Source organism: Hippocampus guttulatus, chromosome 4 (assembly GCF_054856545.1).
Source record: "Hippocampus guttulatus isolate MCC_2025c chromosome 4, RoL_Hgut_1.0, whole genome shotgun sequence".
NCBI lineage: Eukaryota > Metazoa > Chordata > Actinopteri > Syngnathiformes > Syngnathidae > Hippocampus > Hippocampus guttulatus.
The window spans coordinates 5,589,663-5,692,514 of record NC_141264.1 but is presented as its reverse complement, the minus strand read 5'-3'; the positions used below and the strand labels follow the sequence as shown (position 1 = coordinate 5,692,514).

General features: G+C 41.5%; 4 protein-coding genes across 5 annotated transcripts; 2 read left to right on the top strand and 2 right to left on the bottom strand.

Moving 5' to 3' along the window:
• The first annotated feature begins 2,737 nt into the window (after positions 1-2,737).
• On the top strand, positions 2,738-37,500 carry LOC147205745 (synaptic vesicle glycoprotein 2B-like). 2 transcript variants are annotated; one of them, XM_086109315.1, is made up of 15 exons: positions 2,738-3,012; positions 13,813-14,359; positions 15,944-16,167; positions 18,959-19,139; positions 21,506-21,657; positions 21,767-21,900; positions 22,187-22,276; positions 23,725-23,838; positions 25,678-25,766; positions 25,867-25,942; positions 26,305-26,393; positions 28,394-28,527; positions 29,159-29,356; positions 30,407-30,566; positions 31,764-37,500. In XM_086109315.1, exons 2-15 carry the CDS (start codon positions 14,118-14,120, stop codon positions 31,945-31,947), a joined length of 2,067 nt encoding a protein of 688 aa, XP_085965441.1. In that variant the 5' UTR covers positions 2,738-3,012; positions 13,813-14,117; the 3' UTR covers positions 31,948-37,500. The 2 variants fall into 2 exon arrangements, with proteins under 2 accessions (XP_085965441.1, XP_085965442.1); XM_086109316.1 differs by lacking the exons at positions 28,394-28,527; positions 29,159-29,356; positions 30,407-30,566; positions 31,764-37,500 and adding an exon at positions 27,170-27,899.
• Positions 37,501-38,295: 795 nt separating this feature from the next.
• LOC147205744 (aminopeptidase N-like) lies at positions 38,296-55,714 on the bottom strand. The gene is made up of 23 exons (XM_086109495.1): positions 55,572-55,714; positions 55,169-55,266; positions 54,843-54,959; positions 54,351-54,537; positions 54,115-54,257; positions 53,264-53,400; positions 52,866-52,992; positions 52,489-52,643; positions 52,280-52,393; positions 51,887-52,030; positions 45,775-45,840; positions 45,564-45,629; positions 44,261-44,433; positions 44,074-44,153; positions 42,049-42,179; positions 41,890-41,945; positions 41,421-41,568; positions 41,215-41,306; positions 40,335-40,445; positions 40,029-40,196; positions 39,797-39,937; positions 38,661-38,742; positions 38,296-38,588 (listed from the first exon to the last, which is right to left on the bottom strand). The coding sequence occupies exons 1-23, from the start codon at positions 55,712-55,714 to the stop codon at positions 38,433-38,435; spliced, it is 2,835 nt and encodes a 944-aa protein (XP_085965621.1). The 3' UTR covers positions 38,296-38,432.
• Positions 55,715-58,116: 2,402 nt separating this feature from the next.
• On the bottom strand, positions 58,117-76,103 carry anpepb.1 (alanyl (membrane) aminopeptidase b, tandem duplicate 1). Its single transcript, XM_086109494.1, has 21 exons — positions 75,776-76,103; positions 73,167-73,473; positions 72,629-72,771; positions 72,384-72,520; positions 70,068-70,194; positions 69,636-69,790; positions 69,072-69,185; positions 68,815-68,958; positions 68,608-68,673; positions 66,761-66,826; positions 66,075-66,250; positions 65,686-65,762; positions 64,440-64,573; positions 64,293-64,348; positions 62,786-62,933; positions 61,673-61,764; positions 61,266-61,373; positions 61,017-61,184; positions 60,783-60,923; positions 58,796-58,877; positions 58,117-58,478 (listed from the first exon to the last, which is right to left on the bottom strand). Exons 1-21 carry the CDS (start codon positions 76,086-76,088, stop codon positions 58,320-58,322), a joined length of 2,913 nt encoding a protein of 970 aa, XP_085965620.1. The 5' UTR covers positions 76,089-76,103; the 3' UTR covers positions 58,117-58,319.
• Positions 76,104-79,703: 3,600 nt separating this feature from the next.
• On the top strand, positions 79,704-89,808 carry dnaaf4 (dynein axonemal assembly factor 4). The gene is made up of 10 exons (XM_086109249.1): positions 79,704-79,848; positions 79,939-80,068; positions 80,312-80,459; positions 80,664-80,797; positions 82,717-82,933; positions 83,487-83,632; positions 83,750-83,859; positions 83,949-84,102; positions 86,173-86,278; positions 89,390-89,808. The coding sequence occupies exons 2-10, from the start codon at positions 79,952-79,954 to the stop codon at positions 89,491-89,493; spliced, it is 1,236 nt and encodes a 411-aa protein (XP_085965375.1). The 5' UTR covers positions 79,704-79,848; positions 79,939-79,951; the 3' UTR covers positions 89,494-89,808.
• The last annotated feature ends 13,044 nt before the right edge of the window (positions 89,809-102,852 follow it).

Below are 102,852 nucleotides of genomic sequence, written 5' to 3'. Positions count from 1 at the left end.
ATTTGATGGCTTTAATCCCAGAAGCAAAATGAAATCAGAATGGTTTTGAGAGATGAATTCTTGGACAGCCCGAAATACTTTGTCATTTAAAATTAAAACACTATTTTTGCTTAAGCTATTTTTGTGGTGTTGAGCAAAGCTTTTTTTTTTAAAGGCTCAAACCTCAACAAGGGGTCTTTAAATTACAAGATTGTGAAGGAAAAGAGAATAAACCTTTTATTAAAAAGAGACACATTCAAACATTCAAAGCAGTAAGATTTTAATGTGCCCTACATTTTCTACTACTGTATATCAAAAAGATATGCAGCATTTTTAAAGAACTCTAACTATACATATGCCAAAAAGGACCTTGTCAAATTTTTACTTTACTTTTTTACTACATTTTTTATTTGGTCTTAGTGTACTGGAACATAATTATAAGAACATTTGCAAATTGCAGAATTTAATACAAACAGACTCCTTCTGAACATCAATGTAGACCCTAATTGCGGAACATGTAGACTCTACATGTTTTGCAATTATTAAAACACTTTTGCATCCCAAAGGCGAAGTGAACAGCACATTAGTCACATGTGTCACGTGTGTGTGTGTGTGTGTGTGTGAGCGCGTATGCATGTACATGAATACACGTGGTTGTATGTGTACGTTTCATACTTGCGTGAAAATAGTTGTAATTAGCACACAATAATTCTTCGTGTTCATGCCCTCTGTGCTGATGATTCCTCATCCTTTTACACACATTCACACTTGGCTGAAGATGCTCGAGAAGCATAGATGCAACAACAGCCCTGTGACCTTATTGTTTCCATTGTGGCATACCGTACTTGAGTATGTTGTTACCAGATATGGACACTTTACCCTATTTTGCCATCAGTGACCTGGGTACCCTGCAGTCATCGTCCCTCCATCCTTTATTCATATAATAATCGTCCTCCGTCCCCGTCCGTCCTCGCTCCTTTAAAGCGGCTCCATCCCAGTTCGACTATCCCCCGAAAAAAAAGTGTCAGATGGCTTTGAAGATTTTTCCTCCTCGGGGAAGTATCATCAAGCAAAAAGTGCAATATGGAATTATTGCTCTTGATTGTATCATGTCATCCAAGTTCAGTTTTATGATGTTATTGGCTGAATTTATGGCTAATATTAAAGCCATATACAATATGGTGGATGGCCTGACAAAGCGCTTCGACCAGATTCAACAACTACAGAATTGAAAACAGAAAGGAAAAGCATATTTCTATTCATTTTAGATTTCTCCAATGGACTCTTGTATTAAACGGTTCGAATGCCTCTTTAGTTGCCCACATTAATGTAATATGTCCATTCTCACGTGCCGTACAGTGATGCAACATGACAGTCTAAATCCGTTATGTAGGAATCTAGACGTGGCCTCATGTGCAAGAAAGACTGTGCATCAATCAAACCAAAATGACATCAGTGTGTATTCATATTTTAATGTCTTCGTGATAAGCAACTCAACATTGTCATTTCCCAACACAAAAATAGCTACTATGATAATAATAATAAGAAGAAGAAGAAGAAGAAGAAGAATATGGGCAGCCCAGTGGCCCAGTGGTTAGTGCGTCGACCTCACAGTGCAGAGGTCTTGGGTTCAATCCGCGCTCTGTCCTCCCTGTGTGGAGTTTGGGCCTGCGTGGGTTTTCTCTGGGTACTCCGGTTTCCTCCCACATTCCAAAAACATGCATGGCAGGCTGATTGAAGACTCAAAATTGTCCCTGGATGTAAGTGTGAATGTGAGCGTGGATGGTTGTTCGTCTTTGTGTGCCCTGCGATTGGCTGGCAACTGGTTCAGGGTGTCCCCCGCCTACTGCCCGAAGACAGCTGGGATAGGCTCCAGCACCCCCCGCGACCCTTGTGAGGATAAAGCTGGTCGGAAAATGAATGAATGAATAATAATAATAATAACAATAATAATACAAATAAACCTTACTTTTATAGACTGAGATGGCATAAGCAGAGACATACAACACAGCCAGTATTTTTAATGGGCCAGATTGAACATTAGTGAAATGGGTATCCGTAGGTACTTTGTTATAGAGAGCCAAAGTGTGGTACAGATCAATAAATAAAAATGCAAACATGATAAAAAATGTTTCCTAAGACCAAATAAAAACAGTTTTTTAAAATGAAAACACAGAAGCGACAGAAACAAAATAAAGTAGGATGTGTAGGATTATCCCGTCTAAATGATGATTGACGGTAATGATGATGAAGATTATCATCACCATCATCTTCATTCATATAGTAAGAATAACAATTTCCATTTTAGTTTCATAATAAGTATGATTAATTGATGAATCAGGATTGTCGGCCCTTGTTTGGAGCTCTGTGCTCAGCGAGTGTCATTTTCGTATGTTGTAAAACTTGGGAACCCAAATACGGAAAATGCATATTAGCAGTTTTGTATTCATACGCACATAGGAGTAAAAGACTTATATCTGTGCAAATCTGCAGGACTTTCCCCATCAATGTGCAGAAAGCATCTCACCCTAAGTCAACACATCTGTCACTGGGCAGCCCCACTCGCTTATTCCACCTCCTCTTCTATTCATCCCTCCCCGCTTCCAACCATCCCCTTCCCCCCTCCCACAAGTCACCCATCTGCTTCTCTCAAACCACCACCTCCCCCTTACACGCCCTCCTTCCTCACTCCTGGACTCCCCCTGCAGCAAGACAAATGGAATAGTCATGCACATAATACAGGAGAGAGGCAGACTGTACCACTGCGGTTCAGATAGGAAGGATGCAGCACAGAGGACTGCTGCAAAGAGAGAGAGCGAGTGAGAGTGAGAGAGAGAAAGAGAGAGAGGCTAGATCCATCCTTTGCTTTTCTAATCCCTCAGCTCTTGTTTGCGTGCTGCCTGTGTAGTCAAAGTGATGCTCCCTTTATGTACATTATTCCCATTTTAGGGTGATTACTGAACTATGAGATAGATTTATTGTGACATCGTGACACCACTGAACACTCGTAAACTTCTGTTTGACTCCTTTCTGGTAAGTCAACTATTTTGGAACGTGTTTAATTTGAAAGGCATGTGATGTGTCTTTATTGAAGCATTATTGGAGTTCAAAGTTGTATGGAATGCAAAACAAAAATTTCAAGTATTTTGTTCTGTCCAAAGGATGAAATCAATGCAAATATTGTTGAAATGCTGATGCATGCAATATACTTCTTATTTTATTTAATGTGATGAACTAAAAAAAAACACACAGCTATATTCTGCACATCACTATATACAATCATTTGGAAACAAGTCAAATCATTTAGGCCATTTCATATCGTGTTGAAGTAAGACAATAAGTCAAACGTGTTGGCAGAAAGCACAAGAGGCAAAGATTGTGTGCCACTGTTATATAAGCAATGTAGACCAACAAAACATATTTTTCGTCCTTCTTTTACATCATGCATCTGATAACAAGGCTTTGTATTTAATGGAACTTTATTGTTTCTTTGAACCTACCGTGAGTCTCCTCTCACACCAAAAGGTACACTCGTATTTGAAGTCTTGCATTTTAATGAAAGCCTGTATTCATCGAAACCTTTTCCTTGTCAGAAGGTAACATGCAGGAATTTATTTTTGTACTGACTCTCCAAACACAATTTAACCCTTTCAAAGATCATTTGTATGCTTTATATCTCTTGATCACTTTCATTTAAAAAATAATTATTAATCTGAAAGATTTAAAGTCTCTGAATTGTCAAAATGAATTTGAGCATAAATGATTGTCAATATGCCCTGTCACTGAGTAGTGACATGTCCAGCGTTCGCTCAGACACCCAGCTGATGCATTGACCCAAATGAGGACAAGCTCTTTCGAAAATGGATGGATGGGATTCAATATTTTTATTATTTTCGTTACCTTCCCAAATCTTTGATTAAAGAGAGGCGTGCAACTGACCTCATGTTTAAGTGGTTAAAACAGTGATACGCAACATTGTGAGTGAGGCAGAAGGCTTTCGCTCCCATCCTGTTAAGTTGCGTGATGGGCGTGGACAATAGACCAACAGTGAAGGAGCTCTACTAATGACCATGACTCAATTTTTGGGGAAAAATGTACACACTAAATGCAATAGCAACTGAAGAAACTTCCATTGTCCTTCAAATCCAGCTGGCCTCAGATCTAGTCTTGCTGCTATGACATCGAGCAGGTTGCTTCAGCTCCAATTTGATTCAGTAGACTGCACTAATGCAAAAGTGTGTGTGTGTGTGTGTGTGTGTGTTTGACTTAGAGAGGGAACAAGAGAGAGAGAGAGAGAGTGTCTTCCTGCTGTAGATAGGAACACGATGCATTATTAATTGTGTCTAAATGACTCGGCTGAGGCTTCAGCTACTCCTCCTCGCATCCATCACAGCCCTAAGCAGTGTTGTTTTTTTTCTCTCTCTCTGATCGCATCATTTGCAATTTTCAAAACTGACAGCCCCATGAGAACAAGTTTTTCAATTCAAAACAAACTATCAGCTAGGAATTGTTGTTGTGTTTAAAGGTTGCCATATGACGCGTGTCTCGAAAGGTTTTGCACTTTGCGCAGTCAAAGTATTATATAAACAGTAGCCCCCGCAACGAACCGCATCCCGCCAGCGTTCAGTGGAGTCTCACAAAGGCTGCTCAGTGAAAGCTGCATGACAGTAGAACAGCTGCAGTCGCCTGTTTTGGGACATACTCCACTTTTTTTTTTTGAATGAGTCCAAGTGGTCCAATTCTACAAAGTCCTTTTTAATTGTGTTGTTCCTTGCTAAGTTTGTACAGTGCTGTATGAATAGCATTCTTGTGTTCCTCCGTACTACGTGAACCTGCAGTCAAGATCCAGTCAAATCAACCCGAAATGGTTTTAACAGAGCAGATATGGAGGATCTTTGGGACCTGAAAGTAGTGAGGGGAAATACAGTATTGGCTATTTCTTACCCACATTGAAGTGGAAAGGCAGTCATTTTTGAATCTTTTCAAAGCCAAACTATACCTGGGAAGTGCCCTCCGCCACCACGGCATTGTGTCACAAGCAGCATATCAAACCATGGCAGGTGTCGTCCTGTTTTATTTGAAATGACCAATTGACCAATTGTAAAACCTATCCATACCTCAATGAACATCGCAGGGTAAAAGGACTCACACTTGAGCATAGATTCCTGTATGCAAACGATTTCTGTTCATTGCCTGATTACTTTTTTATAAATTGTTTTGTGAAGGACTGAGATCACATTTGCATGTATTTTCTTGGAAATATATCACAGATGTAATTGGATATTCCAGTTGAAATGTAAATTAAGGTGCAAGTGTCACATTAAGCCGTAAATATGTTACCTTTTGTCTGTATTGTGGAATTTTTCTCAAAATAATTATTTCCCTCACAAATCGTTCACATTTGCATTTAGGTTCCGATTGAAAAACCCTTGTTGCAGAGGTCTGGGTGCGAGTTTTATGCCCTCATATATCCATGGTTTATGAATTTATGAATGATGTTAGAGGCCCATGGAAAGTGTTTGGTCCTGACTGTGAGCGAGCGGGTTCAAGATTGTGTGCATAGATGGTGGGAGGATTGATCGACTTGAAACATCTACTTGTGGCAAAAATGTGTCTCACAAATGAGGCTTTCGTTGAGCTTTGAAATATTGCAACAATATAATATGCATGTTTGATAGATATCGTGTTATTTTGTTTGCCATGATAGGCCTAGTGAGCCAGTGGATAGCACGTCAACCTCACAGTGCAGAGGTGCAGGGTTCGATCCCGGCTCCGGCCTTCCTGTGTGGAGTTTGCATGTTCTCCCCGGGCCTACGTGGGTTTTCTTCGGGTGCTCAAGTTTCCTCCCACATTCCAAAAACAAGCATGGCAGGCTGATTGAACACTCTAAATTGTCCCTAGGTGTGACTGTGAGCGTGGTTGGTTGTTCGTCTCTATGTGCCCTGCGATTGGCTGGCAAATCGGTTCAGGGTGTCCCCGCCTACTGCCCGAAGATGGCTGGGATAGGCTCCAGCACCCCCGCGACCCTTGTGAGGATAAAGCGGTTCAGAAAATGGATGGATGGATGATAGTATCAATCGTCAAGCTGCTTGGGTACCCTGGAAAGCTTTCTTGTGTGCAATACAATCACACTAAAAGTGTGTGTTTGCTGTGCTCACATCGGTGTTGGTTTAAATGAGGTCAAATTCCATGTATGTGGAAAGATGACAATAAACGGGATGGGGTTTTTTTTTTTGGCCATAGGTATATAAGATATTCGGCCCTCAAAAAGAAATGCATATATGTAATGTTTTCGTGATGCTGCTCCATATTTTGAAATTGGGTAGAATTGTGAAAAACCTAAATTATCAACTGGAAATTATTAAAACAATAGTCTGCTCATGCCAAACGCACTGTCAAGTTCATTTGTTGGGTCTTATCATTTTTTTCAAAGTTCTCACGACAACATAAGAAATGGTTTCAAGCTGGCTGTTTTTGTTCTGTGCTCTTGAGTTTGCTAAAGTAAGTGCTAATATTTTTCAGAGGTTAAAAGTTCTTGGTATTGACATCATGTTTTTTTTTTGTTTTAACTTAAATCTTTTCTCATGAAGCTATTGGAATAGGAAGACTGTGGTTTCAGGTCTTTGTAAGCAATCCATAGGGAAGCCTAAAGACAGGAAAACTAAGAGCATATTTCTATACTACTGTACATGTTAATAAGAGTCTTCAAGGGTTAAGACTGATGTGAGACCAGAGTGGATGCACCATTGGTTGAACAACAAGCCTGGGAGGAAACCAAAGGTTCATAGAATATACATGAAGGCACCTGCAACATTTATAACCAGCGAGCGTGGAAGGAAATAGATTTGGGGGAGGGGTCTATTGACTGTTTTTTTGTGGAATATTGTCTTAGCTGTCAGTGGCACGTCAAGAAGTCTTGTAGTTGTACCTAATGAGGATGAACTTGCAACACCACACAGAAAGGTCAAAACCTGTGTTCAAACCCAAAATCTTGAAATGTGAGGCAGAACATGCTCCACCCTTCAGAATTCATTCAGTAGAATTAATTATTCACAAGTGAATCTTCTTCTCTTCAAGACAAAGAAGGCCCTTTTTGTTCTAGCCTAACGGTACCCTGGCACACAAAATAAGGCTCTTAAAAGGCATGGTGTGGTGAGTTTGGTGTGAAAAGACCATGACTGTCTCAAGCACAGCTCCAACATCAAACGCCGTCCGTCATTGTCGAGATGAACGACAACAGACATCGGATATCAGTCTTCCTCGAAGATTGGCAACTGGTACGTTATTGTCTTGCTCGACTTTCTCTGTATTCCTGGCATTTCCGGTGACAGAAGGCAAACTGACGCTGGCCATATAGTGTGTGCGGTGAATAGTTTAGGAGATTATTTGCAGCAAGGGTAAACAGCATTTGCAGTATTTACCACAAACTACCAAAACAAAACCAACCCACACACACACATTTTGCTGCACTGGCAAATCTTCCGTAAATCAGGCTCACTGAGTCCTTACTAGTTTTGACAGTGAATGTGAGCGCTTGCGTGCATGTGCGTTTTGCACATGTTCTTGTGTGCAGTCCTTAACCGAGTTAAAAACTAATTAACCATCAGATTCCAACCTGACTGAGCATCTGTTCCAGACAAAACTCATCTATTGAGCCAAGCTAATTAAAGGATGAAGCAGAAGAACACATAAAGAATAAACAATAGACTTGTGTTGATACTCCACATACACATACAGTAGCTGTTCGACCCACAAAGTTGTTTTAACTGTCTATAGGAGTTTCTTTATGCGAAATAGGTGGAACCTGGCTGGAGGTTATTTCACAAACCACATTCTTTCCCTAGGAGGTTAGGAACAGCTTGAGGCTGGTCAACATGAGCAGAAGTTGTGCTTGTTTGATTTTCCACATATGAATCTTTTGATAGTCCACTAATTTTCAATTCATATACAGGTATATATATATATATATATTTTTGTTTTTACTCCAGTGCACCTCACGAACTTATAGTGTGTCAATTACATTCGCATTATTACCAGTTTAAGAGTTTTTAGTTTTACTCTTTGTACAGTAACGGTGGTTATTTAAAGTGCTCTGTAAATAAAGTTCACTTGAATAGAGTTTATTTCATGTAATCATGACTGTGAATGATATGATACACAAGTATTTCTCGGCCAGATTGTTTGCCCACGTGTGAAAGAAACCAATTTGTTTTACATTGATTGTAAGAATTGAATGTTCTTTATTTAATCCTGATTCTTTGTATTCACATAATTTTTCCATGTATTTTTAAAAATATTCAGTGTAAAAAAAAAATCCTCGTCTCACCCCTCGGGTGGTGTCCGTCCCTCATTCAGCTCGGGTCCTCGACCAGAGGCCAGGAAGCTTGAGGGTCCTGCGCAGTCTCCTTGCTGTTCCCAGCACTGCACATTTCTGGACTGAGATGTCCGATGTTGTTCCCGGGATCTGTTGCAACCACTCATCTAGTTATATATATATATATATATATATATATATATATATACAGTATATATTCATTCATTCATTTTCCGAACCGCTTTTATCCTCACTAGGGTCGCGGGGGTGCTGGAGCCTATCCCAGCTGTCTTCGGGCAGTAGGCGGGGGACACCCTGAACTGGTTGCCAGCCAATCGCAGTACAGTATATATATATATACACACACACACTCTGAACCAGTTGCCACGCACGGGGTAGAACATGCAAACTCCACCCAGGAAGGGCAGAACTGGAATCAAACCCTGCACTGCTGTTTGGTTGGCGTATTGAATGGCAGTATCGTTTAGCAGTATAATTGCTTATTGCCGTTTTAAATACATTAGATTGCTAACATACGAAAACATGCATTTGGGAATGAGACATTCTTGGAATCAGAAATAATCTGATTATATTTTTACAAGTTGTTGAAATACACAGTGCATGCTGTTGACTTTATCAGAATAATTACGCTTGTTATTCAAAGATGGAGGGCAGGTAAGGCCTGGCTGTGTAACAATGGCGAACTGATAATGCTGCAAGAATTTAATTTCCTGCTGCCCTTCTGTCAGTAGCAAATAGCCTATACATGGTGGAAGGTTGGATCAATGCTCGTCAAGTGTCACCCGAATAAATAAACATTGTGTTTTATTTTCTGTGCTTTTTATTATTATATGATTTGAAGAAAGAAAATAAGTAAGTCAACAACAAACAAAAATGTGGCCTGTAAACTACAACACATCGACAGTATTTTGTTGTTTTTACAGAATTATTTTTCACATTCATTCATCTGGTACATTTTCCAATTGGGTCCAGATTTAATCTTGCATGCACATTTAATCCCAAATACAGACACGAAGGAAATGATGTCAAATCCAGTGTTGTAAGAATGATGACACACATTCAGGCTTTCAAATTTCATATTTCTTTCCATTTTTAGTGAACTTTTAATTCTATTAAATACAATTCTGCACCTTTCTGGATTACTGAGTTAGAATATATGCACTACATTCAATTAGTGGTATAAATGTCAGCCTAACCTGTGGGCCTTCGATGAAGGTGGGCAAATCGCTGATATAGAAGAGAAACAGGAGAGGTCAGAGTACCTACCCCTGTGGGACGTCTTGCTTTAAAATGACCGCCATGGGCTTTTCACCATCGAAGGAGAGCCAAGCCTGTATCAGCTTGCTTGTCATTGGTCAAGGAGGTTCATCTTTTCGGCCAAATACCTCAGACGGTTTGTCAGTTGGCGTTCCATGACCTTTCCCATTGTTGAGATCAGTGAAATGGGTCTGAATCTCTTTAGTCTGTTGTTGGTGCATTGCTGTCAGAGGCATGGAGGCTATAGTCGTTTGGAGCAAATTGAATGATTTTTATACAATTTGGGACACCTCCGGCAACATTCTTCTATGTCACACAAGTCCCTCACACATCTCCCTTTTTTCATTTTTGTTTTATCATGTCGCAACATGATTCTCACTTCTGACTTCTGCACTAGAGTGATACCAGACAGTACATGGAAGTTGTAGCCACTTTCATTGTCATTACTGATTGGTTTGGTCTGTTGTTTCTATTAATGATGGAGAAAGGGTCCACCCACTCTAAATTGTGGGGTGGTCCTTTAAAACAAATAAATAAATAAATAACCCCAGCAATGTCTGATGGCCACTCCGCCGCTGCTGTATGCTCCTCCCTGAACCATCACTTTATCATGGTGGAGGGGTTCTTCTTCATGGTGACTGCCGTGCCAAATGTTTTGGCAATTTAAAGATCTCACTGAGCATTCAGGGCAATCGTGTCTTGTCATGTTTGCCCGTCCTGCCCCCCAATTTGTCCCCACCAGTCTCCATTGATTCTGATTCAGATTGCAGTTCCCACTGATCCTACGAGTTGTCTTGTTGTCTGGGCATTTATCATCCATCACAAACAGGTTCAAGGAGAGTGCCCAGACAAAGAACCGCTCTGATTCTCATTGTGATTACCATAAAACATTTGCCCTTGCCTGAATGTGGGTCACCGGGCCTGTCTTCTGGAGTCAGGCCTGAAGGCTGGGTTTGATGGGGAGCGGGCCTTCACTCATGGGGGCCTCAGAATTCCCCCCCCCCCCAAAAGACTTGGGTGAAGGGGTTGGGGAGAGGGAAGTCTGGGCATCGCTGCAAAAGCTTTTTCCCCCACAACCCAACCCCTGTTACTGTAAGCGAAAGACAATCGGTAGATACTACTGTGCTGTGGCTGTTGAAGAAACTGTGCCAAAGCAAATGTTAACGTTGACCACAATATACATTGGGGATCAAACAAGCCACAAATGGTGTTAACTACTGTAGAATATTGATGTGATGATTTTATATTGGGCAAAAAGTATAACCAATATTCAATCAGATATTACACAATAGAAAGCACAATAATATAACAAACACTCAGTGATGAAACAAAAAACAGAAAAAAATCCCCACATACAAACGAGCCATTTCATTATGCGTGACATTAATTTTCTAAACAAAGTGGAAAGTCTTTCAACTACACTTATCATGGGCTGTATCCTATCTTATTTGCAACCACCAGCGATGTAGCAAATATACTTGCAGACCATCTCATTTCTTGTGAATCGGTGCTTTCACACAAGCAGCCTTTAGTCTGTTTGGTCAGCGACTTCTTGCAAGTGGGAGAGATTGTTTTGTTGTCTTTTTGTGAAGCACTGTGTTGCGATATTTTTAAATCCCTGTACGAAAGATGTTCTATAAATAAGTGACCGACTGATCAATTGTTTGAAGAATATGTTAGGCAAAAACATACAGCCATCCATTTATCATGTTGAGTGTAAATAAATCTTAATATTCCTTTTTAGAAATGCCAATAGCAGTGTTTGTCCATTTTTTTGTTGCCCCCTCCTCTTATTTGTCGTTTGATTAACATCTTTTTCTTTTTAGTTGTTTTATCATACATTTGCCATCTTTTTCTTTTCATTTGTCCTCCTGTTTACAATTTATGATCATTCAAGCTTTTATAGCTGGATCATATGGTCACGTCGATACAATATGTGTTAATATTGGCTTCTCTTCATACCAGTTTATAAAGCGTGGAGTATAGTACCAGAACATCAAATTTTCAGGTAAATTTTGAAACACTGGCAGCACAGTGGTCGAGTGATTAGCACGTCCACCTCACAGTGCAGGGTTCGATTCTGGCTCTAGCCTCCCTGTGTGGAGTATGCATGTACTCACCGTGCCTGCGTGGGTTTTCTCCATGTACTCTGGTTTCCTCCCACATTCCAAAAACATGCATGGCAGGTTAATGGAACACTCTAAATTGTCCCTAGGTGTGATTGTGAGGGCGGATGGTTGTTCATCTATGTGTGCCCTGCGATTGGCTCCAGCATGCCTGCAATCCTCCTGAAGATAAGAAGAAGGAGAAGAAGAAGAAGAAGAAAACCTTTATTTGTCTCACAATGGAGAAATTCGCAATTTACAGCAGCAAAAATGATCAGGGCCATTATCAGGCCTCTGCAGAGCTTGCTGATGAGCTGATCATTTGAATCAGGTGTGTTGCAGCAGGGAGAGACGGAAAAAAAGGAGGAAAGCGACGTTCAGGGACAGGCGTTTGAGACCTTTGCTGTAGGTGAACGTTATGATTGGGAGTATGTCCATTCAGAACATATGCAACTTATATCCCCATGTACTCTGGTATCCCCAGTGGTCATCGATGGTCATGAGAGAGCATGGGAGGGGACAGGATAGGCAATAGTGACAGGCCACAGCAGCACCGTGCGGATGAGACTCCTCATCACTTTTAGTACCGGGTGCAAGCAAGTATGTTAATTAAAACTGAGAATCAGTAATAGGACATAGCACAACTGTGAGGTAAGCATTGTATTCCCCAGCATCTCACCTTAACCACCTAGAACACTTTGAAAGCTAAGCCATGTTTTAATTTACGTACCCACAATACCCACTGCATACCTGTTAAGGAAGATTATTATTGAAAATGTTGATCAGTGAGAGTGGCCCGGTGGTCCAATGGTGAGCGCGTTGACCTCACAGTGCAGAGGTGTGAGGTTCAATTCCGGCTCTGGCCTCCCTGTGTGGAGTTTGCATATTCTCCCCGTACCTCCGTGCGCTTTCTTCGGGTTCTGTGGTTTCCTCCCACATTCCATAAACATGCATGGCAGGTTAATGGAACACTCTAAATCCCCGACCTTTTTTGCCCCACAGACCGGTTTATGTCAGACAATATTTTCAGGGACCAGCATTTAAGGTGTGGCGGAAATAATACAACAAAATAATCTGGTATGAGCTGCATGAAAACTGAGGTGTTTTCGAAATCTAATAATAAACACAAGGAGCGTCTAATCTGGCCGCAACACTCTGATCGCTATGGTAATGTTTAATGCCTTCAAAATCCGATACAACGCAAATTCAAAGTGCATGAAAATGACGACTCACCACAGCCCCGAGCTTGCTTTTCTGCAACCAGACGGTCCCATCTCGAGGAAATAGGAGACAATGACACCTCAAGTGTGTGGTTTATGTCCAGTCTACTTCGTAATTTTGTTTTAGTCGCCGTTGCTGCAGAAACCCCCCGCCTCACACAGGTAGGATGTCGGAAATAGCAACAGTGCTATTGTGGCGATCTCAGAGTATTCAGCCATAACTTTAATCCAGTTGTCTCAAATGTACTTTTGAGGCCGCCGTCATTTGCGATCTCCAGTAGTTTTATTTACTCATTTTGCGAGTTCCGGTGTTTTGTTTTTATCGGTCACGTGACGGAGAAGCGTGATTTGACGTGTGTCAAGCGTGACACAGACGGATGTAACGGAGAATCCGGTAATTTTTCAAAATAAAACATCTTTCGTATTCCGAAATAAATAAAATGGAATTAAGACAAGTTCTTTCTGTGCGGCCCGGTACCAAATGCCCTGCGGACCGGTACCAGTCCGCAGATCGGAGGTTGGGGACCCCTGCTCTAAATTGTCCCTAGGTGTGAGTGTGAGCGCGGCTGGTTGTTCGTCTGTGTTTGCCTTGCGATTGGCTCGCAACCGGTTCTATTTACTGACATGAAGGGTCAGTAAATAGGAAAGGTTCTGGAATCTGTGGTTAACCACGGCCCAAATTGTATTGCGCCTTTGAGCCTCCTAGACCAAGTAGACCCATCCTCCCACAACCCATGATAGCTTGATGTAAGAAAACACAGCCAGACTTGAATACGGAGGGGGAAAAAAAGTTGAAATTCCCACAGCACACTTCGTTGTTGCTAAACCCAGGAATTTAATGTATATGTAACCTCAAAATATGGAAAAGCTCATTGTGGTTTGACAGTTAACGGAAGATTTGTTTTCCTGTCTTTAGGTTTGGATGTTGGCGACACATTTTCCAGTTCTCTGAAGTCATCTCTGCACCACTGCAGCAACTGAAATCAGATCTTAAGACGTTCAGGCATGCATTATTACACACTCATTACAAGAAAGCAACAGGTGCAGTAACTGTGACTAACGGATCAGATATTTTCAAGCAATGCTATCACTGAGGTTTCACAGTTTATACCCTTAGAAGTTCAAACAGGCAGCTGATTATTTCCACTCATCACAAAAGCAGACACGATTCACTTGTTCCAATTAGTTTGCCCACATAGAGAGAACATAGAACCAGACAGGATGGCCGAGCGCTACCAAAACAACATATACCACCAAAGTGACGGCGACAGCTACGGGACTTACGGAGAAGGTGATGGAGGTGGTCACGATGGATATGGTTACCAGGCCGAATACCCTCCCCAGGAAGAGGACGCTGCCAGTGACGTAACTGAAGGTCATGACGAAGAAGAGCAAATGTATGAAGGAGAATACCAAGGTATACCACATCCTGATGAGTTGAAGGCCGCACAGAGAGCTGCAAGGTGAGACACATCGATGACGCACTCCCAGGGCAAAAACATTTGGACCAAATATCTTTTGATGCCAAGATCATGTTACATTTTACCAATGTAAAACGTGACTGTCAAAATTAGTAAAGGCTACATCATAACACTTCTGAAATCATTGGTAAGGACTTTAAAGATACATTCACTGCACACTGTTTGTTAGCGTTAATAAACTCTAATTCCCCAAATCAAATTGCGCCAGAACTTCTCTGAATAGATCAATGCAATGGTTTCCACTAAACATTGAAGTCCACCTGCCTTTAGAGTTCAAGGCAAATATGGTGAAGAAGCATTGAACTGTTATACTGCACGCAAATTGAAAAAGATGCCAATCTCAGCGCAAAAAGAACATTGTGTATGAAATGCGCTATATAAATAAAGCTGTCCTGCCTTACCTTGTCCTGTAACAGTACTGTGTTCGATTGTGCTGTAGGACAGGCTATTTCTCCTTGTTTCTAATATTTTGGCATTGCGTTTATGAATCAGCAGTGGGGGTTGGGGGAAATTGGCATTTGATTTGAATTAGATTCACAAATAAAATCACTTTGGAAATTAATTAACTAAAGCAACAGTCATATTTCATGTATTCATGTACTTGGGATTAAAAAGGTTCTGAATTTTAAAAAGAGTAGAAATCTTAGCGGGGAAATATTAGAAACGCTTACCAACAAAACAAATGATATACAACAGGTCATAAACACATTGCTAATATCTTAACTTTGAGTCAATGTTCATGTTGGACTTCACAAAACTGCCCGCGGCACAATTCTTTTCCTCCTGAAGTACAAAATGTGTCCTGCAAATTGATTTATGGAACTTTAAGAATACTGTACGGTGTTGCAAAAAAAGAAAAAATAATCAAATCTAACGTCAATCTGGTCACTCTGCTTCAGTGAACACTTAAAGTAAATCCGTATTCATGGCCCACGTTGTCCATATTTTATGTTAACGCTTCATTCCAAAGGGAATAAATTAATTTTTACCTCAAAATTGTACTCAACACGCTATAATGGCAACATCGAAAGCTTGTGGCATCATTTTGAAAATGACATGAGGCTAATTGCTGACAAATACTGTATGCAACTACTGTATGCATTTGCTCAATATGGTACTTTTAAATAAAAGTCAAAGGCTGAGAATAATTCCAGCGAGTACAATTAAAATTCTACATTAATCTCCCAAAACACTGTCATTTTGAGATGTTGTTTGTATCAATAAGGGGAATTAATTGAATCAGTTTTGAAGTAAGGCTGTCTTATATAGAGCTCAATGTTGAAAAAGTGAAGCACTATAAATACATTCCGATTCAACTAAGGGAGTATGAATTACAAAAATAAAATCGAGATAGTCAGAAGGACAACATTTTGAAATTATTTATAAATGATATCTGGGACTACAAAGTAGAACGAGAACTAATTTTGAGTGTTGTTCGTAGTTTATATGTTCATTCTGTCCAATTGACATCATCCCCTTTTTTTTTAAAATCCTTTTCATATTAATGTGAGCCCAATCGGGAGTGACTCAACCTCAAGACTTGATTTCTTTCCCGTGCAATCTCAGGGCGAAATCTCGAGCTGGCGCTGCACTCTCGGAACTTCAGGAGTTATCTGAACAGTATGAGGATATCATGGAAGATTGTGGCCATGGGAAGTTCCAATGGACGCTCTTCGTGGTGCTGGGCCTCGCTCTCATGGCTGATGGCGTCGAATGTTTTGTGGTTGCCTTTGTTTTGCCATCTGCCGAAAAGGACCTGTGCCTGTCCAATGCAGAGAAAGGGATGCTGGGTAAGGCTGACTGGCTGACTGATTTGATACTGGCTTCCTGGTTATGTATGCTCTTTGAGTTTGTCTACATCCACGATTCAATATGTTGCTCCATTCCAGGTGTGTGTTATCCTGTATATTGACACATACATAGCGCTCGGCAAAAGTACTTGAATGTGTAGAAATTTTGCTCATCACCAAAAGAACTTAAAGTGCATCTGAGATTCTGTCAGGTGAAAATGCTGAGTGGCTTGTAATTCTGGGAAGCCAGTAGCTACAGTGCCCGGTGTTGAAAATAGTTCAGCTGTTTATCTTCCATTACAATATCCATTTATGTTGCACACCGCTCCTGTTCAGCGTCACGGGTGATGGAACTGACTTTAGGCGAAAGGCGGACTGCTTGCCGCCAGTCAGAGCAGGACACATATTGAGACGAGCAACCATTCGCACTTACTTTCACTCCTTCACTGAGTGAGAACTAAACCCACACTATCCGCATTGAAACTGAACCAAGTCAGGCGATGTACGGGAACCCATGCAGCCTCAATTTTCATACTCTCACTGACTCCATTACCATCTCAAAATGTCTTCACAACAGAATAGTAGTGTACAAAGTATGAGTACCCGTAAACGGCCATTCAAATTTTATTATTCGAAATTCATTAAATGACGCTGGGGACACATCCATATGAATGAGTGTCACTAATCGAGTATTGTTTATGCAGTAAATCCTCAAACTACCTCTCAAACCAGGTTAGTTGGTGAGCGTTGAGGATGCAGAAATGAATCAGCTTGCTGGGATTGCGTGCGGCGTCTTCGTTGCGCTGCATATTCAGGACTCACTCGAGTCGCTTATTTGTATTCTATAGGTTAAACGGGGCTGGGTTACAAATGGCATCGCACACTGCTGATGTTCGTAGAACTGTGAGAACAAATATTTAATGAGATCAAGGCGAAGCAACCAAACTTCACTGGGAGTCAAGTGACAAATAACTGTAAACAGTAGCAGAAACAAAACACAAACAGCAGTCAAATGCAGACTTGAGTGTTTGTAAATGAATAAGCAGGGCAGTGGATGTGAAAGGGAAATGAAAATGTGACTCGAACAAATATGGGCGGAGTAAATACGGTGCTGCAGTGCAGCCACCAAAAGCCATTTCTGTTTTCGATTAGATGTTCTAAAGTGGATTCTGGACACCAACGCTATTAAGTGTTCTGATGTGTTGTCATATAGTCACGTAATATACTGTATATGCAGCATAAGTAGGGATCATAATATGTATTTTCACAGCCAGAGCTCCCCCACCCCCTGTTGCATGACCATCTGCACACTGACGTTGTGTCGCAGTTAGTCGTGTTGCAACAGATACGGGACATCAAGTGCATTACTTGCACCACACAACTATTTGAGGAAATGCTCTAATTCCACCCACCACAGTCAAGCAACCTTGTCTCAACTTTCAGATGAACGAATGAATGTTTTTTTTTTAATTTATTAAAACACATACACAACACACATACACAATCATTACTGGAATTTAATTTACAGTTTCAATCATACTCAAATAAGAAAACAAAACAAACACCAGCAACAACATAAACAAACACAAACAAACAAAAGACCAAGATAAGAAAACAAAATCAATGAGTCCACTATGTGCAGGAAATCAGAATATTGATCCATATGTAGATCCCTCAGGATGTAGCATGAAGCATGACACGAAGTCCATAAAAATACAGCGTCTATTCCTTGGCAACCCGTGAGAGCTGCAAGGACAGGCCTTTTCGGTCGCAGGCTTGGGAAGTGTAAGGGGGCTGGTAGGAATGCTCATGACCAAGCGTATTTTTTCATCCAGGGGAAACTCCAAATAACAATTGTTTTGGAAACAGGCCGTCCACAATTTCACACAGCCTTGAAGGTCTTTTAGCTTGACTCTCAGCGGCGCCAATTTGCAATCAGTCAATTTTCCAGACTGGCCCAACTACTCCTCGTTCTTTTCCATTTGGTGAAGCAACACCAACACCGCATTGACTTTTCAATTGAGTTTGGTCAACACATGAGTCTGACTGTTGATCACCCGTCTCACACCCTCCATTCAGGCCGTCAGCTTATTCCTTTCTAATGAAGCTCCTCTCACCAGCTGAATTTCACAATAGATCAGGAACCTTCCAACACCAAACAGCAGGATACCTGTTCTCAGAAGGCCAATCACGAAGATGTCTTCCACATCCTCTACGGACAGTATTGCCAAGCAAACCAAATTCCACTTCTGCTAAGGATCTAAAGTATACCCAGCAGCAAACACCTCAGAGGGGCCAGATGGCTCCCTACTGCCTGCCCTTTCCATTGAAAAAATTTCATCCATACTGCTAAGATTCCAACAGACTAATTCCATGGTTTGTTTTTTGGGGGGTGCAGAAGCAGAGCCAAGCAGGAAAAACAAAAAGAAAAAAGATACGTAATCTCAGAGCCATCCACTAAAAAGGGTAAATGCCATACCCCAATTCAATTCAAATAAATAAGTTACCCTTGGTTGTCTTGTTGCATATGCCATGAGTATGTGATGCAATAGTTAACACGGTGAATGTAGCTTGCAAAAATGCATCTAAAGACAGCAAAGTCATTGACATTTTATTTACAAAACGCAAAGTCAAACCAAATGTTCTCATACGGCACTTTCCATTTGAATTAGGACTAGAAGGATGCTCCTCACAAAAACCATGAACCCCGCATATGTAAACACTTGGCAACAGAGGAAAGGAAAAACTGACTCCTACTCAGGTCTATAAGACTCCTGTTTTTCTTCTGCAGGTCTGATTGTCTTCCTGAGTATGATGGTGGGAGCATTCATATGGGGTGGTCTCGCAGACAAAGTTGGACGCCGATGCTGTTTGGTTGTCGCCTTAGCTATAGACTGTGTCTTCGTCTTCCTGTCCTCCTTCACCCAGAGCTATGGCTTTTTCCTCTTCTTCAGGCTGCTCTCAGGCATCGGGTAACTCGCGCATAACCGCACGCATACATTGCAACATTTGTCTTTGTTAATATTTGTGTTGTTGTCTTCGCACATTTTTTTGTGTTTGGAAAATACCTTTTATTCTTTTATTCCACGCTTGTCATGCATGATTATGTTTGACCATGATATAGAGGTAAAAAATATTACCTGTTTGAACTACGAAAGTTGTCTGTGGTCGCTGCAGGTGAGAGTTTCAACGAAGTAGTAAAATTAATTAATAGCATTTAATCAAGATTCACTTTATCATCATCTGATGTATGACATTAAACATTCAATTATTTATTTCTTGTACAGTGACTCACATTTACAGCACAGTGTGTATGCAGTCTGCTGGTTCATTGCAGAGACCAAGCGCAATGTTTAAGCTCAGAATAACTCCAATCCGCTGGGATTCACACACACTCAGAAATCAGGTCACGGCAGTGCATAAATGATCCCATCCACAAACAGCTTGCACCACATCAATAAATGTCTTGTAGGTGTAGCTTGCCTGCCATGTCCTGCCTCATTGTATGTGTGTAATAACCATGGACCTTTATGTGGCTGTACAAACATCAAGTTTTGTCATACATTTAGCATGGTGGATGGATATGACTCATGGTTTTTTTATATGTACACACCTGTGTGGTGGTATGCGTTGCAGGCTGGCTTTGTCTTACTTCTGACTTACTTTGGAGCTATATACTACTACTACTACTTTCATCCATCCAATTTTTATACTGCTTATCTTCACTACCAGATGACTCTGGGCAAGAGGCAGAGTGTACACTGGACTGGTCACCACTAGATCAGAGGGCGTATTCACTTGCAGACAATCATTCACCTTCACATTGACACCTATGTGAAATTTAGAAATTTAGTCTAATGCACCGGTGTTAAAGTCAAGGCCTGGGGGCCAGATCCGGCCCGCCACATAATTTTATGTGGCCCGCAAAAGCAAATCATGTGTCAACTTCCATGATCCTTGCTAAAGTCTGTACCGAAATGTGATTGTGTGATAAATAACGTTGACATTTTGCAATTATTTTGTTACCCTGTTTTCATTCACTTGAACAATAATGGAACAAACAACAAACGAATAGCTGTTTTTAAGACACGTCACCAGGAAGCAGTGACAGGTTCGACGAAGGCTGAAGTGACAACCGAAACTGTCAGCTCGGTTAGAGTTTTTTTCTTCACCAAAAGAGACCATTGTTTGGAAAACAATGAACCTTTAAACCTAATTGATTGCACAGATAGTTGACTTGAGTGATTATAAAACTAGTAATCCATCAATTTGTTTGTGTACAAGTAATAATACGATGAGATGATTCCGAAAACATTTATTCAGTTTCACTCTCATTACGGCCCTCCGAGGGAAGACGTAACTCCAAAGTTGCCTCGGTGAGTTGGACATGAAATGCCGTTTCTTCTTACAACAGCCTCCTGCCTGGCATCCCGCTCTGCTCATAGAAATGTGTGTCGCAGGCTACGACGCAAATCTTCGTTGACAGAAATGTAATATTTATTTGACATATTTTTACAGCATTGGAAAATGTCAAGAATGTTTGCCCTCCGACACGAACCATATTCAAACAAAACATATATTTTCACTTCCCCATCTTTTTCCAGTTTCAAACATTTTAAAAAGCTCCAGGGAGCCACTAGGCGGCGCTAAAGAGCCGCATTCGGGCCCCGGAGCCACATGTTGCCGACCCCCGGTCTAATGTTACTCTTTTGGGGAGGAAGCCGAGGAATGCAGTACAACCGCACACAAGCAAAGGAGCAACCTTTAAACTCATCACGGAAAGGCATGTCGAGCCGAGAATCAAAGCCATAACCTCTCGACTGGGGGGGAAGATGTGCTAACCAACGGGCCACCCTGCTCCCCACTACTGATATTGAATAATAATTCATAACTAATTGAAAATAAATATAAAGATAATAAAGAAGCAAGGTAGCTAGCGTATTGTAACAGTAACTTATATCCGATTTCTGAACATATCCTCATATCCTGCCACTCGCAACGTTCACGTTGGCCATGCAAGACAAAGTATGTGAGCAAGATAAATTGTGTTTTTAAAAAATTATGCCATTTGCAAATGCAAATTAAAATGAGTAATGCAAGTATGCGGTATGCATTCTAGTCAGATATAAACCTACATGTGTTTTTGTTTACATGCAGATAACTGTTTTTTCGTGGTCCAAGTGGACTTTGCTCTTGTTTGCATGACTTTTATTTCCATTATTATTTTTAATCACAGCTCGTGTCTACATCATGCAATTATTATATAGGAAAAACAGTTCTATGCCAATAATTCTTTGAAGCAAACAGCTGTAGTTAAAAGAGTTCATCTATTTTTCAGTATCGGTGGCACAGTGCCGATTGTCTACTCGTACTTCTCTGAGTTCCTCCAGATGGACAAGCGAGGAGAGCATCTTTCCTGGTTATGTATGTTTTGGATGATTGGTGGGATTTATGCCTCTTTCACTGCCTGGGGAATCATTCCCAGATATGGTAAGATCCTCATATATCTGTCTAAATGTGATCATAGCAACATGCGTAGTAAAACTTGCCATACAATCTTAAGCTTAATAATTTACATTTGCACTTGTATTTTGTGTAGGTTGGGGGTTCAGTATGGGCACAGAGTTCCAGTTCCACAGTTGGAGGTTATTTGTTTTGGTTGCAGCTCTTCCTGCCATCGCCTCTCTGGTCGGGCTAACATTCATGCCTGAGAGTCCCCGCTTCTTGCTTGAGGTGAGACTGCCCTCATGTTTGGGCTTGATGCCTACATTTGTATATTAGGATATAGATGTTGTGTTTTTTCAATGCAGCCATCTGCATGACTTAAAAATTCAACAAACAGCATTCATTACGCAACTTGGTAATAGACATTAATAGTGTGTCAAATAACTTTAAATACAGAATGTGCATTGAATATGTCCAGACATCTTTTTGTTGTATTGAGCAACAAACGCGAATAATCTAACTGTGGATGTCATGTGTGGAATTGATGCTAAAATTGGGATCTCTTTCGGAGCAGAATGCCAAGCACGATGAAGCATGGATGATTCTGAAGCGGGTCCATGACACCAACTGGAGAGCCAAAGGTCAGCCGGAAAAAGTCTTCACTGTGAGTAAACACTTTGGATTAGAGCCTTTCGTAATTATCAATCGAGGTCTCCATGTGGACAGTATTGCATATGCAAAATATACAAAAAGTCAACTTTACTTTTAGTTCAAACAACATTAAAGTTCCAACATTGCAAATTCTTACTCAGCCAAGTGCAGATTCTTAAATTGGTTTTCCATCTTCAATACCATGTTTTTTCAGACCAATACCACTGTGAGTACAAATCTCTTGAGTTCTCACCGATACAAAGTAATCGATACCACATGTACTTTTGATGTCTACAATCTTGATGATCATTTTAAACATAGACATTTTGTTGATATCTGAGCACACCGACAACAAAAAAACATGGGTCACATTCCCAAAACAAGTTGAAAACTAGCAAAAATACTTAAACCGTGTCAATCGTGCGGTGGCCCTGGTGACGCAATATGTAATTGTGGAAGCTACACGTACGGACCCTAGCAGATGAATCCAAATTTAGCTGGAAGCGAATGACTAAACTGGACCCCCCTCAGTGCTAGTTTACATCACTCCAACCATCCATTTTCAACACCACTTATTCTGAACAGGTTGCTGGAGCTTATCCCAGCTGACTTCGAGCGGAAGGCAGACGACACCTCGAATTGGTCGCCAGTCATTCGCAGGGGACATTTAGAGACAAACAACCATTCTCACTCATAAGCACACCTAGGGACAATTAGAGTGTCCAATTAATCTACAGTTTTTGGAATGTGGGAGTACCCGGATAAACCCCACGCAGGCACAGAGAGAACATGCAAACTCCACACAAGAAGGCCATGGCCTGAAATTGACCCCTGCACATCCGCACTCTCAGGTGGATGAGAGAGGGGGGGGGGGGGCGGACAGATGGATGGATAGTCTGGCAACCAGTTTAGGGTGTACCCTGTCTGCTGCTCAAAGACAGCTGGGATAGGCTCCGGCATTCCCACGACCCTCCTATGAGCGTCTCGGATAATGGATGGATGGATGAATCATATTCAATATTTTTCAAAAGTTAGATCACATTCATAGTCACATTCAACTAGGTTGAAGTTTTCAGATCATTTTAATGATGAAACGGAACCCTTTTTGTTGGAAAAATTTGCATCAGGCATTAATATTCTCAGGATAGCTTTGAATATTCTGACACATCTGGAGGGCAAAATTTAGAAGAGTTTTATTTTAAATGGATATCATTGTAGCATTTACATAAAATTAGCCTCGGGGTTGTGTTAAAGAAGTGAAGAAACAAGACCAAGAAGATATGTTCAAGATTCAGAGTTGATGATACCGTGAACACCCTTAAAAATTTAGTTCCTTCTTTGAAAGTTGCTTTTAATTGAAGAAATGTTAAATTACACCATTTGAGATGTTGTAGATTTTCATTGGTAGTGGGACAAAGATACAGCAAGATCAGTATATCCGTTCTCCTTTTCATTCTTTAGGTGACACACATCAAGGCTCCAAAGACCGCAGAGGATGAGTTAATTGAGATTCAAAGTGCTACAGGAACAGCTGCACAACGCTGGGCTGTCCGTTCACTTACACTCTGTAAACTGGTAAGTATATCACACACAGTCCAGATTCCATTGTGTGTGTGTGTGTGTGTGTGTGTGTGTGTGTGTGTGTGTGTGTGTGTGTGTGTATATATATATATATATATATATATATATATATATAGAGGGAGAGAGGGATAGATAGATAGATAGATAGATAGATAGATAGATAGATAGATAGATAGATAGATAGATATTACTAAATGTAATTAAGAGTACAGATTCCAATGACAAATGCATCACGTCTCACAATTCTTGCATTGCTGCTCTGGTGTAATGTTAATCCCAAACAGACTGTAGGCCTCATTCACTAGCATCTAGTTTCCAAAATTAAATTGAAAAAGTAACAATGTTACTCTCCAGCAGGTGTGTCAAACTCATTTTTCGTCATGGGCCACTTTGGAGTTACAGCTTCACTCGGAAGGCTGTTAAGACAGTGAAACCGAATAAATGTTGAATCATCGCATCGTATTATTACATGTACACAAAAAAAAAAGATGGCTCACTAGTGTTGAAATCAGTCAAGTATTTGTTCAATTATTGCTCAAGTGCGTATAAACGGGGTAACAAAATTCTTGCAAAATGTAACTGTTTTTTTATTACGTATGACAATTTGAGATTTCAGTCCAGATTTAAGCAAGGATCATGGAAGTTGATGATTTGCTTTCGCGGGCCACATAAAATGATGTGTTGGTCCAGATCTGGCCCCCGGGCTCGACAGATTATTTGACATTGAAAACAAACGAGTTACGTTCATGATGATTTGGTTTGAAAGTAAGTAAAATTACAAGTTACATTATTTATTTAATTCAGCAGCTGCAAATGCCACCTCAACATAAAACTGACAACCGGTTTTCCTAATATTTTTTCTTGGAAATTAATAATAGCATATGAACCCTTTCTTGCACCACTAATGATAACCTGTAACCTGATAACATGATAGGCTGTCCCTGAAAGGGTTACTATCGTGATTGAATATAGAAAGAATTTTGACAAATGAATGAATTGGGCAACAAGTGCAGTGAACCTGACTCCTGTGCAAAAACTAGCATTTGGCGTCTACGAAAATGGAGCCCTATGGTGGACTAGTGTCAGAGTTTTTTACTCGGACAAAGTTCAACAAATGACTCGACACACAGGGAAGATTGTCTTTCTCGCCTGAAGTGGATCTCTGAGAGCGAACGACGGGGAGTTACTCCGTGATCGCACTCAGAGTCCCTTGTCCTCCTGTCGGACTTTTATTGTTAACATTTGCAAAATACAAGAAAAACACTGCCCTCGAGATTTGCATACCACGCCCCCGGTCCGGCCCCTCGGTAGTGATCTTATACGCTAACACCTCACAGTCCGGTCTACCCGAACACACAAGTCACAGACTTTGCTGATGACAAATGTCCGCCTGGGCGCAACAGCTGTTCCCAAACCGTCTTTTGATATTCAACAACACTTTGTTTCCAATTTCTTTATTCCCACTCTGTGATTGAGTCTAGCCTTCTTCCATCTGTTCGCCTCCCTTGCTTTGACGTGATTACTCAAAAAGCCCTCCGACCCAAACGGCCGACGCCTCTGCGCTGAATACGCACCCAAACGTCAAGACATGCCCAAATTAAATCGAAATTGAAACTTTAAACATGATATCATTTTGCTCATAGATTTCTCTATCAACTAGTGATAAGTGATCACTTATCTCTCACTCTGTTATCTGGGATAGATTGCAGCTTCCCCTATAGCGCTGAACAGAATATTCAGTACACTGTATGAAATCGGGTGGACGGATGAAACCAATAAGAAAGGTTAGTTCGATGTAGATTTTCTGTAATATGGATTTGTGTTTGGTCCCAGGTACTAAAGAACGTAGCATCTCTCTTTTCTGCCGAGCTGAGGTTTGCTACTCTCTTCATGGCCATCATCTGGTTCTGCATGGCTTTCAGGTTTGCCCACAGTCTCACCCACTGGATATAAAACTTTCCGGTCATTGCATTTTAAACATTTGCATTTTTCCCCCCCTTTGGTCATACTGCTTTGTTTCAGCTATTATGGCCTATCTGTGTGGTTTCCAGACATGATCAAGCACCTTCAATATGAGGAGTATGAGTCGAGAGTCAAGGTAATGTAAAGCATTACATTGCATTCATTGATCTTTTTGTTGTATCTCTTCTGCGGGACCCCTCGCAAACCAGATGTTGCATCGCTAGGGGTGAAAGAATTTTCAACATCTCAACATCCTCATCTATTACTTTTATCAGACCAAACTTTTTTGTGTATGGTGGCATGTACCATATATACTATTGCATCCCTTTAGCACTTGATTTATACAAATCCCTCATCCCATCTGTGAAATGTTAATTTTGTCCTGGTGATTTATCAACTTGTAATACTTCACCCTGACACAGTCCCATTGATTAGTTTGGATGTAATTAGACCATTTCAAGCATATTTGCATCTGACTGAAGTTGTTGCTGTCTTCAGGTATTCCATAAAGAGAAAGTGGAGAACTTTCATTTCAACTTTTCTTTAGAGAACCAGGTCCATAAAGAAGGGGAATATATCCATGACAAGTAAGTGCCACTTTCCCATTCTCTTCAGTTACTTAATTGACATTTAAATAAAATCAGGAGGTTACTGAACTGATATCAAAATATTGTTGTACAGTTTTAATTACTTCACCTTCTCTACTCAGTCCTGCTCAGTGAAGTTATTATAAATCATCTTGATGGGAAGCGTACAGCTTCTGTATTGTGAATATGGTCAGGATTCTATGCATTGCGATTTCAAAAGCATCATGAGCACCTTGTGCCAAGTACACAAGATTGAATGCAGATTATCATTCATTTCATTTGTTGTTACCACAAAGGTCATGCTTTGCTCTGTGTGAAACATTCGCTATTCGTTAGTGATCAATCATTTTGCTCTTGCGTGTATTCATGTCCGAATGCTTAAGTTTGGAAGATTATAAACCTCAGGAGGTTGACGGCTCAGCATCATTTGATTGCTGGATGCTGATCGATAAAATGCGGGTAACTGCTACTGACCTTATAAAGCATCCACTGGGTCGAAAGATTTGCTCTGGTCAGTCTTGGTGTTTTAAATGAAGTGTTTAATAGAGGTGAAGGCAAAAAGTTACTCATAATGCCTTGTTGAAGAGCAATAGTTGGGGTCACTGTTTTTGTCATACAACTAAGTTGAAATCGAAATGTGAGGTTAGGCTAAGACCTGACGCAGTTATAGTTTTTATGTTTTGTTACTGTATTTTGATACAGAAAAAAAATATCTACTTAAAAACAGCTTTTGCTGGTACTGTAATTTTGAATCATTCCGTTCCTCTTGGTTTCAGCTTGCAAGGGCATGCCCATCCATCCGTTTACTTCCGCTTATCCGGGGTTGGGTTGTGGGGGCAGAAGCTTCAACAGGGAAACCCGAACTTCCCTCTCCCCAGCCACTTTGTTCTGCTTTTCAAGGGGAATCCCAAGGTGTTCCCAGCCCAGCCAAGAAACAATGTCTCTCCAGCGTGTGCTGGTCGTCCCCGGGGCCCTCCTCCCTGTGGGACATGCCGGCTGACTAGCTTTCTCTTCAGCACCACGACTGCTGCGGCTAATGTTTTGTCAATTTAAAAATCTGGCCCGGCATCTAGGCCAATCGCGGCCTTTCACAATTGCCCATCCCACCTTCCCCCTTGCGATGTTTCCAGTCCATTGCATTTTGTCTCCGGTGGCCTGAAATGTGATTGACGCAGCCGCCGGAAACACAAATTAGCATGACAGAGAGTGACGGTGATCGGCGATACTCTTCAGCGCGTTGTGTGCTGTTGTTCCTTTCCATTACAAAGTAAATGAGGGATGTGTGTAAAGCCTAAGCTGCTTGAAAGACAGTTTTGGCAGCCGATGAAAATATTTGTTCTCGACGTGCCGTTCTGAAATGTTTTTATTGGTTGTTTGTCTACTTATTTTAAATGGGCTGTGCATGTTAATGAATGAATCATGTAAAATCAGTGGAGATTTTCATTTCACAGACATAAAATGGAATCAGAAATTAATCCAGGAACTAATCGATTTTCATTCATTGAAAGCTACATCACCAAATGTGTGTCCTGCTGTTTGTTCACAGACGAAACATTCTCATTTCTCCAAAGTGACAAATTTGAATTTTGTAGCTGCTGATAGGCTTCAAATCATCTGTACATGATCACATGAAAGGACATAAAACAAAGTTTTGAGTATACAGTATGTGACTACTACTGCTGTATAATACTTGACTTCTATGCTATTGCAGAATTCAAACAAAACAAAAGGACAGAATGGGACTTCAATACAATAACAAGTTTTCCGCTTAAAACGGGATACTACCATGGAGCACATCATGTGCGCATACACGTATGCACTGTATGGTGTCCATATTTATGCGTGCGGCAAAGCTTGTTTGCATAGCAGTTGTGATTGACTGCTCCAGTTTGTATTACTGAGACCATTCTGCTCATTCTGCAATGCCCCAGCAATAGAAGTCCGAGTCCATGTTTTCTTTGTCTATTGGCTTGTCTGTGTGTCCCATCCCATACTCATAGGTTCATCAAAATAGAACTGAAGTCTGTGAAGTTTGAGGACTCGTTGTTTGAAGACTGTCTCTTTGAGGACATCAAGTCCACTGACACGGTGTTTGAGAACTGCACCATACGCAACACTGTCTTCACAGATACAGGTAGGTTCGGGTGAAGCAGCTCATTGTTAGTGAGGCTCAGCGATTGGGCCGATATATTTTCTCAGTGTTATGGTTTGAGGCAGGAAGAAAAAAAAAATCACTTCATCAGGTCGACCACCTTCTTTGCAGCTCCAGACGCGAGGTGTAACAGAAATGATCTGAAATAGATTAGAAAAGAAATGTTTCAAACTTAACCTCCAAACTATGACTTTCCATTTTCACTGTGTTGGTGACCACAAAAGAAATTCTGCGGTTTGATTCGTTTAGTTGGTGAGAAGAGCCGTGCTGGAGCAATCTCCCCAAGTACTCAACCTGGCTCTGTGTTTTTACTTTTTTTTTTTCAATTCCTGCCTCCCGAACTCAGGGGGTCATTAAGAGGACCCATTTTGAAATCAGATGATCCAAAACGAAGATCCCAGAAACATCCTTCCAGGAGTGCATGAAAGCTTAGCAGAGAAGGCTTGTAAAGTGCATTCGACTCCAGAGGGTTTACTTTGATGGGGAAACTTCTAGTTTGGATTTTGGATTTGATTGAGCCACCTCTTTACTTTTCATTTCCTCTCAACGTCCCAATACAGAGAGGGACAACAGCCTGTACCTCCGTTAACCATGATGTTCTTTGTCTCTGTAGATCTGAAGGAGAAGTTCATTGACTGTAAAATGGAAAACAACACCTTTGAGCACGACAAACATGGCTGCCACCTGGACACCGGTGAAGAGAATGATATCCTCATATATCTGGTCAGCTTCCTTGGCAGTCTGGCCGTGTTGCCTGGCAACATAATTTCCGCCCTCTTCATGGAGAAGATTGGCAGAGTCAAGATTATAGGTGATGTGTATTTTACTTTGCTGATTTCTCTGCTGGGATTGGCTGATTTACTGTATATACCCGAAAGGCTCAGTGAGGCTCGAGATTCGGCATCTGGAGACATGTTTCAATACATCATAACCCCTTTTTGATCCATAAATCCATCAAGAGCTCCCCAATTTTTTTTACTCACCCTTAGCAGAGGTACCTATAGGTGCTTGAGATGAGTTCTTAATCGTATTCCTCAATAACATTCATCCTGAACTGATCCCAAGCTGCCTGCATACAAGTCAAGCGAGTGTACCATCAGTGACACTGTTGCTGTCAGGTCGATCACAGGCAATCAGACTTAAGACAAACTTCTAAACAAAAGAGCGACTCAAAGTCAAGCAGAGTTGTCTTTCTTGAAATTAGAGTTGCGCTAAGACGTGTCTCGCTTTATAATCTCAGAACAGCTCTGGAGCCGAGATGTGTAAACCGTGATAGTCTCGGGTCAGCTCTGAAGAAACTGCGCTGTCGCCTCGCTTTTATTCTCTTTAGGGAATTTACAGAGAGGTGGAGGCACATACACACAATGCATTCCTGAGTGGTTAGAGGGGTCATGCTGGAGGTCAGTATTTGTGATTGCAGATGTTGACGCGTCATAGGCTTGGGATCTTTACAGTTCTTCTTCTTTAACAGAGGCTGTTAACCTCACTTCAAAGCCGCGAATAGTAACCAGCTGGTCTTCTCATATCCAATCACTCTGACAGTTGCTTTCTAATATATTTCTATTATATAGTTACAGTATTTTCCTTTATGGTTGGTCACTCTGGCTTACTGTGTTTGTATGTTCGGAATTGCTAAATAGAAAAACTACCGAAGACGTCACGTCAATGTTGCATGGTTTGTATACATGCATGACAAACATACAATCTTGCACTCGTCTGTGAAATTACCAACGACAGGTCGAATCTGCCTTCGCGCAGAGATATGCTGTGAACCACGAAAATAGAGCCAACATTGTGGGTAGAACAGTCAAGCCTTTGAAGGAGGATTTTGCCATTTGAATTGGAATTATCGTCTCCTCAGGTGGCTCCATGCTGATCTCAGCAGGCTGTACCTTTTTCCTGTTTCTGAGCTTCAGTCAGTCTGCGATTATCGCTCTCCAGTGTCTCTTCTGTGGCGTCAGTGTGGCTGCATGGAACGGCATTGAGGTGGTGACAGTAGAGCTGTACCCTGCTTCTAAAAGGTACGTACTTGGTTTGGTCCCAACACTATGATTTGTTTTATTGATTCATTTTTAACCTGCCCTGTTCATTTTCATGGTCATGCAGATTTTTTTTAATGCAACACCAGTTTTGCTGTGCAACAAGGGGAGTGTGAAAAACTCCTTCCGTGCTTGTTTGTATTGATGAAATGTTAACTGAAAAAGCAGCCTGACAGAAAAGGGTTTGAGGGGACAGACAGCACGACAGAAAAGACATCGGGAGTGGGGATACAAACAATAATTCATACATAGAACTGTATGACGACAAGTAATATTACGAGGGTCATTCAATAAATTAGGTGATTTTTTTTTTGGTATAAGGACTTCTAATACAGATAGACGCTTAGTGAAGAAAAAAAAATCCACATAGTCTCCCGGCAGTGTTACACACTTTTCCCATCTGTGCACAAGCTTCCATAATCCCCCAGCGTAAAAATCTTTGGATTGATGTCTCAGCCAGGCTCACAATACTTTTGATTTCATCGTCACTTTCAAACTTGGTGCCTCGAAGGGGCAAAGTCTGGGCTGTAAGAGGGATGAGGAAGCAGTTCCCAGCCTAGCTTGTTGGTGGTCTGCACCATTTGGGCTGCTGTGTGAGGCCTTGCGTTGTCATGATGCAAGATGACTCCTTCTGACTGATGACCCCGGCATTTGTTCTTTATGTCTTTCTTAACCTGCCTCAGCAGTTAACAATAGTTGGCACGAAATCCATTGTGGTGGTATTAAGAGCCAACAAGATTGTGTCCATTGTTTCCTAATATTTATGGGCTTGACTGTAATCGCAGCGCTCAGAGGATTCAAACTCTAAAATCATGCACAGCTTTTTTTTTCTTTGAATACTTCATTTGATTTTTTTTTCCTGCAAGGTGAAAAACAGAAAAATAATGAAATTACATCAATGAATCTCTCCAAAAAAAAACCTTCGCATCAGCATCCAATCAGATTGATCTTGTGTCGTCATTAAAACTGTTTACCTCCACATCTGTGGAACTTATTTGATATGTGTTACATTCTTGTTTAACCGGGAGTGCTCAATTTGTCAATCTGGCATCACATTTTGACCACAGTAATTCGGGCTGGGGGTTACAATTTCTACTTTCTGCCAAAAATGGCGCATCAAGATATTTTCAGCTTTGGGGGGGATCAAATAAAAACTTCTTACATCTGTCTGTATCCCAGGGCAACAGCCTTTGGCGTCCTGAATGCTCTCTGTAAGCTGGCGGCGGTTCTTGGCAGCTCTATCTTCGCCAGTTTTGTGGGCATCACCAAAGCCATCCCCATCCTGCTGTCATTTGCTGCGCTGGTCTGCGGCGGCGTGGTGGCCCTCAAACTGCCTGACACGCGAGAGAAAATTCTCCAGTGAGGTCACTTGAGGTCCGGTCGTGCGAGCGTTTAAGACATGATGTTGATGTTGAAGTCTTGGCAGCACCAATTGACTTTCACTGCACTTTTTCCCCCCATTGCAAGGATGGAAGCAACTAACACTTTTCCAATGCAAAATGCCATGTTCTAATGTTAATTGTTTTATTTTGACAATGTGTGTTTTGAGAGGTTGATCAGGCAGCGTGTGATGAGAATGAGATACATTTAGTTTACACTCATTAAAATTGCGGGCAGTCACATTCAATAAGAAGACACCGGTCACATGATGTGCTCTGTGTTGAATATATCATGTCAATTGACCTTACAAAGTGACGACAAAAGTTTGGAATTGTCTCCGGAAACAAAACAAGAGTCAATGGTTATTGTTTTGGAAAAATGACACTACAGTTATGATGAGCTAACATCCAGCTTGTCTAAAGGCCATTTGTGTCCTTGTTAAATGTTTACCTGTGTCAGTTCTATAGACTGGTACATTTAAGGGAGAATAAACTGTGAAAATTAAATCAATAGGCCACATTTTTAAGTCTCCTTAAATTAACGGCTAAATCGCACCTACGCCTTTGGCCAAAGATTTGCCAAACAACTCGTTTTTATAACTATCGTTATGTATTATTATTCAGAGCTGCTTTACACTGTTGATGTTTATTTTCTTGCTGACACTATTAGAGAGGTGTTAATTTGATAAATATTCATCCAGGTATTTCCTATTATCCCGTTGATGAAGAAGTCAAGTCAAGTCAAGTCAGCTTTTATTGTCAAATATGATTTATGTGTAACATACAGCACAGATGAAATGACTTTGCTCTCTCAACCACAGTGCAAACATGTAGTGCATTGAAGACACACAGATAAAATTTACATAAAAATGTCATAAGACATAAATACATAAATATGTTAATAAAAATAAATAAAATAAATAGCAACAACAGACAACCAGGGCACTTGTGATTATTGCATATTCGTTGTGACTTGTTTTAAGTGCAATAATCGGATGTCAGATGCTGGAGGAGGGACACCGATTGTGGCAGGAGGCAGGGGTAGACGGGGGCGGGGGGTGCGGGCAGAACATGGAGGGAGTTTAGTCTCCTGACCGCCTGGTGGAATAAATTGTTCTTAAGCCTGGTGGATTTAGCAGAGAGACATCCCAGCCTCCTCCCTGACGGCAGCACGTCGAAGAGGCTGTGAGACGGGTGGGTGGGGTCTCCTGCGATCTGGGTGGCTTGGCGGGTCAGACGAGAGTTGTAAGTGTCCGCGAGTAGAGGAAGGGAGACACCAATGATCTTCTCAGCCGCTCTCACAATGCGCTGCACTCTTTCTGCAGGACACGGTGCAAGCGCCGTACCACACGGTGATGCAGCTGGTAAAGATGCTCTCAATGGTGCCTCTATAGAAAGTCTGCATCATGGGGGGCGGGACTCTTGCTCTCCTCAGTTTGCGGTGGAAGTACAGGCTGTGGTGGGCTTTTTTGACCAGTGAGGTAGTATTTAGGCTCCAGGTCAGGTCTTCAGAGATGTGCACACCAAGGAACTTGGGACTACTCACCCTCTCCACTGCGGCACCGTCGATGGTCAGCAGAGCATGCTGGGTGTTCTGAAGTCCACAACAATCTCCTTCGTTTTTTCCACATTCGGGTGGATATTGTTGTCTTTGCACCACATGGCCAGCCTGCTCACCTCACTCCTGTAGATTGTCTCATCGGTGTTATTGATGAGACCCACCACAGTCGTGTCGTCTGCAAACTTAATGAAGAGGTTGGAGCAGGATGAGGGAGTGCAGTCGTGGGTCAGCAGAGTGAAGAGGAGCGTGCCCAGCACACATCCTCGGGGGGCCCCCGTGTTCATCATGATGGTGCGGGAGGTATTTCTGCCTACCCGAATTGCCTGTGGCCTCCCCGTCAAAAAGTCCAGCAGCCAGTTACGCATGGAGGTGTTGAGGCCCAGATGGTCCAGTTTGTGGATGAGCCACTGCGGGATGATGGTGTTGAATGCTGAGCTGAAGTTGATGAACAGCATTCTGACGTGTGAGTCTTTGGTCTCCAGGTGGGTGAGGGCTGAGTGGAGGGCAATGGAGATGGCAGCTGCAGTTGATCGATTAGGCCGATATGCGAACTGGTAAGGGTCCAGGGTGGGGGGGAGGGCAGACTTAATGTGCCGCATGACTAACTGCTCAAAGCACTTCATAAGAATGGGGGTGAGTGCGACTGGGCGGTAATCATTTTATATATATATATATACACACACACACACACGCATCGTTATTATTATCTACACAGGTAGACTACACTCTGGACTTGTAGTTAATCAATCACAGTGAATGTGTAGGGACATGTTCATTTTTGTGGCAGCAGCAAAGAAATGAATTGACCTCAAATCAAATGCACCCATTTGCAGTCCAAACATTTGAAAATTAAAGTGAATCTCTAATCGTGTCAGTGAAAAATACCGTACCTCTGTAAAGGCGAAACAACTACAGTCAAACCTCAGTTTTCGAACGTCTCTGTTATTGACCAAATCAGATTTCGACCAGAAAATTTGATATTTTTATGCCTCGGATTACAACCGAAAACCTGTTTTCGACCAAACTGAGCAAACCAGAATACGCTACTTGACTCCTCTCGCCTTCCTTAGTTCATTGTGAGCAGACGTGTTTGTTGTGATTTACGCAAATCTGTTTTTATGTTATTTATACATAGCGTTTTAGCCCTGAATCATGGGCTCATAAAATAGTTTCGGATTTCGAACAAATCACTTTTCGAACAGCCTTCTGGAACGGATCATGGTCGAAAACCAAGGTATGATTTGTATTACAATTTGAGAACTCTTTAACATGTGCGGCTGAGTCTAATATATATAAAGTGTCCCTCAACGGGCGCATGATTATTGCATTCCAAGCCGCTCCTACAACTGATGAGGCGAAACACACTAAATACACACATAGAAACATGTGTGGGTGATGGAGCTAAATGTTTTATTTTCCTTGTAAAATTTGATGTTGACGTGAACTTGTCGCAAGTGGTTCCGTGCTGCAATTGGTCGTCTCAGTGACTAACTGCATGTTTGTCTCATGTTGTACCTTGTATGTATGCCGTGTGTATCTTCAAAAATGTCCTCACCTGCTCTGTGCTTCCTCTAAAGTCCAAATTATTCACTTCTCTGCGCATGACTCAAATCACTTACATTCGCTCAGCATTCTTCAAAGAGAAAGGGCAGATAATTTCAAGATTTCAGTCTACTTCCTGGTTTACTTCCGCTTGTGGAGCTTCAAGGACGGTATCTGATGAAGAGTTGTTGTCTTGCGCCATCAGATATACGAGCTTTATTAAAACAACATACACGAGCTGTTACCAAACCAAAACGTGCACACGGGGGATACAGCTATGGAATCAATGCCATTACATCGCTTTGCTTAAATTCAGTGAACATAAGGTAATAGTGAGCATAACATATCGTAATAATACAAAATAAGTTCCAGCCGCCACATGATGTCTTGGTTCCCAGCCACGTCTGTATGTTGGCTTGGCCACCGCAGCATGCGGGACACACTCAACAACATATGACATAACATCGCAGCAGCGAAATCCCCACTGTGTCAGAGGGGCTTCTCAGAACCGGAAAATATTCAAAACACTCAGAGCAATACCTTACGTGCGCTATAATTGCTGTTGCTATAAAATGCAATTTTGGGACTAGTTACCGTATTTTCACGACCATTCGGCGCACCGTATGGTTGGGCGCAGTCTCATTAATGGGTGCTATTTCTGTATTTGACACATAGACAAAACACACTGTATTATTGGGCGCAATTTTAAAGTGGTAAAACATACGGCAGCTTAAACATACGGCATGCATGCGCGCACGCTAAAAACACGTTAGCTTGTAGCATACGGTAGCATGCCAAGACATACAGATACAAGCTAAAAACACGTTTTTAAAAAGGCAACGGAAGCAAAACTGAGTTCCGTTGTATTTTATTTAGCCATCGTACAATGTACTCACGTTTTTCGATCAATCATCACCCAGAAATCCATCAAAGTCCTCATCCTCTATATCAGAATTGAACAATTGTGCAAGTACCGGTAATCCATCAAAAACGCAGTGTTCCCTCTCGTTGTCAGTCACTCTCATTGCCATGTGGCTCCACAGAAATGATGCCAGCTTTGCCAAAAACTCGAACAACAGTGCAAGCAGACACGTTCGTCCAAGCAGCCACAATCCATTCGCAAATTGTGGCGTAACTCGCCCGGCGCTGCCTCTCACTCTTTGTAAAGTTGTGTTTGCCATCGATCATTCATTGTTCCCATGCCGCTCGCAACTTTACTTTGAACGCCCGGTTGATGCCGATGTCCAGCGGTTGGAGTTCTTTAGTCAAGCCTCCGGGAATAACGGCAAGCTCAGAGTTCATTTGCTTGACTTGGTTTTTCACCGCTGCTGTGAGATGGGCACGCATGCCAAAAGTATAACCGATGGCTTGAAGTTTGAACTGAGCTTCGTAGGCGTGTCTCTTTGTAGAATTTATTTTCGGGGGTTCTTAGAAACCAAAACCGAAGTTGTTTTGCAACAATGCACATAGCCACACTCTATACAGGTGTTGGTACCTGCTTGTAGCATCCCTTTAGCGTCCACTTACACGCCCACCCTTCACTCATTGGCGGACTTCTTCCCCGCATGCCTGTCACTCACGTCTGCCTTTTCTCTCTCTCTCTCTCTCTCTCTCTCTCTCTCCATATATGTATATATACACGCCCACCCTTCACTGATTGGCCGACTTCTTTGCCGCATGCCTGTCCACAGTCACTTCCGCCTTTTCTCTATATAAACCGTGTCGGCTGTCAGTGAGGTTTTGGAACTCCGCGCATACACAAGACGCTCTGCATCATAAGGCATCCTGTCCATTTTGGAGAAAATTTAAGACTTTTAATGGCGCCTTATAGTCGTGAAAATACGGTATGTTGACTCTCGTTAGACTATTTTCTTTGGGGTTTCAGAAAAGTAGCCAGAACGGTGTTACTACAAAGTGTGTCCTCTTGGAAGGGTTCCACAGTGTAGCCAGACATGAAGCAAGCCAATCAAGTGCAAATTTTGTTTTGGTTGTGTGAATTTTTCTTTTATCTTACTGATTTTCATATTTTATACTATTGCGCATATTTTACTGCAGATTGTTTTACAAACTGTGAAATATTCAATCATAATATTTTTGGCGTGTGGCAAAAAAAGGGAAAATCAGCACATGCTGAGAGTATCTTGTTTTCATTGTTTTTTTTAATGTCATAACACCAATAACCAAATTGCTTCTGACAATGAAATAGTCACATACAGTATGTATGGCTTACCATATTTCTAATTTTCCCGTGTCATTAGTTGTGTCTGGTCCAAGTGAAAGCAAAGCCCACTGTTTGTTCCAAGTGCTTGTAATTGAAATTATTGTCTTGCATTTCATTGGTTGCTCATGGTTTGATTTTATTTCTATTTATTACGTGTGTGTTGGTGGCAATGACAAATCTGATCATTAAAGCAAAACTGTCGGTTTTCTTGCAGTCTGTGAACTAGATTTAATTATTCATTGACCGAAACACAACCCATTCACAATCATATTTTCTACATAAACTCTTGTCATTCTAATCTTAGAATTATGATGCATTTGTACAGTACTGTTACTTATAGGACACCCAAAAATAAGTTGGATGGCAATTTGGAACCAAATATTTAAATGTTCACAAATTATTATACAGACCAGCTTCAACACTAAATATGTGGATACATATATATATATATATATATATATATATACACACACACACACACACACACACACACACACACACATATATTTATATTTTGGCGGCCCGGTTGACCAGTGGTTAGCGCGTTGACCTCACAGTGCAGAGCTACCAGGTTCAATCCCAGCCCCGGCCTCCCTGTATGGAGTTTGCATGTTCTCCCCGGGCCTGCGTGCGTTTCCTCCCCAATTCCAAAAACATGCGTGGCAGGTTGATGGAACACTCTACATTGTCCCGAGGTGTGAGTTTGAGCGCGGATGGTTGTCCATCAATGTGTGCTCTGCGATTGGCTGGCAACCGGTTCAGGGTGTCCCCCGCCTACTGGGCGAAGACAGCTGGGATAGGCTCCAGCATCCCCCGTGACCATTGTGATTAATAATATATATACTGTATACATAGACACACACACACACACACACACACCCCAAGCACAATTGACACTGGACTAAAACTGAGTGAAAATTTTAAAATAGCTGATACAATTAACACTACCTACATGCCACTGGTCACAATAACGGTGGAAAAAATATTGTTCAATTATTTATTTTGGTCATTTAAACAAAGTCGTACACTTTTTATATTGACTATATGTTTACCTTGTAATATTGCATCCCAGACTTTAATTTCCCTCCACAGCCCCAGAAGTTTTTTTTAAACAAGCAAGTGACTAACATTTACTTTCTGATACTTCACTGGTCTGTCTGGCTGGTGAACCAGTCTAAGATCTCCTGTTTGTTCTGCTGTAGCCATTTGATATTGGCTCTTGTCCTCTCCAGGGCCTGTTCCACTGCCAGAGTTGCTGAACCAAAGCCAGTAGCATGGTGCTCGCTCACAAAATCCTCCAGCTACCAGAAGAGGCATGAAAAATATTTCAGAAACATCCATAAAACACATAACTATTCTTAACATTGACCGACCTGTTGTAAGTGGGCAGGTGTGGAAAACCTTGCTGTGACTTCATCAATTATCAAGGCAAAATTGAAGGAGCCCATACTATATCTAGAAAAAAGAACATGTTAACCAGAAACAGTTTCCACTTTATTCCACTTATCATGGTCATGAGCGTTCTCAGGCCAACTGCAAGAAATATTCCCGACAGCATGTTCAAGGTCTGCCCTTGGGCCTCGTGATTAGACCATCTCGAAGCACTTGGATTTTGCGAGGGGGAAGGGGGTGGGAGTCACCAGAAGTCACAGGTGTGTCATTGTTTTATGGTAACCTGAACATGAGTGAGTTTACTTGGTGTGTGCCTATCATCGCTCATTATCTACATCAGCCTGATTTCTACCTTTGATTATATTTGTGCTTGCACATTAAAGAGTCCAGTCGTGTTTTGTTCGAATTCCTCATGACAAAAAGGAGCATTGACACAAGTTTTTCCTCATGAGTAACTTGCAGCTGTCTATTCGTAAGGATGAATGGGTGGCAAAAATGGGTAAATGCCAGTATTTTCAGGGTAATGGCACACTGTAATGTAGTGTAAAAAGTAATTATAATAAATCATTGAATACAAATATATGAACTACGAACTACGCACGACGCCGTGGTACACACGCCAGGCTTGTGTGCAGCCAGCCTGGGATCAGTTCCCACTCAGTGACGGTGTGAATGCGGGTGTGAATGGTCGTTTGTCTTTGTATGTGCCCTGCGACTGACTGGCGACCAGTTCAGGGTGCAGTCTGCTTTCCGCCCTAAATCAGCTGGGATAAACTCCAGCAACACACCATGGCCCTGTTCAGGATAAGCGGTGTTGAAAATGGATGAATGGATGGATGAACTGAATACGTTCATTCAATAAAAAAAGCTTTTTGAATTGAATTTTGAACGAGTTCCCCAACACTCTTTGTTTCTGATTCATTTTATCATTGCTCTGTTGAAGTTGTACGGCACATATAAATATGAAATTACAAGACGGGAAACTAAAATGACCTGTCCAAATGTAACGTTAAACCAGAAACCAGATGATGAACAAAAGACAAATCAAAATCAAATTTCACACACATTCGTTCCTATCCATTTACCACAGAATTATGCATCATTGTAGAGTACTTACTGAGTGAACATGTAGTCCCATTGTAGCCTAACAAAGTTCCATGCTAATTCCTGACCCAAACTCTTGCTGGCCACAGCCCCAATTACGAAAGCGGCGTCCTGCCTGCGAATCATAGATGGCTCTAAGGTGTACGAAAGATACCTGTGAAATCAGGGATGACAGCTGTTGAAGACAGATAGATTCCAATTGAGATCATTTGTATGCAAAGCGTGAATGAGTAGAATGCGCTCACCTCTTCAGCAATTGTGTGTTGCCGGTACAGGCAAGGGCAGACATGAGCTGATTTGCCTCGCTGGCGACAGATGTGTTCTTGAACTGGGCCCAGCCAAACTCCCACTCTGCCTTGTTACCAGACGCTATGGCGCTGCAGTATACTGCATCCCGCAGGTGTGGATGGATTCTGTCAAGAGAAATACACGATGGTCATATGTTCCAAAAAATTTAATATCATGTATCACACACGCACACGCACACGCACACGCACACACACACACACACACACACACACACACACACACACACACACACACACACACACAAGTTATGTTGAGGGTTGTCCATCCATTGCTTGAACCAGGTGCTAGTCAACTTTTGGCAATGTGTTATTCCAGTCCTGCAGGCCATTTGGATGGCATTCACCTGATTGTACCTGCAGGACAGAAACAGCATGGCCATTAGCAGGATCTGTCATTGGTCCATTTATTGTGTGTGCCTTGGAATACCCTCTGTTCATCCTCCCTGAAGGTGGCTTGGATTGCAATACGTTTTAAAGTTATTTAAGTTTGAAAAATCATTCAGTGTTATCTCCTCATCACATCATCATGACGACTGCTGTTTCAAACACTGTCATTTCAAAGCCAAAAGGTCAGCAGAGTGGCACTGAATTTTTGGGGGGGATGCATAGATTAGCGTCAGTTAATGCGAGACGATTGAATTCTGTTAAGCAGCATATATTTGATTTTGATTTGACAAAAGCATGACACATACTGTACATGTTAGGAAGAATTCTGGGAACGGCTTTGAATCGTGAGAAAATGTATAGTATCTTTTCTTAAATTAACATAATTTTACACGGTTCACCTCTAAGAAGCACTAAATGATATCGATCAAGCAAGCGACACATATAACTAATGCACATTGGATTTTTACTTTTAAGCTCTTGAACAGTCAACACACGCTGTATACCTTGATGGCTGAACAATTTCCCACAACTCACAGCAACCAACAAATGTCAAACATCAACAGTACTGTCTGTGGCTCAGCATTGATATGGGCTCACCAAGTACTCCATGCGTACTTAATACATGGTCCGAAAGCCTCAGCACAGTACAACCTAAAAATATCTTGCCGTCTTTTGTGTTGTTCTTGAAAGTGTGTTTTCCTGCCACAATACACTCCAATTATCGTGATATACTCACTGGTCTGTGTGTCTCTGTGGAATCTGGATCCAGTCTGATGTCATGTTTTTAAAATACAGGTAAAGAGGGGTGACCAACTTCTTCATGTACTCCTGGAAGTGTTTCAGAAAAGTGAGTGAAGTACATTCTGTAAATGTTGTTTTCCATAGCTACGAGGTCGAAACATGACGTGTCTCACTTTTGATTAAAAGTTACTTTATACGTACCTGCATAGGATGATAGACCTCAGTTTGGTCCAACATTAGGTAATAATACTGAAAGTTATTCAAAGTGGTCTGCCAAGGTATGTACTCAGTCTCAGCATATAAATAAGATGTGGTTCTCAGAGCAAGCGAGGCAGAGACGAGCCGAGCTCTGCAAAGTAAACACAAATGCTTCAATGTGACTTGTTTATAGACTATTTAATTTAAAACCTTGTTGAAAAATAATGAATCTTCTTTGTAGCGTTTCACCCTATTCAGAGTTGCTGTTTTTGGATGACGTTTTGGCATAATTTTGGTTTCTGTATTTTGTTTTGTTTTGCTGGGAAAAAGTGAATGTTCGCCTTGATTTTCATTGGTAAACTGAATAGAAGTAAAGGAAATAGTCCACTTAGTGTTGTCACGTGTAACAGCAAATGACCTGTAACAGGTTGAAAATGGAGAAGAAAATCATAGACACACTTGAATGTTCTACCTGGCCAGATTGAAGGCATCATCCACAAGCTGGGCTCTGTTTGCTAGCGGTATAACCTGCGCAAAACATTTTAATGTTCGCACATACAACATGATAGCAATTCTATTTATTCCACTAAAAAGTAAGACAGGACCACAAAATAATGGCTAAGTACTGTACCTGATGATCTCTGATAAGCTGAGCCAGAAGTCTTTCCCAGTTTCCTGGATCATAATTTACCCGATAATAACCTGTGACGTTGATATTAGCAAGAATCCACAAGCCGCCACTCCTCATCTCCAAGTTTACTTCTAAAAGAGGCAAGGCAGGAGAGGATATACAGCACGGTACATGATTTGCCAGCTTTGTCAGAAAGGCTCCAGGTGTGATGAAAAAAATCTTTCAAGTTACAAACTAAGAGATTTCATTTCCCCTTCAATGTAGGCCAGGCAATCAACCAGGGATATGAGGTTTTAGGTTTGAATTTCACTTCCAGACTACTTGTGTGGCTTATCACAATATACTTTCTTCCTCTCGCTTTAACAAAACGTCATATAGGTTATTGAACACTCTAAATGGACTGGTAGGACTCCATGTAGACAAGCACACATGCACTCAAGGTAAAATCTAACTTCAAACCATTGTCATTTTCATCCCTGGGCAAGTCTAGGTTACCATGTTTGGGAATTGAGCAGACCGTGCTGCGTCATGTTGGGCCTGCTAGCGGATTATTATTGTTTTCATCATCTTTGTTTATTAAAACAACACCCCTGGGTCGCAGTACAGGTATGCGTGGGAGACAAGCACACAAACGATCTATGTGGAAGGCAGTCTCCAATTGCCCACTTCACAGTGGTGATTTGTGATGCACTGACCCAACATGACATCATCCACCCATGAAGGTAGGATTGTAATTCTTTATAAGCATACTTTGTGCTTCAATCTTCTGCAAAGACTTCAGCGTGTCTGTTTCCATTCATCCATTATCCAAACCACTTATCCTCATGAGAGTTCCAGGCATACTAGAGCCTATCTCAGCAGTCTTCGGGCAGGAGGAGGGGTACTCCCTGAAATAGTTGACAGCCAATTGCAGGGCACACACACACAAACCTTTGCGCTAATAATCATACCTAGGAACAATTTAGAGCATTCCATTAACCTTCCATGCATGTTTTTGGAATGTGGGAGGAAACTGGAGAAATCGCACGCAGGCATGGGGAGAACATCCAAAGCCTACACAGGAAAGTGGGAGTCTGGAATAGAATCCGAGATCACTGTAATGTGAGGCGGACATGCTACCCAATGGTTTCCATCCATCCATCCATTTTGTAATGAGAACGCAACAGCTTTAGTAGGGTAGCCCAGACTTTCCTCTCCCCAGCCACTTCTTCCAAATCTTCCCAAAGGCTCCTTTGTCATTCCCAGGCCGGCCAGGAGACAATAGTCTCTCCAGCATCTCCTGGGTCATCCCCCGTGTCTCCTGCCGGTGGGACGTGCGTGAAACACCTCACCAGGGAGGCGTCTAGGAGGCATCCTGCCCAGATGCCTGAGCCACCTCATCTGAGTCCGTCCCGGATGACTGGCCTTTTCACCCTATCTCGAAGGGAAAGCCGGGACTACAGAGGTAACTTTTCAGCCGCTAATATCCGGGATCTCGTTCTTTCAGTCATGACCGACAGCTTGTGACCATAGGTGATGATAGGAACCTTGATTGACTACTAAATCGAAAGCTTTGTTTTTCGGCTCAGCTCCCACTTACTGCCGGCAATGCGAACCATGGTATGGTCCAGAGAGTAGGCTGTGTGTTCATCGCCATAATGGCGCAAATCCCACTTTGTACCTACATCCACGTACAAATATATAACAATAGAAAGAAAACTCCACCCTTGCCCACACACATTGTGCTAGACTTGTTCTGGGCACAAAAATAGTGTGAATTGGTGTGACTGGTTCTTTGTCTCTACTGGTGAGCGGTCCAGGCCGTACCCAGCCTCTCGCCATAAGTCAGCTGCATGCCGAATGAGAACAAGGGCGACAGAGAATGGATGGAAGAATAGAGAATGAATGGAAGAACGACACATTATGGTTGTGTTCTATGAAGTGAAGTCGTGTTATGGAACAAGAGCATGTCATCAATCCTATAAGCACCTGTTTGTGCATTTTTAATACATATATTAAATTACCGGTCGTCCGTTTGTTCAATACCTGTTTTTTTCATCAGCCACCAGATAGGTCTTTGGACCTCGCCAAACTTCATCCATTGAATTGGAATCAGCCACTCGTAGCTGTCAAATTCATGATAAAAGCAAATTGGATAGCATAAAATAATTTGCATCAAAAATCCTATTTTTTCCATCAAAATACAATTTTATTTATTAAAAACAATGCATACTTATATGGTGATTCCACTGAGACTTTGGACTCAGCGTCCAGCAAAAAATGCTTCTGAGTCACTTTTCCTGTGGCAGTATCGATCATTACGACAGGGAAGCCCATCTGGAGCACCCAACGATTCATGATGTCATGAACTCGATGAGGAAGATACAGATTGTTGGCTTCCACAGCCTGTTGAGAAAGGCTGCATTAATGTTATACTATTTTAGCGCACGTGCGATAGAGCGCAAAACCCAGCACACCCTGATTTTCATACAGGCACAAGGCTTCAATTTGGCAGACCGGTCTACGCCAAGCTGGACTTACTGGCCCTAACAAAGGTGTGCCTTTGCATGAAGGCCCGGTGGGAGAAAGTTAATTTACACTTGCTCGTACCATGTCGAAATACTACTACAAGCAGTCTAACGCGACTTTGGTCAATTTGACTGGGGCAGAGGCAGGCAGTTTCTGGGCTCTGTGAACATGAGTGGTGGATGTCACATGTATTTTAATCATAAAAACGTGAACAGTGGGCATCAAACCCTCTAAATCAGTGGTTTCCCACCATTGTTGCTTTATGTACACTTTTGTCAGGCCATGAGAACTCCATCCCTCACAATGTAGAACACAACACAATACTGAATATGATTTAGGCCCACAAAAATAGTTTTCCTTTTTTTTATTCATCAGTGTGGCTGAGCTACACATTATTGTCTCCCCAAGGAAACAAGTTGTAGCGCACCCATACCATTTTATTGATCGGCTTATGGAAGGACTATTTAAATATCATTGTGGAAATAAATTACGTTTCCCTGTACCCCTTACAATGTGCTCTCATATCCCTAGGAAATACTGCTCAAAACCATTGTAGGAATCAGTTGATCGAGCAAATTATTATTGTTATTCTCATTCCAATAAAATGGGCTTAACTCAACAGATATCTGATGAGGCTACCGTTCTGACACATCTGACACACAAAAATGCCACGCCGGATTTACGTCAGGCATGAAACTAGAGCCCTAAGCATTTATCAGATTTTTTTTAAGAATCAGTTCTCTATTAATATATTTGTTTGCATTCACCTTGTCATATGATAGAATTACAGAAGCTTTAACAAAGTCACATATTAAAAGTTTTGTATTTGTGTAATTTTTCATGCATTTCACACTATTTCTAATACAATCCATACATTCACTTGTGCATTTTGACATCAACCTTTAGTTGAAGACCTGAGATTTGAATGATATTTTCATCTCCGGTGACCAATAAGCAGCAGCAGATTTAATCAAATCTCTGTAATAAAAGGAATGTAAACTCATTACCGTTTGTAAATTGTCCCATAGGTCATTTCCTATTGTGTTACTGTAGGCAAAGTGGTTCAAATATTTCTGGGAAAAAAAGACAAGCAGATGATGCTGCATTAGATTTGCAATTAGTTTGTGGGTTGTGGACAATATTGCTAATTATGATTTATCAATAAAATTGGTGAAGCAAAACTAATGAATAAAAATGTGTTTCAACAAGACCGCATACATTGAGTCCTTGGACAAAGACAGGCTCTGACAGGAAACCAGACAGCATTCTCAAAACTGCTGCACCCTGAGGGACCAGAAAGCAACAGCAAAAATCAATGACACAATACAGATACCGATCAAGTGATTATGCAAATGATATTATGCTCACGTTCCTACAAACTAAATAGTCAATGAAAATGACAGTCATCCATCAACCTACTGTTCACGTGATCACCCGTTACATTATGGTTCAGATGTTTTTGAACAAAGTTCCCAATGATAACAGTCTAATACATACAATAAAATAATATATCTGCTCCAAAATATCATGTTCAACAGCCTGTTCCCAACATCGTCAAGATCAGGGGTGCCCAAACTTTTATGACCGAAGATCTACTTTTCGATCAACCAACCTTCCGCGATCGACCCGTTACCGCGCATGCGCATAAGTACGTACTTACACACGCATGCCAAGAAGAGCAACAGCCTGACGCGGAAGCATGCGACGAGACTTTTGCAGCCTCTTAACTATTGTAGCTCACGCGTACCGTTTTAAAATGCTTCTCTCGGCCTTCTAGTGTCATGATTCTGTTTGTGACCAACAAGTGGCAGTGTAGGGTTCTCCCTGCAGCTGCACACCTGTTGGTCGTTATGTGATTAGTACAGATCGTATAAAAGGACTCCCGGCACGACCACTCAGTGCCAGGTCATTGTGGGTGTTTGTGTGTTTGTTCCGGTCATGTTTCGGTTATTGATAGTTTTTGTTTCAGTCATGGTTTTTGTTTGCTACTTTGGATTCTTTTTGTTTTCAGGACTTTGTTTGTTTAGGATTTAGTTTTTTTCTCTGTTTTAATACAATTCGTCAAGTACACCCTGCTCCTCCCTCGTGCCTGCTTATTTGGGGTCCACTACCACCTTGACATCCAGATTCACATTCTTTGCCCATGCCCTCGGTGAATTGTACATGAAACAAACTCTGAATGAGAATAATGATAACAACAAAAGATATAGCACAACAGCTCTGATCACAACCTGCAATTGCAGACTGCTGAGTGCGAACAACTTTCAGTGACGCAAGTCACGTGCCACCGTAGATGACCTGCTTTATTTTATTTTATTTTTAAAATACTTTTTGTGAAAGTGAGACTGATAGGATGATTAGGGTCAGTGTGTATTAAAACAAAAATATATTACTAATGTAGGAGACTGGACTGTCTCAGAATTGTTTATGTTATTTATTCCTTTGTTGTGTGTTCACCCCCCCCCCCCCCCCCCAGAATTTATTTTGTGATTTCCTATCTTGATTTTCTGTGGATTATTTTCGATTTTCTTTGTGTCATTGAAGAAAATCATTAATTTATGTTTTTCAGAGGAGGTCCTTGAACGCCTCTCGAGTCGAATGACAAAAGAGAAGGCACGGAGTCGGAGAAGGACGTGCCTGTATTTATTGAGACTGTGAAAAGCATTTCCGGTATACGTTTTAAAAACCAACACCACTGCTCTCTTTTTTCGGAGCTGCAACACTAACATGCAGAGACACACAAATGTTTGTTTTTCTTCTACAACACTCGCGATCAACTTGGGACGAGTCTGCGATCGACGTATTAGGTACCCCTGGTCTAGATTGTAAAGAAAAAATTATTTGTTAAATTTTCAGCTTGAGGAGCTCATATCAAACTAAAAAGGTATTTCCAGTAAACATCTTTAACAGGTCATGTTACAATTTAACAGAAGACCCCTTATTTCATAACAAATTTAAAATTCTTGCATCCTTTAAAATTTGGGGCACCATGTCCCAGCAAGGGTGCAAGGTCGCAAGAAGGTAATGGGAGTCATGTGTTGGGCCAGAATCGTGGGGAAGACAGCCGATTGGCACTTGAAAAGTCTCTGCCTTCAATGTGTGAAAAAGACCTCTGATTTTCTGACCTACCACTTTCTGCCTTGGTACAAAAACAAAAAATGTGATTTTCATCTCATGCTGGAAGGAATTACTCTGCAGCATTGGCTGGTCTGAACACAAAAGGGAGGAAACCTAAAAGTTTCCTAAATTCAATTTTTCCTGTCTCTGAAAAATGGGTTTGGCTCAGTTCAAATCAGCAGATTTGGGACCAGATGTATTCTCGTGGGTTTGAGAGAGAGAGAGAGAGAGAGAGAGAGAGAGAGAGAGAGAGAGAGAGAGAGAGAGAAAGAGAGAGAGTTTGTGAAAAAAGTGGTCCTGTATTAAAACATCACGTGAACAGTTCAGATATCTTTCCTCCAAATTGTAAATTGAACAAATCCCAATTTTCAGTTCTTGACAATGGATCAAACGTTTTGAAACTCAGTTGTGCATAGTTTGAAACAATTCATTTCAGATATATATTTTTGAGGGGGAAAAACATACTGTTATCGTTGGGAGTTTTCCTCAAAAACATTAGATTAATACTCTGGTGGTCTATGATTTGAAAATTATTTTGACTGTCATTTGCATCGAAGACTATATCAGAAAAGCTGGAATAAAACATCATTTGCACAATCAATGGAACAGGGTATAATCGCAGTCAAGCAACACAAAACTCCCTCAGAGAATATATTGGTGTAAAGCACAATATGTGTATTTTATATGTTGTTTATTTTTACGATTTGGCAGTGGGCGGCTGTGCCTCATTTGCGAAAACACAGAAATGGATAGTTCCCCTGTGTGAATGCTCCTGTGCATTCTGTCTATAATTTGTGATGTTGCCACATTGTGGAACTGCAATCAAAATTTTGAATTGCCTCAAAACCAGGGATCGAGTCTCAGCCACTTATGAAATCTTGTGGCAAAACCCCACACACCGCATTAGTGTGCAGTGGAGTTCCGCCGTATCGCTTAGGGTGTGGCGGCCGTGTCATTCACAGACAGTGAAAAAGCATGAGTCGTTTAATCCATCGATGGGCACTTAACACTATTTTGCCGTTCCGTCTTCAGTCCACAACCTGGGCGTCCTTCCGTTATTGTCCCCCTGTCCTTATTCATAAAATAATGGTACTTCAACCCTGTCCGTCATTGTCCTTTTAAAGCGCCTCTGTTCTTACACCCCCCCCCCCCCAAAAAAAATCCCCATTTGAGTCATGACTATTTTAATACCGGCAGTAAAAAAAAAAACAATTAAAAAAAAGTGATTTTTTCACAATTGTGAAACAGTATGGACCACTTTACTCACAAAAACTATACATTATGAACAGCGTGAACAACTTGACACGCAAAAAAAGTATTTGATTCCTTTTTTTTCCCCATGTTCAGCCCCCTGCTGCTTCTCCTCCTCAAAGTAAGGTAGATGGAGGACCCAATAGGGACATGTTCCCCTTGACTCAAGCTTTTCAAAGCTGGTACTGGCCAGGGCAGTCCTCTTTGGCCGGACAACTGCCCTGGAAAAAAAAATCTCCAGTGTTGCAATTAATAAATAAGTCCACCCACGCCTCACTGTGCTCTGCCGGCGCGTTCTAATGCAGTACGTGCGGTTGGGTGACCAGTGGCGCGTTTGAAGCGTTCCCAGGCAATTTTTGTCCTGAGCCCATTTCACCCGAGTAGGTTGAAAAGAACTTTTTGGCTGCCTCACATCATTAAAAATGTACCGTATTGGCCCGAATATAAGATGGCCCTGATTATAAGACGACCCCCTGTTTTTCAAGACTCAAGTTTGAAAAAAGACTTTTTGAACACCAAACTAATTTTTATACAGAAAATAATTACAGTACATCTGAAACAAATGATTCTAACAATATATTTGAGAGAAAAAGCCTGTTATTTTGCCTCATTCAAATCTTAATATCGGAACATTTAAATATGTAAACTAAAGTACAATCCCATTCGTAAATGAATGGCTTCTGGTTTTTGAAATGTAAATTACATCCTAACTTCTCCTCAGCTGCTGGTTAACCTGGCCGATCTTCGAGCCACTTTTCTCTAGATTGCCGCTACGTTTCTCCATTTTCTGTCATCTCTTCTATTATTTTCTTCTCTTTTCTTTCTTACCGCTATTTTTTATTTGTCTTCTTCGTGCTACCGCTATTTTTATTTTTATTCTTCGTGACAGGGGTTCACTTTGGCCTGGGGAGTCAAGTTCAGCATTCGCTTCAATGATATCTGGCGCTATCTAGCGTCGTAAATGGGTATAATGTCTAGACCCCGAATATAAGACGACCCCCACTTTTTCAGTCTTATTTCAAAGCAAAAAACACCATCTTATATTCGGGCCAATACGGTAGAACATGCGCATGAATAAGTAGATGGAGCCGAAAAAACCCCCAACATACACACAGATATGGTGTGGGAGGGGACGGAGAGGCCTACAACACAGCCAGCTTTCTTCACCGGCTCGATTGAATTGTTTACAACTGTTTAAGTGTCAAGATAGCTGTTGGATTCACCTGGCGCTTTAAGAGGGGCGGGGCTGCCACTGACAGGTGACCGTTCGCACGACGTATAAAAAGCGGCATCTCAGTTTGTTTCGTTAGTACTTCGTCGTCGGCATGGCCCAATGGTAAGCTACGTGTGTGTCCGCTTTTCTTTACCAGATATGTAAAGTTACCTTTTAGATTCGATCATGATCGGTTGCTTTGTTTGTCTGCTTTGCATTGTGTCCGTTGTGCTTTATGTTAGCCGCATCGCTGTGCAATCACAGTCAGTTACCGTTCGCAATCGGCATTTTAAACAGCGTGGGCTAAAGTGTTGCTGTAACAGTGGTGTCCATTTAGTTCTTTTTTGCATAGTTGTAATGTTTGTCCGGCTGCAATTTGATGTTTAAATGAAGCAAATTGCGTTGCAGCTGGGGTTAATCATGCCGGCGCTCCACTTCCGGGTTGGACCGTTGGGACTTGAAGTTCTTTTGTTCGATTCGACTTGATATGTTTGTGTTGTATGGTTTCTTACGTTTAAAATAATGAATAATGATGACGATAATAATACATAGTGAAATCATGGTTGATTAAAGTATTAAACGTATTGTTAAAATAAAGGTCTTAATTAATGTCAATTATATACATATTTACATCGTGATGCAGAAAGATAGATGTACCGGTATTTATTTTTTACATCATGTACAGTATGTGTGCTTTAGGTTATTACCTGCTTCTGCTACTACTTCTGTTACAACTACTACTACTGCAAAGCGCTCTAATAAATGATCAAAAAAAGTACAGAACGAGTGATCCTTCCATGCTGACCGACGATCCCTATTCAGAGGGCCGTGAAAAACGGAATTAACTGAACAATAGCATTTAGCTGTGAACACAACCAGACTCACTGGAGATGTGTAAACATTTTTTGGACGGAGGACGAGTACACTCCTCGTCTTGTCCGCTTGAAGCAAACACTGTGAACACGCACGAGACAAGCGGCACGTCGTGATATTTCACATTCAGTCCACTTTGAAGTCGTGGTGGATGACGCACGCAAAACAGGCTGGGCGTGTTTCTGTCAGTCGTTTATGAAACGAGAATCTGTTGGTACTTGACCCGGTTAGGGATGATTACGGGGATGGATGAAAATCCACTGCCATCCTTGCTTTGTCCGTCGTTAAAAAAAAAAAAAAAAAAAACTTCACATCCTCCGTCCCCCAAATGGGCGTCCATCTTGGACAGATGGTCGGACCCTTCCGTCCCAGTGACGGAATGCCCACCTGTGGTTTATTCACCACTTGCAAAGCATGACTGTGAGAAACATTTAAAGCAAGAGACTGAAAAAATGTCCACATCTGGCTAAGAAAAGCAAAATGTTCTGAGAATAATGTGAAACTAAAGTCAATAAAAGTTCTATTCAGAGAAATTGGTGATACTGTATTCTTATTTTAGCAACTGAAGCTGACCGAGACAAGGGTCCGGCGCCACCACACATTGCCATCGTCACACCCTGAGGGCAGACAACCGGGAAGGGCCAGTGGCAATTATGAAAGAGACGAGCCCCATGTGTTGCATGCACCTGACCGGGGACATTCTCCCTCGATCAGACTTCCACCAGACAACCTGCCTGCACCGCTGCCATTGCAGCAGTGACGGCCCAGCCTCCTTACCATTCCCAAGAAATGATAAATAATTGGTCCCCGGCCCACATGGAAACCAGTGTGTGTGGATGTGGTTGGGTGTTTGAGTTATGTATGCATGTGTTAAACCTTGCTGTATGAGATGGTATCAAACTGCTGACTGATCTGCTCAGGCAGTAAAATGCTGTCTTCATTCGAAGACAAAGGATGAGACGAGGTGAAGGCATCGACTGCAAACGCTCTGTGGATTTTTTGGAGCACAAACTGATCTTTCTAGAACAAAGAAACAGTGATATCTTGAGTCAGTTTCACGAGATTTACGTAGGTAGGCAAACAAAACAAAACTGTCTGCACACCACTCAAAAGAGTAACATTAGCATCATTTCCCAAGTGGGACTGGAACATCTTAAACAACCATCAGAAAAAAAAATTGAAAATGTTTTGCCAAGAAAAGAAGAGAAGCTGCTTAGCTGCATATATGGAGAAATATTGAAACTATAAAGAACGAAATGAGGTCCTCACCATGCCCCAAGTTGGCTGAAAACGGTCAGCTGCCAGATAAGACACATAAGAAGCAAAGCCCTCATTGAGCCACACCTCATTCCACCACCGCAGGGTCACCAGGTTACCAAACCACTGCATGAGAGAATGACATCACGCAGCACCATATTTTGTGAATCACTCAGCCGAAGGACTCCTTTTTAAGTACGAGAATGAAATCATCAGCAGACCATGTGCGCTAGTTCATGAGCGATGATGGTGGCTGTGCTCTGTTTATTTCGACTGGAGGAGGTCAAGGGGCTGTAGAGCAGTTTGTTTTCTCTGTATGTCACCAAACCCCAATTCTCCATCGCCCCATAATAGAAGTCTGGCAGAGCGATTTGATCTATTGGATGAGAGAGCAGGAGAAAAAGTAATTGGACGGCCTTTGGAGGCAGCCTCGAATGTTTTCACAGACAAGCATGTATAAAAGAGCATTTTGCTGTTGTTTTTGAGAATGACTGGCAGTTGAACACACTTCAACAATTGAGTAACTCCAGAATTATTTTTCTTGATGAAATATGAGTGCAAATATCAGGGGAAAATTGTAATTATGAATGAGGCCCACCCAACTTCCTTAGAGGATAGGAGATGTTGTAATAGAATTGAAGAAATTCCAATACGGGTCTCGTCACACTACGCGCATAGCTTCCTTGTCCTTGCTCCAGGGCCTTCTTCCGAGCCCAGATGCGTAACTGAAAACACACATGTTTTGATTGCACATCATCAGTTCTTAATGTAAGTTTTCGAAAGAGAAGAAAATAACACAAGTACTTTGATATTCACATTTTAAGTGTGTGGAATTATACAGCAATTCGAGTCAGCATGTACAATGTGATTAAAATGGGCATATATACTGTATATATTAATATGAGGGTCTCAAGCCTGGTGACACAAATGATAAGCATATTTGGAGGAGAACATATTACAATATAAAAAAAGAAATTGCCACAAATCAAATATTACCAAGATGTCGCCTTGTGTATCAGTGAGGTGTGTGTAGTCTGAAATGACAATGGCCAACAGATATGTTGACATTTTCTTAGTTGGCTCAAATGTGGTCCTTGTCACAGCGATGCCATCAATAGTTGTGTTGACTGCATCTGAAATAACCGCAAACACAAAAGATTGTTCCACAAATCAATGGGAGACACATTCGTTGCAGAGGACCGGGAAGGGAGTGAACGTCATCCTAGCAGCCAGTTGTTGTATTTCATCCTCCACCCACGGCATGCAAAAATTATAATACTTAGTTGTGGTGTGTGGTTACTTGAAATCGCAAAAGTGCATTTTTCTTCATGAAGAAAAATGTTTTGCTCCTGGATTATCCATCCATCCATTTTCTGAATCGCTTCTCCTCACAAGGGTTGCTTGCAGGGGGTGCTGGAGCCTATCCCAGGCAGTAGGCGGGGGGCACCCTGAACTGGCCAGCCAATCGCCGAGCACACATTGACGTACAACCATCCGCGGTCAAAGTCACACCTAGGGACAATTTGGAGTGTTCCAACAACCTGCCACGCATGTTTTTGGAATGTGCGAGGAAACCGGGGTACCCGGAGAAAACCCACGCAGGCACGGGCAGAGCATGCAAACTCCACACAGGAGGGTCGGAGCCGGAACTCCTGAATTATGATGATTTTAATTGACACATCACATTTTTCCCAACCTTACTCGGTCGATAACATTTGGGGACGTGATTATATTACAAAGAAAAGATTTGAAGAGAAGATTTCAAATGTTTGAATGTATTCAAGGCTAAAACAAAAGAAGCAGAGGGCCTATCTACAATCGGAATGAATAGTGCGGTTCAAACTGACCTGTTTTATCACCATTGGACAGGGCTGCAGTTTCAGGTGAGTGGATGAGGGTTATATTGAAAACGGCTTTCATTGCTGGTTCATCAAAACAAGGAAAGGTTTTTCTTGCGTGAGTTGGATGCATTTGAGAGCTAGCAACAATCCTGTGAACAAGTCACCGTCATTCGGAGCGCCTGGAATTACCTCGTGCAAAACTGATATGCAAAGACTGCACTGAAATATACAATACAACTTACCTTCTGACTCCATCCTCCTCATATTCACTTCTGTAAAGGCCAGCTAAGTCATCAGCCAGCTCTCCAGTGAACTCGGTGTACAGAAGGTATGTCTCTCCTTGAGTTAAAACGCCATTTAGCTGCACCACCAGATACTGTTGCTTTGGCTGCAACCAGGTGGCCGTAATACTTGGAACAAAACCATCGCCTGCATGAAAATACAAAGTGAAATGCAGTATGCACGCTTGCATCCAAGCCTGGACTGATCACCAAATGACATTCGGCTCACGTCAATGGTTTTCCAGACATGTTTAACTTCACATAAATGGTCAAAACAATCATGATTCACCCTTTCAGGGACAGTGTTTACCACAATGGACAGCTTATCACGTTGTCAGGTTACAGGGTGCGTGAACGGCTTAATATAGTGTTTCTTGAGCTGCAAATTAGAACACACTTGGTGTACAGTAATCCCTCTCTGTGAGTATTTGTCGGTGTGTATGTTGAATGCACCTGAAGCAAGAAGCAGAGCAATGTGTTTGTTCTCCAGCAAAGTGTAGTTGAGCCTGTAAGAGTGGATCAGGATCAGATCGGTTCCTGTTGCACACCCAAACACCACAGTAGAAGTACCTAATGGGAGAAAAGAGGAGACTACCGGTATACAGCAAACATTTTCGTGAACTTTGGTCAACAAGATTACATTTTGGGCTTTATATTTTCAGACAGCGCAGCTCCGCTTTTGCAGAAAAACGAGCATCTCCTGATTTTTGCATAGCGCATATATTGTGCAGAGTGTCCCAGTGTTTCCTATGATACGACTATTGAATGCTGTGACTCACCCGTGAAGAGGTAGAGACCAGAGTCGGGGTCAGGGCTTAGATGAGGCCACAGGGTAATGTTGTAGGAGAGAGGGATCAGTGAAGTGGGGAGTCGGTACCTGAGGGGATAACACGCACACGCGCACACACACACACACGGCTTTATGGAAAATAGAGGCAGTAAAAGGGTTTTTTTTCCTCACTCTCATTTTCTAACCTGCTAACCAGTCGACCACCGTGGCGCCCAATATAAAAATTTGGGATATTAGGGGCTTGGTTGATGCTGTCAAACGGTGCAGGGTGTTCTCTCATTTAAAATGTTCAAAACCTGATATTGGTTTTGTTTGTACAGGAACTACATATGAGGATTAAAGACCAAGCCAGATAAAAATGCTCCCGTCAGCATCACTAAACTGTTACGTACCTGTCCCAAGGAGCAGCAACATCATCACCTTCATCTCCTCCTGTCAGGGCAATAGTCCAAAGCGTGATAATTGTCGCAACCGAGGCAAGGCTTAAGAGCACACGCAGAATACACAACTTGCTGACTCGATGTCTTTTCTCCATCGCCTATAAACCAACACAAACGGGATGTTCAAAGGCCAAAAGGACCCAACCAAAAAAAATGATTCCTCCCAATGTCCAGTCCCAATGGCATTAACACAAAAGGCTATTATAGCCAAAGCACACTTACTTTCCAAGGCTTCAACTCCGAAATGACAAACTCGAGTGTCAGCGCTCCCCAAATTTTACTCCCTTATTCCTTCTTAATTCGGTTCTCTCACTATTGCAAGACAACGGATTATGTATTCGGACAGAGAAGTGACATAAGCAGCTGATCACCACTGGCTCAAAGGGAGTGATAAGAGGAGTTTACAATGTTCTCTTTTTTTAATGTCCAGTGCATGTTCCCACGGCTTCATAAAACACAAAGATGTGTTTCCTTCATCGCAATGATCATAACTCAATCTTTCATCATCCCTACCGTAAACTGGTTTCAAATAAACATGAGCAGTGTTTCAGTGTCCAAGATATTAACCTTTGTCGTTTTGGAAACGTTTCCCAAATTCAAACCAATATACGATAGTAAGGTTGTAACATCCAAGTTAACGGCTAAAGTGAAGGAGGATTTAACACTTGTGGCCTACATTATTACTGTGTATATAATTCAGTGGTTCTCAATTATTTTCTGTCATGCCCCCCTCGGAAGAGGAAAACATCTCGCGTCCCCCCTGTTGTCATGTCATGCCATGTTTATCCAGTCTTGTTTAACTTAGATTTTGTTCCAAAAGACAGGCTGTGTTATCAGAAATCACCCCTCCTCCTCCCGAGTCCTCACAAATAAAATGTGAAATCTCGGGTTTGCTTCAGGCTCGGGCCTGCGAATCAAGTTAAGTGATCGGGCTCATGCACCCTTTGTGTCTTCCGTTCTCGCCAACGCAACCGACGTCACACACGACAACAGCTAAGCTAAGTTAGCCGAGACAACACTCGAAGTCGGACGGACACGTTTTTCTGTCATTCCGTGTGTTTCCCTTTTTGTCCAAATATATTTTTTACGACAACAACTGTCTTGTCCACGGCGTCTTTTATTCATTCCACTGGGGTTTAGCAAGTGTGAGACAAAAAGAGATGAAAATCTCTTTACTGTTACTAGTGTTAGTGCCTCAACATGGCTACACTCGTGAAAGCAAAACAATGAACTCAAACGCGTGTTCGTTCAATGTTGTCAACTAACATCCGGATTAATTTTAGGCAATTTTTCCTGAATTCTCCGGAGAAATTTTCATTAAAATTTGAAAATCCGTAATTCCGGGAAAATCCAGAGGACTTTCATCTCTGCTGGATTAATGGCTACAATGAGCACGTTTTGCAATGCACAGCTTTTCAAAGCGAGGTTTGAAGCAGGACTCAGCAACTCGGCTCCTGCTCAAAGTGTACCTGGGATCTGTATTTCAGTTGACTGAGGTAGCAGTCACAAAGCGGGATGATTGTTGGCAATATTCGGCACGTTTTCGCTGGAAAAAAACTCTAGCAGCTTACCAGCGTGATTGGGGTGTAATGTCTTTAAGTGGCGCTTTAATTTATTTCGCTTCATGCTGTCTGTAACAAACATTTTTAGACACAGTAAGCTCACTGATCTTTCCTCGTCTGCCGCCGTAGTCACAGTGAAGCCAAGCGCTACATAATACATAGAATGCTCCCTGCGCAAAGTCTGCCAATGAGAGTGCCACTGCACGTTATTTTAGGACAGTAAAAAAATAAAAAAGCATGTTCCCCGAGGACAGACGCGCCCCCCTTGACGGAGCCTTGTGCCCCCCTATTTGAGAAACACTGATATAATTGGAGGGGCGGGTTGGGGGGCGCGGGGGGGTTAAATGCTAACATTAAATATGCACATCCAGTGGAAGAGCCCACTTAAATAGTACTATCACATTTAGTATCGTCAAGCATTTTTCATGTTGCACAGTAAATGGCTGTAAAATGACAGCAACTTGAAACTTTTGTTCAACGCAACAAAACCTATAATTAAAGTCCCTTTAAATGAGTTGAAAGTTGAGGCAATCTTCAACCGAAGCAAAATTGATTATAAAAAAAACCAGTCAACATATACACATAAATTGGTACATTTCTTGGTTTGTTTCACATGAAATATGCACTTATGAAGTATTCAGTATGAAAAAAAGTAATCAGCGACAAAGTGAGTGAACATTGACACATTTATGAAAGAATGTTGATGGAGTCACCTTTGACAAAACCAATAAAGCTTTAGTACATGATAAATGCTAGAAAAATAAATAAGGCAATTACAGTATGCAAATTGTTATTCCAAGCACTTGTCTCAAACAGAAAGTACATTTGTTTGTTTCTTTGTCTGTTAATTCAAATCATGTAATAGAATAATGCAATTCTGAAAAAACAAAAATGCATGTTTCGCAAAAGTTGTCCTTTCGAACGAAAATGTCGAAACATCTGTTGATTCATTTGCCAGAGGAATCTTCCTTTTGACTGGCAAAAAAGTCAAAACAAATCTTTCATTTTTAAGATTATATTTTCAAGGGGAAAAATACAAAAAAATATGCTTACTCTGTCAAGCAGAAAGGATCAACATAAAAAAAATGAATTTGTTAAACAAGAGACTTTTTTTTTAATTCGGTGGCAAGTGAAGGCATCATAACAGTTTAGCTTCAGCTTCGAACCAACTTTGGACACTATTCTTGTTGTCTGCTATCCACTTCATGTTGGCGATGGTTCTCTCGATGGACTGATCCACAGCCAGGGTCCCAGAGCCAAAACCAACCTCCGCATTATTTGCTTTGAATTGCTTTAGCTGCAATGGCAAAGAAAGGATGCATTATTATTCGAAAAGATGATCATGCATTTGAAATTATCTTGGGCAAAATAACAATAATTCACAGGACTGCTTGTTTGCCACCGAAAGAGATGAATTAGTGACGGTGCCATTCAAATATTTGTAAGTCGTGAACATATGAATATGTGTGTGACACGAACAGAACTCCTTCATCATTATTATGACAGGGTTGAGGAGAGATATCAGGTTGTGGCTAAACGTCTACAGGACGGAATGGTGACTGACAACTGGTAAAATGACTGCTACAAGCTGTTAGATAATGTAGAAAATTTCACCTGTTTAAGTTCAAAATCACTGGAAAACCGTTTGGTGACTCCATTGATGAGGTTGGAAAAGGAAAAAGATCCACCGCCATACCTGCAAGTGAAGAAAGACAAGAACTTAACATGATATTGTTATACCTTTACATTGGCTATCAATCGAGCAGTAATAGTAACAGTACAAGGAAATCGGTGTGTTGTCAGGAATGTAGTTAATATTATTTAAGGGGTGGGGGAGGGAGGGTTGATTTTAAAAAAAAGTACACTTAAAAATGAAGTCATATTAAAAAAAGTGATTTTGTAAAATGTTAACTCACAATTAAATAAACATGTACATAAATGTTGTCTTTTCTTGTACTATTTTTTTTAGTACAACCCTAAAATAAATTGTTAAAACACCATTCGGGACTTTCAATCATTGATAATCTTTTTTTTTTAAGTTCTCCATTTTAACAGCGGGAATCATACTTGTAACACACTCTAACTGAGGGGTGGGGAACTGGCGCCCACACTCTGAGTGGCCCCTTGGAGAAAAAAAAAAAGTTTATGAAAAAAACAAAGATGGGCGGGGAAATTATTGTATTTTTCATACCCAGAGAATTCTTCAGAAAACACAAATAAATATTCACAATTTCCATGAAGAACGGGGTTCTGCGAATGTTACTGAGATGTGGTTGGAAGTTGGTAAAAAAAAAAAAATATATATATATATATATATATATATACTGTATATATACAGTATATATACAGTATATATATATATATGTATACACACACACACACACAAAATATGGAATACTGTATATTGGGGAGAAAAAGAAAATAATTGATCAAATCTGCGAATATGCAAATCTGCAGGTACTGAACTGCGAATATGCAGGAGTCGACAGTCATTTTAAGTGGTTATAAAACCAATTAAAACTAGATGGCAGACAGGTCTTAGTTTGCCTACCCTGTGTCTTACACTGCCCTTAATTAAATGAGTAAGCGTACTAATTTGTTTGCGGATTTGGAATGACCTACAGGAAAAACAGTTTGTCAATAATTGGAAATACTGTATTTTAGTATGCGTATTTTTGTGAAAACAAGTTCTTGCACTCAATGTTGGTGTCTTTCGCAGCGGTTTTATGCAGTCCTTGAATGGTCACTTTTAGGTGAGAGAGCCCTTTGCACTGGTAAAAAATATATATATAAATCATAGGATGCAGTTAGTTTGTTTGTTGCTGATTTGGGATAGTTGGTCTTTTATTCATACATTGAAAAACGTAGTATCAAAATTGAACGATATGAAGAGCACATAGTTTGTACGTATGCACATTTTCTCTTTATGTAAAAATAGCATTTTTGTCACAAATATAGTTCGGAAGTCCGTGGTCCTATGTGACACACCCCACCCCGATCCCGGTCGGACTGATCAAAAATTGTGGACCCTGTACACCTCATTGAACCAAACAGCAAATAAATTCATGTCATACAATATAAACTAAAGACATTGATATAAGGAAGTCGTTTTTCAAAATCAATTAGTCCAACTATGTTCAAGGCCCTTTTTACATAGGACTTGTGTTATGAATACAAACTGAACCCTTGAATCAAGAGTTCAAAAGTTCACATTGCATTTTCAGCTTGTTGTGTTTTAAGCAATGGATTGATTGTTAACTTGAACCTCCCACACTTGGCTTGAGCGCAACAGTCAGCACAACAGAGTTTGAATTACAACTGTCACAATGACCTTGTGTCTGTGAAACTGCCATTCAGTTTTGTTATGTCACATGAGTCGGAAGTTTGTGAGAACATTTCATTATTTCCGGCTCTTTTGGTCAAGCGTTATGGAAATAAGTTTCCTGACCTACCATATACTGAAGGAGCTGCAATTATGACAATCTTTTACTCTTTGGGTGTGAAGTCATTTTCAGCACTCTTAAACTGTCACACTGATGATGATGATGGGCAGGCTTCATTTGTCAAAAGGAGGAATGAAAAAGGATTACATTATACTCACTGGGTGAAAATGTATGACCAATGTGCCCTGATGAAGTCCCAAGCCAAGGACTGACCGATCACATTGTTGGCAATGTAGACAATGGTGGAGGTGGCATCCTGCTTTCGGATCAACTTGGAATTCAGTGTATATTCCAGGTACCTGAGAACCCCCCCGCCCCCCAAATTCATTTTTGTCATTTAAGTAAACGTATGCTACAACGCACAACGACTGAGCGATGTCGGCTGATCGTACCTATTGAGCAGCCAAGGCTGCTTTGTGCAGGCCAATGCAGCGCGGAGTTTTTCCGCTTCACTAGCAACGGTGGCGTTTTGAAATTCAGACCAAGCAAACTCCCACTCTTTAGCGCCCCCTGCTGCGATGGCATTGCAGTATGCAGTGGAACGGAGGTTGGGGTGTATTCTGGAAATGGATAGCGTTTGAGTCATTCAGAAACAAACCACAAAGAGAATACAAAATGGACACATTTTACTGTTCACTTACGGGTTCCTTTTCTCGTCCATCCATTGCTTGAACCAGGCCTGAGTCAGATTTTGGCATTCCTGATGGCCTGTCCTGCAAGCCACACTGATGGCATTCACCTGATTGTACCTGAATGCCAAACCAAAGTTATCAACATGGGCTGTGTTGGAGGTACAACATCTGCCTTGGTCAAAAGATCAGTCATGCATGCTGGGCACGTGTGCATGGATAACAACAGTCGCTGCGATTGAAAACAGGAAGTTGGATGAACATGTGCACTGGCGTGGCCGGCAATACCTTACTGGAGTTTTAAAGAATAAAGGTGCCGATTTACTTCGAGATTCATGAGTCTCGCCAAATGCAGTGTGACAGATTCAATCATTGGGCCCCAGGGGCACAAACAAATGTTTGCTTTAAATTTTACTCACTGGTCCATGTGTCCTTTTGGTACTTTGGTCCAGTTGTCTGTAATTTTCTTATAATGGTTGAAGAGTGGGATGACCTGCTTCCTCAAATAATCCTAAAACAAACAAGAAGGTGCTTAAATCAGTTGTTCTGAAGGAGAACATTACAGTACAGTGGCACTTGCGAAATTAATAGGTTCTGGAAGAAATTCCTTCAGTAGAAAATGTTGTCAGTAGCGACGCGTTTTACAAGCCCTCCCCCCCAAAAAAAAAATTCATTGTCATCAATGTTTCCTAAAGCATAAAAATGCATCAAATTATATTACGACTAGTATTTAATTATTGCGCAATAAATGAGAGTTGTGCATAACATAAAAAACAAAGAATTTCTTATGTCTTGAATTTGTATTTTAAAAAAAAACATTTTTATTTTTCGCTAATGAAGGGTTCAGTGAATGTGCATAGGAACTGGTTGGGTTCTGTACCTCTGACAAGGTTAAGAACCACTGATCTATACGCATGTACACGTATGGCCATTGCTGGCCAATGGGATGCCAGGAAGATGTACGGCTACAAGTATGTTGCGTTCAGGAAACTCGGAGCTGCGAGTTTTCGGCCATGCTGTATTTTTAACTTTCGCATCGTGACATTTTTTTGTAACGAAGCAATATTTTCCTGTTGAGACGTTTCATAACTTGAAAACTTCGCATGAAGAGACGTTCCTAATTAGAGGTACCACTGTAGGTGAAATTTTGTTGTTCTACTTCTTCCTTTCATAACTTTGCTGCTGTGAATTGGGAATTTCTCCATTGCGAGACTAATAAAGGCTTTCTTATCTTATCTTATCTTATCTTAAATCAGCGATCACTGGTGCCATATCACAATCTCTGCTCTGTTTCATCCAGAAGTTGCGTGTGTCTGTGCGTGGGCCAGTCAAGGCCTTCATCATCAAGCGCCATCCATGCCTTCTTGGGCCCTGCCTTGAAGCCTTCACCAAATTTTCCCCATAAATCTCACTTCCAACATGTTTATTCAGAGGCAACTCATCACTGATTGGGTGATTAAGAGGTGTCCCTTCCGAATTTGAATCAATGTAGTGCATTTCTTGTATATTTTGGCGAAAGGAAGAACCCCCACCTGCATGGGACCGTACACCTCGCTACGATCAAACATGATGTAGAAGAAGTCCAGGTTGTTCAGGGCCGACTCCCAGGGCATATATTCCGTTTCTTTAGCCAGATACTTGGTGGTCTTAAGAGCCAGCACCGTGGGGATGAGCTTTGCCCTTTTGGGGTGAAGCAAGTTGTGAAGATGAGTACAACATGATACCGTTGTTTTGTTTTGTTTTTTACATGGATTATATTTAATACATGATCAGATCAGTTGTGTACATGATGAGCTGCTCTGTGGTTGTTAAACTGTTTTATCCATCGAATGGTATGAACTGTCTACTTTACTAGTAAGTCATTAGCTGTGTAACACAGGAAGTTAATCTTTGTGTAAACACGGATTGCATTGTCATGATCTTTGGTGAAAATCCATGTATGTGTGTTCTGTATGAATGTACAGTATGCACGCATGTATAAATGTGTGGTAGTTAGTTAGTTAGTTAGTTAGTTAGTTAGTAGTCTTAAAGAGTGAGGCCTGAATCCACAAGAAATGACCTGCGGCCGCTGATGGCACCTTGAATTGCACTTCATTTGTACCCACAGTTTCTTATTCATAAAAGATATTGTGCTGAAATTAAACTGGCACAAACATGCCCACAAAGTTTGGCCGCTGAGTGCACTTTGCACCTGGTTTCACCCTGTTTGCCACACAAGGCAGACAAGAGAAAGCCAAAACGATCAGATCGAGGAGGAGGCGCTCTTGATGAAATTGTTGCCCCACACAAGCTTGAACTCTTTGAGGGGCAGCGGTTACTACAGTGGACAGCTTATGATGTTGTCAGTTCACATGAAAGGTGCATGAAAGGGTGAATTATGGGTCCATTATTTTGTTGACAGGGAGGGATGTACATTATTCAGGATGACATGCCATATACATGTCTGAGCGATGTCGCAGGTCACGATGCGTCCCCTTGCACCGAATGGGGCCCCATGCACAGTGCGTGATTTGCATGTAGGGGGCGGTGGCTCTGCCTGGCCAAAAGACGCCTGCTCCGTGCTTCCTTCTACAGGGGAGCGCCTATTTTACACCAGCTTTTCTATCGCTTCACACAAACTATGTGAGGCTATTAACGCTGGTGTTCGTGAATTCAACGTTGCTTGTCAATGAGGCTCATTAGCATGGAGGTGGGCAATTTCTCCACCAAATATATGCATATGACCTCATTTAAATTCTTGCAAATACCGCATGCGCACCGAGTCACATTCTGCTTGGCATCGCAGTTCGTGAAGCCTTTTGCTCAGTTTTTACCAGTTAGCAGCACGCAAAACCCCCGCGTGGCAATCCTTCAGTGAATTCGGGCCAGAGTTTCCCGCTTTACACACAATAAGTGGCTTTCCCCCCAAACATCTCAATTATTACGAGCACTAACTCAAATGGACTATTTGTTTAATCATCATCATTTCATGATCAATCATTGTTGTATCAATATTGAATTTACGAGCAGATGATGTCAATGTTTATGAATGATGTGTACCTTGCCAAGTTGAAGGCGTCATCCACTAACTGAGCCCTGTTGATCACTGGTATGTTCTTGAGAAAACACAACAAAAGTCTTAAACCTTAAGACGTAAACCAGTCAAAAGATGGAGAGAAAGTGTGATGGTGTCACAAAATCTCTTACGGCGTGAGCGGTGCTCAGAACCTCCAGCAGCCTGTCCCAGTTACCTTGGTCATAGTTAACTCTGTAGTAACCCACCACATTGAGATTGGCCAGGAGCCAGTTGGACCCCGTTAACTTCATGGACTCGACTGTATCTAGAGAGGGAAAATGCAACATAGGTTCGTCACGACAGTAAATGTGCAAGGCTGATCGAGGGATTGGCAGTGGGGCTGTCGAAAGACCGTAACTTGATACTGAAGGTAAAAATACATTTCCCGGCTACAACTGAACACATTTGAGATGTTACTATTTGTGGATCTCATGCAGGTACAGCATATGCTAGTATTTTGACAGTAATGCCCTCTGAATATCATGCACAATTTCCAGTAACGACTAATTTAACGTGTTACTTTGACGAGTCAAGTAATCAGACTACAGTTATTCATCATCCATCCATCCATCCATCCATCCATCAATTTTCTCATCCACTTATCCTCACAAGGGTCGCGAGGCGTGCTGGAGCTTATCCCGGCTGTCTTCGGGCAGTAGACGGGGTACACCCTGAACTGGCGCCAGCTAATCGCAGGGCACACAGACAAACAACCATTCGTGCTCACACTCACACCAAGGGACAATTTTGAGGGTTCCATCAACCTGCCACGCATGTTTTTGGAAACGTAGGGAAGAAACCCGAGAACCAGGAGAAAACCCACGCAGGCACGGGGAGAACATGCAAACCCCACACAGGAAGGCCAGAGCCGGAATCGAAGCCTGCACCTCTGCACTGTGAGGCCGACGCGCTAACCAGTTGACCACAGGGCCGCCAGTTACTCATCAAACATCGCAAAATACCTTTACTATCAATCATGCAAAGAGACACACCTATCACCACCAAAGACAGCTGCAGTTAGCCACCTCCAGGTTAGAGAAAGATTGCCAAGACGACCCTAAACAGCACATGCCGCACATATTGTCCATTCAACAAAACTGGTTTCTACCACCACAGGACTCCCCAAAGGTACTCAACAAGTAACTGTACATTGTGCCCCTTGAGGAAGAGAGCCCAGGGTTCCTGCTGGGGCTTCCAATCCTGGATGCTGGCCCTCAGCACCATAAAAGCGGCAAGCTCGCTACGGATAACTTAACGCGCCAACGTGCGTCACAATTATGATTTACTTCAGGTTCATGACGGTTCAGCTGACAGACGAAAATCACTTTTGCCGTGGGTGTTTCGAAATTTACGTTTTAAAATGCTCATACAAATTACCTGTTTTGCCCGATAGCCATCGTCGAATTTGGGTGTCTCCAGTCTTCATCCAATTGATGGGTATAATCCATTCATAACTGCAAAAGATTAAATTAATTAACTAAATTAATTATACAATTTTGTTGAACCTACCTGCCAAAATCTTTTCCGTCTTTCTTTTTAGTTAATGACACCAATGGGGAATGGCTCTTAAGTGATTTTGATTTCTGAAATATAGTTGTGTTATTTGGTCAATTTTGACTGCACAATTTCCACATAACTATTATTTGTTGATCAAGAGCAAATCATCGTGATTCACTTGGATTAAAAAAAAAAAAAGAATGACAATGATATGCTTGCATTTGGATGGAGAAATTCTAAAAACAATTATAATTGATCACAGTTCATACTTAAAAGGGGATGGAGCAGTAACTTCGGAGTCCGGATCCAGGAGGAAATGTTTCTGGCTTATAACTCCAGTCGTTGTGTTGATTGTAACCACGGGAAAGCCCATTTGCAGCACCCATGTGTTCATGATATTATGGACCGTTTCAGGAAGATCGCCGGAGCCAACATTGTCAACAGCCTGCAGAGACAGAAATTGGTTTCTTCTTTGTTTTATTGATTCGCAAGTTACCGTCCTGCAAATATTCTTCCGCTACATGGCAGAAGGTACAACTAATCTGCAGAACAATCAATATGTGGTATAAATATACAGTATATACTTTTTGAGACTGTTTTTATTTTATTTTTTATTTTTTGGGAGTGGGGTGCACCATGTGATATTTGGAATGTAAAATACATGCCTTGGCTTAGTAAAGATTAGGAAACACACCCATGGTGCATGAACTCAGCAAAACAACTGTCCCCACATGAACCAAGCCAAGAAATTAGATGGAATGTCGTTGTAGTAAAGGTTATTACACAGCTGGCTTTGCTCAAGGGGAAAAAAGGAGGCGCTCATATGGTGAGAGTCTTAATGTAGACAACACACACAGTCGTTAATTTGGACACAGCGCCTAGTTGAGAGGTAGCCACAATTTGAAGTTCCAGGGTATTTTTTTTTCATATATTTGATACATAAAAAAATACTTGCCATTTGCAGATGTTTCCACAGGTCTGTATAAACCGCATTTCCATATGCAAATTCAGCCAGGTACGTCTAAGGAGACATGGACAAAAAAAAAAAAAATTGGGTAAAAGTGGATAAATCCTGTAAATGTTTTTTTTTTTTCCTTACAAGCTTAGCATTGTTTCCCTTTATATAGTTGTGTGGAGTGACATGTTGGCTAAGTTCAGAAACCTACTTTTTAAAAGAGCAAGTTTAAACATTTCCCAAAAATCACTTTTGGTCATATTTGAAAAGGTTATGATGACTGAAGAGTAGAGCATAATAGAACGTTGGCAATACTGCGCCGTCCAAGCCACCCCTACTCGGGCTGCAACCCTGTGCCACCTCAGTGTAACCGGTTGTAAGTGGAGAACACAGACTGCTGAACTAAAAGCTCAGCCCACTAACTGAGTGGCCAACAGCGTCTTTTAAAGGCTCTGAGGAGTGAGGTTTTACTAACACCCCCAAATATAAATTAGCAATTTACACACAATCCGTACACTCTGTGAAAAAAAAAATCTGCCATCTTTGACCTCATCTTGTGCATCTAATTTGATATCCAAAAAAATACCGCCCCAGTTTGAATTTTAATTTTTGGAAAAGTGCAGATTCACCCTCTTTAACTTTTAACAAGTTTCAAATCAACAATTATGTTATATTACAGTATATTATCCATCCATCCATTGTCCGAACCGCTTTTCACGATAGTTGCGGGCATGCTGGAGCCTATCCCAGCTGACTTCGGGCAGTAGGCGGGGGACACCCTGAACTGGTCACCAGCCAATCGCAGGGCACACAAAGACGAACAACCATCCGCGCTCACACTCACACTTACCTGCAGGTACAATTCAGAGTGTTCTATTTGCCTGCCACACATGTTTATGGAATGTGGGAGAAAACTGGAGTACCCAGAGAAATCCCACACAGACATGGGGAGAACATGCAAAATCCACACAGGAAGTCCAGAGCCCGAATCGAATCCTGCACCTCTGCATATTATATACAGTAATCTCTCATTTATCGCGGTTAATGGGGACCAAAACCACCCGCGATAAACGAAAATCCACAAAGTAGCGACCAATAAACATGGAATTTTTTTAAGTGCGCAAAAAGTCCGCGAACGGTCCGCGAGAAGCTGCAAAACAACAGTGAGTCACATAGAGCAACATATACAGTACTGTACTCCATGTATATTAATTTAAAAAAAAATTATGAATGTGTTTGAAAAAATCCGCGATGCACTAAAGCCGCGATAAACGAACTGGGAAATAGCGAGGGATCACTGTATATACCGGTATATTGTTTCCTATTTAACAGAGACTTTCAAATAGTTTAATGAATTGCCAAAATTTGTCAGCTAGTCACGACAACATCAACAATTAATTTAGTAGTCGACATAGGTTTGTTTTGGTTTTTTTACGTTTTGTTTTATGTTTATTAACAACCTATAGAGAGCTACTGTATGGCCGTAGCCAAAACACAAACAGTGCACACACTCCTCACTCTCTCTGGCTCTCGCTCTCGTTCCCACACTCGCGAACAGCAGCATTCAAAGTAACAGAACATGATTTGTTTGCCACAACGACATAACGATAAAACACACATAATAATATACTACGTTCGAGTGCCCAAAAATACATTCCTCCTCATCTTTCAGAACGCGACCATTATCGGTGATTAGTTGACGAGCAAAAGAAAGAAACCTTTGTGGTAGCCCAACTGTTATTATTATACAGCATTTTTCCAGGTCATGAGTATGCAAACTGTCAGAGTTTAAAAAAAAATTCGAGCATTTCGGGAGTATTCTTCATATCGGTGCAAACAATCCTTACCCTGAGGCCCATTGTGAAGACACCTTCAGAGAGAAAATCTGACAACATCCTCAGGACAGATGCTCCCTTAAAATAAAGGAAAAATGTCAAGGTCAAATTGCTAATCTGGCGATTACTTCATAGAAACGTGCTATTTTGTTCCAGTTTGAGAGATGTAAAAAGTTCAGAGGTACGGCGGGTGTGAAAGACGGGTGTGGAGGATGTTACCTTGCTGTATGAAATGGCATCAAACAGCTCACTGATTTGTGCCGGTTTCTGGATATCTTCTTCTTTCGACGACAAAGGGTGAGAGGAGGCCAAAGCGTCAATGGCAAACACCCGGTGCACATCATTCAGCACAATAAGATCTTTCTGTTAAAAGAAATATTACTACTTGTAACCAACTGCCACAGTGCTTGATCAAAATCATCATCATCTAACGTGAGAGTGATTCCGGAGGCTGTGGGTTGGAAAGCAAAGCTCACCACATTCCACTCAGGTTCAGCGTCATGTGCTCCAAGATACTCAACATATGAGGCAAAACCTTCATTCAGCCACAAGTCATTCCACCATCTCAGGGTGACCAGATTCCCAAACCACTAAAGATAAAAAAAGAATGACGCACACAGTGCAGATGAATAATTATCCTGAACATACAACAAAATAATTTGAAGACATTTTAAAGGCAAATATTCCAAGTTACTGGCCAGATCTTAATCCTTGCTGAAAAAAAAAACCTGTCTGAACTGGAGTTGTCATAACTTGGTTTGATAACAGGGGGTGTACTCCTTTGGATCCGGTTCATGTGAAGTACCCACCAAGAAACTGAATCCCTATCTGCTTGGAGTGCATCGCTATCCTTATGCGAAAGTAGCATCGTCATACAAGGGGTGTACTGTACATTCAATTTTCTCATCATTACAGATTGTTCTTCTTTTATTTTGAATCGGCCAACTGGTCATATATTTGCATCCACCACGCTGGTTTAAAATGTACACTTTTAGGCCTTTCTCAAAAAGAGTGTGATGTTAACCATTATATAAACCAACCATATGAGCCAATTCATGACTGATAATGGTAGCAATCCTCTCCTTGTTGCCGTTGGAGGAGAAGGCTTCATCGTAGAGGAGCGCTGTCTCCCTGTAGGTGATTAGTCCCCAGTTCTCCATGGCTCCAGCATTAAAGTCGGGCAGTGCTATCTGATCTGTATTAAGGCAGAATACAGCAAATGTTGACGTTTGCAAGAGAAACCGCTGGCCATGTTGGTGAAATCACAGAAACGCTGACTTCTTGTTCAGTTAATGGCTTCCTTTGTTTTGAAGATCATTCTGATTACAAATTTGTTGAAGTTGTCACCAATCGACCTTAGCTCTGTATAAATATAAAGTATTAACATAACATCATCAGCCCCAAGAAGAAAATGCATTTACAGGTTGTTTAACTCTCTTCGCTTTAAAGCAGAAGCAGTGCATTTGACATACCTGATTTAGGCAGTGGGTACGTGGAATTGTAATACTTCTCAAAAAACTTCAGGATTGGTCCAGTTATGTTAAGAGCATACGCTCCTTGGCCAGCCTCAATAGCAGATTTGCGGGCAAAGATCCGGATCTACATCCACAAAACATAGAACAGAAGCTAACGCACAAATGAAATGGATCTCATAGAAGTGAAGTCTACAATTGTTTTTCGATGCTAACACTCAAAGCTTGATGATATATTTGTGTAAGACTTTACACAAAACTAATGTTTTGCGTTCGTATATCTCTGTCATGCTAGCAGCCAACCCAGCTAAGTTTAGTGTGGAAAGTGACAAGGGCTGTAAGAGCCGCGAGAAACCAGACCAAGTTACATGCGGATCAGGAACCGCGGCCAGCCCTGTGCTAGCCTCAATGCTCCTAGCAGGAATTTTGAAAAACAGTCTGCCTTTTTTTTTTAAAGTGAAACCCTGGTGATTGTGCAATTCAAAATTCAACTACAATTTTAGCAGCGGAAGTGTGCATGTCACATGAGACGCCATTACCACTCATTTTACATCTGCTCTGTGCAGGAGTTTTATGTTTTCTTTGGAAGTTTGTATTCCAAAAGATGGATGACAGTCAATACTGACCATACATTTCTTTTAAGGAGGACGAAGCAGTTGTGCACGGTCTGTGTGTCAAAAAACAAGACAAATACAAGAAACCTGTGGAATCATTTGAACAAGTAGCACCGACGTGATCAAGTGTAAAGCATGAAAAAGCAAGCAGAGTTTGCACAGCCTGCCCACGTAATTCTTTGCAGTTTAGTCACTAATAACTAAGCGACAGCCACCGGATGTAAAGAGCAATCAGTCGTGTCATCTTTTGATCTGTTACATTTGCAAGTAGCAATGATGCTAGTGCCATATGTAGCAACATAACTTAAAAATTATTATGTTTACATTAGAAGGTGTAATTTTATTCCTGATTCGTCCATTTCTGAGTAGTTCACGGTGTTATTTTATTTTGTTCTACATTTGTTGCACAACAGAAGAACGCTATTTGAAATTAATGAAAAAATCTGTTCATAAATTGTTTAATTACTCTATTATTCTTATAGTAATATTCTTCAATCTTTGTTGTCAGTATCATTGCTTTAAAATTGGCAATTTAAAAGCGATGAAAAACAATGGTTGCCGGTCCGCAAACAGCTTGTACCGTATTTTCCACACTATAAGGCGCATCTAAGAGCATTTTCTCAAAAGCGCCCTATAATTTGATGCCTAATATGAAGAGACTGTAACTCTCTTTCTATTCTCCATTGAGTTGTTTCCCTGTTAGTGTTCCTATGGCATCTAGTGGTGATCATTAGCAGGAACCAATTGTAAAAGCCTGACACTAATTGACATGTGCATTCACCAACAGACACTCAAACAGACAACAACTTTGTGAGCTCTGCGTAGCCATTATGAAACGAAGATAATACAACAAGCATAGTTAACTACTGACTAAACAAAGGAAGGAGACAAGCAAGACTTCTAAGAACATTTAGCCCTTTGTGGTTTGTCTTCATCACTTTTGTCTTTCATTTAATGTTTTGTTATGCCATTTGTATTTATATTTTTCACATCTGTGTTTGTAACCAATTCTCATTGTTACAGCTGCAGCGGTTGTGAAGGCTCCATATAAATAAAGCTGTATTGTATTGTATTCCCTTTAGTATAGCTTCATCTAGTGGGTGCATAATGCAACCGCAGCCACTATTGTAGTTTTTATTCTGTGCGCCTTATGACGCGGTGCGCCCTATATATGAAAACAGTTTTAAAATAGGCCATTCATTGAAGGTGTGCCTTATAGTGCAGAAAATACAGTACTTGTCTCAACTGGTCCGTGACATAAAAAAGGTTGGGGGCCACTGCTTGACGTGCTTGCTTTTGATGTAGTGCCGCCTGAGGGATCAAAGGTCACGGGCACTCAATGTTGGTTCTCTATCTTTTTTTACCACCTATCCCAACTTTTTTGGAATGTCTTGCAGCCATAAAATTCTAAGTTCCTGATTATTTTGTAAACACATTCAAGTTCATCAGTTTGAACATTAACTATCATGTCTTTGTTGTGTATTCAATTAAACGTGATTTGTAAATCATTGTATTCCGTTTGTTTATGTTTAACATCACATCCCAACTTCATTGGAATTGGGTTTGTGTTTTGTTCATGATGGACACTCACTGTTGTTACATACTAGCAAAAAATCATTTAGAACATTATACTTTAGTAAGATCAACATTAAACATGTGAAGAGTAAAACAATTGTTGGTATTGCTGAATTAAATACATTACCATGACGTTATCAATCGTGCTGTTGATATAGTCAAAGTCACTGACAATAAACGCCAAAAGATAGGTGGACATTTTCTCAGTTGGTTCAAAATCTGTCAGCAGTAGAGACTGACCAGCGATGTAAACATTGCGTGTTTCTGCAGAAAACAATATGATGGATTATTTAAAAAATAAGATCTTAAAAATAACAATAAACCAAAACGTAACAATAATCGTGATGAATGATCACTGCCCTGTGTCTTAACCTTTTTCTTCGCCATTCGAGAGTGCCACAGTTCCGTGGTCATGAATCAGAGTGATGTGGAAAACTGCTTTCATAGCCGGCTCATCGAAACAAGGGAAGGCTTTCCTTGCATCTGTTGGCTGCATCTGAGTTGTTGCCACAATCCTGAAAAATAACAAAAACAATCACAGCATGAAATACAATATTCTGGAAAACTCCTGCGACACTCTTAAAATTTCTGGGTTAAAAGTAAACCAAAGTGGGTGAAATAGCGAGCCCATCCCTAAGTTCAAAAGGGACTGAGCCGGGTTATTTATTCCCAGCACATTGGATTGAGAAGAACTAATGAGGAGACTATGTCCACATTTCATGCTCACATGCTGCTTGACAGTTGAGGGATTGTTTTACAAGATCAAACGAGCCAAGCACAATAAAGAGTCATATAGATAAGGAAACATATCAGCATATTGTTATCTTGCACACGTGAATGCTTCACAAAGGGTCATGCATTTCTTTTTTCACTATATTTGACAAACATAAATAGAAACAAGTGCACATACTTTTTCCCTGCATCTCCCGTGTATTCACTTCTATAGAAGCCTCCAAGGTCATCAGCCAGTTCTCCAGTGAACATGGTGTGAAGCCTGTACCGGTGGTCCTTCATCAGCTTACTGTCCAGCGTTAAGACTAGGTACTGAGTTTCATTCTGGAGCCAGGAGGATACTATTGAGGGAGCTTTGGATCCACTATCCAGCGGAATGAGCATTGCCATGTGGTTATTCTCATATTTGGTGTAGTTCAGCTTATTGGAGTGGATGAGAATCAGATTTGTCTCCTCAGCACACTTAAACTCTACACTGGAATCACCTAGAATTACATTGAGCATAATATGATGAAAAAGTGGTTAAATGATCATGATACATCCAACAAAACAATGTTAAATAACTGCGATAACATACAAATGTGTCACCCTTCCGTGAGCTGTCACCTTACCTAGTGAAGGGGTACAAGTGTCCCAATGATCCTAGGCGCTAAGTTGTCTGAGGGTTCATGCACCTGACAGGGTCATCCATAGCAAACAGGTCCAAGGTGAGGGACCAGACAAAGCACGGCTCACAGGAGCCTTATGATGAGCATTATAATAGGATCACGTTTTCCCTTGCCTGGACGTGGGTCACAGGGGCGGCGACCTTCTGTAGCCAGGCATGGAGTGGGACAAAACCGAAAAGGCAACGTGGGTCCCCTCTTTATGCATACTCTGTATCACTCTGTCGTGGTGAAGATGGAGTTGAGCCAGAAGGTGGTGCTCTCAATTTACCGGGTGATCTACTTTCCTACCCTCACTTCTTGTCGCGAGCTGAGGGTTGTGTTTGAAAGATCGAGATCCTGGATACAAGCGGTCGAAATGAGTTTCCTCCTCAGGGTATCCGGTTAGAGATAGGATGAGAAGCTTGGTCTCAGAGTGAAGCCGCTGCATTGAGAGGAGTCAGATGAGGTGGCCTGGGCATCAGGTTAGTATGCCTCTTGGATACCTCCCTGGCGACTTGATCTGGGTATTTCCCATTGGCAGGAGGCCCTGAGGACGACAAGGCCATGTCTCCTGGCTGTCCAGGGAACACCTTGGGATACCCTCTGAAGAGTTGGGAGAAGTAGCTAAGGAGATGGAAGGTTGGGCTTCCCTGTTAAAGCAGCTTCCCCTGCAACCCAACCCTGGATAAGCGGGAGAGAATGGATGGACGGATGGACGGACAGAGGGATGGATGGATTGATGGACGGACGAATGGATGGATGGACGGGCAGGCAGATGGATAATGTGTCAAATTGTGTCTTTTTCTAAACCAGAAGCTATTATCCAGAAGTTATATGTGTCGCAATATGGCAGTAATACAGTAAGTACTTCAAGCAGCCAATGCTTTTGTGAATCCAACACATTCACATTTTTATAAACAAAGAATAGGCACAACAAATTTCAAATCTACTGTAAATGCTAGCTAAGCTAAAATCTATGATGGACAGTCCCTCCCACCCCCTCCAGCCCGCCCTGACAGCACTAGGTAGCTCCTTCAGCCAGAGACTGTTACACCCGCGCTGCAAGAAGGAGAGATACCGCCGCTCGTTCCTACCGACTGCTGTCAGGCTGCTGAATAAAAAATCAAATGATGTGAAAAACAATTGTAAATAGCACAGCCTCCTTATCTATATCTATATTTATATTGCACTCAATTGAACGGTGTACACTGAAACTGTAACATTTATTTTGTGAATGCAAACACTTTGTTTTTCTTCCTTCTACCCACAATCTTGCTGCTGTAGACTGTAAATTTCCCCAGTGTGGGACAAATAAAGGACATCTTATCTTATCTTAAATATATATTTAGGGTGACAATTACTCATACTCTGAGCAAATTTTGAATTGAAGCATGTTTGTATTGATTGATGACATCATATGGCATATCACTTGAGGAAGTTATGTTTAAAGGGATGAAAGAAAAACGTTTGCCCTTTTCATCATCTTGGTATTTTGAAGCTTATCTATAGGACGGGGGGGGGGGGGGGGGGGGGGTAGGCAACTCCGGTTCCTTGAGAGCCGTATCCTGCCTGCTTTAGATTTCTCTCTACTTCAACACACCTGATTCAAACGATTAGTTCATCAGCAAGCTCTGGAGAAGCCTGAAACGATCAAGATCAATTGAATCAGGTATGTTGGAGGAGAGAGAAATCTAAAACAGGCAGGATATGGATCTCGAGGGACCACAATTCCCTACCCCTACTATAAGAGGAAACAAATTTGGAGCACATTTCTGAATTGTGCTTCTTGACTAGCTGTACTCTCAAAAATTCTAATCAACTCTAAAATTGGAAATTTAGATATGGGCATATCAAGAATATGAACAATTTTGGACATTTAGGTCAACCTAATTATCAAAAATAAAAACATTGAAATTTATTTTGAATACTTTAAATACCATTCACGGCCTGATAAAAGACATTATTGTCCCAAATAAATATCACTTTTTTGAAAATTGCGCTCAACTATATATTCTCTGTGGCCAAATTTAATCACAGCACTGAATAGTTTTTGGATGATGAGATAGATGTTGCCTAGTCTAAAAATGCAACCTGTTGCACAGGAGCAGTCTTGTGAAAGTTTGATAAATAAAGACGTTACCTGTAAAAATATAGAGCCCAGTCTTTGGATCTGGAGTAAGCCGAGGCCACAGTGTGATGTTGTAGATTTCTGGTACCAGGCTTTTGGGCAGTCGATACTTGTCCCAAGGGTTGTTGGAGGGGGTAGTTGTCGTGGTAGGCGGCTTGGATGTGGTTGGAGTCGTTGCTCCATTTGTTGGGGACACATGATCATCATTTTTTGCCTTTTCCTGGGAATAAACAACACTCAAAGCTATAATAGTGGCCACAGCCCCAGCTCCAAGAATAATGCAGACTACCCCAACACCTTTACTGATAAAGAACCCTTTCCCCATTTCTCTGCCTGAAGCTGAATTCCACTCTGAAACAGTGCATGCAATAGAGAAGAGGTCAACTTTTATATGTGGCCCTGCACAGCATTTCTCCTCCCTTTTTGCTGTCGCAGGTGAAGGATTAACTGGGACGTTTAATTACATGCACCCACATTGAAAAAAAGTACTTGAATATTCAGCTACACATGACTAAAATGTGTTAAAGTAAGAGGTCATTTGTTTATTTTTGAGGAAAACATTGCTTGATCCCATTTTAATCTATTGCAACCAATGTACCGTACATGTTTGAATTAAGTAAACCCAAATGATTGTTTTTTTTTTCTGGGCAAGAAGGACTTCATTACAACAACAATTAGTAGCAATTTGCAAAATTTGTTACCACTGACCAATTGTAAAAGTGATGTCATACCATATGACTTTTTCAGTCTGGTGTGGATCACCTCACAGGAAGTCGGATTTCCCCATTTGTAAATAAGAGTGAAATAAAAAATGTGATACGATACAAAGATAAGAAAAAGCTTAGGTATTTTTCAGAAATGTTACCAGAATCAGAATCATCTTTATTGGTCAAGTATGTAGAACACACAAGGAATTTGTCTCCGGTATAACACGCTGCATTAGTATCATCATAAACAAGGACATGACAAATAAGTATGGAAAAATTAAGTATGGAAGGACATTTTGTAATGTAAGTGAACCGTAGTACGAAGTCCAAAATGCCCAAAAATCTACATAAATAAGGCTCATAAAACAATTTTTAATGTTTAAAAAAAACTCGCAGTCCAGTCATCTTTTTTTATATATATAATGGCGCGAAATAATAATCTATAAAGGTCGTGCTTCTTGTGGTTCGTGGTTTTTTTTCCTTTTTGTTTGGCATTCGACCAATAAAATTGAGATGTCCATTGCAAAATAAGCACTTTTTGAATAAGCATTTCAAATATTAACATTCAGTCTCTATCAAATCCGGTGCAGATAGACTAACAGCACCAATAGTGATAATACTATCTAACAAGCTATCCCATCAAAGTATAGCATAGCCTATCAAAGCGCAGCGTGCAGATGCAGTTAGACAGAGTTTGACACAAGTCAAATTCTCTCTTAGAACAAATTGAATTCCAAAAACTCAGATGAAGTCTATTTAGTTTGGAGAATAGGGCTTTCATTTTGAGGTGCTGAACATGCATTTTGAGATGCTTCATCCTCTACCTGAATGCTTGTCGGTAGCAGTATGAGCACTATCGCCGCTCTCTTAAAGGATATGACGGAATGGTTTCCGAGTCAATAAAAGTGCAATAAAATAAACTCCACTACAGTGGGGTTGATAATATCCTTTGTATAACAACCCACAAGTAAAGGACAGCAGAGGTCACCTGTTGTGATATTCAGACAATAAAGATACAAGTTGAAATGAATCATTTACTTTTGCCCATACAATAGTGATGTTCGATGGATAAGCAATTTTTGAAGACTTATCTCCATCTGATTACACCGACAACAAGGTTGCGAGCATTTACGGAAAATGTTTCTCATGCACAACACAACCTTGGAATGCAATATAAAATGACGATCGGCCTCTTCAGAATGGATAATTGGAACCTGTTAAGGAGACAATGATAGTATAAACTGGATGCAAAGGTTCATATTATGTAAGCTCTTTCAGTCATATTTAATGAGGTGCAAGTACACAGAAAATTTTAGAATCTACCCGATAAATCTAGGGTCATTTGAGGCCACTTTAATTGAAGAGTACCTTCACTCAAAACCGAGTGAGTAAAGTTTCCCCCACCTTTATGACATTCTAACTTGTACAACTTAATTACTCCCTGAAATTGATGCAAAACTACTCATGATTTTTTGTCCTTATACTACGATCAAGTAATAATTATTACTCAAAATTAAAAAATATGAGTAGAATGCTCAATGGGCTTTTCCTCACTATGGAAAGCTCTTTAACAGTCTTCTTGTTCACACTGAATAAAACGGTGGGTTGAATTTATTCAGTGTTATTTGTCAAGTGGCTGCACACACAATCACCCGGATGAATCATCAGATGATTTTATTTTGTGCAACCCCTTGATGAAACAAAATTGAGTCAATTCAACACACCATTTGTTTTTTTTCAGAGCATGAGGAGAAACTGGGAGATCAGCGTCTTGCTTAAGGACACAATGACATGGTCACAACAGCCGAGGGCTGAACCCACAACCTTAGCCTTCAGAATCGACCGTTCTACCACGTGAGCCATGCGGTGTGGATACGCTCATGTTTTGCCTGATTATATTGCAGTAAATATACGAGTGTCAGTAGAGATGGACGGTAAACTTTACTAAATTTATGTAAGTACTGTACTTCACTTCTTTTTAATTAAGGTACTGATATATTACCCATAATATTTGATCTACATTTATAAATTAAAGAGGTTGCTAATTATTACCCTACATTTAGTGAGTAGATTTTATGCTCGTCGTTTCTTTTAGGGTGATATTATGTATTAAGTATTTCGAGGTAACGCTTGCTACTCATAAAATAAGTTGTGTTGGTATAAGTTACCCTTTATTTTATAATTCCTTTTTGCAACTGCCTGACATCCAGCCATCCATCCATTATCTGAACCGCTGATCCTCACGAGTTCAACGCACGTGCTGAAGCCTAGCCCACCTGACTTCAGGCAGGACACAAGGTACACCCTGAACTAGTTGCCAGCCAATCACAGGGCACACATAGACAAACAACCAGCCGCGCGCACAATCACACCAAAGGTAATTTAGAGTGCTCACTGAACTTACCACGCATGTTTTTTTTTGGAATGTGGGAGGAAACTGGAGTACCTGGAGAAAACCCACACAGGCACAGAGAGAACATGCAAACTCCACACAGGAGGGCCAGGGCACTGTGAGGCGGACATGCGAACCACTTGTCCACCATGCCACCACTCAAATAATGAGATAAATTGTCCATAACTTTCATGGGTAATATTTGGTAAATATTATCCATGAAAACATGTAAGTATTTACCACTGCCCAAAATCTTTTTTTCCAGGGATGCTGTATATAGCCTATAGCCAATGAAATTGCTTTTAAACAGCATTATGAAATGCATCTCAAGGTTAGAATCATATGTTTGCGGCTGACTGCGACTTGCTAAAATCTTTTTTTTTTTTTTTTTAAGGTAAAGGTAAATGAAAGCTTTTTAAAAATCACAGAAAGAGATATATTCCCGACCGTTGGTGTGCAGTGTTAAGCGCATTTTTTAGGAGAGAAATTAAGGATACCAACATATAATACGTTCAGGTATATTTCAACGGCGACTGCGGAATCGCCTTCCTCGATCTTTCCGTCATACTCCATTTATGACGTAACTGCTGAGCGGTTTGAGGTTTACTGTTCTTCACTAATGCGGTGGGAGACATTTAAATAGTCCAACAGTAAAATGTGGCTTATCTAAACACCTTTTCCCTGTTTGTAGCTGCTGTCATCCATTTCACGTGAGAATGAAAAGTTAGTTTATTATGGTGCATTTTAAGATTCTCGTATTTCCGGCAGAGCTGAAGGCAGCATTCAGGCTCCATGGTCTCCATAGCGACAAGCCGCTTCTGCATGATCTCCGTTAGCCTTTGCTTCTGACACGAAGGAAGCACTCAATCCTAAATTAAGCCTCACAAGTTTAATTCGACAGTAATAACGAATAAATAACCAGACATATCACCAAACCAATAAACGTGTATAAAATACTTGTGAAGGACGTCGTACTAAAGTGCCAGGTAACAAAAGTCAAGTCTTTCTTTCGGTCGTTGTTTTCGAAGTCAATGAAAGCGTTTGAGTTTTGTCTGTGCACTGTATTGTACTTGTAGGACCCCGAACGAGATGCCACTGCTTGTTACAGACCACTCGTGGACGCAGACAGAGTCAATGGTTTTCATCAGCGTGCCTCTGAAAGGAGCCAAGAAAGTGGACATAGTATCGTCAGACGAGTACCTCAAGGTAATATTGAGCCAAAGTAACACATCATAACACATTGTATTGGTTTCTCAGTCTCAGTAACTGATGAACACACACGTTACATATACTCACATACACTTTAAAACACTTTATAATCAATTTAATTGGCATGCGAGAGAGAGAGAGAGAGAGAGAGAGAGAGAGAGAGAGAGAGACCAGTAACATAAAACTAAAATGATGGAGTAATAGAGATATAATATGAGATGTGTGTTTTATTTGCATTAGGTTCATTTCCCACCATTCCTGTTGGAAGTTTTCCCTTCTGAGCTTGTTGATGATGAGCAAAGCTCAGCAAAGATTGGAAACGGAGTTGCAGTCATCAGTTTGACCAAGAGGACCAACAAACTGTGGGAACATTTATCAATAAGTACATGTAAGACTCACTGATTTTCATACGTTTTGATCTGAATGTAAGTTAGTACCCAAATTAGATAGATGGTTAATTTATTCATTGCAAAAAGGGAAACATTGTGGCAGCCGGGAGTCAAACCTAGAATGTTCAGATCTATCGTCCATTGCACTATTGAGCCATTATTGAAATTTACTCGTGAGATCATTTTCTGTCTGTTTGTTTCAGATGATAAGGAAACAAAAAGAGAAGTCCGAGAAAGAGCTCTTTCCAAAATGCAGGAAAGGCTTGCTGCAGAGGCCAAAAACAGATCAGAGAAAAAGCATAATGAGAAGAAATATACTCTGAAGAAAATGATGAATGTAAGAAACCCCTTTGGTTGTCTAAAATATTTATTTTATCTCCACTGATGACACTCAGAATAATGTGAACCCCACATATTTTTGTTTTTTGAACCTACATTATTTTATTTTATTTTTTAACTCTTGTTATTCGCTGTTATTGTGCTTATGCAATGCCATAATAGTAATGCTTTGGTACTGTAATAAGGGAATTATACTAAAGTGAGATGAGGGACTTCCAACTTGCGCCGTCTTGATGCCAAGGAACCATATTGAAGTGACTTGAGGGGCTTCAGTTAAAAAATGTGCACTTGCCCTACTATTAGTAGTGGGAGAGAATTGAATGTGCCTTCATTTTGATCTCATCCAAATGTATGTCTTGTGCCACCCACCAACAAAAGTCACTTTCGCACTACAGGGTGACCCAAAAAAAAACGGGCCCCAACTCTAATTAGGCCCCGTTTCTTAGTGTTTTGTCCGAATGAAATGAAACTTTGGCTATAACTAGTTTATTATATTCAAAGCATCACATCAAAACACTAGGGTCTTTGGCCTTTTTTTCTCCGTTCTACAGCATATGTTCTAGATGGCCTCCATTGAGCTCCGTGCATTTCTTGAGGCGCAGCACAAAGTTGTCCATGACGTTCTTACAGACTGAATTGGTAATGGCTCTCATCTCCTCCCTGATGGCTTTCTTGAGTTCCGTGATGGTTCTGGGTTTCCCTGCGTAGACTCTGTCCTTAAGATAGCCCCAAAGAAAAAAATCTGGGGGGTTTAGGTCCGGGCTATGGGGTGCCCACTCAAAATCAGTCTTGAGACTGATCACTCGGCCTCCGAAGCTCTCTTTCAGCCAATCTCGGGACAGGTTTGAGGCGTGAGAACTTGCTCCGTCTTGCTGGAACCAGAAATCTCGGCCAGAGGCATCATTGGCCCAATCTTCATCGAAGAATCTGGCGCAGCAGTGACAGTCACCAAGGAGCGGTACGTGGAGGTCCTCAAAACCTTAAAGAATGAGCTCCAGACCATCTACCCGTCACTCATGAGCAAGTTCTGGTCTGCTGCAGAACGGAGAAAAAAAGGCCAAAGACCCTAGTGTTTTGATGTGATGTTTTGAATATAATAAACTAGTTATGGCCAAAGTTTCATTTCATTCGGACAAAACACTAAGAAACGGGGCCTAATTAGAGTTGTCATCCGTTTTTTTTGGTCACCCTGTACTTTCTCGGCCAAACCTATCCATAATTTATTGCCATTGAGCTGTTGCAGCTTCACACAATCAGACAACTCGTTGTGTGGCAAAATCAGCACAACGGTGACAATTGTTTTCAAGATAAAGCAGGTGTTAAACTTGACATTCCACCTGAGTTACACCTCAAACACAAACACACAAACAGGGATATAAGAGGTAACAAAATCTCATGGTCACTTTCTAACCTGCATTGCTGTTTTACACACAAAGCAGCAAGACAGGAATACGTAATTGCGATACCAGCCTAAATAGCCAGTTGAAAAACAGCAAAAGTATTGCGCTTTTTTTTTCATTGCTGTATCTTTGCTATTTACCCTTTATTTAACAGTTGTGACTGCTTTTAAAAAAAAAAAGCTTCAAATACTCTCACTGGAGCAGTTCACTTTTGGGTGTACCTCCAAATCTGAGACCATTGGTAATCAATCGGTTAAAGGTGGAGTGCCACAAATGGAGGAGCTCAAGTATCCTGGGGTTCTTGTTCACGCGTGAGGGCAAGATGGAGCTGGAGATCGACAGGCCGATCGGTGCAGCATTTGCAGTCGTGCGGACTCTGTATCGGTCCGTCGTGGTGAAGAGGGTGCTGCGCCGATTTAGCAGCACGGAGGGTCTGTCCTCCAGAAATAAAATAAAGGTTGAACAGGTCTGAGTCTTCGCATAGCCACGTATAACCACGTGTATTATCTGGTGATAGATTGAAAGTGAGGAACGAGAAATAATCCAGAAAATGAAGGATGAGGAACGAGAGAGAACCACAGCCGAACTCGAAGCATGGCAGCTGAAGGAGAACAAAAAAACTGAGGAAGAAGCGCGACTCAAACTCCAAAGTCAGTCCAATCAATTGAGTAAAGTAAGAGCGGTGAAGCACAAGAGTGAGAGTGACGGATCAGGAGGAAGCAAGCTCATATTTGGTGAGTAAAGTCCAGGTGCCATGTTGAGTATGATGTTTGCTATTGTACAGTGCTAAACAATGAATACACCCGCTTCGAAAAGCTTTTTGTCCATTATAAAAATGATCGTTTTCAGGTTCCTAAACGCCGTCTAAATGTATAAGAAATGCCCAAGCGGTAAATAGCTTGCGCAGATTGGTAAACACACGGACAGACACTGATGAGAAGAGGCGGAAACAGAAAGCGAATGAATAAGACAAGGCATCACAAATTGGACACAAGGAAAACACAAGTCGAAAACGCATCATGACGGAACAGAACAGCAGCTTTCAGAATGTTGATGGAAGTTGAAATTCACATGCTGAAAGTTGTCATTTGCATTTGTGCACATTCAAATTTGCAAGCGATGATCCAAATTTTTGGAAGTGTTTTGTGTTAGTGGAATAGAAAGCCGCAGAAAATTCTGATTCTCAAAAACCTCACGGTTGTCTTTCCAACCACTACGTGTTGCAGCGTGCTTATCAATAAATTGAGCAATGTACATAATAGTTCCGAATGTTATTCTTGCATTTAGATCAAACAAGTGTGAGTGAAGCAGAGAGGAAGAAAAAGCAAGTGGATCTTCCTGCTCCAAGAGTTGCAGGAAACATTCAGGTCTCCTTCACTCCTCGGGTTTTCCCCACAGCCCTCCGAGAATCGCGAGTTGAGGAGGAAGAAGAGGTAACCTGTTAGTCCAGACTTGAAGACTGTCCGAAGTCCGGCAATTCATGCAAGCACACACTAAAGAAAGAATTTCAAAAAGGGCATCCAACACCTGTGCCCCTCTTCTCACCGCAGTGGCTGAAAAAGCAAGCGGAGGCCAGACGTGTCGTCAGCGCAGATATCGAAGAGCTCAATGACTTAAGGGAGGAGGAGAGGAATCCCGACTGGTTGAAGGAGAAAGGCAAGTATGTGAAGTCTGCCCCCATCAGCCTTGCGAACTCGGTCCTGACTTGTGCTGAATGCGACTACTCGATCCATTATTTCTTTCTCCAAGCAAATGTTTTGCAGCCGGAAACTACCTGAGTGCTTTGAATGCCTACAACCTGGCTATCCGACTCAACAGAAAGATCCCAGCTTTGTATTCAAACAGGGCGGCATGTCATCTCAAGTTACGGAACTTTCACAAAGCCATTGAGGACTCCTCTCAGGTCAGAGTGGTCAGAATGCCATACGGATTGCTTGACGAATTCAGTGCGGTTTTAGTAGGTTGACCAGTAACAAGTCAACACCAAACTTAACATTCAGGCCTTTGGAAAGTCTGGCTTATGTTCTTGTTTGTGGACAAGGGAATTTTGACAGGCATGTTGTGATATCTGCCAGAGGTCAGACTTAAGTCCCCAATTTTCCTACTTGACACTTATCTTTGTTTAAAAATATGAAAGACTCCATTCATGAACGATGGGACTTTTTGACTTGGTATTAATGAGATTTGGTGTGACTCAAACCATATGACTTGACGAGGCTTGCCTGTTCATTTTTGAGAATCAGAGTAGTATACCTGTTCTGATCCAATGCCGCCTGGGCTTCACTGGAAATATGTTGAAGGAACTTCACTGAGTTGAAAATGAAGATATGCTGCAGGAAGCCTGGCTGAGTCTTACTCAAGATGGCCCCCACGTAGATGTGGGGGCCATCTTGGATATGCCAAGTTCCCTTCAAAAGTCCTGTAGAAGCTACTCAGAGGCTCATAAGTGACTTTGGCTTCAATCGTAACTCCATTTAAACATTATTAGGTCTGGACAGTAGAATCAGGGACCCAATGGTGCCCAGTACATGCATATTGCCCGAGGACTGACTGCACGCGTAATACTTTTAAGTTGCTGAGTGCCCAAGACACCAGAGATAAACAAATCACTTTTACTCATTTCCCCCACACAATACTCATCTGTATTGCCTTCCATTGTATTCCATCAGGCGGCCCGGTAGTCCAGTGGTTAGCACGTCGGCTTCACAGTGCAGAGGTACCGGGTTCGATTCCAGCTCCGGCCTCCCTGTGTGGAGTTTGCATGTTCTCCCCGGGCCTGCGTGGGTTTTCTCCGGGGGCTCCGGTTTCCTCCCACATTCCAAAAACATGCATGTCAGGCTGATTGGACGCTCTAAATTGTCCCTAGGTGTGAGTGTGGGCGTGGATGGTTGTTCGTCTCTGTGTGCCCTGCGATTGGCTGGCAACTGATTCAGGGTGTCCCCCGCCTACTGCCCGGAGACGGCTGGGATAGGCTCCAGCACCCCCCGCGACCCTAGTGAGGATCAAGCGGTTCGGAAAATGGATGGATGGATGGATGTATTCCATCAGTGGAACTCAGCTGGCCGGGAGTGCGTCACTCTAGCGCCCTCTAGTGACAAGCCGCCATTGACTCGACTTGCTTGAAATTTAGTGGGGGCTCAAGTTGGCTTGATTTAATGCCGCAGCAACTTGAGATTTGCTTGAAATATGAACGTTAAAACTTGATACTCATAAGTGACTCCCTCCCACCTCTGGGTGAGCAGATGCTAGATAAGTGCCAAATGAAAGTGGCACGGAATCAGTCATTAAAAATGGCTTCTGGAGATTTTAACACACTTTGGGTTGAGATCATCCATCCTTCCCTAATTTACAAAAAGCCCCTCACAGCCAGATGCACAGCAGAGACTTTTAGGAGTGACATGTCGTGAAGCACGGCGCAGGAATATCACTAAGAGGCCCACATACTGGCGGTCGACATATTTCTGCATGTGAAACATCGATACAAGTCCGAAAAATACTGTATATACCGCCAGTTTGAAGTAATCATGGGAAATAGTGTACTGGGAGAATACTGTACTATACTCACTGTACAATAGTATAATTCTACACCCAAATAGACATCAAGCTGATGATGATATAGGTGGCCAAAAAAGTGCCAGTGTTTATGATTAGATGCCCCTTTTTCTATTCCGCTTGTCCGCATTAGGATCGAGCGGAATCGAATCCTATCCCAGATCACTGTGAGAGGTATACGCAGATTGGTCGCTAGCAGCGCATACTGAATCATTCTACATGAAATAGTATTTTAATATGGACAGGAAAAACAGCACCATAGTAATCTGCCTCAGGCTCCTGCAGTCAAGTACCGCACCAAACTTGTCTGACATTTGAAAATAGTCTCTGATTAAATTTATGCCCAATCCAGGTTTTATGATCATGCTGTATTTCAAAATAGAGGGTGGTGGTTAACACTCAACTGGATCTTTCTCTGCAGGCCCTTGAACTGCTGACTCCAGCCGTTTCTGCCAATGCAGCTGCCCGGGCGAGAGCTCATGTGCGTCGAGGCTCTGCTTTCTGCCAGCTGGAGCTCTATGCGGAAGGTCTGAAATGCACCACACTGAGACTGATGAAAGCACTCAAATTAACAAGATGCTCACTAAACAGCAATTCTTCTCATCAGACTTTAGTAGGGAAATGGAGACAAAGCCAAGGACTATTGCATAATATGCTCAAACTGGACTATTATTGGTCATTTATGGACAATCGGCTTATGGTCTTATCACACAGCAAAACACTGCAAAAACTGTGGATTACCATGAAAGTTCTATATGTTTTTAAAATACAAAATTTAAATATCCAAAGTATCTACTGTCTGGTCCCTACTAAATTAATTGCCATTAATAATAGGGCAATCAGTGTCAAATAAATTCTACTAAATTCTGGTGAGTGATCAGTTAAAAGTCTGTAGCTGCGTCAGTACAATATCAAGGATCTTAGTGAGGGTCCTCCGTTGGCGACAAAAGTTCTTTTCCTAACTCCATATTTTATACTGACGGTAGGTTGGAACACACCGGAGTCTATCAGTGAACGCCAACCCCCCCCCCCCCCCCCCCACACCACCACCAATAAATTTTAGAATTAACAAAATATGCCACATGATGGCAGCAAAGCTCTATTTATGTCCAAATGAAACTTCAATGTGGGGCATATTCTCCTGTGTGCATAAGTCTGAAAAGGCTGTTCTTTTCGGGATGCACAGATTCTCCCTTCGATTTAAACAAGTCACTCAGGCATCTTCATGATACCTACGCACTCTGTGTGGAGTGACATTTAAATGAGGGTGTCCCCTGGCAAATGTGGTGGCGCATAAGCGTCTTTCCTCTTGCGTGCTCAGAAAGCTGTCCTAAGGACTAGCGCAGTGGTCCTTAACCTTGTTAGGGGTACTCAACCCAGACAGTTCATATGCACATTCATTGAACCCTTCATGAGTGAAAAAAATATATATACATATATTTGTAATAAATTCAACACATAAAAACACATTTATTAAAAACTGAAACAAAGGAAATAAAATTTCCAGACATAAGTATACGTTTTTTAAATTGTGCACAAAATGAACCATGCATGACGTACTATCACGCTTTGACGACTGAGCGAACTAAATTTCCCGCAGCACTGATTGGACAAGCAATGTCATGTGATCATCTGCAGCCAGTGAGGGCCAAGCGGGCGTGTCATAACTAATTGACATGTTGAGTCGGGTGTGTCTTAACCTCCATGGCAGAGGCTCCGTCGAACCCCTGAGGTTCGATCGAACCCAGGTTAAGAACCACTGGACTAGCACCTTTTGAAGGTGAAACATCATATTGCACGTTTTGAGTCAAGGAACTGCCTCCATGCTCCGCTGGTGATGGCAGTGTGTGACCGAGTGGCTGCTAACTCGTGCTGGGGGTTTGGAGTTTGTCTGAAAGCACCGCTCACAACTATAGTCAATCTAATGGTTGCAATGGTGTGTTCGATTTTGAATCATTTATTTTAATTTAATTTAATTTAATTTAACCCAGGCCCGGTAGTCCAGTGGTTAGCACGTCGACTTCACAGTGCAGAGGTACCGGGTTCAATTCCAGCTCCGGCCTCCCTGTGTGGAGTTTGCATGTTCTCCCCGGGCCTGCGTGGGTTTTCTCCGGGTACTCCGGTTTCCTCCCACATTCCAAAAACATGCGTGGCAGGCTGATTGAACACTCTAAATTGTCCCTAGGTGTGAATGTGAGCGTGGATGGTTGTTCGTCTCTGTGTGCCCTGCGATTGGCTGGCAACCGATTCAGGGTGTCCCCCGCCTACTGCCCGAAGACAGCTGGGATAGGCTCCAGCACCCCCCGCGACCCTAGTGAGGATCAGGCGGTTCGGAAAATGGATGGATGGATAATTTAACCCAGCGCGGACCTGTATTTGGAACTGAGTGTCGGCGCTAGGAATTTGGAATTGTCGCGGATCTCAGTGACATTGGAGAACTGAAAACCAATCTCTGTCTTGGTCTTTTTGACTGAGCTTGTATCAGACGTGTGTTAGCTTGTAGCAGACGTGTGTCGTCATGTTCACTGTGATCATGACGTCTCTGACCCACTGGTGAAAGGGGACGTAGATTCTCTCCTCTTTCATCTATAACTGCTTCTAACAAGGGGGACCGAGGAATACTTGTTACGATCGTGTATTTGTCGAGGGTTTTATGTTGAATTTCTGTTATATTGTTATTTTATGTTAAATATTCTGTCAAGTGCTTTGTTAAAGCTACAGCTGTTGTGAAAGCACCATATAAATGAAGACGTATTGTATATAGGGCGTAAAATGCATAGACGTGCCTAGCGACGGGAAGCGTTGCTCACCTTACTCACCTTTCAACTAATAGAACAGTTCCAAATATAAATGTTGTCATGAGTGCAGTCGTCTGATTAAATTACTTTTACTGTATTTAATAAATACACATGCACCTTCAAAGAAGCCTCTGAGATGAGCCGCCCATATCACTGGGGGCAATCAATATATAATTTTGCAAGCTCATTTCACATTTAAAGTGTGAAATATATTCCAAATGGATCTTGAGGATATTCACGTCTCAGGAAAATTCCACAATCCGGGACTTACAGGCATCCTCGGAATTCAATGGGTAATACAACTCTTCAGTGGATGCGCGAGTTTTCACCAGTTATACAGTTGGGTATGTCAGAAGCCTAGAAGGGAGAATCGCTTTTAGGCTTCTTGAAAGTGTGTAACAAAAGAGCAAAAGGAATTGACATGAATGCGAATGGGATAATATACCCAGGGGCTGAGCTACAGGGTTATCAGGGGGTGGCCAAAGAATGCTGATGGTGGATTCCAAAGCAAGCACATATAAAAAGCAGATATTACAACATTTATCTCAACAAAAATCTCATGCAACATGAGGTGAACAACCAAATAAAACAAATAGAGACAGACGAGAGACACCACTCTGATCAAAGAACATTCTATACATATATCAATACATGGGGTGTTATACAATTCAAGGACATAAGCATTTAGAAATATAACAATTCGATTCAGTTTGTTAAATCAAAACCAATTGTCCGAATGAAATTGTTTTTTGTTGACACCTTCATAGTGAGCTATAACATTATGACCACTTGTTTTTGCTTGACTATCAGTGAGATGAACGCAGCTAACTCTTTCCACAGGACTACAAGAATACCAAACTGCTTTAAAGATTGACCCGAGCAATGAAGCACTGCAGGTCGACACGCAAAAAATTAGGGACATCATACAAGGCAGTGCAGAATAGGATGTGGCAAAGTGAAAGTCATGATGCTGAAAAGCTTTTATAGTCATTGCCTGTCCAGGAATTTAGCAGTTTATTGAATGGGACAAACACACCAATCAAAATGAAGACACTCGCAGCGAGCATGGAGAAGACTCGAACACTGAATAACCATGTGGTAAAAGGCAGGAGCCAGAGTCAGTGTTTCTGGCGTCACCCACTCACTCCCGACCAAGGCCCCTTAAAGCGACGCATTTCATGAATACGATTTTGAAATAATGACTGAGTCTATTTTTTTATATTACAAAAAACTTGGTATTTGAACTGAAATGTGTAAACTCTTTGTATCCACTGTACGTTTGACAGACACTGCTCTGTATACTGAAAATAAAATGTTTCAATTAAAAAAAAAAGGAACGTTTTGTTTGGTCATTTTCAAACATGGAATTCAATGACTGAAACTTAGTAGCGAACTAGCCAATAATGAATGTGGCATCCACACTATCACAGAGTGGAAACCGATCCCACGCTGCTCGCACACAAGTCCGGCGAGTGTACCATCAGCGACTCTCATATCACTTACCTGTATTTATGAGTATGCGTTTCATTGACAACACCAATCTGGAAATTCTTCTCAGAAGTCCAAATTCCTCCTGAATGAAAATTTTGATTGTAATGTAGTATTCTTATTTTTTGATATGGTGAATTTGGGGTTTTAGTTATTTCTAAGCTAAAATCATCAAAATTAATAGTAGTCCTAGTTGCTTGTTGTGACCCTTTTGAATTCCTGTTCTATGAGCTCATCTCGTGAGCCGTTATAAAATCAGTGCCCTGGATTTTAAACGTGGTCTCTTTTTTTCTTACTGATCCAAGCAGAACCAATCCTTCCAAAGATGTGAAGTAGCACTTGAAGACCTCGACCACACACCCTGCCCTCTGTCCGCTGACACAATTGAAATTTAGAAACACCTTGCAAAGCCGCGGGGTTTTTTTTTTTTTTAAATCTTGCTACGAATGTTATGTTTTTTCTAATCTTCTAATCAAATGTGCCGACAGCTTCGCCGGGAATTACTATTGGTTGAAATTCAGCGTCAAAAGAATGGGGTCATTAAGAGGCTGTGATTTGTAGTGGGGCTGCATTGTGGCAGGGTAGTTGCAGTGAATGGTTGTCACTGAATGACTTCTCAAAGCATTTGAAAAGATAAACACAATTCCAAAGCTCATGGACAAGCGAAAGGCTTCAAGTGTTATTACAAAAGATTAATGCAGAGCCTTGGAAATGGAACTAAAGCAGGGTCGTGCACTGAGTGCTGCTGCTGAGAATTCACTGCGGCACTTCCAACAGCTTGCACTCTACATAAGGTATTTTGCACTGGTAATGACAACTGGGGACAGATATTTTAATGAGATTCTTTTCAATTCAACAGCATAACAAAAAATTACAATTCTTTCAGAAATGGTGTGTGAATATCAATACTGAGAGATAATGAATGATGGCTTGTTAGAATGCCGAAGTAACAAACTATTGAGACATACAAGATCAGTGGGGATTTTGATGCAACTTGATCCACTTTTAAAAACCAGAAAAATAAAGAAAGAAAAAGAAAATGGAACACATACTAGAATTTAGCATTGTTTCTGGAAGTGTTAAGTTCAACACAGAAGGCCTCGCTGGCCCTGGCCGGCCACAACTGTACAGTCCACTTAAGTGACCCTAAAAGCGATGCACAATATATACATGACATCAGTAAAATGGAGAACACATAATTGGAAAACAATATGAGTCGAAGTAGGAGCAATAGTTTTCAACATTTCTTACGGTATTTTTTTTTTTTTTAATCATTGTCGGGGTTGCATCATTCGGCAATGGCATCAGCTGCCTGGCTGCCACTTGGCTCTCCCCCTATCATGGCCAATTGTGAGAACCTATTAAGGTGCTACAGAAATCCATCCATCCAGGATCGCTTTATTAATGTCTGCATAACGCGTGTACAGCATATGTCATCTGGATTTTTGGACACACCGACTGTGACATCCACATCCCTGTGCAAGATCCATGGTGGCCTTGAAGGTTCGAAAATGCTCAGGACTTGAACTGGTAGAACCTGGTCGTGCTATCAGAGCCTAGCAAATGTATATGTCAAATGAATAAACCATTACTATTACATCAGAGACTGTAAAACCCCGTGATACCGTGACCAAGCACGACCCTCAAATTTCTTTGAAGAGATGATATTAAAATGTTCTGCTGGCTACACAACTGCACTGCTTTTAAATTCTACATATCAGCTTTGATCTTTTTGAAAAAAAAAAAAAAAAGAATCCAATAGCCTTCCAACTTGTCCTAAAAAGACAAGCATACAGTTATTTGAATCTACGGGGGAAAAAAGAAGCTAAATATCTTTCAGAATGTCAGGAATACATTTCAGGAGAAGGGCGTTTTTAGGGGCATAAACTCTTAACAACCCTACCCCACCCCAATAACTGTGCTGCGATCAAGGGGGTGATTTTCAAAAATAGAATAAAGCAATAATAATACAGTAATAATAATAGTGGTCCAGTAGTTACCGCGTTGATCTCACAGTGCAGATGTACCCTGTTCAATTTCAGCTCCGGCCTCCCTGTGTGGCGTTTGCATGTTCTCCCCGGCCTGTGTGGGTTTTCTCCGGATACTCCGGTTTCCTCCCACATTCCAAAAACATGCACAGCAGGCTGATTGAACACTCTGAATTGTCCCGGGGTGTGAGTGTGAACGCGGATGGTTGTTCGTCTGTGTGTGCCCTGTGATTAGCTGGCAACCGGTTCAAGGTGTCCCCTACCTACTGCCCGAAGACAGCTGGGATAGGCTCCAGCACCCCCCGCGACCCTTGTGAGGATAAAGCGGATCGGAAACTGGATGGATGGATAACAATAAGAACAATGTGGTCAATAGATTGATTTCTAAAATGATTCAGAAAGTTTGATGCACGCTGTTGTCATTGCTAATACAGCTCGCCGCTCACCCATCACCCATCCTTATTTATATTGCCCTTTGGAAGGTCATCGATGGACTGGGTGATGTTGGAGGGGGGTGGTATGTTTGACTGATGCCCACGAAAAACAAAAACCAACAAACAAACAAAAAAAAGATCGTGTCCGTCTCTGTGCGGCTGGTACCAAATGGGCCGCGACCCCTGCATTACACCACCCGCGCCTCCACTTAAACCTGCTTACAGCAAGCTTAATGTTTAGTCTACTTCAGCTACCAAATTTCCAGGTGCGCGTGAAAGAAAACGCCCTCGGTCATCTCCTGAAAAGCCCAGCATGGCGCAATGCGGTCTGCCAAATTCCCAAATACGCTCAAGGAAACTTGCACCTGCATGAAAATCAAGATTCCAAGCTTTTTTTCCTCTTTTCTTTTCTTTCCGCACAAGCGCTGTCTATGAAAATAAAGCCCATTGAGGCGGACAACCATTCACACTCACATTTATACCTACTGTTGCATCTGAACATTTCACATACGCACATATTTGTGGACATGGAGTATCTGGTGAGAACCTGAATATGTACAATTTACATAGAAAGGACCAACCATGTTCCAATTAAATTACATGCATATTTTGTACATACATATACAGTATTTTCAAATGAAATAACTGGTATGATTGATATCATGTTAATCATCCACACTATTTGGAAATGTAAATCTACTTATCAGTGTGTGTGTGTGCACGTATGTGTAGGCTCAGGGTGACTTTCCCATTGTTGCCTGAGGTCGGTTTGATTGGCAGCTGGACACTCCCTCTGGCTGGCTACTGGAGCTGAGTGACCAGCACAATATGGAGACCTTTATCTGTGCACGCTGGCCACGACACACACTGCTGCTTCTGGACACCGCAGTTTAACCCATTTAACACACTCACACAAAGGCAGGGGACCCCCATGTATGCATGTTCTGGCCACAAAGAACAGTGCAGAATTCAGTCAGCACCTGGAATCAAAAGTTAGGTCTGGTTATAATGTGACAGTCTTGCTTCTCTTGAAACAGGAATACGTTTCCCCTCTGATCAGTTTACGAGGCCGTGAAGTGCAGGCAGCGTGAGTTCAGATTTCACTCAGTGGCGTGTAAATGAGTGTCACTGGTTGTCTCCTTTTATTTGTACCCTATGATTGATGGGCGAGCATTCCAGAGTGTAGTCTACTAATCAATACCCGAACCGCTTTTCCTTTGTGGCACCATGCGGCAAATTACAGTACCTCAAATTGGTGATGTATCATCATATCGAATTTTAAGTTTAAGAATTTTTGGGGTTCCCCCCCCCCTCCCCCACACTTACTTTAGAGAGCGGAACTCCCTTAACTCCATTGTATTGGCCAAAACTGTACAGTTTTAAAGTTGTGGAAATTACCTTTGTTGAACAAATAAAACTCAATACAACTATTCCACTAGTCCTATGTCCACCTTTAAAATGACGACTATACACTGTCAGTGCTCCACTTCACAAAATGGTTCCTCCAACTAACGTATTACAGACATTGTAATTTTATGTATGTTTTTAAAGTAGCTATGTATCCATCCATCCATCTATTTTCTAATCCGCTTATTCTCACAAAGGTTGGAGCCTATCCCAGCCGTCTTCGGGCAGTAGGCGGCGGACACCCTGAACCGGTTCCCAGCCAATCGGAGGGCACACAGCGACAAACAACCATCCACGCTCACACTCACACGAACAACCATCTGCACTCAAACTCACACCCCGGGACAATTTCAGAGTGTTCAATCAGCCTGTCATGCGCGTTTTTGGAATGTGGGAGGAAAACCGGAGTACCCAGAGAAAACCCACGCAGAACATGCAAACTCCACACAGGGAGGCCGGAGCCGAGATCGAGCCCACGACCTCTGCGCTGTGAGGTCAACGCGCTAACTACTCGATCACCGGGCCGCCTCATAAAATAATTTGGATACAAATTTTAATTTCAGATTGTTGTCCAAATCCTTGGAATTCCAGCTTCTCAGCATTAAATATTATCCGATTTCTGTAGTTCTCTCTGAAAGTAGACATTGTTACGGACCCACACAGTAATTGAATCATAATTCATTCATTCATAACCATCATTCATTAACCAACAAAATAGCTGACAGATGAATCATTCATTAATTCATTCATTCATTTTCAGATCCGCTTGATCCTCACAAGGGTCGCGGGGTGCTGGAGTCTATCCCAGCCATCTTCGGGCAGTAGGCAGGGGACACCCTGAACTGGTTGCCAACCAATCGCAGGGCACACAGAGACGAACAACCATCTGCACTCACACTCACACCCCGGGACAATTTTGAGTGTTCAATCAGCCTGCCATGCATGTTTTTGGAAAGTGGGAGGAAACTGGAATACCCGGACAAAACCCGCGCAGGCCCGGGGAGAACATGCAAACTCCACACATGGAGGCTGGAGGTGGGATGGAAATGACCTGTGCACTGTGAGGTCAACGCGCTAACCACTGGCCCACCGGGCCGCCCGACAAGATGAATCGATTATTAAAATAATTGTTAGTTGTATTCCTCATATAATTGTACTTTTTTTTAATAAACAAATATCAATGACACTGAATGATACCAGAAAAAGTCAGTGACCCTAATTGATGCTTTTGCAAATGTCACTCCCTCCTTACCTTTTGAGTCTCATCTCTCATCTTTTCCTGCTTCCATTCCCTCCTCCTTCCTCTCCTTGTCTGCCCAGCTGAATAACCACTAAAGGTAAATTAGATCATAATGACCCTGCAGCCTCTATACAAAACCTGATTTGACACGCTACCCTCTGCCTAATGAGCTGAAAAACTCCTCTGTGTGTGTGTATCAATGTGTATGTGTGTGTGTGAAATGTCTGTATTTTGCTTCTTTCGTCACACCTCTGTGTGGCATCTCCTAACACGCAAACACACATGCAAACACGCACATACACTAGTCACCATATGCCGGCACGATGCGGTTAATGCGTTCTCCAAAGACATCATTAACTGAATTCTTCGATCAACCTCAGAATCTGAGCTGTGTTTCACTTTTTAATCCGCTACAAATAGATAACACGTCGTTTAAAGTTGATTCCAAAAAAGTGCAGGAAATGTATTTTTCGTTGTTGTTACAGAACACTGCAGAAGCAGGAATGCAGAACCAAAACAATTACGTCTGTATGGCCATTCGGTTCCACTTCAGTCCTGTATGCGCAGCTCCATGCACTCAATCCGGTTGGCCATCACCCCACTTGATCGCAATGTCAATGGACTGTATCCGTGGAAAGTAAAAATAAATGAAAACTTGAGAAACAGACTTTTTTTTTAAACTATAACTAATACTTAAACTAATAAAAACCAAACTAACAAAACATTTCACATTAAAAATAACTAAATTCAAAATGCACAAGTCGAACTGAAATGAAAACTAAATACAATGAAAAATCCCTAATTATTTTAACCGTGGCTAAACAAGTGTGTTTGGAAAGATTTGGGGGGGGGGGGGGGGGGGGGGGGTTGGAAAGATTTGAATTTGAACTAAATGAATGCCTAATGAAGATAAAAACAATTATATTTGCAATTTGTAAGTTTACTCACAAAGAATATGACAGACTCTGACTGTTATATGTGGCAGCACGGTGGGAGGCCATTTAGCATATATGCCTCAGAGTACAGAAGTCCGCGGTTTGATTACGGGTTGTGGGGGTTTGCATATTCTCCCCGTGCCTGTGTGGGTTTTCTCCGGGTACTCCGGTTTCCTCCCACATTGCAAAAGCATGCAAGGCAGGCTGATTGAACACTCGAAATTATTCCTAGGTGTGATTGTGAGCATGGATGGTTGTTCGTCTGTGTGTGCCCTGCGATTGGCTGGCAACCGGTTCAGGGTGTCCCCCGCCTGCTGCCCGAAGACGGCTGGGATAGGCTCCAACAGGCCCAGCACCCTTGTGAGGATGAGCGGTTCAGATAAAGGATGGATGGATAATTCTGATAGTTTATGCCAATAGATCGACCATAAGTCAATGGTTAAAAAATGCATTTTATAAAAGTTATAAAATGTGCATTTTATCGAAAGAAATAAGTAATAGTATACAGAATGAACTACAACCAAGACCAGTGGCTTGGTGATATACTGGTCTTACTTGATTCCAAAAAAGTGCAGTATGTATGTACAGTATGTACTGAATATCTAAATACAAGTTCTTCTGCAGGAGTTTCAAGTCTGAGGTCAAATGTTTATGTGTCCCTATAAAGGAGTCCATAAGAGCCCTAAATACTGTGGTCACTCCAGACCTGATCTTTGCTCTCCAAATTTGCTTATCACCATGCTAATAACCCAACTGCCTTCGTCAGATTTTCGCAGAAAATGAGTCTGCGTGGATCCAATGCAGATGTTGAAAAAATGCGATCTCAAAAAGTAAAGATGAGTTAGGCAGATATGTTATTGGCTTGACATGACGTGTGATTCAATCACAGTCATTCTGATACATGCTCCCACGTGCTGCTCGTCTCCTTCACTGTGTCTTTTGTTTTGTTTGCCTACTCGCTCTCGAAATGAACTCCTCTGTCTTTATCCCGTGAAGCTGTGTGTGTGCGTGTATGTTTGTGTGTGGTGGTCTGAGCGTGTGAATGATAGACTAACCCCATTCTGAATTATAGACTCCGAGGGGTCACCCAGTAACCCCATGAGCCAATTGTTACTGCCCCACTCGCAGCCTCTCTAAGCTGCAGTTGACAGCTCTTTCCTTTGGGGTCTGTGTGTGCGTGCGTACGTGCATTCATGTGTGTGTGTTTTTTCTCTCAGGTAGAGAAAGACGTGTCGGTCTATATCCTCTGGTATGCCTCAGCGCCTCTTTTATAGTCTCTGACTAAACAAGGTCTGGATTCTCACTCCAACAAACGTCATTTCTGATCGGAATTTATTGCTTATGTATCAGAAACGCTTTTAACTTATGAGCCATCCAGAACTTTCAGGTCTTCAAATAGAGGACTTTGTGAGAACAAAAACGCATGGCGAGCCACCCTATTATTATTATTACTATTATTATTATTATTATTATTATTATTATTATTATTATTATTATTATGCACCAAAACATCCCGACACCCAAAAGAGATTGACCAGCAAATCCAAGAGGAAATTGGCTCGTGAAACTGAGAAAGAGGGCATCAACATTCTCGCAAACTTGACACAAGTAGAGAACCTGCAGAAATCAAGAAGAAACAAAGAACAATCAAGACAATGTTTTTATTTTCAAAGATTCCAACAAGTTTTGTAGGCTCACTCCTGCCCACAAAAAAGGGAGGGTGGTACCCAAAAAGCATCAAAACAGGAAGTAGAACAGTAGTTAGGAAATATGTAGGCGGGGAAGCAGAAGCATAAACAGACAACCAATCCGGTCGCCATTCCATCAATCAAGAACCACATCTGGGGCCAGGATAAAATTCAAGCCTCCAGCATGTCTATAGTGAAATGAAAAATATCAGTATACAGTTTCTTTAACTACCAAGAAACAATCCCAATAGTAAAAGCCAATCAAAAGATTGGAGAATTAAAAGGCGGAAGCAAAAAAAAAAAAAAAAAAAAACTATTGAGTATGACAAGAAAGGCTGATGCAAAGATGCTCAATTCTTATATAGTGTGTGCAGGGCAAAACATGTTGGATGTCACCGGGTACCATTTTGGCTCCATCCCCAAAAATGGTGAAAAACAGTTCTATGCCATCCATTACTGACCGCCAAAGGCACTGCTTAAAACGGTGAATGTTCCCTTCGCGCATGCGGAGTTTGAGTATGCATACCAAAATAGTCACCTGTGACCCCTGAATTGCCTTGGATGGGTATAAGATCCGGTGTTACCTGACATCTGTTTCCTTCTTTTCTTCTCACGTGAAAACGATGATTCCGTGTGACAGGATGTTCTGGCGATCGTTCATGAATCTTCGTATCGTAGTTACTTGTAACTTTCGTTTTATCCGAAATCTCCATCGCTGAGCAGCTACTCAATTGTTGTTAGTCTTTGCACATTTTCAGCACATTCCAACAGATTTACAAAAATATATATTTTCATTCACTTTTCTGTATCTTTTAAGTATTTTGAGAACCTGTTTATTACAGTTTAATGAGCAAACCATATAAGCATTGCATTGGTTATTCAAAGACTGTTTTTCTTTCTTGTAACAAATAGCATTCGTCCAATTCTGCAACAATTTTCCTTCAAAAACCTCCCATGGCCTTTAACCTAAAGTTAATTAGACTTTTCATTCGCCTTGAATGAGTTAATTGATTAACGATCACCGGCAATGGCATTATCTATAAACATCCTCTCATTTGCTTTCAGTGCCTACACCGATCAACGACTCTCTCATCCCTCTTCCTTTGCAGCCCCAACAAGTTTTCCAACACATTAAGCTGTGCCCTCACCGAAAGAAAGGAGAGAGTTGTTTAGAATTCCTCCGGTGATTTTAATTAGAGTCCAAGGCAGCCCTTTCTCCACTTCTTTTTCTTTTGGTCTTGCTCCACTACAACCACCCTAACTTTTTCTTCCCTTTATCACCACTTATTCCTTCATGCGCTCGCCCAAGTGGCATAAGAATTGCCTCATTGTGCCTTCAGAGGGTCCTTGTTGCCAGACAGCTCTCACAATAAGAGACATTACATGCAGCGAGGGAGAAAGTGAGATGGTGTTCAAATTAAAACGTCTTCCTCCGCTGTCTCTTGATGTCATTTTTATGTAATACCCAATTACTGAAGAGTGAGAGAATGGATGGGATGAGCTAGATCAGGGGTCGACAACCCAAAATGTTGAAGAAGCCATATTGGACAAAAAAAAAAAGCCTTCTATCAGCCTTGTAATGAAGGCAACACATGCTATATGTATCTGTATTAGCCTACTATTAAAATGACTAAGTTGGCTACAAATACTATATTTTTCCCTGCACTGCATCCTGTACAGCAGGGGTGCCTAACTTTTTTGACCGAAGATCTACTTTTCGACCAACCAACCTCCCGCAATCGACCCGTTACCGCACACGCACGCACTTACACACGCATGCCTACCTACCTTCGTTGAGACCAGACGCGGAGGCATTAGACGCACTTTTGCAGCATGTTAACTACGTAGCGCACGTGTACCATTTTAAAGTGCTTCTATCGGCCCTCCAGATTCCCATTCTTTGACAGTATCCTCAGTGAATTGTACATGAAAGCCCGTTATATATGTATATATATATATATATATATATATATATTTTTTTTTTTTTATTAGTATTATTATTTTTTTTTTGCAACAGACATCTGCCTGGCATCCCACCCTGCAATAGAAACGTGTTGCAGGCTATGACGCAAATCTTCGTAGACAGAAATGTTGAAATTTAAATTTTATTCTACACATTTTTACAGCTTTAGAAAATGTTAAGAATGTGTGTGTCATGTTTTTCCTCCTACATAAACCAAATTAAAACAAAATATATATTTCCCTCCCCCATCTTTTTCCATTTTCAAACATTTTTGAAAAAGCTTTGGGGAGACTTTGGGCATGTGGCTCTGGAGCCGCGGGTTGCCGACCCCCGAGCTAGATGAATGTTGAACTTCAAAGTACAGTTCAAATAGTAGCACTTAAAGGGAAGAATCCGCCAACATCTAATTGCAGGAGATCCGTATATGTCTAGTAACTGGTTGGATATGGCTTTCATAGTTTATATGCTCAATAGTTAAGATGCAAGTAAACAAAAAAAACAACAAAAAAAGCGAAACCGGACATTTCTTCTCAGCATAAACGCATCATGAAACCTCCTTTGCGTAATAGTTTACTGTAAGTCTTGAAAACTCTTCATTTAGATTAACAAAGTTAAGCCACAATTGTGGTCGGCATTGGGTGCAAACGTGCGCCCAATGCACTTCTTCTTTGGGCCTCTTCTTCTTCGTGATGGAGGATGAGACACCATTATGGGGATCCGGAAAATTAAAATGCAAACGATTGCAGGAGAATGCCCAAGCGACGTGCACGTCTCAAAACTTAGAGGCACTCATCATATCTGACTGACACAACTCCCTGACGAGTCACTGGCCAAACTGGCGGGTACGTTTTTATCTTCACCCGCCTAAATGAATTTTAACCCGCATTCGGTGTGTCGGCGGGTTTTGATTTAGAACCCTGGTTGCATGTGTCATCAAATGTAAAGCATGATGGCCACTTGGAGGGGGAAGAAATATAACTAGACAATGGCGTTAACACTTTTGAAATCTGTATTGTTTAGCGACAGACAAATAGTAAGGTAAGTTATTGTTTGTTAGGCCCTGGCATTAGACTAAATGAGCTCAGGGAGGGCGCTGGTGAGGTTATCAAGAAATCGCAGGTGGGTCAATCTTTTAAGGTCGCCTAACGAGAACGGGGGACTCAGATTGTGTTGAATTGGAACGTGTGACATTTCTAACCTTAGATTGTATTTGTGCTCTCAAATGAAAGACTACAATCTTGTTTTTGTTTGAATTCTGCATTTTAAAAGGAGCATGCGAACAAGAAGTTCTTCCACATGAGATTGTAGGGTAAAAGTTGCAGCTGTCTACTTGTGTGGACCGAATGGGTGGTAACAATGTTGAAATGCCAGTATTTTGAGGGTCATGACGCATAGTAACATACTGTTAAAACAACAACAACAATGAACCACTTCATTTTTTACTTCATGACTCCATCCATCCATTTTCAACACCGCTTATCCTGAAGAGGGTCGCAGGGACTTGCTGGAGCCTATCCCAGCTGACTTTGGGCGGAAGGCAGATTACTCCCTGAACTGATCGCCAGTCAGTCGCAGGGCACATATGGAGACAAATGACCATTCACACCCGCATACGGTGAACATGGAGTTTAAACATTTAAATGATGAACTATGAACGGATTTACTTTATTGTAAAATTTGTGAAATGAACTTCAACATTTTCCCAACGCTGGTTCCAGAATTCCTTTACAGTCTTAAGATTCAAGAAATCCTCTGCTGGATGCAGCAAAACAGCCCCACAATATAATTAAGGCCTCCTATTTTTCACAGTTTTATTTTCTTAGTACGTTTCATTTCCACCTGGAAACAGAGAGTTGATGTAACCTGCAAAAAAACCCCAAAATAAAATAAAATAATATTCTCCATTTTGGCACATCTAAGACAAAACCAAATAAAATTCTCCCAGAAGCTTTGTGACTTGTCAATTTACTACAATGGAAAAATGGTTTCAAGAGAACCAACCATTTTGACAATAGGTGGAAATGACATATTTTTGAGAATCTTCAATTTAAGGTGCAAATCTCCCCATCAATAGAATTGTTCATTATTTCATTCCAAATTCTTTGTGGTGGTATATGAAAGCAAAATCCAGCGACACCAAAGCTAAAAATGCATGCTAGCCAACTCTTCAAAATAGGTCTTTCTGCTTGGGATTAAACTGGATATTTAGCAAACCTCTCACGCTATTGGTCAGTCTTTGACTCAAATGCAGACGACGACCTACTTACGCACGTATGGTTGGCCCTTGTTGCCTGCACCTTTTACAAGCTGAAAAGCAACAATTATCTTGACACAAAAAGATGTGGACGGACGAGAGAAAAGGAGTCAAAGAGAGTCTGGCGTTTGAGTAGAAACGAGAAGGAGAAATTGTCTTGAGCGGCAGCGTTTATCGGACACATGGTGAAGTGGAGCACGCTGGAAGACTTGAGGACAATTCTTGAGCTCCACTCAATTAAAGGTATTAAGGATATTGGCAGCTAGCCCACACACGCACATGCACACACACTTTCCTGACTCTCATACGTCCTACAGCTAAACGCATCGAGAACAAGGACTGACAATCTATATTATTTTGAAGACATTTGGAAGCAGTAGGAAAATATCCGTTCCATCAGTGTATACATGGTGAGCAGTACTGATAAAACATTACAAAACCTTCTCGTCCCGGTCTTTGATGACAGCAGCAAGAAAAAGTCTTTGGGACCTTGTTCAAATGCCACATTTTAGTGAGGGGGGAAAAAACGAGACCAAGATAAATCATTTCAGTTTATCATAGTTGCTTGTTACTGATAATACGAGTGTAGCCTGTACTACCCGGAGATAAATTCCTTGTGTGTTCCACATACTTGGCCAATAAAGACGATTCAGATTCTGATTCACGATGACCTCTAACTCAAATGACATCTTTGACAGGATAAGTGTTCAGAATTAACTAATCATATTCCAACTCAAGTTCAAAAATATATATATTGGAGCTACGTAGACAATGTAAAGCCAGTAATTGTGTCAAACCATCAAGTAGTTTTAAAAAAAATGTTTCAACAACACCAGTATTTCAATGAATAAAATGTACATTTCCAAGTAAATTCTACAAAGTTGTACTTGATTTCATATTTCAAGC

What these genes read in the sequence shown, in the direction of transcription:
- LOC147205745 (XM_086109315.1), top strand. Translation starts at nt 14,118, where the DNA reads ATGGCCGAGCGCTACCAAAACAACATATACCACCAAAGTGACGGCGAC. An exon ending in AGCCGGAAAAAGTCTTCACT is followed by an intron (nt 22,277 to 23,724) that starts GTGAGTAAACAC and finishes TTCATTCTTTAG; the next exon opens with GTGACACACATCAAGGCTCC. An exon ending in TGGTTCTGCATGGCTTTCAG is followed by an intron (nt 25,767 to 25,866) that starts GTTTGCCCACAG and finishes GCTTTGTTTCAG; the next exon opens with CTATTATGGCCTATCTGTGT.
- dnaaf4 (XM_086109249.1), top strand. Translation starts at nt 79,952, where the DNA reads ATGCCACTGCTTGTTACAGACCACTCGTGGACGCAGACAGAGTCAATG. An exon ending in ACATTTATCAATAAGTACAT is followed by an intron (nt 80,460 to 80,663) that starts GTAAGACTCACT and finishes TGTTTGTTTCAG; the next exon opens with ATGATAAGGAAACAAAAAGA. An exon ending in TGGTTGAAGGAGAAAGGCAA is followed by an intron (nt 83,860 to 83,948) that starts GTATGTGAAGTC and finishes TCTTTCTCCAAG; the next exon opens with CAAATGTTTTGCAGCCGGAA.
- anpepb.1 (XM_086109494.1), bottom strand. Translation starts at nt 76,088, where the DNA reads ATGGGGAAAGGGTTCTTTATCAGTAAAGGTGTTGGGGTAGTCTGCATT. An exon ending in TGGGCTCTATATTTTTACAG is followed by an intron (nt 73,474 to 75,775) that starts GTAACGTCTTTA and finishes ATGTAATTCTAG; the next exon opens with GTGATTCCAGTGTAGAGTTT. An exon ending in ATGCCATTTCATACAGCAAG is followed by an intron (nt 68,674 to 68,814) that starts GTAACATCCTCC and finishes CTTTATTTTAAG; the next exon opens with GGAGCATCTGTCCTGAGGAT.
- LOC147205744 (XM_086109495.1), bottom strand. Translation starts at nt 55,714, where the DNA reads ATGGAGAAAAGACATCGAGTCAGCAAGTTGTGTATTCTGCGTGTGCTC. An exon ending in CTATCCTCTAAGGAAGTTGG is followed by an intron (nt 52,644 to 52,865) that starts GTGGGCCTCATT and finishes CTCATCCAATAG; the next exon opens with ATCAAATCGCTCTGCCAGAC. An exon ending in TTCAGCCAACTTGGGGCATG is followed by an intron (nt 52,031 to 52,279) that starts GTGAGGACCTCA and finishes TCTTTGTTCTAG; the next exon opens with AAAGATCAGTTTGTGCTCCA.